Genomic DNA, 126,814 nt, shown 5'->3' with positions numbered 1-126,814 from the left:
ATCTGGTTGAAGATGTCCCTGTTTATGGTAGTGGGGTTGGACTAGATGACCTTTAAAGATCCCTTTCAACTCAAACCATTCTATGATTCTATGAAGCAGGGAGCTATTTCCACACTCGAGACATAGGAGAAACAGCCATGAAACATCCAAACTTCTCCAGCCAGCAGGTGAGAAGAGGGCAAAAGGACTGGGAGAAAGCCCCAGACATGGAGCACAGCTGTGATGGAGGCTGAGGAGGCATTTATAAACTCCACTTTGTATCCAAGGGTCCCTCTGAGTTTGCAGAAAAACACCACTAGGAAAGCTGATTTCCTCCTTCTTTTGGCAACAAGCACTTTGTTTCTGGTGCAGGACAAGACCTCAGATGAAGAGTGCTCAAGGAGACATTGAAGCCCAGCATATCCAAGGACTCCACATTAACGGTTATCCCTAGGAGCTTGTCTCCCAGTGTTTTCCAAAGACAGTGTCATAATCTTCCTTTTATTGAGGGGGAAACTGAGGCAGAAAGCACAGAACTAGAATCCTAATGTGCCCATAACACCTTCCACAACACAAGGCAGCAGCAGGAATAAGTTCCTTCCTGCTCATTCCCAATGGACACCCTGCAAGATCAGTCCTGTAATTATAAGGGTCAGTAATGGAAAAGATATTGGAGGTGAGTAAACTAAGGCAGGTTTAATTTACAAGTAGAAAAAAGACACTCGGAGCAAATGGAAGGTCTTGGGTTTCTAAGCCAGGCTGCCAAGACCAAGAGGAGAGACACAACTCTTTTAATTTTAATTAACTCTTTCAATTTTAAAATATTTCATGCTAATGGCTATACATACACCAAGAGTTTCTGCTCAGCCGCAGTCAGGGAGCTTTCAGAAATTGCTCCCTTCACACCCATGGAACAGGAGCTCAAAATCTATACAAGGCCAGAACCTGACCACTTCTATCCTGATTTCCTGTCCAGTCTCTTTATGCACCTTTTCTTGATCATAGTTATATTTATGTTGCATGTGTTCAACATTTATCCTGCATGTGTTTGCAGTGACCTGGGGGATGGCAGTGGTGTGCGGGCACCATCCCCTAAATTATGAAGCTCCCCTCTCATCCTTCCATCACCTGGACACATCTGTTAACAGCTTGGTAGGGAAATATCTGCACAAATTACGGTGCTTATCTGTGTGTGCAGCTCTTGAGATCCTCATACCATGATCACAACATCAGACAAAATCCATGGGACCCAGAAGCTGCTTTTTCATCCCTCTCCCTGCAAAGATTTTCCTGGAATTACCCCGAAAAGGAATGAGTTGGTTTCTACAGCTGGTTAACAGAGGGCTTGCAGTAAGAAGATGCACAATATATTAGGTTTAAATGAATAACATTGTTGACTACAGGGTCTGCTGAGCACTGGCAAATCTCAGATGCTGTGGAGCTGTGGTCTTAGGAAAAAGCATTAAAACTGGTTGAAAAAATTACAACTAATTGCATTGTCATGGCATTGGCACCACAGTTTCTAAACATTTGCAACAAAAGGTTATTGTCACTTCTGGCAGCTCCCGGCATCATCACACAGCGCTGAAATTTTCAAATTCTCCCATTTAATGGGGAGCTACGGAGTGTTTTTCTTAGCCTGGCCAAGCATGACTGTTCTGCTGGCTCGAAATAGCCAGTGTCCAAGTGTGATTCGTTGTTTTGTGTTGCTAGGAAGGCATGCAAGTGGGAAGTCAGCCACACAGCTCCAACCACCTTAAATGGGCCAAAGTTACTGCTTTTTTGGTGGTTGGGAAATTAGGAGATTAAGGAATTCACCCCACTGTCCTCCCATCCACATGGCCGAGAGTTGAACCAGTATCTATTAAATCCATCTCTATACAGCTGATTTTTGTTCTGTCCCACAGTCTATGAGCAGAGGACTTGAGGCTGGAACTGTTTCTCTAATATCAACCATGAGGTGGATTTTATTTCTTTGAAACAAATAAATGCTTCTTTATTTTCCAGCTTGCCATGCTGTCCACTTTGCAATAATAGGATTCCACCCCAGAGAATGGGGGATCTCAATGTGCCATTCCTAATTAGAAAGGTGTTCAGGAGAAAAGAGGAGGGAATAAATAACCTCCTCATAAATCATTTGCAATGAAAGGGGCAGGAGGGCTAATGATTTTAAATGGATACTTTGGCAATTCCTTTAATGAGAAGGAGCAGGTAATTACATTGACCTTGGAGCTCACATTATTCTCCTCGGGCCAGAGGAGAGAAATGATGAAGGATTGCCTTGTGGTAGTTAAGCAAGGGGTGATGTTACAGAAGACTGACACAATAGTTAACCAGGGAACAGGCATTTGGTATGCTGTCTCACTCCTTTCCTACCTCCTTCCTCTTGTGCCTGGTTTTCCTTGTCTTTTATTATTTGGATAGGTTAGGGCCCTTGGATTTGATTACTTGCTCCTTCTTATGGAGGCAAATCCAATGGAGTGGAGGTTCTGAGTTGTCTCTGCATTCAGAATTATAGTCAGAAGTCAATGGGCTTCATGGAGACCTGGACAAGCTAGAGCAACAGAAAATACGCCACCAAACCAAGCTGCTCCTAGAAAGCAGCCTTCCACCACCCCCCAAAAAAAGAGAGGAAAACTGCAGTTTCCCAATGGACCAGAGTAGAGAAGTCCTCAAGGTTCACCTCTGTTCAAATGCCATCATGTAATCCCAGAGCTGTGTAGAGCCACCAAAGGACTAGTCCTTTACTATGCAACTCTGATTTATTTGAGAAGACACAATGACTACTGAGGGTCTCTATACCATGAGAGAGCTGAGCGCATTGGGTCAAAATTAGAGACAGTCCAGGAGCCAGGACAAGATGCAGGGGCATGAGGTGTGGATTTGTTTTATCCCATGTAGACATCTCCATTCAAACCGGCAGCTCAGACTCAATGGAGGGGAGTGGGTACTGCTGTGTATTAATTAGCTTGTCCAGGGGTGAAGATCTGAAGCAGGCCAGACAAATCACACTATATAAGTGGCTGGAAAGCTGCTCGGCAGAAAGGTACCTGGGGGTGTTAGTGACAGCGGCTGAACATGAGCCAGCATGTGCTCAGGTGGCCAAGAGGCCACCAGCATCCTGGCTGGTACCAGCACTGGTGTGGCCAGCAGGCCCAGGGCAGTGACCGTCCCTGTGCTGGGCACTGGGGAGGCCAAACCTCGAATCCTGGGCGCAGTTTTGGGCTCCTCATGCCAAGAAAGGCCTTGAGGTGTTGGAGCGAGTTGAGAGAAGGGAACGGAGCTGGTGAGGGGCTGGAGCACAAGTGTGATGGAGCAGCTGAGGGATCTGGGGGGTTCAGCTGGAGAACAGGAGCTGAGGGGAGACCTTCTGATCCCTGAACTGCCTGAAAGGAGCTTGGAGCCAGGGGGGGTCGGGCTCTGCTCCCCAGGAACAAGCGCCAGGACCAGAGGGAACGGCCTCAAGTTGTGCCAGGGGAGGTTGAGGTTGGATCTGGGGAACAATTTCTTCCCCAAAGGGCTGTGGGGCATTGGAACAGGCTGCTCAGGGCAGTGCTGGAGTCACCATCCCTGGAGGGGTTCAACAGACATAGAGATGAGATCCTTAGGGACATGGGTTAGTGCCAGTGTTGAATTAATGGTTGGACTCAGTGATCTTGAGTGTATATTACAACCAAGAAGATTCTATGATAGAAGCACTTATGTCCCTCTGTTGACTATTAAGTAAGCACATGGCGATCAACTCCATGATGATCCACAGAAGTGAAACAAGTCCTGATGTGAGGTTGTTCAGAGAAACAATTTCTTCTGTCTCTGCCCACAGCACTCAAAATTTCGGAGCAAGCGCAAGAAGAAATTACTCTCATTTTCCCTTCTGATTCCACTTAATTTCTGGACCTTTCACAGTTGTACCTGGTTTTCCTCAGTGGAACAAAGGTGCAGACAAAGACAGGAATGGCAATAAAGCTATTGACCAAAAGCCACCAGAGGTGTGAGGCCAGAGAAAGAACAGTTTAGGAGCTGAAGTGAAGCTGTGCGGAGTCTCACCCTATGATTGCCTGTTCCAATGATTCTTTGGGCAGATGCCATCAGACATATGTTTTAATGGTTAGGATTGAAATTCTCCTCCAAAAGAGCCATTCGGCAGCTTGTCACACTGAAGTCGTGCTCTTTCACATATCACCTGGCAAAGCAGACAGACTTCAGCATCATCTGTCTCCCCTGTTCTTTTAAATATCATCAAGACAAACCAGTTTTAATAGTTGGGTAGCAGTAAGGTGTCACAGTAAAAGGCTTAGCCTCTGGTGGAAGCAATATCTGCTACAAGAAAATAGGGCAGGGTCATGATTGAATGCCAGATACACTTGAGATATAAGAAAGTCTGCTGTTAAATGTATGTGAGAACAGGTAGATCCTTGCGCTTCTGCCATTTGTTTTTCTCCAAGTTGCCCCGTTTGTGCCACAGAGACTTTCTAAGGAAAAATTCAGTCCAAGCCATCACAGTGAGATGCTATGACCATTCAGTCCAACATCTGAGCTTTGTCTAAATTTGCCACGCTGACCCCTCTTATCTCCTGCAAACAATGTAATTCCTTACCTGGCAAACATCCCAGTGGGAACTGCTGCTGGCTCTAAATAAAGCCCGAAGGAAATTTGTTAATAACTGGAAACAAAACTTAGGTTAAACAAAACTAAGCCATTGGAAGCTTGTGAAGGAGACGGGGGGTTTAATAGAATGAGGAGCTGCTGTTCTGCAGCATGAGTGGAGGAGAGGACTTGGCCTGGTGGGAACACAAGCATGCCAGCTTTGTCCTTCCATTCACACCATTTCTTTCATTCCCACCAACCAAAGCTCAGAGGTCTTGCTCAAAGACTCCTGCTGACAGATGCAAAAGTACTGAATTGATCAGTGAAGACCCAGGAAGACCATGCCTAAAGCTTCATTCAAAATATGATCTCTGCCAGGTTTGGGGAAGAAAGTGGGATCAGAAGCAATGTGATTAGCTGATTCTAGGAGCCTGGAGGGGAAAGAACCGTAAACCTACGACCAGTTCATTCATATTGTACGGTTTCCTTCCTGCTTTGGGTTGGACCTACTCTAAAGAATGGCTTTGCTGAACCTGGGCCACAGTCCAAAGTAACTTAATTCACTGTTAACACAATCACAACCGATAGCAGAATGTGTTTCTTGGTCTCCACTGAAGATCTCTGCATGCATCTTCTCCATCTACCTACTGCTGTACCAGGGCGGTCCCACCAACCTCCCTCCCCATCGGTTTCCCGCAGCAGTGTGTTGCATGAGGGGAATTTTTGCTATAAACCCACTCATCTGTGAGCATTTCTGTCACCAGGCTTCATCCTAAGAGAGACAAAGAGAGCTCAAATGTGATGGAGATGAAACTGGGGGGGGTGGGCTGTAAGCAAGAGAATGGAGAGAGACCAAAGAGAGAATATGGTGATGAGAGACCAGCAGAAACAGGGTGTGCAAAGTGCAATTGTACATCTGTGGGAGGAAAAAGTGAGAGCAAACACACAATTGTGGGATAAAACAGCACAAAAGCATGTGATTGAAGGAAATCAACCCCTAAATCCCATCCCAATTCAATTTACACAAATTTCTCCCCACTTCTGTGAGCAGAAAGCACTCAGGAGCTTCCCCCAGCACATGGTGACAACCAGCCACTTACACTGCTTGTGTTGAGCAAGTCACCAAACATCTCTCTCAGGGCAGGCAATCATTGCGGATCTAATTAAAGTTTGTCACGCAACTGTGCTCGGCTGACCAGCCTCCAAGTGCATGAGATGACCGCCGTTAATTTTATCTGACAACGATCGTTACATCAGGATCAAATCTCTACATGGGACATGACACCCACCAAGAGATGGACACAGCATCACGAGCTCTGAAGGTGCGGGAGACAAGGAGGACCTGGAAACTCTGTTTGTGCACATGGATGGTTCTGGTTGTCCTTGGTCCCAACAGGCTGAGGATGCCGCTCGCTGCCACATGTTTTGGTGATACCACTGGCTGGCATAGCAGAGCAGACAGAAATGGCCAGAAAACTGGGTCTCCTCTATGCAAAAGCATCATCAACCCTCTTCTACAAACATGGGACCATCTCCCACTGTCATTTGACTCCACCAGTGCAGCTTTTCAGAGAGGAGGTGGTTATTTTTAAATGATAAACCTACTTAGATGTGGAATAAAATATAAAGTTATGACCTACACTTTGCTAATCACTATGCAGACATCTCGGTCTCCCTACCAGCCTCTGGAAAGGATCATGAGGCAGATGTCTCCTCTCCACCCACGCTCCAGGGCTGTAAGCAGTGTGGCCATGTTCCTGTACCTGTCACTGCACAGAGCTGTGTCAGGGCTCAGCACTGTTCTAAACATGTCCTGGTGGCCCCAGACTTGGAGGACCAGGGGAAAGAGCAAAAGACTGGTCTAAGAGAAGCTGTCCAGCATGGTAGAGATACATAATAAATGTCTGTGATGCGGCGATTCATCCCCTGCATCTCTGCCTGTGGTCCCTGATGGTCAGCAGATGGGGGGATGAAGATTCGTGGACCTCAGCTGCCTGTTGGGAATGGCTCCTGCCCCACGTTATCCCTTGAAACCTGCTCAGAAATTCAGCAGAGGTGTGAGCCAAACCACAGACCAGTCTAACAACGTAGTAAGAGATAATTGAACAGGCGCTCCATGGCCCAGAGCATGCCCTGCCACTAATTAATTGATTAATCCTGAAAAACAGGAGCAGATTTTTGATCAAATTGTCCTTCACAAGATCCCTGAAGGAATAAGGCTTGCAGGAACGGCAGAGGAATCTCGTTAACTAATGTCGCTTATTAGTAGCATTTAAATAATCTCTTTGAAGGCATTTGTACCCCTTAGAAACAACAAAGGACTAGGAAATTGCTGTGCATCTGGTGGCAAACACAGGCCCAGGTGACCTCTGGGAATCTGACAGATCTAAGGTTGAATCAGTGTGATGGACTTAAAACCGCCATAAACTCCCAAGTAAATAACAGGGAACATAAAAAAGTATTACTCTATGTGGCAGCAAGACCAGAACTGAAAACCTCAGAGAGCAGCCTACAACACGGGGTCTCAGCTTGTTATTCTCTTGTTAGAGTGTAATTGCCTTTTTTAATATAAAAGCTTTTAAAATAATTTTCTTGGAGTCGCAACGCGGAGGCCCCGTAGATCTCTCAGGATTACATTGTCTCATCCTCCACACAAGCATCCACAATTCTCTCTGATCAAAAAAGTAAGTGCATTGCCAAAATCCAATGTTCTCATTAGAATGATCAATTAATTATTGCTCTTCTCCCTGTGATTAATTTAACAGGTGACTGTTGCATGGCAAATGCTTCACCTGCTCTATTTCCTCTCTGCTTATAACTGAAGGTCCCATTTGCAAAGGGGCTCAGCATCTGGACCATGAGCTGCTGTCCTGACTCATATGCTGTGTGCAAGGAGAAGTAGCTCCAAGTCGTCCTACCAGGTGGGCACTTGGATGGTTTGTGTGACACCCATGGTCTGGGTTTTTTATGGCGCAGCCTTGAGTATGAGAAACTGCAGCTGAAATTTGATTAAATCTGGTACTTTCCTGTGTCCATCTCTGTTCTCATTGATGTTGTTGCATAGGAGGTCATTACAGATGATCCAGTCTTGGAATCCAGAATCCATGGAGATCATTTTGGAGGCTTCTCCTTTTGTTTGGAGTAGACACTTAGAGCAATCTGGTCTTGGAATCCAGGTTGCATCTGGTGAGGAACAACTGATCTCATCAAGAAACAGCCATCAAACTGTGGGGTCTTCTCCATCTAGGTTGATTCCTTGAGCTTAGTAAAGCTGGTACAGGAAGATGAGAGCTTTGGGAATCTCTCAGAAATGACATGAAGACCAGAATTAGATGAATGACATGAAGACCTTGGAAAAACATTAAGACCATGAGGTGTGTACCAATGCTCAGTTGCTTAACTCAGTCAAAATCACTTGATTATAGCAACATTTTTCTGGCTCCCGATTTTCTACCTAAGTAAAATAATTAAATATTTAAAGTCAACCAGTTTGAGAGGATCCTATGCATCCACCCAGATCCAGGTATTTGCGAGGCAGATTACAGCAATTAGTGGGCACTTTGATGCTTCTGAAAGGGATTTTAAGAAGACATGTAAAACCTGTTACTGAAGAAGGTTTCCTGACAAGTCAGCTTCCAAGAAGGTTGATTTGAAGCTCATTCCTTAGTGATGACGGTAGCCAAGATGGAAGACACCCAAGCTGAGACTTTGATATGAAAATAGGTAAACAAACAATCAAAGGAAAGAATTTGGGAGGGAGACAGGGGGTGGCTTTGTCTCCTTCAGGCTGCTCACTAGGAACTGGTCTCAGCCACGGGGTTTGGGGTCTCTACATTTTCAGTGCAAAGACTCTCTCTGTTCAACACCACCTTTTCTAGTAAACACAATGACTTTCTGTTTGTCCCCTCCAACCTCTGCACCTGGGGGATCTGCTTCATTTTCCTTGGGTTGCTTTTTCTTTCCAGCACCTTTGAACTGTTTATTGCACTAATTGTCTCGCTGTGTCCTGTATCTCCAGTGCCGGGCAACTTGATCCTAACACTGATACTCTGCGGCATCACCTCAAGGTAACTTTACCTGAAACAAAACAATGGGCTAAATTCTTTGTTTAATCAGAGCAATAGACTTAAACCAATAGCTAAATCAATACCTTTAGCTTTTACCTTTACTGGCAAACCAACCAGGTTACCCCACCGGAAGATCCGGCCATATGATGCAACTCAGACACAATACTGCAATGGAAAATCAAGGCTACTTAATACTATTAGGTTTTATTACAGCAAAAATGTTTCTTTGCTTTGGAATTACAACAAAGACATTCATGTTCTGATTTGACTCCTTGAGCTCAGTGTATTATCTCTGGAAGATAAAATGATATTAATTCTATGTGTAAAGAATGTCTGGTAAACTGCCAGGTTTTTCTTTCTTTTAATTACTGAGAAGGAAGATGGGGAACTGGCTTCCTACCTAAGATCTGGAGCTAAAAGCATTTCACAATGAGAAATAACTTGAGCAAACATCTATCCTCTTATCTCTTACAGTTCCTCTAGGCTCATTTTGATTTATTTTTTCTTAGGAGCAAATCCTGTGTAGTTAATAAGCAGGGTGATAAAAGAAATCAATGCTCCATATCCAAACTGATGTACTGCTGCTCAAAGCACAATTTTGCCAGCGTGCTTCTTAATGTCTCGGTAGTCTTTCTCTCTGTTTTGTCTTTTCTTTGGTGGCTGCACATCAAATAAAAAGGGGAAAAAGAAAAATCAGGCTGGAAGGTGGCAGGTAAGATGTAGACAAGGAAAGGCACAGGGAATGGTCTCTACAGATGGGCTGAGGGAGAGGCAGTAATGTTCTCTAACAGGTATTGTTTTGCAAGTGTGAGAACTTCACAGTCGCTGTACTTACCATCTATCCCAGCCCTGTCCTGGTGTTGAATGTCTCAATCTGCCACAACGCTGCCCTTGGGGTGAACAGGTGTTTCATATCATGATTGACGCCATTGATTGAGCCCTGCACATTTCAGCTTTGAGCTCCTCTGTCTTTTCAGTGCTTGCATGAATTATATTTCCTCTAGGAGCAAAAGGAGATTCTGGGTCATACAGGGGTGAGTTCCTCTGTGGTGCGGAGGTCTCACCCCCAGTTTGCTGCTGGCTTTGGGCTTGCATCTGTCTCCCTTGAAGGCACCCCACAAAGTGGGTTTTGGTCTCAGAGCACATGGGCAAGGAGCCTCTACATGAGGCCTTAAACTTCTACTTTGCTTTTGTTTTCAACTCTCAAATAAACAAGTAGCCACTGATGTTGCGACAGGACAAGGGGCGATGGTTTTAAACTAAAGGAGAAGAGATTCAGGACAGACATGAGGAAGAAATTTTTTACAATTAGGATGGTAAAATACTGTCCCAGGTTGGCCAGAGAGGTGGTGGATGAACCATCCCTGGAGACATCCCAGGCCAGGCTGGACGGGGCTCTGAGCAACCTGAGCTGGTGAAGATGTCCCTGCTCATGGCAGGGGGGGCACTGGATGAGCTTTGAGGGTCCCTTCCAGCCCAAACCATTCTATGACTATGAGTCTGTGTCATGTTCCTACTGCCTGAAGACGTGAACACAAGGTCACATTTCTTTGTCTTGAGAAACTGCTCATCATCTGCGTGGTTGCACCTTTCAGCCCACAGATAATGAGAGGTAATCTAGTTTAGGCTGATCCTCTCCGCTCAGGAGCTAAGCTTAGACCAACAACAGTGCTTTTGCCCAGCGACGACTTCACACCCAAGAAATTGCTGCGGCTCAGCTCATTTGTTGTAATCTGCTCACGCAACAAGCACCAACCATTTCCAAAGCTGTTGTAACAGCTTGCTCCAAGGACAGCAGTTACAGTCTGACAGTGAGACCATTGAGCTTTAAGGCACAGGCTCCTCCAAGCTCCTTGAAGAGCTCGGCTTTCTTTAAGGCTGGTAGAAATAGGCTCTTGACCTCTATTTGGTTCAACAGCTATCACAGAGAAGAAGTAGGACTCCAGTGCAGCTCAACAGCTCGGAGATGCTGCATTCAGACGGTCCCTTTGCACCAGCGATGTTTACAAAGTAGAGGGCAATACATGGAAACTTCGCCCCTTGTTTTATTCAGACCGTAAAAAGAGAGCAGTTTCCTGCCTGCATTTTCATGAGCAGGCATTCTTGACTCGAGTGAATTAATGAGTTTCATCTTGTTCTCCTGCACATTCGATATCACGTTGTCCTAGGGCATTTAAAGGAATTAGGTTGGGTGGTTGTTTTCTTTTTCTCTGAGAGAAAGAGACGTGTCGCCTCTTTCTTTATCTTTGATTTCACCAAAGGTTTCCATTTGTTCAGCCTATTAAAATCCAGCAAAGGGAGGCATTTGAAAACCCTGTTGTGCCTTGCAGAGCTCGGCGCAATGGATTTCACAGGACTTGCTGTCCCTATAAAAGAGGAACAGGGTTTAGTCTCGCAAGACCTTGCTGAAATCCGTCAGTTTAATTAGAGACTATTTTGCAAGGGTAGAAAATAATTATTGTGCATACAGAGTGGAAATGACCAAAAATTGCCTCATTAACGTTGATTCATTGTAGCCGGCACATAATGAGTAGAGACCGGAGCCCCTTGATGAATGGTGCTCCCTCCACGACAACACGCTTCGCATCTGTAATGGCTGAATACGGCTCATTTTATGGGAGCAGCGGTGCAGAGAGGAGACAGGGCCATGGGCAGGCACCCTGCACATGGACCAACATGGTGGTACCACCTGGCTCCTATGTAGAAGCCCAGAGGTTGGGGCTTGGGGCATCTCTGAGGGGATGGTTCTTCCTGCTCACAGCCCCCTACCCCAGCCTGGGGTCTGAAGGGAAAAATTAGGGATTAAAATTGGGAATTGCCTCCAGTGAGGTCTTGGCTGCCCATTTATTATCACTGTTCTCAGACCTCTGGGCCAGGACTCACGCTATGAGTCTTGGCCTGTGGCTCAGGGCTGGTGCATAGTCCACAGTGCCTTTCAGCATCAGGCACAGGTCACACAGGGGAAGACACAACACAGAATCATAGACTCATAGTACCATAGAGCCATAGAATCATTTCAGTTGGAAGAGACCCTCGTGATCATCAAGTCCAACCATAACGTAACTCTAGCACCAAACCATGTCCCTAAGAACCTTGTCTATGTGCCTTTTAAACACCTCCAGGGATGGTGACTCCACCATTGCCCTGGGCAGCCTGTTTCAATGCCTGACAGCCCCTTCCAGGAACAATTTTTTCCAAATATCCAAGCTAAATCTTCCTTGGTGTAACTTGAGGCCATTTCCTCTTGTCCTAAATGTATTGTCCTAACACCACCCCATGCGTTCTCCTCCCAGATGGACAGATCAACATGCAGCTGCAATGACAGCAAGAATCGACACCCTGAGTCTGAGTCATGACGGAGGGCAGGGTTTGCCGTCACTAGCTGACTTTAACACAGATATCAGGATGACCAAGAAGAGGGCATGTCACCTGCCAGTGGCTTTCAAGCTGGGCTGCACGAATTGCCTCCTGGAGCTATAGGTTCCCATACAACACACGGCATGGCTAACCCTGTTGTTCCTTCTTTCTACTGGCCCTTTGTGGGGGGTCCCATGGACTCAGAAGCATCTGCAGAGCAGAAGATTAAACCACTCTGCTGGTACAGTGCATGGGAACATGACCTTCAGAGAAAACCAAAGCACTGCCCAGTGCATCTGGGGTTAATAGTTGTATTAAATTGATCCTTATCTACATGCTTAAATGCTTGAGGAAAAGTCCTTTTGCTGATTAGGCACACAAGACTCAATTAAGTTTTAGTGGGGCTGTATTTCAGTCCTTTAGAACTGACACAGGCAACACAAGCCAGTGAGGATTTGTCTCATTTTATTTTAGAGGTACGATACATCACCTAACTTATCCTAAGGCAGGTACCTAAAATGGGTCGGGCAATTGCTTTAGCAGTGGCTGTTTCTCTTCTGTGACTTAAAGAGGGAGCTGAGGGTGACTCAATCAACTTGAGATATTTATATTTAGATATGTGAATGAAAATTAGGTTAATCCCACCCTGAGGTTGACACGTCTTGCGTTTAGCAACACAAGGGTGCTGGCTAAGGTCAGGAAAAGACCAACTGCATGAAACACAGTGCACAAACCACAGAGCTGCTGGTCTGTCCAAAGGCTCAGAATCACTCCCCAAAAGAGTACAAAATCACACTCAGACCTCTCCTCCCTGCTTGCTAGACCACAGCTGGCTCCTAAGGCTGAGGCTTCAAAACCTGATCAGATATCTGTGCTTGGGTCTGCTGGCACCCGCTGGCTGGAATTTTCCCTGCTGATTAACCCCTGGTGTTTTAAGGACTCCTGCAAACAGGAATAATAACAAAGATCTTTGTATCACACGTGTGGATCACAAAAGAGGATGAATCAAGGAAGCGGAGTGCAAAGCAAGAGAAGCGATGGGAGCAAGGCAGCAATGAGCCAGCTGATTGCATTTGGAGCCCTTTGCCATTCAAATCACTGCAATTTGGTCTTAATAACAACCAGCACATCTTTATGGCCCTTAATAGGTGGTTGCCCATTTATTCTATGAAATAATGTCACATTCTGCTGCAGCAGAGCAAGGGAAATGTCTCTACTGCAAGGGGTTTGCTGGGTACCAGTCTTCCTCCCTCCTTTCTCCTGAAGTTAATTCAGCAAATGAGATATCCTGGATGAAGACCAGCACAAGCCTTAAGAATAGCTGAAATAAGCAGTGAGCCACACTCTCCTCTCAGGACACAAGTTCATCCATAAGCAGAAAAAGCAGAACGAGAGGGATGTTTTCCCCAGGCACTGAGTGTGATCTGAAGTCCCGGATCCCTCAAAATCACAAAAGTTGGCAACCACCTGATAAACCTGATAAACCACCTGATATCCAGCCTGATAAAAGATTAAACTTAGTGGAGAAAAAAATAAATCCTCCTGTCCTTCCCTGAGCAAAATGTTTCCTTACCCAAAGAGAAAATCACTGATTTTCAGGCTAGTGATACCTTTTTATTTTGGGTTGACTAAGGAACAATAAAAATAAGTAGCCTTCAGTTTCTGATCAGCATTCTGTCTGATGACCTCCTCAGATGGATGTGCCCCTTTTGAAAAAAGCTACACCTACTCTTATCCCAAGGAATGAACCAAAAAGAACAATTCTACATTGGAGTGCTTAGAAAAGAGATCTCCTTCTGCCCCGTTGGGAACCGGGTGGCGCTGCCAGGCCAGCAAGACCCCTTTCATCTCAAACATCTCCGTTTCCTTCTCTTTGCACATGTAATTTTGCACCTCATTGCCTCTAATTGAGTGCTTTTGAAAACCCATCCTGTAGAGCTATCCATTACTCTGGCACAGCCACAGTGTCAAAGAAAATAAGTTCTCAGACACTTCTGTCTATAAATAATTCTGCTGTCATGAGGTTATCCGCAGGGAGTGTTGACAGCTATCTTATTGTATTTCTCCATTTTCTACCAAATTCTTTGCTTCCTCCCCCAGCATTTCCCCAAAAGTAAAGGTGCAGGAGGATCACAGTGCTTCCTAAGCAGCATTTCCAGCATCCTCCTCCTCCCACGACAGATGCCACGGCCACCGCAGGACCTGCCATCTCCAGGATGGGATTCAGGAATAAGAGTTAGAATGCTTGTGTTCGCAGCAATTTTCTGGAGTGAAATGATGGTTGCTCTAGTCACACAGACCAACTCCAGCTCAGGTAATTATATCCTGCTATCCCAAATTCCCCCTTGTAGTTTCAGCAGGATGTATGAGTCTTCTTGCTAAGCGGTTGCACAGTATTAAACTCCTGCTGTGGCTTATCTCAGAGACAGCTGCATTTTGGTGGGGGAAAAATGATTTGTGTAGATTTGGCCATGAACCGTAGAATCACAGAATCATAGAAGAGTATGGGTGGGAAGGGACCTTCAAAGCTCACCCAGTGCCACCCCTGCCATGAGCAGGGACATCTTCACCAGCTCAGGTTGCTCAGAGCCCCGTCCAGCCTGGCCTAGGGTGTCTCCAGGGATGGGGCATCCACCACCTCTCTGGCCAACCTGGGATAGTATTTTACCATCCTAATTGTAAAAAATTTCTTCCTCGTATTGGGCATGAATCTATCTTCCTTCAGTTTAAAACCATCACCCCTTGTCCTATCATAACAGGCCCTGCTAAAAAGTCTGTCTCCGTCTTTCTTATCGGCCCCTTTTAAATACAGAAAGGCCACAATAAGGTCTCCCTGGAGCTTCTCTTCTCCAGCTGAAAATCTCAACTCTCTCAGCCTTAAAAGAAATGCAGTTATGAGTTTTGGAGATAATATTGTACCATTGGCTTTTCTCGGGTGAGCAACAGCAGTTTGGTTTCCAGCAAGGAAGACTTGTTACTGAAATGGGAGCGTGAAAGATCCCCCACAAAACAATACATTTATTCATAGCAGCAATTGAACAGAAAGATCCAGAAGCTGCAAGGGCACAAAAAGCACCGTCTGACCTCCCAGCCCAAATACACAAGCCAGCCTGCCCCAGGTGATGTAGGCAAACCTTCAACTCTTGCTGTCGCTTCCCCACAAATCACCACCTTAAAGCAAACAGTAATGCAGCACAAATTTAAAGTTTCTACACTGCTTTTGTGCCAAGGCATCAAGTACTTGCACCCTCTGGTCTCTACCACTGCTATATTCAGTCCACAATTAAACGAGCAAGGGATATAAATAGCTGACAGGTTAAAAGCACTTTCTTATACTGTTCTTCGTGCTTTGTAAACACAGACCTTACTTCTCATATAAACTACAGAGCATGGCTATAACTCACTCTCACCAGCACTGCCTGCCTTGGCCTTTTTTTGCTTGAGTCCAGGATATATTGTCATGAGCTGAACTTATTTTTTTGCCTTGAAATTTGTCATTTTATCAGAAATTGGCTTTGTCCATCCCCAAGCATTGCTGGGACTATCTCTGAGCTGGGCTGCCTCATCAAAGTGCTCTCCTCAAGTCTGTGCAGTATGAGGATATCCTGATAAGATGTGGGATGCAGTTCTTTTATGAGCAAATTAGAGGAAAGAATTAGTTGAGCTTCTCCAGCATAGATCAACTCTGACGGAAGAAGTTAATATTTTTGTCATAGCTCGGAAATCCCCTTCGCCAGAGAAAAATGCTACTAACACAAAAGGCCTTGGGAGATGGATGGAGCTGGAAGATGTTATAACATACGTAACTTTGACACATTGTCTTGAGCATTTGACCCTAGAGAAACTTCTAAGTGCAGTGCCCAGAGTGGGAAAGAACTGAGCAGAGAGGTTGCTGTGGGGTGCTTGTGACAAAGTGTCCTGGGATGTGGGGCAGAAGAGCTAAATTTGGGGTCTTAGAGCACCATCTGCTGGCACCTTCCCCCAGCAGGAGCCAGGGTGGGCTCAGACACAGCGTTCACTGCAGAATCACAGAATCGTTGTGGTTGGAAAAGACCTTTAAGATCATTGAGTCCAACTGTTAACCCAACACTGTCACTAAACCATGTCCCTAAGAACCTCATCTACGCATGGCCAGGACTGAAGAGGAGGCATAGCTGAAAGCCTCCATGGAGGAACAGAACAAAGGAAAACAGACAAAATGCACTCTGTTTAATACAATCGGAACAAGCACTGAGGTGGGGACAGTGTGAGCTATCTAGCAGTGAAGGTAAGGGCTGGAGACCCCACCTGGAGTATCGTGTCCAGCTCTGGAGCCTCAGCACAGGACACACATGGACCTGTTGGAGAGGGGCCAGAGGAGCCACAGGAATGATGTGAGGCTGGAGCAGCTCTGCTGGGAGGACAGGCTGAGAGAGCTGGGGTGTTCAGCTGGAGAAGAGAAGCTCCAGGGAGACCTTAGTGTGGCCTTTCCAAACTTAAAAGGGGCCAAGAAGGAAGATGGGGACAGACTTTTGAGCAGGGCCTGTTGAGATAGGACAAGGGGTGATGGTTTTAAATGAAAGAAGGGGAGATTCAGATGAGGAAGAGATTTTTTACATTGAGGGTGGTGAAACACTGTCCCAGGTTGGCCAGAGAGGTGGTGGATGAACCATCCCTGGAGACATCTCAGGCCAGGCTGGACGGGGCTCTGAGCAACCTGATCTGGTGATGTCCCTGCTCATGGCAGGGGTGGCACTGGATGAGCTTTGAAGGTCCCTTCCAACCCAAACTATTCTATGATTCTATGAGAAGGGGATGACAGATCCTGCCACATGGCAGGGGGGACCAGACCTGGCTTGTTTGGGTGAGCCCATCATTCCAGCAAGGATTTTGGATCACTTTAATACAGTGTCTTTGCTGTTGACTTGCCAGGCATCACTGGGAGGAGGGTAGACTGCTTCCACCCCATCCTGGGAACCAGCAGGCTGTTGGTAGGCAGATCTCCCATGTCTGGGTAGAAATCCTTGATGGAAGGAGAAGGAGTTGACCCTCTGGCTTTCCAAGGTGTTTCTAACTGATGGAGCAGGAGATAAAGGGTGGAAGAAAGCAACCACTTCCCTGCCTGCTCCACCTTGGGAGAGGACCCAGGCTCCATGTGCCATGTGAGGGAGACCTCAGTGTAGCACATCTATCCCAGAGATCAGAGGATTTTGCCCTGTGCAATGTGCTGCCTGGCCTGGTATTTCCCATTTTCTGCTGCCTGCCTGCCCTCCCACTGCATCAGGACTTGGGTTTTCCCACTCTGCCAAGGGAATCTAATTTTCAAGCCCTCTTATGTGTCCCTTAGTGTGTGTTGACTTTCCTCTTCCAAGATTTCCCTCTTCCAAGATGTAGATATATAAATTAGGTGTCTACAACTGCTGTTTTAGCCATAAGGTGCTTCAAAGCAGCTCACTCTCCGCAGGGCATTCTCAATCATTTCCTCAACCATCTTCACAGAATGACAGACTGGCTGGGGTTGGAAGGGACCTCTGGAGATCATCCAGTCCAACCCACCTGCTAACGCAGGGTCACCAGAGCAGATCACACAGGAATGTGTCCAGGCGGGTTTGAATGTCTGCAGAGAAGGAGACTCCACAGCCTCTCTGGGCAGCCTGGTCCAGGCTCTGCCACCTCAAAGTAAAGAAGTTTCTTCTCATATTCAGACAGAACCTCCCGTGTTTCAGTCTGTGCCCGTTGCCCCCATCCTGTCATTGGCCAACCTCTTTTCTCTCCTCTGCTCCCTTTCCATGCACCTCTACCCTCTATCCTAGTTTTAAGACCACAATCCCACAGGCCATAGTGGCTTTCAGCAACACCTTGCCTCTTCAGTCCAAAATAGTCTTCTGTGGGGCAGATCAGATAGGACAGGTCTATGTAAGGGTTTCTTGTCTGCTGGATCTCACCTGTTCCACCACACCTCCAAGACAAAGGTCTACAAACACCTTACATTTGAGGTGTACAGTCAAAATCTGGTTCTCAGTAAAAACTCAGGGCTGTGGAAATAGAAAGGATATCCTTGTTCATGGGGGACCAGTACTCTTTTTTTCAGAAGCCATCCATCCTGTAATATCTTTCATAAATCCTTTCCTTGCACCTATAATTTAGACAGGGCCATAATGCTGGCGCATTCTGCGCATTCATGCAGAAAATAGAGCGCGTTCTGCTTGAAGGAGGTAAACTTTCTGCATGTAATAGCAGAGCAGAAGTGTCTGGGATGACAGTCAAAAAGGATATGTAAGTGGCATATTGATTTTTTTACGTGCTGAAAATAGCAAAAGGCAGTTGTCTCTTGATACACTTGGATTAACAAAGCACAACAATTTGGCACTGGAAACGTTGCTGCCACAAAGCAGAAGAAGGGACCGTAGTCTCTCTGCCTTAGACACAAAGCAGGCTGGAGTAGTTAAACCACCATGCAAAGCTGGTTGTGAGGTATTCATCACATATGAGTCACCAAATCTTCATTTATTGAGCCTTTCACTGTTTTCATCTTTCTCTGTGCTACTGTGCATCCTACACTGTGGGAAGGCAGGGCTGGAAGGGGGCTGAGTCCCAGCTCTTGGGATTATGTGAATACAGGGGATTCTCAGTCTGATTTTTTAAGTACATTTTTCACTGTCTTGGCTGAAGAAAAAAAAAATGGAAAATGAGAACCTGCTGCACCTCTTATGGGGAAACAAAATAAAAGGAAGAAAAGTCCTACAGAACTTACTGGTGTTTTAATCTCATAACTGGTGAGGCAGAGCATGGTTTAGGTTGAGAACCACTGAGCTGCTTCAACCACCTCTGTTGAGCTGAGAGGTGGTAAGAAGCAAAACCCCAGTCCATCCAGCTCTTCTGCAATGTGGGACATTGGTGCCAAATCCTCTAATATTAAGGTGGCGAGTGAGAACTGTCCCAGGACACGGGGCCCATATGGTGGCCACCAACAGACCATCCTGAAAGTACATCTGAAGAAACAGAATGAGGAACGTGGAGAAAAACATATGCCATCGGTTGGATGAGACCGGCCATCAGAGACAAAAGCTCTGGTCTTTTGGTCACTTGACTTGCCATGTAGCGTAGGGGTGGATAACCCCATCTCCACGGTTGTCCTGTCCGCCTCACCTCTGTCTGTTCTGTGCAACCACACACTTTTGGCAGGAGTTACACTGACCAGCTCAGTGAGACTCTGAGCTCAGCTGCAAATGTTGGTCGCCAATGCAAACAAAAACTAGTTCTAAGAAATGTTTATGCAATTGTAGATGAATAAGTGTCTGTGCAGGAATCCTCGCCAGCCTTTAGAATTCACAGAGCGATGTCCAGTAGTCAGTAAACACTGCAGCAACATCATTAATGTGACCACCTTCACAAGGGGTCCTGTCCCAACACAAGGCATTCATTGCTGAAAAATTCTTGGTGGCAGCGCTTGTACTTGCTGCTAATTAATTTTAAACATGATGCAGGCAAAAATACATTCCCAGTTAGCACGAAGGAGCTTTTGTTTGAAGCCAATATGGACTAAATAAACATCCCTGAATCAGTAGGGTAGAGATAAATTAATCCTTAGTGGATCTAAACCACAAACCAACCTGATTCAGTGTGGTTTATCTTCACTATCCTATAGGAGAGCTTTTAGGTAACTATCTTCTATCTACCTGCACACGGAATATTTCAAACAGTTGCGGGGCTAAAGCATTTTCACAATATCTCTTTTTATCGGTGCAGCAACCACATTTCACAATTCAGTCCCCAAGGGAAGGTACTATGTAAAGTTACCATCTTGAAGACCTATATATTGCGTAGATGAGGGATATGTGCCCAAGGTCAAACAGAAGGTTTTGTGGCTGAATTGGCAACAAAATTGAGAGCTCCTGAATGCCAGTGTTTACTACAATCATGTGCAATCCAAATGTTCCTGTGCTTCTGTCTCTGCCCTAATTCACTCCAGTTGCCTGTTTAATTAAAAATGGTATGTGGGACAATTGATTAGCACAGGCTGCACTGTGAAACGGCTGCTCTTCTCTGCAGATTTCCATTTCAAATTAAAAAGCAAAGGAAAAGTTATAGGTTTTCCTGTTTCGGTGAACAGTTGCCTTCTCATGCAAACAAACTCTCCTGGCGGGGAGGCCTTTTGGTCCCCCCTGACCTGATTGCATTGCTAAAAGATGTTCAGCAGGGTCATTTTCAGTCGTTAGCCTTGCTATCAGCTGCCATGTGCTGGGACCCATTCTCCATCCATAGGATAATGCATATGGAAAATGTAAACCATCCTGAGAGCTCCTGCTTGATGCTAAACCAGGAGGGGATGATGAACGGCAGGAGGAATGCAGGATAGAAACTGCAACCTCCGGGAGCAATGAAGGCTCCAGGGACATGGAAGATGTCTTGGGATGTAGAACATGTCTTGGGATGTGAACATGCCCTGAGATGGACAGGACACCAGGATTCAAAGCCTGATCTCTGAGCTGAACTATCTCTACTCCATTCGCTGCAGGGGCCTCCTGCAAAACGGTGCTTTCTTCTGACAAGGCACTTCGAGTCCCAGAATGAAAGATAAGCCCTTGATAACAGGAACCCATTTGTCTAGGTAAAAAAAAATATAGAATGAGAGGAAATGGCCTCAAGTTGCACTAGGGAAGGTTTAGAATGGATATTAGGAAAAAGTCCTTCACCAAAAGGGTTATCAAGCATTGGAAGAGGCTGCCCAGGAAAGCAGTGGAATCACCATCCCTGAAGGTTTTTAAAAGACGTGTAGATGAAGTTCTTAGGGACATGGTTTAGTGGTGGATTCAGCAGTGTTGGGTTAACAGTTGGACTCAATGATCTTGAGGTCTTTCCCAACCTAAGTGATTTGATGGTTCTATGATGTATCAGGGTCCACTAGGGGCCCTGGAGAAGGTGCAAGGCAGGAGGCCTTACCAGCCTGGTAAAGTAAATACACTCGATAAATGAATAGTGAGTAACTGATCCATTCAGTGAGAGATGCTTCAGCCTGGTAGGAAATGATTTGCAAAGCCTGAGCTCCAGCCTAGACACACTCGTATGCATGTTCATCCCTGGAATTACTAATACAACCATTGGCACAGACAAGCTGGTTTGTTGACATGGCAGCGCTCTGTAATATCGGTGTCTCAACGGTCTTGAAAAGGAATAGTGTATTCTGAGCATCAGGTCTTTTTAGGTACCTCAGATAACTGTAATAACTGAAAAGTCATGCTAACAAATTCAGCCTGATATTAGGAAACAGAATGAAAGCGTAGTTGTCACTGTCGTTCACCAGCATAGCTATGCTGATGTTGCTCGGGGTGTCAGCTGCAGCCTGCATTCGCATCCGAATTCATTGATTTAAATACAAGACCATGCTCTGGTGTTGGCTTGAGGAAACCTTGAGGAAAGACTTGTTTCCCAAATGGGATCTGACCCCACTTGTCGGCTGCCTGGCTAGTTGCTTCTGTGCACCCCTTCTACCCTCGCAGCAACACTACATGACCAATGGATTCTTCTCAGGAGGGTTTCTAGGATCACCTGCCTCAGGGACATCTTGGGTCTGCAGACAAAATTGTGTGAAGTCAGAAGAATGTGCACATCTGGAGTGGTTTCACATCATTTCAAGACATCTGAAGTCAAACCATCTAAGCTGGTCAGCCTGGGTTCCGTGTATAATTAACAAAAAAAAAAGGAGATAGTCTTATGGCATGATTAATCTGACCCCTTTTTAGACTTCTACTTTAAGATTAAATTATAGCCTCCACTGACAACAATGGGCATCTGTGGTAACCCGTTTGGATGGAAACATCTACTCTGTAGATACTTGCCTTTCAATCTCTCAAGTGTTATAATCCACATGTTGTGCTGGGGCAAAGAGGAAGCACACCATATATGCACATAAAGCCAAGAAATTATTGTTAGTATAACAACTAACAACAACTGAATATAATAACAACTGAAAACTTAACTCCTTAATTCAAGAATGATTATCAGTCTCAGTCTAATTATTAGATAAGAAGAATAATTCCATATGCACTAATTCTATACATAAAAGGTTTCAACAACAGTAATAATACAATTCTAATCACATTAGTTTAGTTTCTCTCCCTTTTTCTGGTGTTATGCTCACTTTTCTGTTGCTCCTATGGGCCTTAAAATCAGTAACTTTGGACTGCTGGAGAGGGTAATACTGTAAGTCATCAGCCTCTGCGGTACTTCATTGGGAACAATTTGCTGTTTGTGTTACTGGTTTATCCTTCCTCACTCTAAAATCCACTTTGGGTCACTTTTACATTATTTTTAATATGCTTTTACACCTTTCTCCTTCTTCATGAGTCTATAGATTCAGGTTACATCAGAATTTACTATAGGTATCTTATGTATCTTAGATACTTTCTTTGTTTCCTTTCTTACCCCCAAAACTAGTCTTGTCCAGCTCCAGATTTGCATTTCTTTAACTACCCATGGGTCAGTTGTTTATAGACATGAGGTCTCCAGTGCCAGCCCATGCTCCATCTTCTCTCATACTGTGCCTGCACTCCTCAGTGTTTCTGCTTCTCAAGGTCTTTGCTCTCATACGAGCCCCGTATTTCATAGAATCATAGAATAGTTTGGGTTGGAAGAGAACTTCAAAGCTCACTCAGTGCCACCCCTGCCATAGCAGGGACATCTTCACCAGCTCAGGTTGCTCAGAGCCCCCTCCAGCCTGGCCTGGGATGTCTCCAGGGATGGTTCATCCACCACCTCTCTGGCCAACCTGGGACAGGCTCTCACCACCCTCACTGTAAAAAATTTCTTCCTCATGTCTGGCCCGAATCTCCCTCCTTTAGTTTAAAACCATCACCCCTTGTCCTATCACAACAGGCCCTGCTCAAAAGTCTGTCCCCCACCTTTCTTCTTGGCCCCTTTAAGTCCGGAAAGACCGCACTAAGGTCTCCCCAGAGCTTCTCTTCTCCAGCTGAACACCCCAACTCTCTCAGCCTGTCCCCCAGCAGAGCTGTTCCAGCCTCGCATCATTTCTGGGGCTCCTCTGGCCCCTCTCCAGCAGGTCCATGTGTGTCCTGTGCTGAGGACCCAGAGCTGGACCAGCACTGCAGGGGGGTCTCACCAGAGCGGAGCAGAGGGGCAGAATCCCCTCCCTGCACCTGCTGCTCACACTGCTGGGGATGCAGCCCAGGACACGAGTGGATTTCTGGGCTGCAAGCGCACATTGCCTTCTTTCTTACATTCCGCTTTTAAAAGCAGCATTTCTGCCCACTTCTTCCATTGCCTGAGACTCTGCACTGTTCACATGACCATCTCCATTTTTGAAGCCAACGCTCTCTGAAGGCTTTGGAGGCCAGACTGCTAATCTCTTGACAAGCAAGTGTATGTCTTGACAGGGTGATTGGTGTTGGCCCATCGCCCTTAATGGCTTGGCCCTCTGACAGCTGGCAGTGATTTTCTGACGGCTGGAGCCCCAGTCACATGCCCCCTGACAGCAGCAGAATAATATTCTCATGCCTGCGATAATGGCAAATGCATTTGGAAAGCTCATGAATAAGATTCCCTTCTCTGTCTCTTTTTATAACTCTGACATGCTTTTCTGTTGCCCAGTTTTTCCTCCTTTTTTTTTTTTATTACCCACCCTCCACAATTATTTCTCCCACTCTATTATTATTCCTCATGTTATCGGAGTGGCAGAGACAGACACTTCTAATTTCTTCCCTGCTCAAGGCTCAATGCTCTTTCTTTGAGTCTTTGAGCAATATTCTCTGGATATTGTCAGCAAGATGCTGCGTCCTGTGTGAAACTGCCATGCAGAGCCCCTCGTACTTTCCTCCTACCAGCTTCTAAAAATGCCGGATCCGTCTTCCATCGTCCTTGCTTGCCAACCTTGGTGTTTATTCTCAAAACGTGCCTTTGACTCCTGTGTATTCTCAGGAAAGTTTGGGCTTGGTTCCACAAGCCTGACATACCTCCTAATTCAAAGCACAGGGAGGAACGTTGGGTACAGGGAGGCAGGCGAAGGGAGCAGCTATGGTTTAAAAAGTGATTTGGGTTTTTTTTACCTTGTTTCATGGAAAGTATGGTTTGCTCTTTGTTGAGCAGAAGGTGGCTGGGGCTTATAGCTTAGCTATGTGTTGGAGCAGGAGTCAAGAAGGAGTGTCTGGGGATTTTCTCAATAGGACTTATTATTTCTCCCAGAGAAACTGATCGTAGGAGGGAGGAGATTGCTGCCAGCATGAGGGAAACCTCCTGTTTCAGCAATCTGGTCTGAAAGATTGATGTCTAATTGTCTAGGCGTTCCAGTAAGACAGGAAAATAGGTTATCTTGCTGTTTGCAATACCCCCCTCAAAATGAACATGCGTCATTAAAACAACCAGCCCTACTTATTTCTCAAAGGTTTGGCAGCGCCGTGCAAACCAAACAGGTACAATTACGTATGACAACGCTTCACCCCGTTCCATGATATGTGTTTTATGATGGCATTAATTTAACAGTGGTCAGTGATGCTCAATGGGTCGGGTTCCAAGGCTGGAGCAGTTCCTGAGCTGTGTTTGCTCCCTGAAAAGAGGACTCAAACTCCTCAGTCTTGCAGTGTGGGCACTTTGCTGGCTCTGAGCCTGCCTGCAGCAGAAGGTCAAAACCGCTCTGCTGTGTATAGGAACAGTTAAGCTGAGAAAACTGATCCCTTGCCAGTTCCAGTGTCCTCCTCTGGGAAATGGGAATAAGAATCATAGAATAATTTTGGTTGGAAGAGACCCTCAAGATCATTGAGTCCACCTGTTACCACAACACTGGCACTAACCCATGTCCCTGAGAACCTCATCTCCACGCCTGTCCAACCCCTCCAGGGATGGTGACTCCACCACTGCCCTGGGCAGCCTGTTCCAATGCCTGACAACCCTTTCTGTGCATAATTTTTTTCCAATATCCAACCTCAACCTCCCCTGGTGCAACTTGAGGTCGTTTCCTCTGCTCCTGGTGCTTGTTCCTGAGGAGCAGAGCCCGACCCCCCCTGGCTCCAAGCTCCTTTCAGGCAGTTCAGAGATCAGAAGGTCTCCCCTCAGCTCCTGTTCTCCAGCTGAACCCCCCAGGTCCCTCGGCCGCTCCCATCACACTTGTGCTCCAGCCCCTCACCAGCTCCGTTCCCTTCTCTCAACTTGCTCCAGCACCTCAAGGCCTTTCTTGTGGTGAGGGGCCCAAAACTGCCCCCAGGATTCGAGGTTTGGCCTCCTCAGGTCCCAGCACAGGGACGGTCACTGCCCTGGACCTGCTGGCCACACCAGTGCTGGTACCAGCCAGGATGCTGGTGGCCTCTTGGCCACCTGGGCACACGTGGCCCATGTTCAGCCTCTTATCACCAACACCCCCAGGTCCTTTTCCACACAACACTTTCCAGTCACTCTTCCTCCAGTCAGTTTCTTGTTTCTTTACAAAATTTTGCCTTCAAAATTTGCCTTCAGTCAACCTTACTCCATTGGGACTTCCATTCCTGGAGTGGGTGGTCACTGATCAGTCTTTGCTCAGTCTCCATCTGATGATACACCTAAAATACTGTGAGCGGGAAGGATGTACATGTACCAGGACTTGGCACTGGAAACCTGTGGTGCCAGAAACCTTAGCAGCATAAACATAGATAGGAGCAGGCCCCAGCTTGAGGAGCCTTAGCTGGACAGGTCAGAAAACTGGCACCCAAAACCTTTATAGCCACATGTAGCTGCTATAACCAGGAGAATCCTGCCTAATTCACCCTACGTCTTCAGATACTGTCAAGTCATGGAAAATGGAGACTTCAAAAAAATTCCTATAAGTTTGAAAGTATGAGTTTGTTGTACAACAACTGCTTTTCCTCTGTGCCACAGCATTATTGTGATACCACGTATAGATTCTTATTTTAACTGCAAGCACTCCCTCCTCTTCCCCAAAAGGAGGTGGTTGTAGAAGAGAACCAGTGATGCGTGGGATAGAGCTAGGATAGAAACAGAAAGAGAGGAGCACTGCTCCTGTTCTCACCATGTGAAACGGGCTACTGCCATTTTTTGAGTCCCAAATGGACTCAGTGCTGCCTGTTCAAGCACTGGAGATAATCAATATTTTGCGGTTCTCATCTTCCAGTATATCTCTCCTACCACATTTCATATAGGGAGCTTATAATTTGTCCTAAGGACAAGTAACTCCAGTGAGTGGTATAATATCCAGAAGGAAGGCTGCTTTCCACAAATGCCCCAATTCTAGTCAACTTAGATCATAGCAAGTCCAAAGGCTGATTAGGTACGTACTTTCCATGGACCCTGGGAGTACACAAAGAAGCTTCATTGACCTCAAACCAGAGTGGAGTGCGTTGCAGAATAAAGAGTTGGGATTCATGACCTCACCCAGCTTCATCCAGCCAAAAAGAACAAGACACCTAAGGTCAGTTCAGCTACCAAAATATACACATTTAGTGCTCTGGGACACAAAGCAGCTGAAAGCCACATGGAGTATGACACTGGATCTAGGGAAGACTCAGTGACCCCAGGGCATCCTGCCTGGCCTTCAGCTGATGCTCCAAAAGAACCTCAAATGACACAAGATGTCAACATTTAAGGATGTGAACGGAGCCTTTAAGGCAGGATCCAAGTCGAGATTAACACATTTGAATATTGTGACAAAGTGCATGCAAGTCTCTGCACATTGAGCTGTGTGTATGTAAATTAGCAGGCAGAAAAAGACAGCTTGCTACATTTTTCCCAAGGAGAAAGCTGTTTACAAGTGTAAACAATGAATCCTTGCAGCATTTGCTTCTGCTTTTTTAAAGCATGAGAAGGATTCCAAAGCACAAAGGCAGACCTATTCCCAGATTCCTTTGAAAGTCAAGGAGACTGAGGTAGACGCCGTTTGTGCTTTTGGAAAGCCTCCCTCTCTTGATAGAATTTCATTTGATATTCCAGCTTAAGCTGGTGTACATTTACTATAGACACTTGGCACCTAATAAGGGCTCTGATTCACATATAATCAAGCTCAGATGCCTGAAAAAGTTACTAAGATGAGCTTTACTTCCACACTTCTCTCAATGTCAACTGCTTCTCCCTCGGGAATGGCTGAACAGCAGGTTTATCTCCTCCCATACCAATTTCAGCCCTGCAAATTACTGCAAACTGACATCAATTTTATGTCATGTTAATGCAATGGGCTGGAAGCTGCAGGTGCTTGGAGACACCTCCACGTGCTGTCTGTTTTAGGGCAGTAATGATCGGGTGAAAATAAGCTTCAGCTAAACCCACTGCAACAAGAAAGCAAACATCCTGATTGTGGCTAAATGGGACCTGCTGTGCATGGTATAACCTGCCTCAACTTCTGATTTGAAAGGTTTTGGGAATACATCTGTGATAGACGCAATCAGATACGCTTGTGCTAGGAAAAGGATGGAGAAGAAAAATCATAGAATCCTAGAGTGGTGAGGGTTGGAAGGAACCTTAAATATCGTCTAGTTCCAACTCCTCTTCCACTAGACCAGGTTGCTCAGAGCCCCGTCCAGCCTGGCCTGGGATGTCTCCAGGGATGGTTCATCCACCACCTTTCTGGACAACCTGGGACAGGCTCTCACCACCCTCAGAGGCAAAAATTTCTTCCTCATGTCTGGTCTGAATCTCCCCTGCTTTAGCTTAAAACCATCACCCCTTGTCCTGTCACAACAGGCCCTGCTCAAAAGTCTGTCCCGATCTTTTTACAGGCCCCTTTTAAGCCCAGAAAGGCCACAATAAGGTCTCTGTGGAGCTTCTGTTCTCCAGCTGAACTCCCCAGCTCTCTCAGCCTGTCCTCCCAGCAGAGCTGTTCCAGCCTCGCATCATTTCTGGGGCTCCTCTGGCCCCTCTCCAGCAGGTCCATGTGTGTCCTGTGCTGAGGACCCCGAGCTGGACCAGCACTGCAGGGGGGTCTCACCAGAGCGGAGCAGAGGGGCAGAATCCCCTCCCTGCACCTGCTGCTCACGCTGCTGGGGATTCAGCCCAGGACACAGGTGGATTTCTGGGCTGCAAATGCATGTTGCGAACTCATCAACCAACACCCCCAAATCCTTCTCCTCAAGGCTGCTCTCAATCCATTCTCCACTCAGCCTGTATTTGTGCTTTGGGATTGCCCTGACCCATGTGCACGACCTTGCACTTGGTCTCATTGAACTTCATGAAGTTCATATGGGCCCACCTCTCCAGCCTGTCAAGGTTCCTCTGGATGGATCCTTTCCCTCCAGCGTGTCGACTGTACTACACAGCTTGGTGCCACCTGCAAACCTGCTGAGGGTGTACTCGATCCCACTGTCCATGTCTCCAACAAAGATGTTCAACAGCACCAGTCCCAATACTGAGCTCTAAAATCTGCTTTGAGGACTGGATACAGGACCGAACCATCCTCTGCATGAGGGAAAGTCCTCTCCTCGGCAGATGGCACCTCCTTCCTGAAATACCTGTGCTCGGTAGCCCCTGTTTTCACCAACCCTTTATAACACTGTTCAGGTTGTTGTGTTCCCATGTACGCTGGATGTTCACGGCATCCACAGAGCTGAAATCCTTCACTGACGCAGCCATTTGCCAAATTGCCTACAATAGCCTTGAAAATATGACTAAGAACAGTCATATTACACTGACAAGTTTATGAATATTTATATGGCTCTAGACCTTGAGTCCCCTTCATGATGCTTTACAATCGCATGACTCCACTTAACTTCAGCACGGACGTTTCTGCTTTACAGAGCTACGAACAGGGAATCAGTTCTGCTAAATTCTGCTGAAGTTTTTGGGTCAGATCCTTCTTCATGTTACAAAACAACTTATATTTTCACTTATTCAGGTGCCAATACATTTCTGTGATATTACTTCAGGCATAACTATCATCATCCCCACAACAGTGCTCACAAAGAGCTCTTAAGCCTCAAGGCACTTTACAAAGAGTCTGATTCAGCCTCTTAAAACGCTGCTTTTAGCATCTTACTCATGCTATCTGCATATAAATCAATGGGATAAATTACATGCTACACAGGATCAGGCTTGCAGGATCTAGAGGTGTTAATGAGCTTTTTCTGTAACTGGTATGGCCTAGACAATTCAGAAAGTTGCCAATAATGACATTTTAAGCCGCAGTATTTGGAATTCAACATTATCATGGGATGTGAGAGTTCAGAGCCAAGAGCCCTGACTCAGGATTCCACACCTAAGATATAAAGTAAGTTCCCAGAAGAAGGACGGGTTCATAATTAACATAAAATTTGAACAGGTAATTTGTAGAATAAAATTCAGCTTTAGGTGACTGATTTCTTTATTTTAACATTATTAGAAGCGAGCAGTGAAAACATCTTCAAGATTTTGTGTCAATTTTATCTTCCTTTATGCATGTATATACTGATGAGCAGGAATATGTACAATCTTCTCCAGCTTACATAGCCATAATGAGTTCTAATCAATCTGTTTGTTAGGCCTGATTTTATGCAGAAATTAAACAACCAGCAGCACAAGCCATAATAAAGTGTTTGCATAGAGCAGGGATAGAGAAAAATGCTCTTCTTCAGGTGTCGTTTTCCGAATTTCATAAAGAGAAACAGCTGAACATGTGCAATTTTTAAATAGTAGCCCTCTCCAATTCCCAAGTAAAAAACTACTGGATCCACAGACTAAATTTACAGGACTCTAGTGTGTAAACTGACACGATTCAATTAACATAGCTGACCAATTGAGCCCTGAGGTCTCAGGGCAAAATAACACTGTATGGAAAGAGGATCCTTTGCCACAGGCAACCAGAGGCCACAGGAAATTACTCATGTTGGCACGTCACGCACATTTTTAGTAGTACTGAAAATAAGCATTTCAGGAGCTGTATGTTTGTTTCTCTGCTTGTTATTTCAGAAACAAGACATTCCTTCCATAGGTCTGACAGGACAGACAAAGAAAATCCAACACCTGGACAACATCTTTGACCATCTAGTCAGACAGACCATGTTTAGATGCAAATAACTTCAGGATGTCACATTATATCCAGTGCAGTAAGGTCCACTACAAAGCGTAGCTCAAGGTTAGAGAGGAAGAGTATTGCTTTTAACATATATATTATTGTATTGAAATGGTCAAAGATGGTTTTATGGAAGATGAATTTACATTTACAAAACAGTTGTAGGAAAAAAACCCCTAAACCCATGTATTATAATGGTTTGTGGCTGCCTCTTCAATAGTGCAATGACTAAAAGATTTGCCAGAGTTCAAAAGCAGAGAACCAAACAACAGAGTAAGTCAGGAATAAAGGCATATTGTGATGGAACCTACTACAGAAACACATCAAATAAAAATTTCTCCATGATTCAAATTAAGGGCAAACAATACATTCTTGCTTGTCTTTCTATCTAGAAAAAACAGAATGGTTAACAACCCATATTGTTGTTATCTACCCCATACAATATTTCATTAATTTATCTTTCCCAGTTTTAAAGCCAATTTCATGTCTGACTTCTGTTTTGATTGTGGTTACAAATCTTTGCACGTCCAGCATGCATGTGATGAGAAAATAAACAAGCACCAATATTTAAAATTATTTATTTACAGCCAACTGTAATTCAATATTACACAAATCACTTGATTTTTTTTGTATTGTGCCCATTTTGTGCTCCTGGTGTGCAAATGGGATATTTAATAGTTTTTTCTTTAGTTTCTGAACTACTGCGATTTCAAACTTTGAATTATTTTTGTTAAGAACCTTTAATCTTACAACGGTTAACCATGATAACAAAAGATAGATCAGAGCCTTTACTATATAAACAGAACCTTCAGAAGTCCAATAAAAATCATAGTGCATCAAGTGGGCTAGAATTCTCTCCATTGTTTACAACCAGTTTTGTGCTTCTGAATCAGTTTGGTACTCTTCCAGACCTCTTATCTTGAAAGTCTAAATCTGGGGAGGATAATCTAGCTCTGAAAATAAAATAAAGACAGGCCTGCATAAAAAAATGCACAGTGATTTCGATGGTGTTTTGACAATCTAAGTATTTAATCTTTGCCATCACTAAAATCAATTTTGCTTTGAAGGCTTTATATCACTACGCAAAACATTAAATACATCTCTCTACCTGATGCTGAAAGCAATTATATATAACCTGAACTGCAGAAGACAGGTTATTCTTTGTGATAGATGTATACATTACAAAACATCAGCATTTACACCAGGAAAAGTCTGTGTTGTGATTGGTGTTTTTTAGCTTACAAGAGAGATGAGGAGAAATAAGTTTGTGTGTTTATATGGAGGTATAATAAATACTGCACTCCGTATAGTCTCTACGGTCTGTGCAAAGTTTCCCATCAAATCTTCGGACCTTATCCTGAAACATAAAACACAGATGATATTACTAGGCCTTTACTTGTGTGTTTTATTCTTTTTCCCTCTGTTTTGAGCCTTTCCCTTTTTCAACTCTACTTTGGATATGAACTCCTCTTGAAAACCACTTTGCATATTCTGGGTGTAAGTATAGTATGCGTAGTAAGCACTGAGGGAACTAAATAAGGCACCAGATGAGAGAAAACCCCCATGTAGTAGGCAGTGCTATAAAAAACCTCCTTCCTCCTCCCAGCCCACAAGTACGAGGAACATTTGCCTGTTCATTTAAAAACTTGAAGCCACCGCGCCGCCTCACTCGAGTTACAAACCTTCCCTGCAGCCTGTAAGTAAAATCATAGAATTATTTTGGTCGGAATACACCCTCAGGATCATCGAGTCCGACCATAACCTAACTCCAGGACTAAATCACGTCCCTAAGAACCTTGTCTAAACGCCTTTTAAACCCCTCCAGGGATGGTGATTCCACCACAGCCTTGGGCAGCCTGTTCCAATGCCCCACAACCCTTTCTATGAATAATTTTTCCCTAATATCCAATCTAAACCTCCCCTGGCACAACTCGAGGCCATTTCCTCTCATCCTATCACTTGCTGTTTGGGAGAAGAGACCAACACCCTCCATGCTCCAACCTCCTTTCATGGAGTCCTAGAGGGGAAACCACCTCAGTGCCACTAAAGCGACTTTGGGGAGTGTGTTTTTTGCCCAAAAAGGGCGCGATGTGAAGGCAGACGCAGGCACCCGTGGTCTCCACACGGGCACCAAACGTGCCGCCTTTCCCCCGCGGGGATTTATCTCTAAATCTGCCTTTTCCACCTCAACACTTCCCTCCCCTCCGGGCTTTTCCCCTCAGAGGGGCCGCGACACCGTCCGGCCCGGCCCGCGCAGGCCGCAGCCCGTCGCCATGGCAACGCGCGGGCCCCGCTCCCCGCGGCAGCGGCGGCGGCGGCTCCTCCCCCGGCCGGGCGGGCCCAGCGCTTGGCCCCCGCCCGCTGCGCTCCGGGCCCGGCGTCCTTCTCCCGCCTCCCCCCCACGACTCCTTCCCCTTCTGTCCGCTCTGGTCTGAAGCGGATGCCGCGATGGCTCCGGCCGCCGACCGGGAGGGTTACTGGGGCCCGCCGACCTCCACCTTGGAGTGGTGCGAGGAGAACTACGCCGTCTCCTACTACATCGCCGAGTTCTGTGAGTGGCCGCCCCGTCCCGGCTCAGTCACCCCCTCGCTCCCCCACCCCGCCGACCAGGCCCCGCGGCAGGGGGATCCCCCCTCCTCCATGGCCGCTCTTTGCTGAGGTGGGGGGGAAATGGCGGGTTAACGGGGCCGCTGCCCCTCAGCCACCCCCGGCGGGTGGAAATGGATGTTTTCCTGTCACCTTTCCCCTCAAATCCGTGTTTTGAGGAGGCGTTGGGACTGATTTCTCTCTTCCCGTGCCCCAGCATGTTGTTTGGGCCTCCCCCTTGTCCCAGGTCTGTCCCTCTGGCCTGTGTCCCAAGCCGTGGTGGGTCAGGGGGGTGTCTGGAGGCACCAAGGGGGTGGCTGAGGTGGGGGGGTCGGGTGAGGTGGGTCTCTGGAGTAGAAGGGGTTGTGTGGCACTATATGGATGGCCAAAAAGGGGAGTTTTTGCTGAAATCATGTTCAGAGTATCATGCTGTAAAGGTACACGGGTGTGCAGCTCAGCTCCCATTGAGATGAGAGCATCTACCCAGCCACGGCCAGTCAAACTGAGCAAAACAGTTCAGGGACAGAGAAGGGAGCTTTGTATGAAAGAGACATCTTCATCCAGGACAGACAGCTTCACCTGACTGGTCTTTAGTGATGATCTCCAGAGGTCCCTTCTAACCGTAATCATTATGTGGTGAGTCTTGACTATCATCAGGTTGATCTGTTGCAGGTGGTGGGAGCTGGAATATCTCAAAGAGTCGCCCTGTTGCAGGTGCTGGTCTTTTAGGGTAGCTTGGAGCAGTGGTAAGAAAGTACAGTTATTTACTTTACAACTCTGGTATTCAGAGGCAGTTAGGAATTTAGATATATTCAAGCACGTTTTAAGGAAATACGAAAGCGCTTTGACTAGATGGTCATCCAGGAGGTGCTTGAGAAGGGATAATGTTCATAGAATCATAGAATCCTTTCAGTTGGAAGAGACCCTCAAATCATTGAGTCCAACCATAACCTAACTCTAGCACTAAACCATGTTCCTAAGAGCCTTGTCTAAACACCTTTTAAACCCCTCCAGGGATGGTGACTCCAGCACTGCCCTGGGCAGCCTGTTCCAATGCCTGACAACCCTTTCATGAAGAATTTTTCCCAATATCCAATCTGAACCTTCCTGGCACAACCTGAGGCCATTTCCTCTTGTCCTATCACTTGCTGTTTGGGAGAAGAGACCAATACCCTCCATGCTACAACCTCCTTTCAGGTAGTTGTAGATAGCGAGAAGGTCTCTCCTCAGCCTGTTCTCCAGGCTGAACAGCCCCAGTTCCCTCAACCAGTCCTGTTGTGTTAGCAGGTAAAGGATCAAACCTTCTGTTACTGATGTTTTGCTTAAAAATTAAATATATTTGTGTCCTGGGCCGTGACTTTCAAGGGTATAATATAGTTACATGTTGTCACCTGACACATGCCCTGTCCTACAAAAAGCTTTCACACCTATGAGACAGGCGGTTGCTTTTGAAGTTTTAAGACTCTAGGAAAATAGCACTGAAGGCGACAGGCTCACCTTTCCTGGATTTCTTGGAGTGGGCAATCTGCTGAGGCCTTTCGCATTGCTGGGATGCTTCGGCAGCGCTTTGAAAGAGCTTGGCACGCAGAAGACGGAAGGTTCTGGGCGTCCACGCTGGGCTGTGACTCCTGGTTACAAACAGTGACATGGGCGAAGGACCAAAACGAATAGTTGTGAAAGAGGCTTCAGAGTGTGGGAATGGGAAGAGCTGCAGGATCCGGGTAACAGTAGCAGAGAAACTGAGGGAAAAAGGAAGTTGGTGTGTAGATTTATGGCTGAGAAGAGGCAGCCTGGGTGAAGAGGGAACAAAATTAAATACTCTTAAAGCTGGACAAACTTAGAAATTTTTAAATAGAATGAGACGTTTGCAGAGTATGTATTTTTGTGTCTTCCTCGTGTTAAGAAGTAATTTGAGAGAGAATCCTCACAGGGAAGAGGAAGCTCTGTTGCTTCACCCATGTGAAAATAAATTTGACTAGCATGTAAATTCTTGAAATAACCCCTGCATTGTTGGTTTGTGAACTGATACTTTTCATCTGCTTCTAGATTATGCAGGAGGAGGAAGATGCGTTTGAGATTAGAGGTGGGAAGTGGAAAGGTGTGTGTTCTGAAGAAAAAGGAGCTAAACATAGACAGTCTGGTCCCTCCTTACAGTTTTAGAGTTTGGGACCACAGTTTGTTGTTCTGTCAGTTGCGCTGAAAAAAAAACGTGTATAAGGACTTTGCTGTAAATTAGGGCATTTAAGTGGTCCCAGTTTAAAAAACAAAGCAGTAAATAAGCCCACTTTATCTTAGAGGTAGTTTAACAATAGGTAATTTCAGTAGAGATGTCAAGATTTCTTTAGCAATGATACTGTAACTGCACTTTCAGGGTAAGAGGATTTTTTTTTTTTTTCCATTTTTTGATATTATGAACCTACATTTAAAATTTAGCCAGCAAAACTTGGTTGACAACATATCATTCATAGAACAACTAAGGAGTCTTTCTCAGCTTTCTCTAAAATACTTAATGTGAAGCTAAATACCTTGGAAGATCAGGTGTTATGCTGAAATCTAGTTGGTGTAATGGAAGAGCTGGGAGTATATTCAGGGTCTGTGTGGCTCAGCAGTCAGTTGCTATGCCTGTATGGCCTTCTTAGTTGATCAAAAATTCAAATTCAGAGAGTGAACAAGCCAGAAAGTTTCTCATCTCTCTCTGAGTTCTCATTGTGATGTTGCTGATACTGTTTTTAAAACTCCCATACAGCCTGTAGTATTTTCAGTGTTACCGAAAATCGGTTTCTGACTTGTCCCTGAGTTGGTACCACTCAGTTCTGCTGATGGTATTTAAAAATTGTGCATTAAATGTTTGTTGTAAATAATTTATAAGAAACTATTGAAGGCCCAAAGCTTGAAGGATCCTGGCAGGTCCAAATCAAATATTATGTTTTCCTTAGGTTGCAGTCTGAAAAGCCAAATGGAAAGCTTGTTGTGCAAATTACATCTTTGTGCCACTTAGCAATTTGTTTTTAATATGCTAATTTTAGTACAAATTGCTACATTGTGTTCCAGAAGCCTACATGCAGTTCTTTGCCATTCACTCCTTAAAGAACCAGTGGAAATGATGACAGCTAATCAGTTGTAGGTATTCAGAGATGTGAAGGTGAGGTAAGGTGTTTTTGTAGCACTTTGTATTTCCATTCTCTTCATATACCCTGGACGCAATGACCTGTATTCAGAGATTTTTGTAATTTTTATTTTAAATAATGAAAAATGATTTCTCTTGCCGTTCTCTGTCTGCACCTAGCCAGTTTTCCTCCCTTGTGGAGGTGGATGACTAACTGCTCTGTGTCCTTTGTAGAATAATAAACCAACTGAAATGGAAAACCAGTTGCAAAGAATTATTTTGCAAGCTTAACTATGCTAAGCCTTCAGAGGACTCTTACATCCCTTGCTGATCAAATCTATTGTATGGTTTAGGAATTCCTTCTTCAGGGTTTCTCAGGAGCTTTGGATTGACTCCTGTGTGCTAGAGGGCGGGCAGTAGAGATGTTTTTGGTTTGTTTTGTTTTTTTTCTTTTAACTAATCTTTTCCAGCTCCCAGAGAGAGCTTGTATGCTGAATTACTCAAGCTGAATTACTCAAGCAAAATAGTAATAATAAAGGAAAAACCCAGTGTCCTCCCACCCAAGCAAAAAGAACAAGGTCATATGTAAGTGCTGTTGTTTAACACTAAGTGCTTAAATGTTACAGTTTACTCATTATTTTAGTAGGGTTGATGTTTCAGGCCAGTTCAGCCCACGTAGTGTTCAGTTTTGGGGGTCTGGTTTGATATGAATGTCTATATGATAAGTGCTTTACCCTTCTTACAAATACTTCAAATTCAAAGGAGCCCTTTGTGGTACCTGAGGGTTTATGTTAATACTTCTCGATCAGGAGAATCCTTGGGGTTAATTTGTTGTCGCTACCAAATCAGTGCTGTGTTTCAGTTTGGATCAAACTTGAGTGATGTTTCCAGGTATGTGAAATATTGCCTTGAGCTGTCATTGTCCATGAGTAATATGTATTATCTACCACATGACCGCTTTTGAGATAGTATATCCTTATGTTGGCATGTAGAGCAATAAGCATATGAAATATAGCTTCAGGCTTCTCAAGGAACTGGCGAAATAGTTTCTTTCTTGGCTTCTGGTCCTGTCTCACTACATTCTGCTACCTTCATATAAGAATTTTTTAATTATTGTTAACAGAATTAGGTCTATTGCTTTTTGTTTTCATTAGAGATCTGGTAAATAAATATTTGTAACTGTGCTTTCCTTATGGGACCCTTATTTAGAGATTAAAAAAATTTATATATATAATCCACCCATGTTTCTAGCCACTTTTGAGCCTTCCTATTTTTGCTTCAGACAAAAGATAAGAGATCGAGATGACTGTTATCTGTGTTGTTAGATGTCAGATATCTTATTTATGCATAGACTGCCTTCCAAGAATTCTCTACATTGTGAATAGTGACACGAAACTACTATTTGTTTGTGGCTTTTTTTTAACCTTTATACAAAAAAGACAACTGTCAAAGATGCACGGATTTGTTTTCCATGGGAATCATTACTCTGGAACTTAACTTGTAAAATTTACTTAAAGTTAGAATAGTGTTATTGAATTTTGACTGTCACATCTGTACTGTCACCTGTTCTCTTGGGTGTCCTGCTGGATTTTTGCCTCTTTTGCCAGAGGCTTTGGAAAGCAGCCAGAGACTGTTGAGCTTGGGACTCTCCATGTGAGTTAATAAAATAAAGCCAACTCCGTCTGGCTTCTAGAGTTCTGTACTTTCAGTAACCAAGTGGGATCACTTGGGTGTGATCACACCAACTGCCTGGCCATGGCTGAATTATTTGAAGACATCAGGACACAGATGAGTTGTAAAGTGCGATTTAAGAGAAGAGGATGTCACAGCCTCACGAACTTTAAGACTGAAAGGGATTTGAGTGTTTAGTGACCTAATCATAGGAAGCCACATCACAGATTTCCTTTTTAAATTTACTGGGATTCTTGAGGGAACAGTTGATGCTTTTTAAGATGAACACTTTTAGCTTGCTTTTTGTGCTGTGGACAAAAAGAAGTTGAAAGAGGGATTCTTTCCTTCAAAGAATAAATAGCAGAAGTTAACTCAGCCAGACAGATGTTCTATGCTGTCATGCTTTCTTATTTCTTTAGTAATTTTAAGTGATTTTGAGTCGGTGGCAAATACCATTGCATTAATTTATTTCCATTCCCAGATTGTAAATCTATATACTTGACTTAAGCCTGATGATAATCTTGTGGCACTACTTTGATTCATTTTGCCACAATTAATGATTTTTTTTTTCTTGCCTCTCTGCCGCTTTCTAATCCATGATGCAACTCTACCTTTCATCTTGTGACAACTTAATTTTCTGTTTTCCCAAGAGCTTTCATTGAAAGACGGGGTCAAAGGCTTTTGGAAAGTCTACCTGTGTCCAATCAACAGTTCTCATTTATCCATCACATTATGGATATGCTTAAAACTCGACAGAGGCCATGGTAATGGACCACATATGTGTTTATCTACTAATACTTGTGTAGCTAAGTGACAATAAAATTCTTAAATATGGTTTAACAAAGCGTTTGATTGCTGTATAATTAGTACTTCATATTCAGTACTTGTACAGCTGGCAATTGGACATCTGCTACTCCAAATGGTAACGGAGCAGTGACATTTGTACAATTTAATTTTGCTTATGTGCAAACTAAAGCAGAGAGGCTTATGAACTGCATGGTATGAATTTGCAGAATATATATTTGTAACTAGGAACAGGAAGATTAATGTGAAATAAATTATAGTAAAGGAACACTGCTGACTTTTAAATTCCCTTAAATGAGCCTTTCGTCACAGATAAAAACGACTGTTGTCATAATTGAAAGACAAAAATGTTTTTAGTCTGGGGATTGTTGTGTCTCTGTGTGTGTGAAACTGCTATTTAGGTGAAACTGCACTTTCCATATTTGCTGGAGCCTTTCACAGTGGGGAAGATGTTTTCTAAACAAAAGAAAGATTTAATAATCACTGAAAAAATGCTGAAAGGAACTCTGGAAATTGTCTCCAGTCCCAGCAGCTCAGTGGTGTATGGCCATTTCATCTTGCAGTGCATGCAAGTGCTGACACACTCAGCTGTTCTCTGACTTTCTCAAAAGAGGGTCACACAAAGGTTCATGGATCATGAAAGGCTAAGAAAATGGCGAAAGTTCTATTAATTCAAAATATGTATCAAAAATGAAATTTATAATTCTAGAAGGGAACTCAGAAGTGGTCATTAGGGAAAAGCTACCTACCTTTGATTGCTTTGAGTTTTCTAGGTGTGTGGCTCTTTACACCTGCCTCATTAATTACAGACATTTTTCAGTCCATCAGCAGGGAAGCTGAGCTGCTGTGTGAATTAAAGGTGCTTGGTTATTCTGTGGCTGTGCTACAAGGAAGGAAGGTGTCAGGAAGAGAGAAGATTCTAGAGAGTGTTACAACTCAAAAACCACAGAACAGCACTGCTTTAGTAAGTAATTAATCTCAATATCTCCATATAGGCAAGTTATGGGTAGAGTCCCAATGACTTTGATGGTCGCTTTTTGAATTTAAGATTTTGAGCACAGACTCTTGTGCAATTGAAAATGCAACTGTAAACTGCTTGAGGGTTTTGTGCTAGCTCAAAAACCAGGATATATTTTTTTTTCCTATCTGTTTTAAAAAATTAATTTTCTTGAAGAAATATGCTGCATACGCACAGTGATCAGTGACTGAAAAACTGAGATTTTCAAAGTGATCAGTGCAGTCAGCATCTACAGGATCATTACCTCCTCTACAGTAAGGTCCATCTGACAGAGTACGTACTCCAGTGTGTCTAGAGCTTGAGAGGCAGAAATGACTTTCTCTGTTAGTCCTGAGGGGGAGACGCATCCTTTGTGCTCCCCGCCTGCAGCCTTACAAGATTCCTTTCAAGTTCTTTGCCTTTCCAGCAGCTGGTGACTCAACGTGCCCTCCACGTTGCAGAGGTTTCCTGAGGGAAATTCCAAACTTTATTTCAAAAATTGAGATTAATGCCCAGCAGCGTATCTGTTTCCCAGCTGTTTCCTGAGGATTTATTTTATTTGATTTTGCTGAGGAGGCATTACTCCTTGGTTCCTTTGGACTTGTTTTCAGAATCCAGTGTCCTTGGAGTGACCTGGGAGTGATGTGTGCAGGCTGGTGTCTCTTAAAGGATCTCCAGATGGCTTTGCAAGCAAGAGGGTATTTTTCCTTGCAGCCTAGTCCATGTGACACTTCCCTTTCTCCTCCTTGACCAGAGGAACCGGAGAAGGGGACAAAAGTTCAGCTGGACAGGGTTCACAGTGGTATTTTGAGATCTGACTTTCAGGTTTGAGAAGGCAAGGCTCAGTCTTCTTTAGGCAGGAAAGCAGACAAGCAGAATGTCATGGTTTAACCTGAGCTAACAACACAACTACAGGAGCCACTCGCTTATCCCCCTTCTCACCCTCCCCCAAACAGGGGAGAGAGTCAAAAAGGAAGGGAGAAACTTGGATTGCGCTAAACACAGTTTAGTAAAATGACAAAATACTAATACGCTACTAGTAAATACCTATATAAAATAGAAATAAAAGATATTCAAGGCCATTCCTCATTAACTCTGTCCATACCGAGAAGCCAGTCCCAGGAAGCAGCACCTGGTCCCGAACAGCCAATCTCAAAGAGACAGAAGAGGAAAAAAGGCAGAAATGTGCAGAGGACACTACAAAATGGCAAAATATCAAACTAAATGTCCAGAACCGAACTCCCCCGTCTCCAACAAAAAGAGCGAAGAAGAACGTGCTCAAGAGAGAGCGAGTGTCCAAGAGCGAGAGCAAAAGAGACCTGAAGATCCCAACTTCCTTTAAATATGAAGCATGATGCTAATGGGATGGAATACTCTTATTGATCAGTGTGAATGTCAGTCAAGCTCTGCCCCATCACTGCCCCCCTTCCTCGCTGCCTCACACCTGTGGGCAGAGTGCTCAGAATGTCCTTGGCGCTCAGACCAGAGCAATTGAAAACATTAACTCTGTGCTGCGGTGTTACCTCTTGTTCTCAAACTAAGTCAAATAATGACCATGCTAGCCATGAAAAAGAAAGTTTTTTAACTGCATGGAGAAAATTAACTCATTTTCAGTCAAACCAGCACACAGAATTAGAAGATGTGGTGTTGTTGATGAGCTGAGCATCTGCCTCTATCTAACAGCACCGGGCAAGTAAAGCTGGGACAGTGAACATAACTCGTATCAGCTGTGCCTGTCCCTCTGTTTCTTCCTTCACATCTGCTTTTCTGTGAGTCTTGGAGGTACAGCACAGGACACTAAAATGGGTTTTTTATTAATTCCAACTAGTAAGATTTCAAGGTATCAACTTCGTGGTCATAAAACATGACCCTGGAAGCTTTCTGATTTATACAGTGCTTTAATGAGGTCATTATTAACAGCGGAAGCTCAAGATGCTACTACCTGTAGGCTGGATTTTCAGTAATTGCTAATTCCAGTTGGATAAGGATTTTCATTTGGACATGATCCAGCATCTAGGAATCTGATGCAGTATCAGATAAAAGAAGTTCTGTACAGCTGTGTAGCATAGTTGAGCATTGAAAGCAGTCTGCACACTGACAACCTTGGGACAGAGTATTTCTGTCTGCTGTATTAGATCTGCTATTTGTTTATCAGCGGACTTTTTTGGTTTTCCGGGTCATCACCCTTTGTTTTTGCAGACAGGGCACTGCTTCCCAACCGGAAAGCATGCTACTGTGGTCTCTTCTAATGAGTGTTTTGAGCACATAATGAGCACGCTCAGGGATACCTGAAAAATTATTTACGCGTCTTTCAGAAACAGGACCTCCAGATCTGGCTTTCTCTGAAATCAAATGCATCACCTACAGCAGGGAACTAAAATGACCCAAATAACTTATTTTTTTATTGTCACAGGTTGGAATTCTCATTTCTTCTAGGTAAAAAGGATGCATTTTTTTTCTTCTATAGGTACTTAACAAGGTTTGCTGTGTAAGAAAGGGGATGCTTGTGTGATTCCTATTACAGACTTGATTGCTTTTGGAAGGATATTCCATTTTCTCCTCCTGCTGGATGCTGCCAGGGCCCTATCAGACCCAGACTGTGCCAGAGAAGCTGCGGGGCTTGCTCAATGGGTTATTACACACGGGAGGAGAGCTGCAGGGTGGATTTCTACAGATATTACTTGCTTTCTTCCCACAGCATACAGATTTTTTTCAGATTTTAAATATTGTAGACCTAAGGAAAAAAAAAATATATATATATATATAAACTCAGAGTTGCTTCCAGTGATATTTTTGGATGAAGGAATAGAGTGCACTATCAACAAGTTTGCTGGTGACACAAAGCTGAGCGGAGTGGGTGACACACCAGAAGGCTGTGCTGCCATCCAGAGACCTGGACAGGCTGGAGAGTTGGGCAGGAAAAAATTTAATGAAATATAACAAGGGAAAGTGTAGAGTCTTGTATCTGGGCAGGAACAACCCCAGGTTCCAGTATAAGTTGGGGAATGACCTATTAGAGAGCAGTGTAGGGAAAAAGGACCTGGGGGTCCTGGGGGACGGCAGGATGACCATGAGCCAGCACGGGGCGCTTGTGGCCAGGAAGGCCAATGGTATCTGGGGTGGGTTAGAAGGGGGTGGTCAGTAGGTCAGAGAGGTTCTCTTGCCCCTCTGCTCTGCCCTGGGGAGACCACACCTGGAATATTGTGTCCAGTTGTGGCCCCTCAGTTCCAGCAGGACAGGGAACTGCTGGAGAGAGTCCAGCGCAGCCACCAAGATGCTGAAGGGAGTGGAGCATCTCCCGTGTGAGGAAAGGCTGAGGGTGCTGGGGCTCTGGAGCTTGGAGGAGACTGAGGGGTGACCTCATTAATGTTTACAGATATATAAAGGGTGAGTGTCAGGAGGATGGAGCCAGGCTCTTCTCGGTGACAGCCTATGATAGGACAAGGAGTAATGGGTTCAAACTGGAACACAAAGGGTTCCACTTAAATTTGAGAAGAAACTTCTTCTCAGTGAGGGTGGCAGAGCCTGGCCCAGGCTGCCCAGGGGGGTTGTGGAGTCTCCTTCTCTGCAGACATTCCAACCCGCCTGGACACCTTCCTGTGTAACCTCATCTGGGTGTTCCTACTCCATGGGGGGATTGCACTGGATGAGCTTTCGAGGTCCCTTCTAATCCCTGACATTCTTTGATTCTGTGATATTTTGCTCATGAGTGAAAACGGATGTGTTTTTTTTCTTTCCCCTGCTTTGGATTTATTTTGTGTTGTGTTTGGTTTTTGTTTGTTTGTTTTGTTGTTGCTTTTTTCCTCAAATCCTTTTCACAGTTTTGGAAATGACCCGTATAAGCAGAGAGAACCAACTGTATACAACACGCTGACCAGTGCGTGAGTAAACAGCCTAGAAAACTGGAGAGCAAAATGTTTTTATTTTTTCGATGTAGAGATAGATATTTAGAAAGAACGTTGGCAATGCAATTTTGTTGATAGCCCCCTGCACCCCCAGATCTGGATTCTGCAAATGGATAACAGTTTAATGCCATCTCCACATAATGGCAGTGTGGAATTTCATGGCTTTCTTTAGAAGTAGCAAAGTGAAACCCAGATGAGTGTTGGCCTGTTCATGTCGCGTGTCCCTCCTTTGAGCTGGTAAGTGAAGTTTCTAATGAGAATCAGCTCAATTGATTCGTGTAGATGCCTTGGAAAGCAGCAGAGAAATGCACTGTGGTAGTGAAATCATACAGAAGATGTTGTTTTTGTTTGCTTAAACAAACTGCTATGACTTTGTGATCTGCGATATCACAGTTGCTTTTCACTCAGATATTTGGGGTTTGGTGGCTGTTAAATCTTTCAGGGTCCAAGTTTTATCTTCCTGTGATGCCCCTCAGAATATGGTCTTCAGCACAATACTTAGAAATCTTGAGGCCATCCCAGTTTAACTTTTCTTGCCTTTTTCTTCTTTCTTTGTTCTGTAGGCTGCAGAGAAATATTGTAGAACTGTTTCCTTTTCTTAAAACTCTACTGTGTTGATTTCCACATGTTTTTGTATTAACCTCTTTTTTTTTTTTTTTTCTGCTTTATGCTATTTTTTCTGCATTTCTCTCAAATCTGTGCTGTGAAGGTTTCCTCTGTCAGTCTTTGAGCTACTATTTGTGCTCGGAACTTGTTTGATTTTGTGTTCAGTTTTTGAATGTTTCATACCATTATTCAGTAAAATTGACTTCTGCCCAAATGATTGACACCAACATTTTGAACTGTCATTGTGTAGGTACTGCAGTAAGTTACATTTAAAACAAAAAGCCAGTGTTTAAAGTTCAAACCTTCAATGTGTTGTATATCTCTTCCCGCATTTGGTTTAGATTGTGAGATACTTAAGATCTGGACTTTGATCTTACTGTCTTTGTGAAGAAGCAGCTTCATTTTCCCTCTAGATAAATAGCTTTGCCAAGGTTTTTGGGCTGATAGACAAAATCAATTTCTTTCTTTTCATTTTTCAAGCAAGATCAAGAAAGTGTCTTGAAATGACGATTGGATAGTAACTGAAGAATAGAGTTAGAGGTAGAAGCTGCAGACCAGGAGCAACAAGCTTTCGAGTCTTGGATTAGTCAGTTAATTGGTTACTGTTGAAAGTTCTTGCCGGAGGTTGTCATATTAACTGGAAAAGTTTATGAAGACTTCAGAGAAAAAGAGATAAAATTGAGTGTTTAGGAGTGAAGAAGAATCCAAATAATTTCAGAGATCAGCTGCCTTTCTTCTGTCATATTCCAGGTAGCCTTAGGATTTTTCATTTAATGCAGTCCTGCAGAAAAAGATAGTTATAGATGGGATTTTCTATTAGTACTACTGGTAAGAGAGGGACTGTCACCAATCAGCATTTGAGTGATTGCTGTATATCTCAATCAGGCTGTGTTTGCTCAATAGTTTCATTATCCCCACCTGCTCTGTTTTACATTTGTTGCACAGCATCTTACCTTTAATTTTCTGCCATCCAGTTAGGGCAAAATACAAAAGAATGGCACGAGTCATTAGTAGGAGAGACTTTAATCATTCTCGACACCCAGGAGAAATCCACACCGATAGCCAGAAAGGGAGGAAAAGACGGAGGATTTGGATTTTGAAGAAAGGCTACTCTAAAGCTACAAATACCTGGAAAAGAGGATTAACACATATTATTCTGTGCCACCCACCTTCCAGTGAGCAGATTGGGCTCCTTGAATGCTCAGGTCTCCTGTGGCACTGCACAGCGCCTGAAGAGTCATAAAATCATAGAATGTCCTGAGCTGGAAGGAACCCACAAGGGTCATCGCGTCCAACTCCTGTCCCTGCACAGGACAACCCCACAGTTCACACCGTGTGTCTGAGGACGTTGTCCAGTCTCTTCTTGAACACTGTTAGGCTTGGGGCCGTGACACCTCCCTGGGGAGCCTGTTCAGTGTCCAGCACCCTCTGGGTGAAGAACCTTTTCCTCATGACCAACCTGAACCTCCTCTGGCATGTCTTCCTGTCATTCCCTTGAGTCCTACCAGACAGAGCCTCTGAGATGATACTCACAGCTCACTGTGCCTCGAGTAGGTATCATCTCTGTTTGTGGTGAGGACTAACAAAAGCGATGCTTTCTGCTCCAGACTTGGAGTCGTTGGTGCAGACACTGGATGTGAAGCCAAGATGCTGACACTGGCACAGAAGAAGAAAGGTGAACTGGAAGGAGTTAATATGATGAAAATCAAATGGGTGATCACTGAACATCATATTGGTCACTGCTTAGTTTTAGCAGTGGCTGAAGAATTAAGCTTCCCCATCTTGGTTGTTTCCTTCCAATCTGATTACATTAACCTGTATTAAAATAACATTTAAAATATGTTTTACTTTGTTTTCCAGTAAAGGCTATAATAGCAGCAAATCTGCCCTTCACCAACAAGCTTGTTGCATGTAATATTTTAACTTTACATCATTTCAGCCTAATCTTTTTAGACTTTGATTGCATTTTCCAGCTGTAAGCACTTGCTTTCAGTGAGCTTTCTAGATTGATATTTCAAATGATCTGCCTATGTCAACTGTTTTTACTTTAAATTCGCTTGCAAAATCCTTCCAGTTGTACTCCAAAGTAATTCATCTGCTTGCTATCATCTTAGGTGCATGCATACCAGGAGAATTATGCTTTCTTTTCCATAAGGCTTCCCTTACTCCAGGAAAACAACACTAAAATGGCCTGGGAATAAACTGTCCTGTAAAAGAGCTGTGTGTGATTATATTTGTCTAGGCTTCAATCTCATAAAATGGCCAAGGATAGATTGTAGCACTTTTGTTACATCCTTAAATACTATTATTTTCAAAACCCCAAAACCCATTAATTACTGCTTCAGAGTGCCCTGCACTTGTGGCTGGGATAGGTGTGAAAGACATAATTAGAGCCACAGTAAGATAATTAGCAAAACTGGCTTCAAACATGAGGAGCGTGGCGCTTTGATTTAGCTGTTGCTGCTGTCTTTATTCTGGCCTGTCACCTCAGAATATTTTCATTGCAATTGATTTCATAATTATCTGTTAAACTTCACAGCTGGACTTCCCCCTTTTATAATCTGCCCTATTAACCCTCTTCTGAGGAACAGCATCTCTTGCAGATCTCGGACTTCACTCATGAAAGGCTTCAAGACATCCCTCTGAAAAATGATCAGTCATCTTTCCTCAAAGAAAACCCCCATAAATCCAAGTTCTGGGTCTTTAGATACTTTCTCTGTCATTGTGATAGCCTTTTAGAATTCCATTGGGAGGAAGAGGATTCCGTTATGCTAAACATAAGAACTGGCAGCAAAAATGTTGTTTCTTGGAGGTATCCTGTTCTTACTCTGAAGTACTTGCTGCTTCAAGGCTTTATTTATGAGAGCTGCTGTGGTGAATTAATTCATTTTAATTGTGGCAGGTAAGGATGGTCTAGTAGCTGGAGAAACACTTTGGTGTTTGGAGGTCTTCGCTTCAGTTTTATGCGAGTTTCTTTGTGACTCAGGTACCTTCTTCTAGTCTGTCCTCTTCTTGCAAGGATCCTGATAAGTACACAGAAGACTGGGGTTGCTCAGACACTGAAATAGCAAAAACTAAGTAGGTAACCAATATGTTTTAGATTTGAGGGGGAAAAGCAAAAACTTCTTAGCCCAGCAATGAATGTTTCACCATCCAAGATTAAATCTACATAATATTGTTTTTCTGAATTGCGAGGGTATCAGTTTCTTCAGAAGAAACGTGTGGAGCTTTAAAATTTGGATTTGTGTGGTATTAGCTTTCGCTCATTTATTTTTAGTATAATGTACGTAAGAAGCAAGGTCAGCATTAGTACCGTCTCCTGTTAGGTTCTAATTTTCTAGTGTCTTTACTACACAAAAAGCAAAAGCACCATGCAGAGAGGTGAAGAAAAGGAAAGCTTAATTGTAACCTAGGGCAATTCAGAAGCAGTTTAATAATCAGTGCTTTTGTAAGATGTGCATAGCAAAGAGAGGCTTGTGCATTAGAAAATACACCCACACTTTACTGGTTCGAACTGAGCTTTCTTGTGTGTGCTTTGTTGGGAGTGTCAAGAGCTTTTCCTTCTAATTACCTTTTGATTGTTTTGAAGAACACAAATGTAACAGGAGATACTGTAATCAGAGTAAAAAAAAAGTCTACAAAAATATTAACAGGACTAGTATGATGAATGCCAAGGGAAAGAATTCCACAGCTGGAATACAAAGTGTGCAAAGCCATAAATCAGAACATATCACTTGACACAGCATGTTGGAACCGCTCATAAATGAGCACTGGCTATAAAAATCAGTTGTATTGTTAATAATTAATCTTCTTTCTCCTCCTAAAATTACCTCATTACCCTTCCCCAACCCTGTAAATCACTGAAACGGTTTACCCGGGCAATTTTTGTTCAAAAGGATATCACTGTACATTTATATATCCCAGTAAAATGGAGGCCCAGGAAGGGACAGGCCCCCTAGAAGATCTAGAACCGCTGCCCTGCGCGTTGACTTTCGACACAAAAACCTCCCAGCTGGCCACCAGCTCCGCAGCAGCAATTCTGCCTTGAGTTTTTTTGGCTTTATCCCAGCTCTTGGACTTACTGGAAGCCGAGCTCCGTAGTGGCTGGAACGCCGTGTGCTCACACACCGGTATGTCTCTGTGTTGGTGCTGGCATCGAGGAGGAGGAGGCTGGTGGTCCTGCCTCCTGTTCTTCCTCGTTTTGCCCACAGTGGCTTATTTTCTTCACCTGTCTTGAACCATGTTGTCCAGTCGTGTTTGAAGCTGTTCCAGGATTTGTGGCTTCTTTTGGGACATGTTGCTGCTGCCAAATAAACTAAATTTCTAGATATTCTACCTAAACTTCCTGTTTCTTTGTTTCGGTCTGTTAGCACTGATCAGAATGATCATCTTTAGCAATACAAATAATTTTTGTCAATCCTTCCCCTGGCTATATCTGGCTTCCACGTGGTTTTCTTGTAGCTGCAAACTGGTTGATGTTTAGATAGCTTTTGCCTTTTTATTTTTTAAAGAGATTTCCTTTGTAGTGCTCCTGGTTGCTTCATCTGACCCCCCTATTTGTCCCTTAGAGTTTTGCTCATAATAGTATGCCAGCATCTATACAGAGCTAGATTAATTACACATTCCTTTATAATGTACTCACTTTATCATATTTTTCTACCTGCTCCTCCAGTTCAAATCTGATTTCCAAACACCTTTTTATCTTTCATGTTTTACCTTCTCTGGTGTTGCTGGGTCACAGGACGACCCTTTTAACGTTTCCTTTCATTGTTATTCTCTGTGTATCTTTGATTTCCTATCCCTAGAGAAACCCTCCAGATCCTTCCAAGAGAAACCCTCACTTTAAAAATGAGGATAAATCTTTCTTTAACTTTATATTTTATCATCCCTATGGTCTGTATTAACTTGCTCTTTAGTTTTCTGATTTTATTTTAAATACCTAGGGAGATCTAATAGTCTCTCTAGTAACCCATTAGCTTGAATGGTTATTTATTTGTGCCCGTTTTTATAGTTCTTCAGAAAGTTTTCGTATGTAGCTTATAGAGCTCAGTAATTGTTTCACTATTTGTTTCATTGAGTGTTTTCCCCGTTTTGTTATTAGAAACGTGGTGGCTAATCAGAGTCACAGCTGAACTGATGAAGTAGCAGCTTCAGTTAATGGCCGGGTAAACAAAATCAAGGCTTGCTTAGTATTTGGAAAGGAAAATTACAGGAGGTAAGAAAGGGATCTTCAAACGTAAAAATAAACACTCTAAACACCACCCACCCCCGTTTTTAATATTTTTTAATGGAAGTCATGGTTTGTCTTGTGCGCCAGCTTGGTCAGCTGTTGTGTTTCTCATACTAACAGGAAGTTTATATTGATCATTCGTGCACATTAGCAAGTAGGGAGTTTAGTAATTACATCTTGGCAAAATTCCCGTCGGGATGACTCAGTTTTCTCCCCTCGAGGTCCTTCTGAAATATCAAATGGAGGCAGGAGTTTTCATTTCCTGACGCTCTCAAGTGCAGTTCTTGTAGACTTTGAAGTGGAAGATATTAAAAATGGTTGTTGGAAGTGAAAATCTAATTGCTATACTGCCCTCCTGGTGATAAGCCGTAAGCGAAAACAGCTCAAGATTGAAGTTCATGGCCAAAACAGCTGATTCTGTGTAGTTGGATCTTCTGAGCAATTGTCAAATGTCTGTATTTTGAAAGGTCAGCGATACAAACCTCCTCTGGGCTCTGGTTTAGTTATTATCGACTGATAATACATAGCATATATGGTATGGAAACTTGTTGGATTTTATTGAGATTAACTCCTCTGTGGACACTTAAAATGCTGTCACAGGTGAGCTACAAGTTCCTTGTATCATAGCAAGAGCTCCCACGTTAGATTTGAATGAAATTCTTATAAGGGAATATTCTGTATTTCTCCTCACTCTTTAAGCTGTTGGCTACCTGCTCCTCCAGTTCAAATCTGATTTCGAAACACCTTTTTGTGTTTCATGTTTTACCTTTTTGTGTTTCATGTTTTACCTTCTCCGGTGTTGCTGGTCACAGGACAACCTTTTTTACGGCTTCTTTTCACTGTTATTCTCTGTGTATCTTCATCTTTGATTTCATATCTTGAGAGATTCTTCCAAAAGAAAGATTTATCCCCATGGTAGCGGGTTATGCTCTCAAACACACCTGAATCCATGTGTTGCTTGGATTGCTTTGTGTTTTCTTTAAATTTGGTAAACACTCTACTAATGAGCTGTATTTTGCACCACAGCTTCTTGAGATTATTCCAGAAACAAAAGCTGTTGAGATAGAATTCCTTGTATCTGAAAGCAGCTGAATGTTTTTACAGTATGCACAGTATTTCTTTATGACCGTGTTCCGTTACAACTTAAATATTTAAAGCTTTCTTTTATCCTTTTGACATCTCATCCAAATTTATTGCAGAAATGACTTTCTAATGTAGAATTACCTACATATTTGGGCAAATGGGAACTTTATGGAAGGCAGGATGCTTCGAATTTGTGTACTCTCTAACTGTACCACACTGTCTATAGAACAGTAAGCAGCTGTATTGTGCCCATGTTTGCCTGTAAATATTATTTCCTCTTTAAGTTTATATTTTTTGTCTTTGAGGTGGTTTTAGTCTTTGTACAGATATTTGTGCCTTTATGATAATATGCATTTTTTTGCCACCTGAGGCTCTGAATGTACCTGCATTGTAAAAAAGACTTGTCAGGTTTTGCTGTTGTGTTTGTAGAACAGGGCACAGATGTGGTTTAACACTCATCCAACTGTCCCTCCCATAGACAGAGGCCCATTGAAATGATGCTTTGCATAAATTTGATTTTCTTCTGCTACGGTGTGGCATTCCCACAAGGAATAAAACAGTAGTTTGAACCGGTTTGTGTTAAAACAGTCTTGAAAACTTCCTGTGATGTTTCTAAGGTGAGTCGCACAGTCTGCATTTGCCATACTTAGGCATTTAATAGGCGCTTTACCTAGTGGTGTGTTTAATCTTTGTGGATATAGTCTGATTTACTATTGCAGTAGGCCACCACATCATATAATCTGGCTTTTGAGTTTACTGATCTTCACCCTGAAAGCAAGTTGGGGCATCATGCTGCCCTTTTCTGTTGGGAAACACTTGTAAATGTCTCCTCATCGGTGGGAAACTTTTTTCTAACTCCTAGCCTGCATTTATTCAGAGTTAGTTTATACCTGTTTTTTCTTTCATCAGTATTATCCTTTAGTTCAAATAACTCCCTCTTGTCCTTGGACTTGACTCGTGCTGGATTTACAGAGCGTGGTTTTATTCCACCCAGCTGTTGTTTTGTTCGATTAGGTGAGCCAGGCAATTTTTGTCCCTTCTGATGTTGTGAGCTCCTATTCATCACTCCCATCTGAGTGATACTTCTCTGCACCTGATGTGCTTTCTTTTTTCTTTTATCGACAACTAGAGAACAGTGGATTTTCTTATATTATACCATGGGCTTGCATGAAGGTATTACTATTTCCCTGCCTCTACTGGAAATAAATTTGGGGGGTCTGGTCCCTGCCTTCCAGTGATGGCTTATGGTTAGTCACCGTGTGATCTTAATTCACTTTTCTGCCTCCTCAAATAGATTAATCCTACTTTTGGAATAAGGGTTCATATTCACATTGAACAGCATGTTCTTGACCATCCTATTTAATCCCGCTCCTGTCATTTCAGTCTGTGAATTCATTCATTTCTTCCTCTGATAATCTCGTCCTCCTTTCGGTTTGCAGACATGCTGAAGATATAATAAAATGTTTTTTGGTCACTAAAGAAGATTTAGGTCACCCCCTGGACCAGTATTCAAGGAGACCAGTACTGAAATACAGGAATGCTGTACAGGCTCAAGACCAGGTTCATCCACATGCATTCATCTCATTTCAGATAAATAACATTTCTTATAGGCATAACCAAAAATCTCTCCTTTAATTATTTCACATACCTTCTGCTGTGTTCCTCAGTTGCATATTCTCCAATCTCTGCTTTTCCCAAGGAGCTGCAATATTTTCTTATTTTATTTTTTTTTAAAGAAAATCAGATAAAAATTATTCAGTTTCTTGACAGTTAAACTCCTTTCTCATTTTCAGTGTCCATATCTATTTCCTTCAAAGCTTGTTTCACTTCCTTGTTTGTTAACTTATGTTAGAGGTATGGGTATGTAGCTGTGTCACCTTCTTTGTCTTTCTTGGTATTGTTTGCTAATCTACATCTATATCCCACTGCTTTCTTTTTATTTAAATGGAATTAGTAAAAATCCCTTTTAATGAATTTATAACCTATTCGATGTGAGGATAATCCTGTAAAAACTAGTTAGACTTTTATGAAATACGTACTCCGAGGGATCTTGGGTTTGGAAGAGGCCTTGTAGTTTTTATTGTTGAAATAAGGCATTTTGCTAGCAGGATGCCAAAGGACTTAATTGTTCCCCTGCCCCCGTTTCCTTGTTTTAAACAACACGCACCATTTTTAATAAGCATGTTTTGCAACCAGGCTTCCCTAATCGGTGCTATAAATGTTCCGAATAATATGGGCCAAAAAGTGCGGAGGAGTGGCAGGGATTTATGGCTAGATGAAGTCTGCGGTATTTCCTCTCTCCGCAAGCTGCTCCTAGATTAGACGTTCATAAATTTTCAGTAATTTCACATAATTATAGCTCTACAGGTAGTATTGAAACCTTCACTTTCCGGCATAAAATCCCTTCTTTGCATTGTTACATCCATCCGAAATGTGTTGTCCTACTGCACATCTCTCTTAAACTCACTTGCCTTCCCGGTTGCGGATAAACGTGGTATTTCCTTTGTTTGACGTTTTCATATTTGATTTTTTGCCGGGTTTTTGGCAGTTTGATAACCAAGTGACCTCAAACAGCTATATTTATGTAATATCTGATAACTTCTCTTGAAAATGGGCATAGTTGAAAATTCCTTTAGAGAGCAGAAGGTTGCGCCATCCAGCCTATTTAGCCTTTGCTCTGCTTTTGGAGGCTGGGTGATGTCTTTGCATGATTTGTGGGAGGTTCTGGTCTCCACTGGAAGTGAATCACTCTCCCTTGTAGCACTGTGGGAATGAGGTAAAAGGTTAATGATTCCCCAGAGAATTTAAGCATGAAAAAACCCCTCTTTTTATTGGTATAAATTTGTAGAGCTGTTTTGATTTCAGGGCTTATTTTACATAGAGGAACTTACTACAGAGCTGACTAGAAGGCTGAGATCTCTGGCACATCTTGACTTGGTGAAGTTCATGGTTGTCCAGGAGATTATGTTAAATCAATAGGAAGTGATTTAAAGAAGATCTGATAAAAATCCGATGTTATTTGAATGATCATAGTTTGGTTGTTTTTCCTTTTCTTGGGAATCTTGGGAAGGAGAGCTGAAAAATAGGTGCTTGAATGAGAACAGTGGTTCAGACGTGACCTGCTCATACTTGTTTTATTGTTTTAGAAAATGAGACTCTTCTGAGATATTTTGCTGAATAAAAAAGCTAGAAACGTGGGTTTGGTTGGTTTTTTTACCCTTTCCATAGCATCATGTATTGTACTTTTCATGGAGATATTTTGAAAATAGAGTTTCAATTTTATATATATTTAACTGATGGTGCATGAAAGTGTGCAGTTTAATTTTTATAAGCAATGTTCTGCCTTTTTAAACAGATTTGCACTTTCCCCCAATTTGCACGTTGTTTTATTCCCATTTCATAACCTTTATTTTCAAAATTCTGATTTGTGGTTAGGCTAAAAAGCTGAATCTGCATCCCTTCTGCTGAGAAATGTACCATTTCCTTATTCTTCACTTAAACTTCTCACTCTGTTGTTGTCCCTTTGCAAGGTTTGTTCTTCTTCTCTAGAGCTGGAAAAGTCATCTTGGTCTTGTCCCCTGGTATGAGAGCTGGGCGCTTGTCTTGTTCTTGTTTCCTCTGATCTCTACAACAAAATCCCAGACTAGTTTGGGTTGAAAGAGACCTCTGGAGATCATCCAGTCCAACCCACCTGCTAACGCAGGGTCATCAGAGCAGATCACACAGGAACATGTCCAGGTGGGTTTGAATGTCTCCAGAGAAGGAGACTCCACAGCCTCTCTGGACAGCCTGTTCCAGGCTCTGGCACCTCAAAGGAAAGAAGTTTCTCCTCATATTCAGACAGAACCTCCCGTGTTTCAGTCTGTGCCCGTTGCCCCCATCCTGTCATTGGCCAACCTCTTTTCTCTCCTCTGCTCCCTTTCCATGCACCTCTACCCTCTATCCTAGTTTTAAGACCACAGTCCCACAGGCCATAGTGGCTTTCAGCAACACCTTGCCTCTTCAGTCCAAAATAGTCTTCTGTGGGGCAGATCAGATAGGACAGGTCTATGTAAGGGTTTCTTGTCTGCTGGATCTCACCTGTTCCATCACACCTCTAAGACAAAGGTCTACAAACACCTTGCATTTGAGGTGTACAGTCAAAATCTGGTTCTCAGTAAAAACTCATCCTGTGCCCCTCATCCTGTCATTGGGCACCACTGAACTGAGTCTGGTACATCCTCTTGACACCCACCTTGGAGATATTGATCAGCATAAATAAGATCCCCTCTCAGCTTGTCTTCTCCAGGCTGAACAGCCCCACCTCTCTCAGTCTCTCCTCATCAGAAAGATGCTCCAGACCCCTCAACATCTTCATAGCCCTCTGCTGGAGTTTCTCCAGTAATTCCTTGTCCTTCTTAAACTGGGGAGCCCAGAACTGGACACAGGTACTCCAGATGCAGCCTCACCAGGGCAGAGCAGAGGGGCAGGACAACTTGAATTTTCCCTAACCTTCCTTTTCCTGCTGCCATACTTGAAGAAACCCTTCTTGTTGTCTTTGACAGCCCTGGATTTAATTCCAAGTAGAGCTTGACTTTCCTCACCACATCTCTTCACACTCTAAACAGCCACCTTATATTTCTCCCAGGTATTCTGTCCCTTTCTTCACGTTGCATCTCAGCTTCAGCAGGAGAGATGGAGAGCAGTGATGTCTTCCTGAAGTTCAGACTCTTGATAAGCTTTAACTGTTGCCATTCTTGCTGATCAGAGCAGCTTCTGACTTTTTTTGCTATTCCTTATTTTACCATCTTACAGTCATTGTGAGCTGCAACATCATATCTGACTTGTTCTGTGTAAGCGCAGTGACCAACACACTAATAGTAAAGATTGAACTGGATTGATGTGGAAATGAGTCATTCGGTGACCTTAAAGTATCTGAAGGGAGTGTGGAGGAGAGAGTTCCAAGAATAGCTTTAAGAAAAGGAAAAAACAAACAGTTCTTTTAAAATACTGGGCTTGAACTCTTTGGGTCTTCTGTCTCCTTAAGGAATTGGGTTTTAATTCATGAGCTGTGCAATCAGGGTAACCCTGTTTTTCTACCTCCTGCCAAGAAAGTAAGCAAAGTCTAAGCCAATCTTTTCCATTAAATTAGTATTTTATTACTATCCATATATGTGAAAAAAAATGTTAAAATATTATTAGCCTTTAAGTAGTTAACTGTGTTGTACCAAAATTTAACTTTGTATGATGTGTGAAAAGAGAAGACAGCTTCCAATAAGGTGTAGCTTTCTGGATGAAAACTATTGAAACTGTCATTAATGCATGAATGCCACTTTATTTATTTGAAGTGCATAGTACCCAATTCTAAATCTCTGCTTTTGGTTTCTGTCCTACAGGGAACACAGTGAGTAACCTGATTTTCATTCTACCTCCAATCTATGGTGCGATTCAGACCTATAAAGATGGCCTTGAAAAACGGTATTTAGCTGCATATTTGTGTCTTACAGGTATGTGGAAAACTTAATTTGCTCTTTCATTATAAAGGGAGCTCAGATGTGCAATGAACAATATCCGAATATTAATAATCTAAGTAGTAAAATGAAAATACTATGCGTGTGAAACATAAACCTCAGTTTGTTGTACTTGTTAATGTTTACAGCTGTTTGTTGGAAGGGCATGAAATTAGAATTTGGTAAATAACTTTATGAGGTTTTGAAGTGATCCTTCTCTGGCTCTAAGTCCTTCTTAGTGCATCTTAGCTCACTGTGTCCTTTTATGATGATTTACAGAAGATTTCTTGTGTGTGCTACTTCCAAAGAGCTTCACGCTGTATTAATATTTTTGTGACATTGGTATGGAACAGAAATACAAGAAAGGGCCAAGATCCTGAAGGAACTGGAAAAGCATTCTTTCATGAGTTTGAATTTGGTTTATATTGCCCAGCACCCTAATTGCCGTTGTATTTGGGAAGTTTTGCAGGGATGGAGGAGCAATGTGACATGAACGCATCAGTGAATTTAAGGGCAGTCTATCTTTCTTAAAATAGCAAAATCCAGAAATGAACCAGCTTCCTTTAAAACTTCAGTTATGCGACTAGAAGTCGTGTTCATTATGAGAAAAAACGGTGTTTGAAGATGACTCAGATTTGGCAGTCGGATCTCTAGGAGTAGATTTCACAGAATATTTATGTTTCACAGGATCTCTGTGTTTGCTGTAGCTCCTGTCTCTGGGGCTGTTTTCCCCAGTCTTCTCGGTGGTAAGAGGCTGGTTTATTGTAAATGTTACGTTTAAGATTGGTATACTTAAGTATTTAGACAAACATTGCTAAAAAACACATATCCATATACTAAATATATTCTTGGTGCCAATTAAACTCTAACATGTACTAGATACAGCTTCATGGGTTTTCAGTTACTTCAGCTTTGCTGATACGAGTGAAAGATAACCAGCAATGTACAGCTTTAGATGTTGCCTGAACACGGTCCACATAGCCATTTATAGGCCTTTTATGGGCTTGGATAATTACTCATGTATGTCTCAGTAGAAAACAGTTTCATAGGTATTGTGTTCAGTTCTGGGCCCCTCAGCTCAGGAAAGAAATTGAAGTGCTGGAGCGGGTCCAGAGAAGAGCAACAAGACTGGGAAAGGGACTTGAACACAAGCCCTATGGGGAGAGGCTGAGGGAGCTGGGCTTGTTTAGTCTGGAGAAGAGGAGGCTCAGAGCTGAGCTCAGCACTCTCTACAACTACCTGAAGGGCAGTTCTAGCCAGGTGGGGATTGGTCTCTTCTCCCAGGCATCAGCAATAGGACAAGGGGACATGGGCTTAAACTCTGCCAGGGAAAATTGAGGCTGGAGATTAGAAAGCAATTCCTTGCAGAGAGAGTGGTCAGGCATTGGAATGGCTGCCCAGGGAGGTGCTGGACTCACCGGTCCTGGAGGTTTTTAAGCTGAGATTGGACATGGCACTTAGTGCCATGATCTAGTCAATGGGCTGGAGTTGGACCAAGGGTTGGACTGGATGATCTCTGAGGTCTTTTCCAACCCAGTCGATTCAGTGATTACTCAAGTTCAGGGTTTCCTTTTAAAATGATGGGGAAAGAGACTGTGTGTGTTTGCTGAAGTTGACTCTTTGCATGCTCTTGAATCAAAGCATCACATACTGCCATTCTTTCTAAACTAAATTAAAAAAGAAGAAGGTAAAACTGTTTGAGACTGTCTTGACTGTAAGTTGTGGCTACCCCTGTTACACTTCATGATGGACAAAATGTGCCACTATCTGACCAGAATGTCCCGCTGTCACACCAAGACTGCTCTGAGTAGGTATTTTTCATATGCTGTTTAATGTGAATATTAAAAAAAAATAAATCTAACTTTGATCACGATAAATACCATGGACATCAGTTTTATCCTGTTCTTGGTGTTGATGGAGGGGAGCTCAGGCTGCGGATTTGCCAGCAGTGCCGGAGGGCAGCCCCGAGTTCCAGCTGGGCTCTGCTCGATGCCTTTGACTCCTGTCTGAAGTTATAAACGCTTGCATGGCTTGATTTTCATCTCGTCTGTTGGAACCTAACATTAAAGGTCACTCCCCAAAACATTTCTCTTCTGCTGTGTCTCTGTTTCAGTATTTGTAACGCTGCGCTGTTTTACAGCAGTTGAGAAATGTGGAGGAAAATAAAAGGCTTTATAGTTTCACAGTGCAATCGGGAACAGAATGGTTTGGAAGCACAAACCTCTTAAGGCTTTTTCTACTGCGGAATAAAAGCAGCGAATGAGAAGATAAACAGAATTTTAAATATGGTTGAAATGTGCCAGGAATGTTGGCATTCTTTCTGTGCGTGTGGCTGAATAAGAAGCATGCTGAAGTGGAGGCAGAACAAGTGTACAGAATTTCTTCTTGTAAGAAAGCACCAGAGAGAATTCTTTCCCTTACAGTAATTTTATTTATTAGCAGAATTCACTCTACTTATTTAATTTGTAACAAACAAGTATAGACTTAATCTCTAAAGAGATAGTGAATTGAACACAAACTGCTGGTTTCACTTCAGGCACCCTGCTTCATTACATACAGACCATATAGCAGAGCTTCTAACAAGCCAACAGTGTCTAAGGGTTGTTTTGTTGAAGTAGAAATTCTTTAACAATTCAGCTGTGAAGGTGGGAGTGGAAGGGAGGTCACTTTACTTAGGTTGTAACAACTTTAAATCATTACTGCGATTTCAGAAGATGCTAAAAACCAGCTGTCAAGGTGGGCATTAAAATCTGTTAGCATTTAAGAACATAAGATATGTTGTTTCTAGATGTTGTTTTGATCCAAATCAGCTATTTCTTTTGGTCGCTTCCAGACGTTTAGCTGATTGTCAGTTCTTTTGTGTTTTACCACTCCGTGTTCAGTGCTTCGCTTTACACCCCACAATTTCTGTTGTTGACATTGATTTCCTCTGTGAACAAAATGGATTTTGAATTGGGTAAGCACTGTTCATTTCATGTATGTGCTAAGATCTGAACTTGGCAGGACAAGAAGGGGGATTTCTAAATAACTCTTTAAATAAGTTCCTTGTTCATACTGGAGCCAAGACTGAGTTGCACTTTTCCTCAAGTTCTTTGAGGTGCAGCACACGGTTCTCAGCCCTTATATCTGCTCCTTTTCAGCTCAAAGAGCGTGTTGTCAATGAACTCAATAGGAAATGGATACAATTATTAAGCTTAAGAGAACTATTGAATCAACTTGAAAATTATCAAGAATCATCTTAAGCAATTACTTTAGCACGTTGCATCTCACCAAGTAGGTGGAACAAATCATCAGGCCGCTATTACCTCAAAGAATAAGCAGTTGGATGGTTCCTTTTGATGTTGTGGTGTTGTGTAAGGTTCTACCGTATGTCATTTCCTCGTGATTCCTGGGAACTGAGATTCCCAAATCGTTTATATTCTAGAATTAAGAAGTATATATTTATATATATATATTAAAATAAAAGAGAGTGTAACTGTTTTGGACCTAAGAATATAAGAAAAAGCAGAGTCAATAGAGTTATGTACTTGATTAGATGCTTTAAATTTGGAAGGATTGTTCTGTTTTGTATTTCTTCATCCTGTTTAATAGGGCTCAATCATTCAAGCTGTGCCAAAGTGGAGGAAAAAAGGATGGAAAAAGTTTTCTATGTTAGACATAGCTGTAGGAGCTCATAAACAACTTACTAAACTTCATTTCCAGTGAAACACTATCTGTAAAAATAGTTTTTGGAAGCCCTTCAGCCCAAGTTAATTCCCTTATTCTTACCTAACAGCCGTAGAGAAGGTACTTAGACCATGTCGATGTGTGTAAATCAAATGTGCTCAGGAACATTCCTGAGTGCTGAAGCCAAGTACGTTGAGCAGCCTGTGTCTGTTCGTCTTATCCTCCAAAATGAGGTGAGGACACACAAATTCCCTTCTGGGTACGGGTGCTAGGCTGTGCCTGGGAGATGCTTGGGGAAAGTGCTGGTTGGAACAAGCCAGACTCACACACAGACTGTTCTAACAGTCGCACAGACGGTTTCATTATAGCGTCTGGGAACAGTCCCAGCAATGCTGGAGTTCATTTGTAGAGACCTTGTGGTAAGCAAGGTCTCTCCTGTCTCGCTGTGGAGGGGAAACCATTAGAAAACAAAATAATTCGATTAAAAATGTTCATTTAATTTTGCTCTTTCATCTTGTTTTGTTCTTTGACTGGTTATGATTGTTTGCTGGAGTGAGTTGAGAGAAAGGAACGGAGCTGGGGAAGGGGCTGGAGCACAAGTGTGATGGGAGCGGCTGAGGGACCTGGGGGGTTCAGCTGGAGAACAGGAGCTGAGGGGAGACCTTCTGATCCCTGAACTGCCTGAAAGGAGCTTGGAGCCAGGGGGGGTCGGGCTCTGCTCCCCAGGAACAAGCGCCAGGAGCAGAGGAAACGGCCTCAAGTTGCGCCAGGGGAGGTTGAGGTTGGATCTGGGCAACAATCTATTCTCAGAAAGGTCTGTGGGGCATTGGAACAGGCTGCCCAGGGCAGTGCTGGAGTCACCATCCCTGGAGGAGTTGAACAGATGCGGAGATGAGATTCTCAGGGACATGGGGTAGTCCCAGGGTTGGCTTAATGGTTGGACTTAATGGTCTTGAGTGTCTTTTCCAACCAAAATGATTCTATGATGCAGTATGTTATCTTTTAGTTCTGTTCTATGATTGTAAGAAACTGCAGGTGGAATTCCACTCCACATTCAAACACCTAAACAGAGGAGTCTGTTTTCCATTGCAGTCAGTAAAGCCTGGAGGATCATTTGGCTTATCCTAAAATATCCCTGAATTTCTCCCTATAATGCCAGTCTCTTTAATGGAAACTTCGACATCTAGTTCATGTGCACATATCTCAATAAAGGTTTGAGCATCCTTCCTTCAGAATGTTTTCAGGAGTGGCTACAGAGTTTAAATTCAAACCACATCTATGAAATCCTAATAAACTGTTTTTCTATAAAAGCTTTAGGTTTATGATAAGAATTTTGAATGCTGATGGATAATCTTATATCAAAATGACTTATCACTGATTATGTGATACTTCTCATTATTCCTAAACTATTCAAAAATTCGTAGGGAATATTTGTGTTCCCCTGAGTTCAAAACCTGAAAGTTTATATGGTTCCTATATGGAGCTGGATCTCGTGTATAATGCCAGGTTATTTCTAGCGTGGATATTACCCTGGAGTCTTTGATGGTGTTGAAGGACAGTGCATGAAGTAGAGTTTGCAGATATGTTGCTTTTACATCACTAACACAACTATTGGATCAGCTGGCAGGAACCACACATTAGGTTCACTGCAGGACAAAAAAGACCATGTTAGTCTACATTTAGCAGCTAACTTGACTTTACATTTAGTGTTTTTAAGTGCTGTTCTGATCTCATAATATTGTGACTTAACGTGTATTCATTACTTATGTATATCCCCTGTAACAAGAAAGGTCCATTGATGTAAAAATGCTGACTGACTGGTAGTAGCTCTGAAAAGCGAGTGATGTAGTTAGAGAGCAAATGGTATCGCTTCTGATGATGTTAAAATGTCACAACCGATCTGCAGCTTTTAGCGAGTGAAGCTTCTTTGCAAAGGAAACACCGAAAATGAAAACCGTAACCCCTGCTTACAAGATAAGGAGCAAATCTATTGCTTGGTTTGTGAATTGCTGTATGGGAGTGTTGCTTTCAATGTAATTGCAGTGGTTTTGTTCACTCATATTTTGAAAAGTACAGAGCTGGTAGGATGTCTCATTGCAGTGATAGTTTTCGTGAAGTAAATCATTCTCTAGAAATGTCTTGATTCTGAAGTTACGTGATGAGAAGTATATCTAAAGATAGCCGCCTTCCAGTAGATCTGCAGGTGGAGCCTACATATGAAAACATTTGAGCTTAAGTATTAAACTGCTATTTATTGGGGACAAATACATGTCAAGCCCCATGTAAATTTACGTGTTATGCATTAACATGACTGGAAGGTGGCAAGCTATCAGCCTAGCAGAGGAAATAAAGATTTCCTTGCTATTCTTGACATGTAATGTGTGTTTTCTCCTTACTTTGCAGTGTTTTCAGCACCAAACACTAACACTAACCCCCCACATAAGCCACAAAACAACAACTCTGACTTGCACAGCTCTTGGCTCAGTGAGTGTAGTGTTAGATATTAGTTCCCTGCTGAAGTTTACCAGTTATATAGTGATTTTAGCGGAGCAGAGTATGACTGTGCTTCAGTTCGGTCTGACATCTCTTCATGCATTTCCCCTCTTCTTCCCTTTTGAACAGATCCATGAAGCTTTTTGCACAGATCTGTGTTAAGCCAAAGATGGCAAATCAGAAACTTAATTCTTAACTCCTTCAGTGTCCAGATGTAAAACATTTTTGTTACCACCCTGCAATGTAAAACATACCTTTTTAAGTTATGCCTCTGCAATAAGTAGGTATAAATGGGATACGTGAAGAATCATAGTTTGATTCTTTAGTCTGCATTTAAACTATCTCTTTAAAAAGATGCTGTTGTGCACAGTTACCACAGGAGTGTTTGAGGACGTGTTGCCTGTGCAGTCTTGATAGGGACAGTGTCATCTGCTGATTAATCTAGTTGTATAATTTCTATAGTCTTATAATATCCTGGGTTTTCTGTTGAATGCTCTTGGAACACTGAACAAACTCAAAAGAAGATGGAAAATCCATTGATACATGGAGTCACGTGGAAAAAATGAGGGGTAATGGGTGCAAATTACTCCTGGGAAGAGGGAAATTTTTAATGATGAGAACAATCAGCCTTTGGAATAATCTCCCCAGGGAAGTGGTGCATTCCCCAACATTGGACACTTTGAAGGTTCAGCTGGACATGGTGCTGGGTCATCTTGTCTAGATGGTGTCTTTGCTGAGAAAGGTTGGACCAGATGATACTTGAGGTCCCTTCCAACCTGGGATTTGATGATTCTATGTTGATGAGCTCCATCAAGGTTACAGCAAGCTGTGTTGCAGCCATTTCCAGTAGAAGGTTTTATTTTAAGAAGGACCATATGGTGATTCCCTGTAAATTCTCCTTGTTTCCGATAACCGTTTTATTGCTCCACCATATAGCTACAGCATTGTTCTCCAAAGCATACTAAACTTCATAATCAAAGCAACTCCAAGTATGATCATTACATGATCTGTAGTCATGGGATTAATGGCCTGAAACACTAATATCTGCAGCGCTCTCCATTTTTTGCAAAGACAGAAAAGAAAAATAATATAGAAATAACTGCTTCTGATCTGAAGGGGAGGAGTTCAGTAGCTGTTTGGTGAGATTTATAAACCAAATAACATCAGAAAAACCCAACCAACAAAACCCCAAAACAAGCACACCCAAAAACCACATAACAACCAAAAAAACCCACAAAAAATCCCTGACAACATATTTTGTTAATTTTAAAACAGTCTAAATGTCTTATGCAATGATTTTACCCATATTTGAAAATTATGCTTGTTATAAACTGTCAGGGATTGTATCATGAAGATAACTGAAATGGCAATGACAGCCAAGATAATGGATGGTACTGTTTTAATGATGAGCTCAATGTTGTTGGGTTTTTTGTGGTTGGTTTGTTTTGTTTTGGTTGTGTGTTTGTTTTTTTTCCTTCAGAATGAACAGTAGTTGTAATATATTCTGTATATATAGAAAAATGACTGAGAATTTCTCATCAAAATCCCAATGAAGATGAAAAACAGTTGTTGCTTATTGTTTGGAAAAAAATTCAGGAGCAAACCAATCTAATAAGAATTTACAGAAGTGCATATGGTGGTTTATATTCTGGTAGAGCCATGCTTCGTTTTCCCAGAGAATTAATGACATTAAAGTATTTGGCAATACGTTTTTAATTGTCAGTTTATTATAGCTCTATGTTGCAGTAAAGTTACATATGAAGGTATTTGAGTTTGTGTAATAATCACTGTTGTAGTCTAATAGCATCTGAAGAAACATCTCCAGACATGTCTATCGACTGGGAATCCTTTACAAAACGCAGAATTAGTTGGGTCGAGGTCTGTTGGTGCATCAGTGAAATCTGCTCTTGTGTGTAGAAAAGGTTTATGCTCTTGCAGCAAAACATGGCAGCACTACCCAGTGATCAGGGCTGAAGTGCAGATTACTTGGCTTTCTCTGAAACTGGAGGTAAAACAGAATTTATTGAAGGGAAACAAGACGTCTCATTGATGTTCTTGCAAAATAAAAACGAGCTAGTGCTTAATGCAAGTGTTTAACTGGTAACGTTTCAGAGTTGTGAATGATACGTTGAATACTCTACCAGCTTTGCTCTGAGAGGTGAAATTGAACTTCAGCATTGTCCTTGTCTAACTGAAAAAGCTGTGTATGGGCAAAATGTGGATCTCCTAAATTAATTTCAGAAGTAAATTCAGTTTAAAGATAAAATATTTCAAATAAAAATCATTAAATAGAAGGATGAGCTTCCAAGGGTGAAGGCTTAGAAATGGTGATCTCATTTCACAAAATGAATCCATAATGCATGGGGTTTGTTTGTTTACCCTGACTTTTTAGTTCTGAGTTCTAGTAGCAATTAGTTTCTACTTCTAGAGCTGACAAAAAGCTCCTTGTAAAATTTACCTTTTGAAACTGGACAATAAGCAGAAATATCTCAGGCTTTCAGGAGTACTAGCAGCTCAGTGATGCTTTGTGTTATAGAAGGATTGAGACAGATAAGTCTTAATGTACTTCAAATTAAAAACGCAGAAGAGAAGAGAAATAGAATGATAATGTTCTATTCATTCTGTGTTCCCTCTGCTCCTGTCCCCATGGAGATTACACCAATTCATAAGAGACAGTATCGAGAGGAGGGAAAGAGGACACCTACTCCTCCGTAAGAACCAAATTCAAGGACATCACCAGTGACTGAAGTGTAAAGCAGGAGGCTGTGGAAAATTGATGTTTTGTTCCTGGAATGTGATGCTGATGTTCTAATTTTTTTTTTCCCAGTAAAGTTAATGCATTTAAGTTATTACACCTGAAGGCTTTACATGTGGACTACTGTGCTAACCATAGATTTGATTTGTTTGCAGCTGTGGGATTGGGATCGTGGTGCTTCCACATGACCCTGAAGTATGAAATGCAGGTGAGACCTGATAAGTAGCTGTGATTCTTTTTATAGGCATATATCACTATATATTCATGTTTCTGTTTCTTGATTAAATTAAATATATAACATACGTTGTATAACGTATAACATAACTTTGTCTACCTTAAGTAACATCGTACATGACTCCTGCTCTCAACAAAAGAGTAACACAGGTCTAGTTTCATTCGGTGTTTTCCACCAATAGATATACAGGAATATATAGTTGCACCTAAAATAAGAGCTATAATCAATTGCTTATGTTGGTAGAAGATACTTTATCCTTTGGGAAATCATACTGTCTCTTTATGTGAGGTGTTATTTTAAAATTCCTACAGCTTTGGCTTAATAGAAAGCAGTATAGACTAGAGTTATTGTTACTTATTTTATCCTTTTTTCATCTTAAAGTTTTCTATTATGTTTTCTATTTATCTAGATGTACCTGTAGCATTAATACTGATTGCAGTATCTTCTGAGTAGCAATAGCTGAGTCTTTCTTTCTCTCTTATTCTCAAATAGAAGGTATTCAGTAATAAGTTCAAGTCTTAACTTGGATAATACTCATTTGTATGAGTATAGGTGTTTAGTGTCATTTTAGACCCTGTGAGTGTTCTCTCCGGCCTCCAGCTGTTGTCTCACAAAGGTGACCCCTGTCACATCTGCAAGTCTTGAGTTGGGTGTATTGGAGATGACAGAGCATCTCAGGTGGCTTTAGGCACCTAACCCTTGGCAACTGAATTGAGTCCTGGCTTTCTACTGATTGTAATGGGACCCGAGACACTAAGTATGTGGACACCAGAAGTTAGATAGATGTCTTAAACTTGAACTGAATCACAAACTGTACAGATGTTTGCCTCCGTAATTCTCTGGTTTCTGTCTCTTGCATGTGCTGGAGACCATCAGCCTCTGTGGAGAATTCTCTTGCCACCATGTAAGACTATTTGGTGCTTTTCCTGGCATGAAAAAGATGTTTTCTAGATCCATCTCACCATTCCTTCCTAAACTGAGGTGTCATTTACCTACCATCTCTTGAAACTGCCTTAAATTTCCACCTTTTCATCTCTCTTCCCTCAGCAGCTTGTTCCTAACTCTGCCAGAGTTTCAAATCCTCTTTCTTAACACAGATACAGAGGTGAGCAAGGCCACCCTGAAACCCAGATCATTAAAATGATCCAGGCTCAAAACAGTCATATGTGGGTGGTGGTTTTGTGTGTGTGTGTGTGTGTGTGTACATAGAGGTTATTTTAATCCAAGTCACTTTGATGCTACTTACCATGTAGTTCTGGTGTCACATCAGAATAAGGGGCCTACAAATGGTGGGAAGTAAAGGTTGGGTAGAAGCAGAGGAGAGTGAAATGAAGAAATAAACTTAACAGCAGAGTCAACGATACTGTTAAGCAGACATTCTTTATTTTATCAGCATTGAGGAACACTGGGGATCATCCTCCATAAGTGCTACGATGACTGGATGCTCTTGTGTTGCTTATATTCACACAATTATCACATATCCATGACAATTTGGGGAAATTTTTAACATACAATATATCTATACTAAGAAATAATGGATGAAGTTAGTTATAATTGATTAGTTTCTTACATCTATTAATTATTAGTCAAATATAAGCTAAGCACTGTGCTTCTAAACCATGTATCACTCAGTCTTCTGTCTCCCTCTTGTCATGAAGAAAGATCTAAAACTTGAAAAATATCCCCTCATTTTGCAGGTGGTTACAAAGCATTTATCATGTCAATTGGTTAATGAAGGGTACGTCTTAATCATAGTAACTTAATCATAGTGTACATTAATTTAGCAGCTTCTCTTCAAGAGGGGAGCAGGAATGTCTTGCATCATCTTTCCCATGAGAGTTAAAAGACTTTGTGTGAGGCCAAGAACGCACTTACTAATCCGCGAGCAGCTCATAATTACTCCGATAGCAAGTTCACGTATCACCGGAGAGGAAACATTTCAACCAGTAAATAACCTTTTCTCATTCCCTTTATCTTGTGTTAAGATTAAAAGTCAACGTTGACAGCTGTTTGAAGAGATTTATTTTTTTACTTTTGCTGGTCAGTTCAGATTGCTTAATTAGGAGAAATGTGAAAGATTCTGTTATTGAAAGCAGTATTTTTAGAATACCTCTCTTTTTCTCTTATTTTCATGAGAATCTGCTTTATTGTGCGTTTCTCAAGAATACAAAATGCTTATTTAACCAGTGAAATCAGCTCACCGAGTTTCCATCTCTCCGCGTTTCTTCATCATTCAGACATGTCCAGACGTGCTGTTGACAGGATTTCTGGAAGCATTAACTCCTTTTGTTACAGAAGCCATTGTCTTCTGCAAGCAAATTCCAACTAGGGTCTTTTGGGAGGCTCTTTGAGGTTATAGTTACATCCCTGAGAAGCTGCCAGCAAATGAACTTGAGTGTAATCAGCTGTCCAACTTTGAAAAAAAATCCTGTATTGTATTTCTTAGCTCTTTTTTTCCTCCCTTGTTCTTTTATGAGGCCTTAAGTGACTCATGCTCTTAAAGAGCTGTGTGAATGAATCCTGTAGCTAATTCCTATCAAACTTGGTAAGGAATATCACTGAACTTAGAAATAATAACTATTAGTATGTGTCCCGTTCTAACAGATGGGATGAGGGATGAGTTAACTCTGAACATGACACATGCCCTCACTCAACAGATGGGATGAGGTGTGAGTTAACTCTGGGTATTTCTGCACGGTTATGCAAAGTGAATGACAGAAAATCACTCCAGGGGTCCAATTCAATTATGAATTTACCAAAAGCACGTGGTGGAAGACAAATTACACCGATCGGTGACTTGGCAAAAGTATGTTATAATATCACAAAGCTTATCAATATGTTGACAGCAAAAGTCCTTCTAAAAATGGTGGATTGGCAACTATTAGTAATGATAACGCAAAACTTAACAAGATTTTAGTAGCAGAACTTAAAATTATATTACTTCTATATGTTCAAGTAAAAGGCAAAAAAAAAAAAAAGAGGGAGAAGGAAAACTAAGATATAAGAGAGAGAGAAAGAGTAAGATATCACCACTTCACAGGTTATCAATCAGTATCACAGATTGTCAGGGACTGGAAGGGGCCTGGAAAGCTCATCCAGTGCAATCCCCCCATGGAGCAGGAACACACAGATGAGGTTACACAGGAAGGTGTCCAGGCGGGTTGGAATGTCTGCAGAGAAGGAGACTCCACAACCTCCCTGGGCAGCCTGGGCCAGGCTCTGCCACCCTCACTGAGAAGTTTCTTCTCATATTTAAATGGAACCTCCTGTGTTCTGGTTTGTACCTATTGCCCCATGTCCTATCATCGGTTTTCACCGAGAAGAGCCTGGCTCCATCCTCCTGACACTCACCCTTTATATATTGATAACCATTAATGAGGTCAACCCTTGGTCTCCTCCAAGCTCCAGAGCCCCAGCTCCCTCAGCCTTTCCTCACACGGGAGATGCTCCACTCCATCATCTTTGTTGCTCTGCGCTGGACTCTTTCCAGCAGTTCCCTGTCCTGCTGGAACTGAGGGGCCACAACTGGACACAAGATTCCAGGTGTGATCCTGTGATGTCCGATGGAGAGAGGGTGGTTGCGTTGAAGACTTCCGTCACACTGCGTGACCTGCGTGGGGTTATTTTATACCCCAGTTCATTTACATGTTGGCAGTTCATCACCTCTCTCTGTTCGCTCTTCATGCTAATTAGGAAGACTTCTGGAAGTGGGTCTGGGGTCTTCAAACTACAGGAAAGTTCACAGTACTGACCAGAAGTGAGTTGTTTTGCCCATCAGGGATAGCTGTTGGTTCATGGTTTCTCCTGATAATTGGTTGTCTGACAGATGCTTCATCTCATTCCAATTAGTCCATGAGGCCTTCACAGTGATTGACAAGGTGTCTGATACCGTAACCATCTATCTCTTCCGCCAAACACAACACCTTGGGAAAGATAAGGAAGATGCCTTCCTACACAGCCATCCATCTTATCCTCCCAAAGTAACAAAAAACAGATGCTTAAGGCATAACGTGGCCCTTTGTTCTGCTAAGGATGGGGGGAGCACTTCAAGGTTGTCCCAGTATGAAGCTGAATTCAGCTGTTGCTTCTGTTTTGTCCTCTCCAAGGCATCATGGCAAAAGTAAACTAACGTGATGGCAAAGTGCTACCTAATAACTTCAGCTGCCATCTCTGTTCCTGATACTTACTTTGTGCTACCCGTTATGGTCGCCAACCCTATAATTCATGGATTCGGGGGTTTTAAACCTTTTTCTGCAAAGTTACTTGTGTACTGGATCAGCTGGTGGACCTGGCTCACCATGGTGGTGTGGGTGAAGAAGCAAGAGATGCGTTTAGCAATATCGTGAAACATACCTGAAGTTTCTATGGCCAAAACCATATATAAAAGAGTTTGTGTAAGCTGGTGTTGCTCTTAATGAGTCTCATTATTCAGAAAGACATAATTGTGAATTTGTTGAATATCCTGTACCAGTTGTAGGAAGGTAATTAGTGCACAGGCACGGCCATCAACAACTTTCAGTGTGGTGAGTGGAAAAGGTCAAAAGGCCAATGGTGTCCTGTTCTGTATCCAAACTAGCGTGGTCAGCAGGACAAGGGCAGTGATCCTTCCCCTGTGCTCTGCATTGGGGAGGCCACACCTGGAGTATTGTGTTCAGTTCTGGGCCCCTCAGTTCAGGAAAGAGATTGAAGTGCTGGAGCGGGTCCAGAGAAGAGCACCAAGACTGGGGAAGGGACTTGAGCACAAGCCCTATGGGGAGAGGCTGAGGGAGCTGGGCTTGTTTAGTCTGGAGAAGAGGAGGCTTAGAGGTGAGCTCAGCACTCTCTAGAACTACCTGAAGGGCAGTTCTAGCCAGGTGGGGATTGGGCTCTTCTCCCAGGCAGTCAGCAATAGGACAAGGGGCCATGGGCTTCAACTCTGCCAGGGGAAATTGAGGCTGGATATTAGAAAGCAATTCTGTGCAGAGAGAGTGGTCAGGCATTGGAATGGCTGCCCAGGGAGGTGCTGGACTCACCGGCCCTGGAGGTTTGTAAACTGAGATTGGACATGGCACTTAGTGCTATGATCTAGTCAATTGACTGGAGTTGGACCAAAGGTTGGACTTGATGTTCTCTGAGGTCTTTTCCAACCCAGTCGATTCTGTGATTCGGTGAAATCTTGTTTGCATCCAGTTCTTATTTTTCTTAGAAAAGAGTCAGACCTGGTGTTACAACTCTAAGTTGCCTCACTAATAAGGTTTGCTTAATGTACTGGAAATCAAGAGGCTGTGGGTCTTCACTGATCCACTTGTGTGCTTTTGCATTTTCATAATTTTCAGTCCTTCAGAAGGAGGTAAGATTAACTATATATTCTGTGATATATTTATGAGCAGAATTTTTTTAATGTTCTTTTAGAAAAATTTAGAAGAAAATGATGCTATGATTTTTTTTTCCTTTGTAATGATAAATAAATGGCAATTTTGAGCATACCGGTTGTTGAGAAATCACTTCTCTTATCATCACTATTTTAATTCTGTCTCCATTTAGCTGACGAGTTCCTGGAGAAGTAACTGAGCTGTAACCCACTGATCTTCTCCCAAAGTATAAAAATTATATAAGACAAGAGAACATTAAATGCCAGGAAAAAAAGAAAAAAAAAAAAGAACCTCACAACAAACAAACCAAAAACACCATTAAAACAATGTAAGAAATTTCCAAAATTAGGAAGTAACCATGCAAGCCCATCACAAGGTACTTCCTAATGGGCTAAAGTTCTGTTTTGTGAGCCAGCTCTAAATGGTGTGGTCTTATTCAGTCAGACTTTACAAAACTAATCCATATAAATGTTTCAAGAAGCATAAACAGCAAGAAAGGCACGATCCTTTGAAGGTGTTGGCTTTTTATGAAACATTATATTCAAGATACTCAGAATATTAATGCGGCGAACTTTCAGTAGTTGAATAACATTTGACACTGCTAAATACTGAAGTACAGTCAAGAAGTTGAGTATCCAAACGACTTAAAAACTCAAGTTTTCTTAAGACTTGCTTCTCCTTAATTAACTTAGACAAGCATGTGAGATAAAAGCAGTTTTCATGTTTTGATGTCTCTGCTTTTTGTAGCTGTTGGATGAGCTGCCAATGATATACAGTTGTTGTGTGTTTGTCTACTGCCTGTAAGTATTTGTTAAATGGTTTATTTTTTCTGAATATTTATGAAATGTTGACTTTTGAAATGGAGAATCTGTGAAGCCAAATCCAGCGTTTAATGAGGCTGACACTGAAACTTCCACTAATTTCAGTGAGATCTCAATTTTGGTAGCACTGCAGCATTATAACTTGGCCATTAGACTTGGCTTTAGTCCTAATTTTTGCTAATTTAGAAATATTTTACCAGTGTTTGTTTAGGAGGAAAAGAAAACAACTCCTGTTGAAGACCATTGTATAAAACCAGAGCTCAGTGTTGCTTGGTATGTAAACAGCAGACATAATAAAATCAACTTCAGCAACGCCTACAAAATTAACAACATCGTCATTTATTTGAGCTGTATTTCTCTGATATAGTCTGACTCCGAATGCAAATTTCTGATTTCTAATTAAACCCGCTTTCCACTCATTTGGAAAATTAAAGCAAAAAGATTCTATGAAGGGTTAAGTGCCTATTTTGTGGACTGTTTTGGAACACGCATGACAGCTTAATGCCGTGCCAGGATGTTTTCTCCCATTTAATGTTGGGAGGAATGTAGCATTTGATGACTGTAAAGATACTATAAGGTGGATTTTTCTTGCCGGTTGCTGCAAGGTCTGGATTTAGCATGACTTGTTCAATCACTTGGAAAATCCAAATTATAAATCAATTCATTGCAGGCAAAATTTAAAAAATCATCTTTTTGCTTTCAAATGTATCAAATATTCAGCTCTTGAAAACTGGGATATCTTTGGTGAAGATTATGGGTAGCTTGCAATGGAGCTGGGATGCTGCAGGAATAAACCCACATTTGTGGAAATTACCATCAAATTGTGATTCATACATTAGTATGATTTGTGCGAACTCAGGACCAGAATCATAATGCCCCTGTTAGTGGAAATATTTCAATTGTAGCTCCCCATCTCCTAGAAATTGCCTTTGCATTTATTTTATCTGATTTCAGCGTAATTGAGGAAAAGGATGAGAAATGGCTATAAAAACCTGCTCGAAAAAATAATCACGCTTATTTTGTGCAACGGTTACTCGGTTATTTTTCAAAACGTCTCTTGCTGCATTTATAGCTCTAATAAAACTCTCTGTATATACGTTTGGTAGTAATTAAAATATTCTGAAGAACAAACTAATGTTTCGTTTAGGAGGCCTTTAATAATAATTTGTTGTATTTGAAGGTAGATGATGTGGTAGTTCTACACAGGACATTCCTTTGTACATCATTTAGTCCTCCTGAATCTCAAGCCGTATCATTCCTTTTCCTATTTTGCAATGTAGCACATTGTGCTTTCTTGTAGATTTTTTTCCCATATATTCCTACGTGGTTTTATACTTTGTTCCCTTTTATTCATCCATGGTGGCGCCTATTTCCACAAGTTAATAAACACATAAACAAGGCAGCTGTAAATTTGGGTTATATGGACAACTTTCTCCAGGCCTCATGATTTTTTCTTTCTCCAAGTTCATTTTTTGTCGGGTTTTTTGGACCTTTTTTGTGGCATGATCTGGGCTGTGGGTCTATAATTCTGTCACAACTGTGACTGCAGGGTAGCGTAGAGATTATGAAGCTCATTTTAATTAGTTATTTTGCATACTGGGAGCAATTAGCTGGTTTTTTACCTACCCAATCTAGCAAATTTACTGCACTGTGACTGTAGTAAAGTCATAAACAACCTGCATTTTAGCAAATCTCTGGAGTTCACTGTTTGGTTAGTCCCTTTCCCATGCTGCCCTTAACTCACAGATATAATGTTTTTTGGCAGCTGTATTGCATTTTAAACTCATTTCTAATTTACCATCCATTATCACCCCTTAAGCACCTTCTGAAAATGCTGCTGCTTCCCAAACTCGTCCCACTGACTGGGTTATTTTTTGTATATGTGTCACCTGATTATGGGGTTTATTACACTATACATATATATATATATATTTTACTTATTACTAAAATTGTAAATTTTTATATTAACCCGACACATTTTTATTGGAGGAGCAACAATTTCTTTAAAGGCCTAAGACTCTTTTGGATCAATTTTCTCCCATGTTTTGTGATAATATACCTTGAAAAATGCTTCCTGTACATGGTAAGTGTTGGATTTTACCTCTCTCCTTTATTTTCTTTTCCAGGTATGAATGTTTCAAGTACAAGAACACAGTCAATTATCCGCTGCTTTTCTTGTTAATAACATACAGCTTCATAGTCAGCATTGTAAGTAACTTTTTCTAATAACATTTTCACCTTTAGATTGAGTTTTCCTGCAGTAAAGGAACTTACACAGGCACTAGCAGATCTTGCTTCTAGTCAAGAAGGCAAAATTACTCTTTTGTTGGGAAAATTATGTGCTGGCCAGAGAAACCTGAAATCTTTCTATCTGAATCATGGTGTGGAATAAATGGAAAAGAAAGCAGTCATCCAGTTGTTAGAATGGGAGCGTGAGGAAAACGGTCACCATTGACTTGTTTTGAGAGCCTGGACAAGCTCATTCCCCATCTTCTCTCACTTTAATTCAACTTCAGAAATGAGAAGAATCCTCTTCAACAAACTGCAAGAAGCGAACCGTGCTGTGCAGTCCATTGTATTAACTGGTGTTTTAAAACAAAAGGTAGAATAAGAAAGGAACTTAGCTGTTAAATTAGAATTTTAGCTGTGTCGTGGTTCCATTTCTCAGTGCAGTTTGCTCCCTTTATGAATAAAATAGATTTTAAGCTGGCTGTCAACCATAGATGGAATCTTCTTCATTATTTTTATTGATAACCATTTCTTAAAAGAAAACCAAGTGTTATAAATCACTTTCTGCCTTCAAAGTACTTGCCTATTCTCTTCTATGCCTCCTAAAATTTTTACACTTGTGCCCTTCTCTCTTCAAAAGCCGAAATTAAATGAACTGAATTAACAATAGGAAGAACTCCTAGATGTTTTGTGAAATGAATTGAAATGTTAAAGCGTTGTCAAAAGCATTAATAATAGCAAATCAAAATAGAGCGCGTTTTCTTGTTATACATGTCAATGAAGTGCCTGATAATTTCTGCGTCATAGCTGGTTTTGCATGTGTTGCAACTCTGTTAAATGAGGAGGTTTTAGATGTTAATGTCTCTAGTTGTGCTTCTTAATTTGAAATAACTCCACAGTTAAAACCTCAGGTTTTACCAGGAGAAATTCAAATGTTAAATCAACTTTAATAATGCATGGATAGGCTCTTGTGTCTTGATTCTAACAGAACAAGTCTTGCCAATATTTACATGAATAACATTACGATTGTTCTCTGTTGCAAATTATTTCTCTTTCTTTAATCTTTCCAGGTTTACTTAAATTTGAAAGAGCCTGTATTCCATCAGGTAAATCTTGCTCTGTTGGAGAAGCTACTCTTGTTTTAAATTATGCTATATTATTGGGATGTTTTACAGGATTTTATAGCTGAAAGGAAGACAGAAGGCAAGTGCGATTTGCCTCTTGCTGCTTCTTTCAGTATCACTGCCCATCATGTTGCTATCCTCTTGGTTTAATGTGTGTTGTGCATTAGCATTTGTTCCTAATATTTCAGGTGGTTTTCATCAGTAACAGGTGTAAGGAGGTGACCCCACTAAGGGCTCAGCTGTGTGTGAGAAGAGGGGTCATGAGTCTTTGCCCCCTTCTTGCCATTGGCAGCTGCTATGAAACGGTGACCTGACAATGGAACCTGGCTGGGGTGGCTTAGCACCGTGGTTTGCTCTCCATTTTAACTTACTAGTTTGATTTTCTGGTTTTCTGGGTTTAGTTTAATAGTATTTTTTTCCTCTCTTTTTTCTTCTTTTACTCCTTTTTTTCCTCCTTTTATTTCTTTTTTTTCCTCCCTTTTCCCCCCTTTTTTCTCCTGTCTCCTTCCTCCTTTCTTTCCTTTTCCCTTTCCTTTTCCCTTTCCTTTTCCCTTTCCTTTTCCCTTTCCTTTTCCCTTTCCTTTTCCCTTTCCTTTTCCCTTTCCTTTTCCCTTTCCTTTTCCCTTTCCTTTTCCCTTTCCTTCTCCCTTTCCTTCTCCCTTTCCTTCTCCCTTTCCTTCTCCCTTTCCTTCTCCCTTTCCTTCTCCCTTTCCTTCTCCCTTTCCTTCTCCCTTTCCTTCTCCCTTTCCTTCTCCCTTTCCTTCTCCCTTTCCTTCTCCCTTTCCTTCTCCCTTTCCTTCTCCCTTTCCTTCTCCCTTTCCTTCTCCCTTTCCTTCTCCCTTTCCTTCTCCCTTTCCTTCTCCCTTTCCTTCTCCCTTTCCTTCTCCCTTTCCTTCTCCCTTTCCTTCTCCCTTTCCTTCTCCCTTTCCTTCTCCCTTTCCTTCTCCCTTTCCTTCTCCCTTTCCTTCTCCCTTTCCTTCTCCCTTTCCTTCTCCCTTTCCTTCTCCCTTTCCTTCTCCCTTTCCTTCTCCCTTTCCTTCTCCCTTTCCTTCTCCCTTTCCTTCTCCCTTTCCTTCTCCCTTTCCTTCTCCCTTTCCTTCTCCCTTTCCTTCTCCCTTTCCTTCTCCCTTTCCTTCTCCCTTTCCTTCTCCCTTTCCTTCTCCCTTTCCTTCTCCCTTTCCTTCTCCCTTTCCTTCTCCCTTTCCTTCCTTGCTCTTTCCATTTTACTTTGCACAAATTCAAGCTGACTTTAAACACAGAATTTCTGTGGTTATGTCACAGACGAGCTGTTTTGGTCTCAGCCATTTAAGGCACATTGGGTGCAGGTTCCTTGTGTAGCAGCCCAAGACTATTAATGAGCATCCACTGCCCGCAGGGACGAGACTTGTATCACTTGCTTCTTCACAGGAGCTCAGAAATCACACTCATCTCTATGTGCCGTGAGCAGTTTTCCCTCATTTATGATTTTTTGATTAGGAATAACAGCTGAAAAATTGCCAAGCGAGAGCAGAGAGCTCTTTGCAGGCCAGAGCTGTAAAGCCTTAATTTCTGAAATCGGCTGTGCCATCACTGGTCCACATGTACCTGCTGCATCAGCAGCTGTAAAAATGATGTGTGATTCCGGTCGGTGGATTAGTGAAGCACTGATGAATAAAATAAATTCCCAGCTGCTCCAAATAATCTCTCCTAGAAACATGAATTGCTACTCTACTTATAGATAAAAAGAGAAACTTGCAGGGGTTTTTGATAATGTTAATAAAAACCTTTCTGGTCTTTATTCTCCCTAGTTATATTTCTAGCAGGAAGATGCCAGCTGGGCTGAAAGTGGCGATTTCTGATGCTTTTACTAAGCTGTGTATAACTAGTTTTGAATGAAAATAACTTTGTTAACAGTGGCAGAATTTACTACTGATAGTGGACTTTTATTTCTTTAATCCATTATCTATTCAACCTACATTTATGGCAATAAATATATCACAGCTTCATAATATTTCACTTTGATGCATTGGCACAGGTGTTGTCCCATGTCACAATTATTAAGGTGATAAATATTATGACTTCAAACTGATATCCCAGACCGTTAATTTTTTGCATCTGGTTTCCCATAGCTTCAGAATACAAATAATATGTTAAAATGTATACATGAGGAATCAATGTAGAAAATATTTAGGCCCATAAAAGTGCTGGACTTTACACAACTCTTTTCCAAACATTGATTTTTATGGAGAACATACAGTTACGGCCAAATTCCAGATGTTCAAGTACTGAACTCATTTTTTTTCACAATCTTTGCCGAATATATTGTAAATCCAGAGGAAAGATTTCTCTGACTGCCCAGCTAAGCAAGGTTATTTATTTGTCCTTTATTTGTCCTTTATTTGTCCTTTATTTGTCCTTTATTTGTCCTTTATTAATATATATATATATATATAATTTCAGTAAGTATTTTGCAACTGAGTGGGTCACATAGACTCAAAGTAAAGTTAAATATGCTCATGTAATTGTAGTTGAAGTCTCAGTGGCTGGCTCTATTGGAAAGCAGCGGCAGGACATAAAGCAGCATTTGATTCCCATTTGTGATCATCATCATTTGTCAGCTTTGCAAAAGGGGGAATAAGTACACGGACAACTTTATATTGTTCATTGTTTCAGCGTGGGTTTTTTTTTCCCTGAAAGGAGAGCAATAAGAATGGAAAGGTTTCCCGTTATATTCAGTAGCCACGGTACAAGCTTCATTTTTCAGTGAATTACTTTCTACTTTCTCAGCTTAGGTTCATAAATTGCTTGCTGCCAGCAGGGCATGAAGGGGATTTCAGTTTATTATTCATGGAACAATGGCAACAGAGACCAGCTTCTTTTTCTCCATCCAGATCTTTAAGGGTCTCAGTGCTTTAACCATAGGGAAGGATGAGGTGCAGGGTTTGGTCAGCTGGAAGCTGCACATCATTAGGAAAAATAACACTTCCCTACCTGACAAGTGATCTGGTATTTTTTATAGCCTTATCAATTAAATGAAAGATAGCAGTGGCTTTTATAAGCATGTGTTATCTTGTTGTTGTCAAAAATCTCTCCAGTTAGAGCGCTATTATTACCTAATTTCCATGGTGCTCAACATTCCTGCATCCCAGTTCCCTGGTTGTTGTCAAAGAAAACAGCTTTACCTCTTCCCCATCCAGCACACAAATCTCTAATGGGAATTTGATTGGGGACCTCGACAGGTTAAAACTCTCCTCAGAATTAGTTTTAAATCAGATTAGTTGCTTATCCCTGTTTACCACATGTATATTTGAGCTTATACAAGGAAAGGGGTGGCGGGAGACTGGCTGCTGGTATGGAGCAGTACATAGATGCACAAATATAAGGCAGAATTAGAAGAAATGACCCTGGCAGTTAAATTTTTAGACTCAAGTCTTACAAGTGGCCTTCAATCTAATATGAGATGGCCTAGAAAGCTGTCACCTACCACGCATATTGTATTCCAGCCTGATTTATTTACTTGTAATCTACCATATGCTCCCTATAGACACGTAGTGATGAAAAACCTCATTCAGCTAGTGGGCCAAGTTATGTGAATAACGAACAAGATCTAAAAACCCGTTTTAGCTGCATAGCCATCCCCTGCAAGAGTTCGAAGCAAATTTGGGGCAAACATAATTATTAATAAAAGGTAAATAGGAAATTAGATTAAACGTTCAGGCTGAGCTGATAGCTTTTTTTGTTTCTTCGACGTTAGGAGATGTGCTGATGGGCTGATACCAATGGGATGAAGTTCAACAAGGCCAAGTGCGGGGTCCTGCACTTTGGCCACAACAACCCCCTGCAGCGCTCCAGGCTGGGCACAGAGTGGCTGGAGAGCAGCCAGGCAGAAAGGGACCTGGGGGACTAATGGACAGGAAGCTCAACATGAGCCAACAGTGTGCCCAGGTGGCCAAGAAACCCAGTGGTATCCTGTCCTGTATCCAAACTAGCGTGGTCAGCAGGACAAGGGAACTGATCCTTCCCCTGTGCTCTGCATTGGGGAGGCCACACCTGGAGTATTGTGTTCAGTTCTGGGCCCCTCAGCTCAGGAAGGAGATTGAAGTGCTGGAGCGGGTCCAGAGAAGAGCAACAAGACTGGGGAAGGGACTTGAACACAAGCCCTATGGGGAGAGGCTGAGGGAGCTGGGCTTGTTTAGTCTGGAGAAGAGGAGGCTTAGAGGTGAGCTCAGCACTCTCTAGAACTACCTGAAGGGCAGTTCTAGCCAGGTGGGGATTGGTCTCTTCTCCCAGGCAGTCAGCAATAGGACAAGGGGCATGGGCTTAAACTCTGCCAGGGGAAATTGAGGCTGGAGATTAGAAAGCAATTCTGTGCAGAGAGAGTGGTCAGGCATTGGAATGGCTGCCCAGGGAGGTGCTGGACTCACTGGCCCTGGAGGTTTGTAAACTGAGATTGGACATGGCACTTAGTGCCATGATCTAGTCAATGGACTGGAGTTGGACCAAGGGTTGGACTGGATGATCTCTGAGGTCTTTTCCAACCCAGTCGATTCTGTGATTCTGTGATTACAAAAATGTTTTTTGTGTCGACATTCCAGAAGTGATGTTGTGGTGTCTCGTAAGAAACTCCAGGAGCTGGAGAAGTAGATCAGCGTGAGAATTGCAAATAAGGGAAGGGAGTGACTAGTGGAAAATGACTAAAGGAGATAATGAAAGGCAGGATCAGTCTGGGCTTTCTTCAGATCAGTAGTGGAACTGTTTAATGACCTATAGCAGGAAAAACAGAATCATGTACTGATGAATTTTGTGATGATACAAAGTTCTGAGGCATCGCTGAATACAGAGGAGGAGATGAGGAGATAACCTTGAGGACTAGGATGGCAAATGATTCAGAATGGAAGAGCATGCACTGGTGGGCAAATACCAGCCATTCCTTTTCTAAACTGAACACCATTAACAATATGACTGGTGAATTTTCTGCCATAGTAAAGTACAAGTATTAGGTTTATGAATTAAGGTGACTGTGGGTAAGAGAGAGAGAATAAGCGTGGGGGAAAAAAAAAAAGGTAATTTCATTTGCCAAAATGAAAAACTTAATAAAATTGTTCTCCAGAGGTGTTCTAAATACACAAATGAAAGTGAAATCACTATGAAATACTTATGTAGAAATACATATGGGAGCCTGAAACTGCATGAGGAATATGTTACATCAGGGCACAACCTGTTTAAAACTTACAGGACCCCTCATTTTGGTGAATCTCTGTGGACCCACTCAATGTTCTACAGCTCTTCACAGTCTCTCCCACTGCTCAGGCAACACTTAGTTGTAGATTTGTGGAACATGTTGTTTTACATTCTACATGGTCCAATTTCCAAGCAGTCCGTTAAAAATGAACCTTTTCAGGGCATGTCTTCGCCAGAGAGTTTTTTCTGCTTGGACACTACGCTGCTGAAAACCACGTATAAAACTAATTCGAGTGACGTTTCACTCTGTCACACAGCTTGTATGTGGATATCTTCCAGAAGGCGAGTATGGTTTTCATTCTAGTACCTCCACCTGCACAATATCATAAGGAATGTGGAAGGATGTTCAGACTCTCCAAAGGATCAGCTCTACAAAGCGTTGAAAGGCATCCAAGACAAACTCAGTTTGCTACAGTGTCCCCAAAGCTCAGGAGATCCACTCGGTGCCACGCAGAAACAGTGACCTGTATGTCACTTTGCCATCATATATGGACACCTAAACAAGACCAAACCAAGTGAATCAGAATTAATTCATTTAGGAGCTGTCAGGACAGTACATGGTACTAAACAGCCGTAACTACACCGAATTACTCGGTGTTTCATTGTCATTATGGGAATTGTCCTTCCTTTTTCCCTCTGCTCAGATTTCATTTCCAGAAATCCAGGAACGTGTAGAAGCCTGTTTTCCTCGTTACAATTTGCAAACACAGTTTCCAACTTTAAGTACTTAGGCTATTTTTTTAGGGAGCTGGTTGGTGTATTAATAGATAAGCAGTGGTTGCCAAGAACCCAAAATCTCTCCGTGCAGTTCCCAATGCGTACGCTAATATTTGAGGCTGATAAATTGACTTGATTAACGAAGGATGGGCAGACGGCCAGGAACAGGGGAAACAAAGTAGAAAGAACAGGCTCTTTCTGTACTAAAAGGGTAGATGAAGAACCAGTTTTGTATGTTCCCCCCAGTGTGGAGTACCAAACCACATCCATAAAAAATGAATCTGTATGATTTGCTTAACTGCCTGTACACCGAAAATTCTGCCAAACACCAAGCCCTGAAACACTTAGTTCCCATTTGGGAATTAGAAAGATGTTCTTCATATTTGGCCTCCTTATCGGCTAATCCACTGTGTATTAATAAAGACGTTGAGTGTTTCCCCATTGCAAAGCTGAGATACATGCAGCTTTATTCGTATCTTAAGAAGTAAAGAGGGAACTGTCTAATGATAACAAAAAATGATGGGATTCTGCCGTTGCCTTTTGTTTCATTTGTAGCACGAGGGTGTTTTGCTTACAATTTAAGGGCACTATGAGACAAAAATAGCACAAAACTTGCTTGGGTTTTATCTCTCACTTATGTGATGTGTTACTTAAAAAAAAAAGGAGCTAAAGGATTTGAGAAATTTGAGTCAACTTGAATAAAGTAGGTTTTTTTATGTTGTATTTTATCCTTTGCGTGGAAGCATAATACCTAACAATTCTTTGCCATGATGAAAACAGTAGATCCATGGGTGGTAAAGGACTAAGAGTATAAACTAAGTGTAAAGTATAAACTAAAGTATATACTAAAGTATAAACTATATAAGTATAAACTAAGTTGTGTACCTCGGTTTGTCAATGCGGCTCCGCTCTCCTCATGTCACGGCAACATCTCGACGTTGCCTTAGCGTGAAGGGGAGGGCTGGAGCGTGCAGAGCACAACGCTTTGTTGTCCTCGTCTTTCACAGGCTTTTAAACACAAATGTGTTTTACTGCTAACAACCCGTTTGTGTGGGGGAGCGGAAAAAGCAAGAAATTGAAGTGTCAACTGTGGGCATGTTTTTCTTCAATCGCTGCAAGGTTCTTTTTATTATGATTTTCTTTCTCCTTCCTCCCTCCATTTAAGACTGTCCTCTTCTGCAAGCCATTAAGCAACTCGCTAGGACATACCAGAGGCACTACAAAGAAAGCTTTTCTCTCAGTGTTTGCTCTTTCCTGCTTTTAGCAGCTGCTGCTGCAAAGAAAAATAGCACTTTTAGCCTTTTAGCAGGACTTTGGGCCGCCTATAAGCTGTGTTTCTGTAGGCAGAGCCTGATGCTGTCTAACTTATTGTACAACGAACCTCAGAGCAAATTGGGTAAAAGCAGGAAGGTGGTCACACACTGTGATATAAATTTCTTTTCATGGGTAGGTTTTTTTCATCTCTTGTGCTGCAGAAGAGCATTTTATCAATGGAAATTGTGGGAAGGTCAGCAAGGAAAAGGCATCAAACTGTGATTTGGGTTCTAGGGGAGCTTTTCTATGAGTACTATTCCTTTCTGTGCTATCCCTCTTGGAAAAAATTACTGGGTTTGATCAGGAAAATGAAACAGGCTGTTTTAAATGACACTGATGAAGTAAAATGTTGTCTAACTTTAAAATTCAGTCGGTATTTGTTATATGGTGAGGTCTTTATAGGCAAAATGTTAGTGATGAATTGTACCAACATACAGCACCGTACATACCTGAGCAGTCTCCTTTCTACCTTTTGCTTGAGACTGATAAGCACTTGATATTCATCACTATGTTGCAGGTTTGGGGTGTTTTCTCCTGATTTATGTGCTGTATGCCAGCAAGGGAACTGGAATTAGCCAGCAGTTTTGTGTAAAGTACAAGCCAGAACCAATTAGCCTTTCAAATAATTTGGCTCCACAGAGCAGAACACCCAATAGTAGTAGCTGAGTTACTGAAGTTATTTGATCTTGCTCTGAATGCAAATAAAGAGCTGCTGTGCTGAATGACTTTACATAGTCAATATTGGAGCTTATTTCTATCTGTTGTCAAACATAAGGGCTCTGTTGTCTGCCTTGTTCCTTATATATGCACCACTAATATGGTTTGTGCCACTAACCTCATCTTGAAAGCTAAAAGGAGTTTGAAAATTTGCTCTTATGGACTTTTGAAAGGTTGGTTTCACTTGGCATTACCACAGCAATCTATTTTGGCAGGTGACTAGACACGTGTATTTTTGCAGGATGGTCATAGCTGAATTCCCTGGTTAGAGCAGAGTGAACGTTAGTCCTTGTCTTGAAGGAAATATAATCTAAAAGAAGGGCTGAGGAGGTCAATAAAACATGGTAAGGATGCTGGTTTGTAAATACACCTATGCGAGGTTTAGCGACTTCTAGAAACAGAAAAAGAGAGGAACCTTTGCTACCTGTTTCACATAAAAGAAAGCAGCGTTAAATAGGAGTTAACTAAAAGCAAAAATGATGAGGGAAAATCAATGAACAAGTGAAAAATAGCAAGGGGTTTGCGGCCCACTGGAGAAAGGCAAAGACCAAGGGTTGGCTGCTTGGAACCAACTCCTTTTTGGCAGGAGAAGAGAGTTCTGAATAAAAAGCATTGGAGAGTAATCTGCTGTCACCAGTGTCTGAAAATCCTCCCTGCCGCAGTGGCTTCTGCATCGTTTTTCAGGCTCCACTGACCACGTTTCTTCTCTTCTTTAGTCCATACGTCTTGGAGATGGTTTTATGTGCATCCTAAGTTTGTGAATAAAAAAACAGGAGAACGATTTAAAGATCATGAGGCAGAAAAAATAACTTATTCTTTCGACTTCTTATAGAAGTCAGGTGATTACATACAAATTCATCAAGCCTACAGTGAGCCAGATTTTGCTCGTGGATTCTTTTCAGAGCACACAGCCTTCCCGCTGTGTAATTAGACTGAATCCCAACCATCTCTAATAGTTGGGTTTAAAAGCTTCCTGGAAACTTTCTTCCATACCGGTGCTCAGTGCATAGTCTATTCAGGTGTTTGCTTTCAGGAAAACGTATTAATCAAATATCAGTGAGGGAAGTACGGCTTTCAAACACGGGTTTTAGCTGAAGCTTACGCAATCCTGGGCTAAAATGCACAGATACAGAAGAGATAGAATTTCTCTACCGTTTTTATTTCAGCATGCTTGCTGAGTGCCATCTAGTGTTTGCTTTCTAATTCAAAACAGCGAAATAGTGCGTTTACACCACTGATTTTTCCTGTAATTGCACAAAAAGCATGGTTTATAGTCATATTTTTATTTGAAACTTGTGGAAGGTAGAGGGGATGCTGTTTTCCTGGGACTCAGAAACAAAAATCAACAGAGGTTTCAAAAATGTTTTACTCCTGTAGTGTTTCATAAAGTCTCTTGAATCCAACTGCTGAATTTTATCTCTGTTTTCATTTCCAGATCATGTATGGAACGCTAGTTTCCATTATAGTGCTACGATCTGTTTATATAGTATTATGGTAAGTAACCACTTACTTCAGCATCGTAAGATTTATATTTCACATTTGCATCTTTTTTTGGTGGGCTTAACATGAAAAATTGGCAATGGCAAAATGTCTTTTATTAGGTACATAATACCAACTCATGTGCTCTGCTTGGTTGGAAGGGAACAGCTTGTCTTCTTGTGTCTTTTTAAGTCACTGGGATAACTGGAAACTGGAAAAATGGGCTGATTCCAGTGGGATGAAGTTCAACAAGGCCAAGTGCCGGGTGCTGCACTTTGGCCACAACAACCCCCTGCAGCTCCAGGCTGAGCACAGAGTGGCTGGAGAGCAGCCAGGCAGAAAGGGACCTGGGGGGACTAATGGACAGGAAGCTCAACATGAGCCAACAGTGTGCCCAGGTGGCCAAGAAACCCAGTGGTATCCTGTCCTATATCCAAACTAGCGTGGTCAGCAGGACATGGGAACTGATCCTTCCCCTGTGCTCTGCATTGGGGAGGCCACACCTGGAGTATTGTGTTCAGTTCTGGGCCCCTCAGCTCAGGAAAGAGATTGAAGTGCTGGAGCGGGTCCAGAGAAGAGCAACAAGACTGGGGAAGGGACTTGAACACAAGCCCTATGGGGAGAGGCTGAGGGAGCTGGGCTTGTTTAGTCTGGAGAAGAGGAGGCTTAGAGCTGAGCTCAGCACTCTCTAGAACTACCTGAAGGGCAGTTCTAGCCAGGTGGGGATTGGTCTCTTCTCCAGGCAGTCAGCAATAGGACAAGGGGCCATGGGCTTCAACTCTGCCAGGGGAAATTGAGGCTGGAGATTAGAAAGCAATTCTGTGCAGAGAGAGTGGTCAGGCATTGGAATGGCTGCCCAGGGAGGTGCTGGACTCACCGGCCCTGGAGGTTTTTAAGCTGAGATTGGACATGGCACTTAGTGCCATGATCTAGTCAATGGGCTGGAGTTGGACCAAGGGTTGGACTTGATGATCTCTGAAGTCTTTTCCAACCCAGTCGATTCTGTGATTCTGTGATTCTATAACATTAAACAAAAGTGGGATCTTTCTGCTTATGATCAGTGTTCACTGCAGATAACTTCAGCTTTTAGCCTGGAATTTCAAGTGGAATAGAGTTTCTGTCTTCATATTGCTGGGTAACATGGGAAATTTATTACCAGTGTAAAAAAAATCTAGTGATGAAACTTGGAGAAAGGTGAGACTGCAGAGTTGAACCATCAGTTAATATTTTCCTTTTCCCTACTTAAGTATCTAAAAATCAAATGTAAAAGATAACACAGAAGGTTAAATGATAGTTTTCATTGCAGTTTTGACTGGGTAAAGTTAGGTATATGTTATGGAAATTTGAACTGTTTGTGACAAACAAAAGGGTATTTTAAATGTTAGGAAACATTGGGACACATGAGAATAACCAGAGCACAGAGTTTGTGGGTCAAAGTGAAGAAAGATTGAGTCAGCATTGTAATAAACAGATACCTTTAGCTCTCCTTTAGTTGCCCTCTCCCATCTCTGCTCTGTGAATAGATGGTGTTCTCAGGTATTTGAGGATTGACCCTGAAAATTTCTGATTTTTCTCTACTGTCTTCTTTGTAAATGCTCTTTTTGCTAAACTTTGTTTCGAGTTACAAGGAAGAATTTAACGAAAGGTGTGAATTTAAAGTAGATTCACGGAATCACCTTCTAATTACAATTTGAGTTAATTTGGATTGATTTTTCCCAAGAAATCCCCACAGACCAAGTGTAAATGTTGACAGACTTTTTTTTAAGCAAGAAGAATCACAGAATCACAGACTGTCAGGGATTGGAAGGGACCTGAAAAGCTCATCCAGTGCAATCCCCCCATGGAGCAGGAACACCCAGATGAGGTTACACAGGAAGGTGTCCAGGCGAGTTGGAATGTCTGCAGAGAAGGAGACTCCACAACCCCCCTGGGCAGCCTGGGCCAGGCTCTGCCACCCTCACTGAGAAGAAGTTTCTTCTCAAATTTAAGTGGAACCTCTTGTGTTCCAGTTTGAACCCATTATCCCTTGTCCTATCATTGGTTGTCACCGAGAAGAGCCTGGCTCCATCCTCCTGACACTCACCCCTTTATATATCTGTAAACATTAATGAGGTCACCCCTCAGTCTCCTCTTGTCCAGCTCCCTCAGCCTGTCCTCACACAGGAGATGCTCCACTCCCTTCAGCATCTTTGTTGCCCTGCGCTGGACTCTCTCCAGCAGTTCCCTGTCCTGCTGGAACTGAGGGGCCACAACTGGACACAAGATTCCAGGTGTGGTCTCCCCAGGGCAGAGTAGAGGGGCAGGAGAACCTCTCTGACCTACTGACCACCCCCTTCTAACCCACCCCAGGTACCATTGGCCTTCCTGGCCACAAGGGCCCAGTGCTGGCTCATGGTCATCCTGCTGTCCCCAGGACCCCCAGGTCCATTTCCCCTACACTGCTCTCCAACAGGTCGTTCCCCAACTTACACTGGAACCTGGGGTCGTTCCTGCCCAGATTCAAGACTCTACACTTGCCCTTGTTCTATTTCATTAAATTTCTCCCCACCCAACTTTCCAGCCTGTCCAGGTCTCTGATGGCAGCACAGCCTCTGGCGTGTCAGCCACTCCTCCCAGCTTGGTGTCACCAGCAAACTTGCTGATAGTGCACTCTCAGCACTTAAAACTAATAGCATGTTGCTTGCTGCTTTAGAAACAATCATCAGTTTAAAGGTATTTTTCAAACCCATGAAGATGGAAATTTTAATCTTAACCTAGAGATCTTAAGTGATACTCCGTTAATTTACTTCCGAGGGAAATTACATTGAATCAAGTTCGGGTCATTTTAATTTTGTTCTTATGCAAGGATTTAGCACAGATCTAGTCACTTAGATTAAATTTCTTTCTGTGTGGACAAACCCGTGGTCCTACAGTCATTCCAGTTGTGCACATTGAACACATTTGTGCATTCTTATTATTTCTGAAACATTTTATTGTCTTCTGACAACAACTATTGATAACACCACCATCCTCCCTCCCAGGGTATCATTCATTACTTTCTTAGAGCAAAGCTTCTGAAGTTTCACCTACACTTTGTTTTTAAGGGTTTGGAGTGTGTTTTCTTATTTAGCTGGATCACTTCATTGCAACAAGACTTGCTTCCCCCTTTGATCGTGCTATGCAAACTGGTTAGGAAGTTGGGATGGGGAGAGAACTACGTTTAAACTACTTCTAAATTTTAACTAAACTACTACTAATTTTAAATGAGTTCTGCTAGAGAAGCTGTGCCAGCCAGAAGATACCCTTTCTTTTCTTTGATTTATTTCTTTTGTGTCACTAAAACATATTCCTGTCTTTCCATTGGTAGTATTAGCACTTGTCCAAGCCTTTTCCAACTTATATATAGACATTGATTTCTGCTTAATTTGTTTCTTCTTTAATCATAGAATCATAGTATCATTTTGGTTGGAAGAGACCTTTAAGGTTATTGAGTCCAACCATTAAACCAACCTCTCATGTTCCTGAGAACCTCATCTCCACATCTGTCCAACCCCTCCAGGGACGGTGACTCCACCACTGCCCTGGGCAGCCTGTTCCAATGCCCCACAGCCCATTGGGGAAGAAATTGTTCCCCAGATCCAACCTCAACCTCCCCTGGTGCCACTTGAGGCCATTTCCTCTGCTCCTGGCGCTTGTTCCTGGGGAGCAGAGCCCGACCCCCCCTGGCTCCAAGCTCCTTTCAGGCAGTTCAGAGATCAGAAGGTCTCCCCTCAGCTCCTGTTCTCCAGCTGAACCCCCCAGGTCCCTCAGCCGCTCCCATCACACTTGTGCTCCAGCCCCTTCCCCAGCTCCGTTCCCTTCTCTCAACTCACTCCAGCACCTCAAGGCCTTTCTTGTTGTGAGGGGCCCAAAACTGCCCCCAGGATTCGAGGTTTGGCCTCCCCAGTGCCCAGCACAGGGACGGTCACTGCCCTGGGCCTGCTGGCCACACTTCCTATCACTCATATATCTTAGTGTGGGCTTGAAGTTGCTCTGAGCTTGGAGTAAAAATCTCAAAGAACAGCATGTTATTCTTTCCAGGCTGCTCCCTCCTCCTGTCCTCATCATTTATTGTTGTTGCCGTCTGTTTCCCCCCACACTTTTCATCTATTTCTTGGGTCTGCTTCCTCCCCGACATTACAACTTGGCAAACGTTGTTTTCTGTTCACAAAGCACGTTCACAGTTCAGAAGAGATGCCAACCTCTCTCTCATTCCTTCACAAAACAACACTATTTATTCCCCGAACAATTCTGGTTATAATTACCTAATTACCAGCATGTATAACATACCATTTAGTGCTCTTTCATGTCCTGGGCTTGCTTATATCTCTAGAGCACTGAGTTGGGAATATTACAGTGTAGCCTCTGCCATGTACTGCATGATGCTCCATGCATTTATTAGACTAAGCAAATAACAATTCTGCTAGTTTATGTTGGCAGTACATATTGTGGACATGTGCAGCTTGTATCTTATTAGTTTACCCTGTGGAATAAGCTCTACCTGTTGTGTTTTGCACATTTTGGTTGCCAATGCTCACAGCTCTGAAACACGCACCGTGTGTATAACCTAATGGAGAAAAAGCAGCTCAGGAATGTGTTTTAACCCAGAATCTAAACCGCGCATTCATAATGCTTAAAAATAACTTGAAATATTTCATGGAGGATTTTTAGGGTTGGAATTGGGTTTGCTTTTGGATTTGTCTTATTAGTGGGAAAGGAACAGATGTTACCAACTTCCACGTAGGTAGTTTACAATGCTCCCACCTGATTGCAGATATTAAGGGTAAATTTATTAACGATGCCTTTTATTGCATCTCATTTCTTCAATGTGTTGCCCATATTCTAAAGAGGAAAATTAAAGTGCCATTTTTCCATCCCGCTCAACGATATAACACAACAAGAAATGATTGTTTCCTAAAACCATTCATTTGGTTAGTTGTTCGTCACGGCGGTCTGCGTTCACAAAACACTACGAGTCATTTTGAAAGACCTTATTTAAACAATTCCCCTAGTATGGGGTTATCGTGTGTAATATTGGAAGAGAGCTGCCTATTTTGGCAGAATCCTAATTTGTAATGTGAATGTTTTTTAACTGAAAAATTATACATGGGACAGAACTTCAGTTTTCCCACTTTTTGCATTAGGAGAGAGCAGTATTTAGGGGAACAATTAGAAATATAGGGTGAAACATTAACAAGACCAGTCTCGGTGTGAATTCAGGAGAGAGGAAAGGAGGTAAAATACAATACTTAAATAGATGAGATTTGAAGTCGATGTTTTTCTTTTTGGGAACAAAATAATAAAGCAGTCTATTTGTATGTAATAGTAATTATGTATGATACAGAAAAGCTGCCTTTGAAGAATCTTGGACTAAACTTTGCATTGTTTCTCCCCCTGTCTTTCTAGGGTATACCCATGGCTTAGAGGTCTAGGCTATACATCTTTAACTGTATTTTTAATGGGATTTTTTCTCTGGAATGTGGACAACATTTTCTGTGATAAATTAAGGTGAGTTATTTCACTTAGTCCGAGTAGCTCTTTAATAGCTTTTTGGCATAAAGCTTTGTTTTTTCTGTGGTGTATATTCAAGCCTATCTCATGGTATGTGTGGCACGCTGCCTACAAAACATTCACAAGTGTTTTATCTCGTTTGCTCATTACTAAGTTCAGCACTCAGCAGCCTTTTAATTTTTTTTTTAATCCATGAATAGTTTTATTTTTTAAAATAATTGATATTTCTCTTTATCTTCCATTTAAATTGAGAGAAAGTAATGTCACTGAAGTAATTTTGAACATCCGTGGCTTAGCAAAGCATACTATTCACAGTTGACTTCATCTGAATGAGTTTTTGTCCTGCTTTTTTCATTTCTGCTCTTACCATTTCCCAGGAAAATATCAAAAATATCAAAAGCAGTAGCTCTGCAGGTTAAAGAAATATCTCTTGCAATATATCTGTGCCCAGTAAAAACCAGCTGTTTGAGTGTCTCAGGAAGAACAGTAACCCTGTGAGCCAATACACCGTGGTGGTTGTTGTTATTAACCTGGAGTCTTCGGGTTTAGCACTTGTAGGGGAGGCCAGAAGAGACTTCATCTCTGTTAGTGTCAAATGGGGTAAAAAAAAAGGCCTCCAGATGAAGCTTGTAGGAACCCATCATCTCACTGTATGGGTAGATATCCTGTCCATGCAAGAAAGAACAGCAATCTGAGAGGTTGTTGTCATAGAATCATAGAATAGTTTGGATTGGAAGGGACCTTCAAAGCTCATCCAATGCCACCCCTGCCATGAGCAGGGACATCTTTACCAGCTCAGGTTGCTCAGAGCCCTGTCCAGCCTGGCCTGGGATGTCTCCAGGGATAGTTCATCCACCACCTCTCTCGCCAACCTGGGACAGTGTTTCACCACCATAATTATAAAAAAATTATTATTCGTGTCTGACCTGAATCTCCTCTCCTTTAGTTTAAAACCATCACCCCTTTCCCTGCTCAAAAGTCTGTCCCCATCTTTCTCCTCAGCCTCTTTCAAGCACTGAAAGGCCACGCTAAGTTCTCTGTGGAGCTTCTGTTCTCCAGCTGAACACCCCAACTGTCTCAGCCTGTCCTCCCAGCAGAGCTGTTCCAGCCTCGCATCATTTCTGTAGCTCCTCTGGCCCCTCTGCAGCAGGTCCACGTTCTCTTAATGCGTGTTCCTCTGGAACTGGACAGCTGCACCTTTCTTTCACTTAATTGTGCTACTTGTGTTCCACCACAAGCTGGAGGAGATGGAAGAGTTGATGCCAGCGTCCATAAAATCTGTTCTTGACTATCTAATACACTGTTAGGCTGCTGTGGTGCACAGAATTGTCCTAGCAGGCTGCTTTGTGAGGGCCAGATCATAGCGTGCTGTCACAAATCCAGTGTTTTCCATCTCTCCCTTTTGGCTCTGTCATCCCTGCACTAGGTTAGGCCAATTAAAACTTAACTCAGAGTTTTCTTGAAGCTTTTTTAAAAGTACAGGTGAAATCAATACAATACCTAGTGCCATGGAAACAGATGGCATAGCAAAGTTATTTGCCAACACGAGTGGGTGGGTGTACTGTGACTTTGCAAATATTGGCACCAGGATTGATTTTGCAGCTGCATCACATCACTGGTGAGATCATAACCCCCAACTCACTGAGCCTGCGGGTCCGTGGGGCTTTTGAACTTGTTCCTGAGCTCAAAAATTACACCAGCTGCTGAAGTACTTTTTTTCCATCTTCATTTTGCAGAGGGAAAAATAAGTTAACGTATTTCCTGTAATATTTGTTTGGTTATGGCGCTGGAAGAAAATAAATACACTTGTTTACTAGCTTCAATCAGATGTCTGCAGAGACTTGAATTTTTCCAGGCAGTATTGTAAATCGAATGTTTGGAGAAAATACATTCCAGTTCCTTATAATTGTTTATTCTCTAAAGATGAAACTTGTGAATCATCCAGTTACCTGCTTTTTTGGCATTACTGTTCAAAACTGTGTTTTGGCACTTTGGAACTGTATTCCATGGAACTGTGTTCCATGCACTTTGGAATTTGAGCTTTAAGATTTCCTGTCATCCAAAATCTCAGGGGCTATGCCGGGGTGACAGTCTGTGTGTTCCAACCTGTCACTCCTGGGCTGACTGAATTGAAGCTCTTTGTTCGTGTTGGTGACTGAGCAGCTCTGGAAACAAAGCGGTAGCTCAGGGATTAGCGTTTAGTTTGGGACACTGAACGCTACAACATCAAGCAGTAAATAAGTATTACAGAAGCTGAAGCTTTTTCTTCCTTAACACCTGCGATCGTTTTTCCCTATTTTGTTTTGACTGAATGTCAAATGAAAGTCGAAAGAGAAGACGGGCAGATGCAAGTATTTGTTCTGCCATCAACTGCAGTAGGTGTTACCTGCAGAAGCCCATTGAGCAGGAGAAATTGGGGAAATGTAGTTCCTTCCATTTAAGTCCCTATCTCCAGCCCTTACCCTCACACCCCATAACTGTGTGAAATACAAAGCACGTTGGTGGAGTATTTCAGACCCTCCACTTTCATCAGTTACTCACTAAACACACATTTTGTCCCTGCTTTAGAGTACAACAGTGAAAGGCAAGCTAAGCTTCTATGGAGCGGGAGAATATGTTGTGCGATTGCCAAATACGAAGTGGATGGATCCCATTTCCTCTTGTAGACCTTAAACTCAGCATTTCATCCTATGTACAGTAGTTCAGAGCTTTGGGGAGCAGAATAGAATGATAGAATTGTTTTGATTGGAAAAGACCCTTAAGATCATCAAGTCCAACCGTTAACCCAACACTGCCACCAGGTCCACCTCTAAACCATGTCCTTAAGAACCTCATCTACACATCTTTTAAACCCCTCCAGGGATGGTGACTCCAGCACTGCCCTGGGCAGCCTGTTCCAATGCCCCACAGCCCTTTGGGGAAGAAATTATTCCCCAGATCCAACCTCAACCTCCCCTGGTGCAACTTGAGGCCATTTCCTCTGGTCCTGGCGCTTGTTCCTGGGGAGCAGAGCCCGACTCCCCCTGGCTCCAAGCTCCTTTCAGGCAGTTCAGAGATCAGAAGGTCTCCCCTCAGCTCCTGTTCTGCAGCTGAACCCCCCAGGTCCCTCAGCCGCTCCCATCACACTTGTGCTCCACCCCCTTCCCCAGCTCTGTTGCCGTTCTTTGGACTGTGGGATGCCATAAATATATTTCCTGAACTTTGAGTCCAGAAGTAACTGATCATTCATTGTATGAAGAAGTGTGCACTTGCTTTACATATATATATAAGAAAGCCAGTTTGCTATTATAATAACTTTCTGTAGTGTGTAAGGTCTAAGTGCTGTTCCCTGCTGAAGGCTTGACAACGTGCAGTCCCACTCGTGAAGCACATCCCTGAGATACGGAAACAATAACGCGTGATCTGACAATCAAGCAATGGGATTTGAGATTGCTTAGCTTGAAAAAAAACCCCAAAATTACATGAAATCTCTTTCTTGCAGAGCACTACGAGAGAAGATGCCTCCAGTTGTGGGAGCTGTTACACAATTTCATGCCTGGTGGCATATTCTCACAGGCCTGGGCTCTTACCTTCACATCCTGCTAAGGTAGGAAATGTTTTATAAACTGAATGTTCAGTCCTAAGAGTTTTCCAGGTTCATTCACATTTACTTCAAAATGTTGTATTGGCCAAAAGAGTAGGAAAATGACTTCTTAATAAACTGGTGAGAGTTTTTCCTTCCTCTTCGCAACTGGTCTAAAAACTCTTTAAACGTAATTTATATTCTTCAAAATGTAATAATTAATCTTTAAATAGTCTTGTCTTTTCAGGAAAATATTTATTTGTTTCAAAATATAAGCTATTGCTTATAATATAAGCTACCTTTCTGTTCTTGAGCAGCAATCTTGAAGTACTTAAAGATGTTTAAGTTTAGAAGCGTAACTAACCTTTTTTTGCAGGGCATTAGTTTTAGGAGGAGACTTAAACCAGAGCCTAAATTAGAAAGTGGATTTGGTTTTGCTCTATACCACCATCTAGTGGAACCAGGAACAAAAACAGAATTTACGCTGGAATCTGAAGAATTTCTGTAGATTTGTTCATTCTATAATGAAATAATATTTTACCGCTTAACCGTAACTAAGTAAATGTCTGTTTAACAGATACATTCTGTGCAGTTGAGGAAATTTGATTACTTATGTTTTTCTATGTCTAATGTAGTGTTCTCCTTTTTTCTTTTTATCAGATGTTAAACTAGCTAGATGCAAGGAAAATATGTGTATTTCCAGTAGCTGATCTGATAGCTTTTTTACATGTATATATCACAGAATCCCAGAATGTCAGGGATTGGAAGGGACCTGGAAAGCTCATCCAGTGCAATCCCCCCATGGAGCAGGAACACCCAGATGAGGTTACACAGGAAGGTGTCCAGGCGGGTTGGAATGTCTGCAGAGAAGGAGACTCCACAACCTCCCTGGGCAGCCTGGGCCAGGCTCTGCCACCCTCACCAGGAAGAAGTTTCTTCTCAAGTTTAAGTGGAACCTCCTGTGTTCCAGTTTGTACCCATTACCCCTTGTCCTACCATTGGTTGTCACCGAGAAGAGCCTGGCTCCATCCTCGTGACACTCACCCTTTATATATTTGTAACCATTAATGAGGTCACCCCTCAGTCCAGAGCCCAGAGTCTAGCTCCAGAGCCCCAGCTCCCTCAGCCTTTCCTCACACGGGAGATGCTCCACTCCCTTCAGCATCTTTGTTGCCCTGCGCTGGACTCTTTCCAGCAGTTCCCTGTCCTTCTTGAACTAATCTATATCTATATGTACCTGTGTATATATAAAACATGTCACAGTATGTGCAAAACAGCTGCTCCGTTTTGGCTGGCAGGTTGTCTGTGGCCCTAAAACAGTTTGAGATAATATTTTAAAGCAAATTCCTTACAGAAAGCAAGCAGTTTGAACAGCATAGGCGAGGCTTTTCCAGCGTGCTGCACAGAGGAAATAATTGGAATTTGCATCCTCTAGCCCTTAGGGAATGTGCAGATGCCTGATCTGTTTGTCTGACCCCCGTGAGCTACGTACTTTCCTTGGCATTTTCTCAGCCACACAAGAGGCATCACCTATGACACCTTGGGCAGATACCTGCTTAAAACAGCGAGGTCATGCACAGGAAAAGATCTACTGAGAGGAAAGGGTGTATAAGGCCAAAAATGAGATATAGGATCAAGCTACACTGTTCCACCCCACCCCCTTCCTTAACATCTGTTATATTTTGTGGTACACTGATTTAATTTCATCCTTCCAAAATGTCAAGCTCTAGTCTCCATTTAGTCTTTTCCATACTGGAGAGAAAATGTACTTCTCTGAGTTTCTCTCTTTCACCCCACATAGGTGATAGGGTAGATGAGTTGCTAATCGTAGTCTAGCACAGAAGGATTTACTGTAGTCGCCTATTTTGTGTAAATATAGGCAGAATTGGTAGCTCTGCAATTATTTCTGGGTTAGAAAATAAAACCAGGGTTAGTAAAACATTATTATTTTATATGTTGTCTTACACATGAAATTTTAAGCACTCTTTTCTCTTTTTCTTCAGTTTATACACAAGGACACTTTTCCTGAAACACAGGCCAAAGGTGAAGGTAAGCAAGCAATATTTTATGTCCTTTAATGCATTGCAGCATTCTGATACCTTGATCATTGAACTTGGCGTCGGGGCTCACTGATTACACCCAATATCTATTAATATCCCAAGAAATGCAGTTGCAATTACTGTTAGCAGCGTTTGGTTTCTATTCCAAGAGACACGATATTCCAAGAAATCTTTCCCCTCTTGCCATTTTTCTCTTCAACAGTTTGTTTTTGGAATATGGCCCGTTCTCATTGTGGAGCCGCCCAAGAAGCTTTGACCAAGACCTGGGCACTCACATGCGATCACCCAGCCCGGCTGTATAAAGCGATTCAACAACTTATTATGGCTGAAGTGTCAAAATTATGGATCAATTCAAGTACCGTTGCTATCAAAGGACTTCTCTGTCTTCCTGGGCCATCTGGCCAGAACAGAGCGAAGAGTTGGCACACTAGGGAAATAATGTTTAGTACAGCTTTATTCTAAGTTGTTAAAAGATTTAAGACACAATATTTTTATGTATATATTGTATAGCTGACGATACTGAGCTAATATTTCGTGCTGGTCACAGAAAACTAACCATTTTTGAAGTGGATTGCATCCGTTTTTCATTCGGTTGTTGTTCTCTCTGTGGTTTAAACTAATATTAGTAACTGAATGACAAAAACAGGCCATTGACGGCCAAGCTAAGCATTTGTGTGGCCTATAGTGAACTGAATGCTTAACCTGAACTACTTTAATCTTGCACTTTTATACAATTAATGAAGTATGTAACGATTGATTTGGGGCTTTATTCTATCTTGCTTTTCCACAGCCTCCTTTGCAATTTATATTTTAAGCAAAACGGTTGGGATCCCTGTGCCATTTAGTTCATTTTGTATCGACCTTCCATTTCCTCTGTAGTCCAGAAGACACTTAAGGTGGTGAAGCATTATAGGGATTCTAGTTCGTTTGTGGAAACCGAATTCCTAATTTGACCATCGAGAGACTTCAGAGTGACTGTATAAAAACACGAAACACAGGTTTTTATTTTTATAATTATTATTTACATACCTCCCTACTTTCTGCTCCCCATGTCCCATTCATGCTACAGATTGACAAACACCTTAGATGTGTGCTAGTTCAGCTTTGAGTTCATCTCTTTCCCTTATTTTACAAGTCTTAAATATTGGTCTGACTTTCAGAAGCCTCTTCTTGTTCAGAAATATTGAAGAAAGAGTGAGGAACAAGATTGATGTTGAGGATACCCCAAAATATAATTGGCAGCACTTCGCTTGCTCTTAATCTACCATGTGGTTACTATGGAAAGTTGACCACCTGTTTAAAATCACATTTTGGGGAATAATGGGGTGCACAAACCCTCTGGTTTCTGCAATTTTTATTGACCCAGCTGCTGGAAGTTAATAGGTAAGAATAAAGAAAACATTGAATTAAGACAGTTTTTCAAAATATACCTCATATTGGAGGCTGCGGTTTTGACCCTTCAGATGTTGGGGCAGCTGATGGAGTCTGTCTTGGACTTCCCAGCTGCCATGCTATGCAATTTTTATCTGCTTCTGATGCTCTAAGAGATTTATCCTTCTTGCCATGAAGGAAAAGGGGAAATAAACACTCAGACTGATTAGAAATCCCATTCTGTATTGATTTAAAACGTGCCCACGGCACCAAGGCACAGGAGCGTGGCCGTAAAGCTGCCTCGCAGATCACAAAATCCTGACTTAGTGTTAAGTTTCCTTGCTCCAGCTGTTGGACTGAAATCAACACTGAACTAAAATGGTCTCCTCTTTTTAATGTCTTCCTTTTCCCGTTTCTGCACCTTCCGTATCCATCAGTAGCGCTCCTGCTGATGTCAATCTCCAAATAAAATTGTGGCTTTTGTTACGTGGCTGATCCCGGGCTCTTGGGATCAAATAGACCCAAACTCAGAGCTAGAAAAAGATGCTTAACTTTGGGTGAATTCAGTGAGATTTAAGCACGTTCCAATAGCGGCGCATTTCAATCTGTCATCAGCCACTATAAAGATTCTCGAATGAAAATTTAAACGAGATTTATTGTCAGTCAGCTCCAGTTCCATAGACAAGGTCAGCGCATCTGTGTTGGGAAATCTGAGTGATCTTCAGACTGAAAGACATCAGAATAACAAGCATAGATGTAGGAAAATGCTGTCTTGGATTGAGTATCTTTAATTTTTCCAGAAGGTATATTTTTTTCTGTAAAGAGATTTGAGAACCGTTTTAAAAATGTATCTTAAAAAGAAGTGCCTGCCTATTCACCTCCAGACTCTCCCAAGCGCTCTGTATCTGATTTTCTTATTAGTAGCATGTTCACATGTATTTTTTAAGTTAGGGCAGGGATCCCACAATAGGAGCAGTGCAGCAACAAGACCTGTCAACAGTCATTTCTGACATCTGCTAGGTATGGTGTTATTTTTAAGAAAATAAACCTTTATTTTAGTGGCCTTAGTTTTGTTACTGGAGGATCTGGGGGCTCTGTTTGGTTTGTCTGTAATTGCAGGAACCAGAGTGTGCTGCAAACCCACTTTCTCATCAATAAGGCATCTCTACAGTGGTAAATTTTAAAGAAATGTGTTGATTCTCCTACACATTTGCGAGTGGGAAGTGTATGTTTATTTTCAGATCTTGCTGAATTAAATTATTAGCATTAAAAAAAAAAAAATTGGAAAAGCTCATTTTTATGCTACTGTAGCTTTTCATTCACATATCATATGTGACTGATGTTTTTATCTTTAAAATTAGACAAATTGGCTTCTTCCTTCATTTCAAATCACCAAGAACACGCACACTTGTAGCACCCTTCCAGGTCACGTTAGACCCTGAAGAATGTCATTTAGAAACGTAATTTCTAAGCGTAAATAGTCTAAAATGATGGGTGCTTTGTTTCCACTGCCTTACCGATCTTGTGAGTGATACTGAAAACAGCAAGCCAGGTTTAACTGCACGGCACTGAAATTCAGACTGCCTTTTCTAGTGCCTGGAAAGACATACGTCCTTACTCCTGTAACGTGTTAAATGTATGTTAAAGTGCTTTTCATTTAGATCACTTGTATTTTTTTTTTCTACAAACCTTAGAGCAGTATATCCTGAACTTTTCTTGCACTACATCTTGTAAGGTGGGTCGTTTTGATCCTGTTTTTTGAGTAGGATTCAGACAGCAGCTACTTTAAAGGGAACTGTGGAAATGGTGGATGTCTTTTAATGACTCCTATAGGATGCATCGGACAGATTTAACAGCAGTGAACTCGCTTTTTCTTTAACATCTATGAAGAACCAGAAAATCTACCACCTTATAACCACCAGCTTGGCACAGATCAGCAGCAAGTAGTTCTGCAGACCGTGAGCTGAAATTGGAAATAAGAGGAAAAACATTCCAAGTTATTCCCCCAGTACAGATCAACCTTATGCTGGGAATCGAGATTTTCTGGATACAGCTCAAGATGTGCATCATCCACAACTGAAGATAAGACGTGATAAACAGAATTCTGCCATCAAAGAGGAATCTCGTCCGTGTTCTGAAGGCAGTGTTGTTGGTTAACAGTATTACTGATCTCTGGACTTCATTTTAATGCTTTTCCTTCTTTCAGCACAGGGAAGAACGTGCTCCCCACCAGTATTTAGACTATCCCATAGTCAGAAATGGAATATGCAGTTTATCGCTTGCCGATCTACCTCTGTCACATATCGTACAAAACCTTTGTCCTTAATTAACGTTTGCCTGAAGGTGCAGACGTTAGAGCAGCCTGGCATGTGATGTCCAGCCCCTGAGGTTGGCACCAGTATTGTATCGATCCCTGGATGACCATTCGCTCTCCATTACCATCCCAGTTTGTTCAGCGTCACTTCCAGTTTGTGCCCAATCTGCTGTTCACCTGCGTGCAGAGGTCTGGCTGCTTTAGAAGGAGATACAAGTAGGACTTTAATTCAGACAGGTCAAGTGCAACCTTTTTGGCAGTTCCATTTGAAGCTAAGATGCAAACAGTACAATTTGTTTTACATGTTTTTGCGAGAGATGTGGCGGAAAACGCTGCTTTGTAGTTAGTTTTACTTCTCTTTAATGTTACGCTGTGTTCATCCCCAGGCCTGTCTTTTTTTGCTGAAGGGAAATTGTATTCTTTGAAATGCAGTTGATTCTTTTGGCCGTAGCGCATTTGCTTCTAAAACCTGGTTTCGAACAGCTGAATTAGTTTTTCAGCCAACTCTTCCATGTGAAACTCTTAGCAACAGCAAATCCTCCCCGTATCACAAGCGTTTCTCACAGTTGCTACAACCTTGTTTAGTCTGCAGTCAAGAATTTTGGTAATACTGGTTTTTCTAAAGCTATTTCCCTCTGTGGATATATTTTTGGCATTTGAGAGCAGGCGGTGAAACAGTTCGATATAACGCTTCTCAGTTGAAGATGAGTCGTAATGAAGCAGCGCTGCTGTTTTCTTCATTAGACCTCAAAACCCAGGAACACACCTTCGTTTGGGTGGAATGTGTGCTCCATAATTTTAATCAATGTATTCAGGTAAAACATTTGGTTTAAAGAAAGCGCCATCTGCACTTTATAAGCAGATAGTGGAAGGCTTTAACTGCAATATACTGTTTAACTGTGAGACTTCAATATGAAGAGGGATAAATGACAGAGTCTTAAAAACCCAGGGGAAGCAAGAAGCCAGAAAGAGATTTAGAAATCTTACATGGAAAGATAATAACAAAAGATTAAGCACAGAATCCCATAATACTACGTCAACCACTCTCCTGATAACTGCACTTTAGATACTTACGTTACAGGCGTGAACGTTTTGCTGTTTATACATTTAACTTTCCGTGCTGACTCCGCGCTCTTCGCCATAGAAGCGATGTCGACTCTGCCACATTTGCTTCATTGTGGATGATTCAGCTGTTGCTTTATGAGGATGGAACATGACACGGATTGTTTCGTACATGAATGAATTCTTTCCTTATCCATCTGGAACGTCCAGCTGTGTTGAGAGTCCATCATGTAACCGCAGCGAATATACTGTATAACTATTGAGACTGGGTTTGTGTTTCTCTATTCAGTTTCTCACTCACAACTGCCTACACCTGCCAAGTGCCTGATCTCTCTGTCACGAGTCTTTTCTCACAGCTGAGGCCGTGTTTTCTCCTGGGGTCCATACGGTTCTTGGTAGGTAGAGGATTAGTTTGTGGGTTTTTTTGTTCAAAATGCTACTGCAGGACTCGTGGAACTCATTTCAGTCATTCTCCAGAAACATCCAGTAATGCGTCTGCCTCTGCTTGGCTCAGATTTGTGCCTGCAAATCCCACACCCCTGATGCTATCGCATCTTTTCAGATGGTTAAAGCTGGTTGAGGGATGTTTATTTTGGGGTGTGTAGTTCGAGGACAGGCAGTGTGAGGGCGCAATGGTCAAGCCAGCACTTTATGCAGAGCCCGGTTACTGGAGCTCCCAGCCTGATGCTCCAAACAGGACTGGGGATATTTGGATCCATACGTACAATTTTGGGGGCAGGGCTGATACCTGAACTTCTTTCTTTACTTCAGAACTCTCCTTTTTTACTTATTGAAAGTCCATAGATTTGAGTAAGCACATAATAGCATATTTAAGAAGAACCAAGTTCAGAATCCAGTTAATGCAAGACCCTAAAAAAGTGCCTGCCAAATTTTTTTTGCACATATTCCACACAAGTTGAATCTTCCTGATGTTTAGAGCAGATTGTTGAGCTCTTAAAAATGCGGTGGGTTTTGATATTTTGATCTTTCGATTATTTGTCCTTCATCACCAAAACACAAAAATAGCTGTAAGCACAATCTCAGATTCTTCTTTTCCCCAAAACCATGGGACAGATATATGTTCCTCCAAAAGCAGTGTTGAATAAACATGGGTTTTCATACATTCTCAAATGAAATAATACACTAAAGTGTTTTCTAAATTAAAGCCTTAGTCAGTCGCTGCAGAAGAATTTTGATTGTGTATACTATTGCTCCCTGGATTTTGGAAGAGAGGGTTTCAAGCAGCATGAAAAGAAGTTATTCCTTAGACTGAACAGGAACTGATTTTTGTCTTGATCTTCCAAACTGATGTTGACTATTTGATGTTGACTATTTGATGTTGACTATTGAATGCAGCTTAACACACTGGTGATGTTTACTGTCTTACCAAATAACATTTGTCCAACTGTAACGGACACGAAATACCCTGTGTGTTACGTGACCAAACCTTCTAATGTTGACACTGTTAGTTCTAACGTGTGGGTTTTTTTCTGAAATTCAGTCTATTGTTGCAGATTGATAATGACACTGTGACAGATGAATAGCAGTTGACTTGTAAAACACAGCTGCATTGAGCGATGTTTATTGACAATTTTGATACAGTGAATTGATTCTTCATACCGAACCAGCTGGTAACTAACATTAGGCCTATATGTATCAGCATATCTTGTTTTGCAAACCACCGTAGCTTTGAAATATTTAATGTATTTCATTTGTTATTCATGCCGCAGTCAAGCACTAATTTGTGTCTTTATAGTTCAAATTATTAAAGAATTTTGTTTTAAATACAACTTTTTCCAGGTGTTTCATGGCTTTGGGGCTGGCTGGTTTGTCTTGATGCTCTTCAGTAGCTGTGTGATGGTTTGTGTTGGCTGGTGGGTGCACAAGCAGGACAGGATTTGTGTCCTCTTGGCTTTTGTGTCATCTTGGCTTCTTGCCTGCAGCCATCCACCAAACACAGAAACATTTTAAAATGAAGTGATTAAAAGTTCTGTAATGAAGTAACTTAAGTTATTTAAAATGCAGTTCTTAGGGACATAGTTTGGCAGGGTTAGCAGTTGGACTTGATGAACTTAAAGGTCTTTTCCAACCAAAACGATTCTACGATTCTGTGATGCTGAGGTTCTATGAGATAAGTGGAGGAGTAGCACTGGCTGCGAATAGCACAGCATCTTCTCACCTTCAAAGGCCTTCGCCAGTGCAGGTTTTTTCCCCATTTAAAAGGGAATTCAAGTGCCTGACATGGATGGGAGAGGAAAAGGCAAGAGCTGGGTGAATGTTCTGTCTGCTTGGAGTGTGTGGTTTGCACATCCTTTGCCTTATCCTTCTCCTATTTATTTCAGTGAGAGAGGAGCATCGTCTCTGAAGGGCAGAACCTCCGCAGGCAGAAATCACGGACTGGTAGGCACTTACCCAGCAAGTCTCATCACATCCCATCAGCCAGGGTCAGGTAGTGACTAGCGGGAACTTCCCCTGCTTCTGCCACCTCTCCCAGGTCCTACTCAGAGACCCCTTTACCATAGAATAGTTTGGGTTGAAGGGACCTTCAAAGCTCATCCAGTGCCACCCCTGCCATGAGCAGGGACATCTTCACCAGCTCAGGTTGCTCAGAGCCCTGTCCAGCCTGGCCTGGGATGTCTCCAGGGATGGTTCATCCACCACCTCTCTGGACAACGTGGGCCAATGCTTCGTTGTAAAACATGTCTGCTGCAGGTGTGTCTTTGCAGTGACAACCTTGGTCTATGTATTTGGGGGCCAAAACACAGAGCAGGAAACCCCACAGCCAGTGGTGTAAATCTCTGGGGGAATCGGTGTTGCTTCCACTTGGTGCTTGCTCGGTGATGCTGCACACAGATGTACATCCAGACTCCACAGAAGAACATTGCCTGAACGCTGGGCTGGGTGAAATCCAGCTTTGCGTTTTGAGCTTGCGGCTACCCTAGAACTGAGTAATACTTTAAAATTTCCCTGGGGATAAAAACATTGTGGTTCTATCAAAGGTCTCCTCCCAACCAGAAAATTCAATTTTGAGCTTGACAATTGCCTTTCAAGACTGCAAATTTACTTGCAGCTTTATTACTTTCCCATTCCCTCTCCCACACTGCGCTCACCTCTTGTTTTTTTCTTTATTGAGCCTGTTCAAAGGCTGAAACTGGTGCTATGTATTTGCAACACTTTAATCCCAGTGGCTCCAACCAGAGACCTCTCTGTGCTTGGTGCTGTACCCACCATGGAGACAGTTGCTGCCAGTTTGGCAGTGGAGATGGCAATCCAGCCTGGACCTTTGTTGATCTTGGTTTGGCTCTTCCCAGAGGGACCAAGCATTGACCAACTCACAGTATAAAAAAGACAGCCACAGTATGAGAAAGATATTAAGCTACTGGAGAGTGTCCAGAAGAAGTTATGAAGTTGATGAGGGGTTTGGAGGGGAAGCCGTATGAGGAACAGCTGAAGTCACTGGGTTTGTTCAGCCTGAAGGAGACTGAGGGGAGACCTCATGGTGGCTACAGCTTCATCACAAGGGGAGGAGGAGGGACAGGCACCGGACTCTTCTCTTTAGTGACCAAAGCCAGAACCTGAGGGAATGGCAGGAAGATATGCCAGGGGAGGTTTAGGTTGGACATTAGGAAAAGGTTCTTCACCCAGAGGGTGCTGGACGCTGAACAGGCTCCCCAGGGAGGTGTCACGGCCCCAAGCCTGACAGTGTTCAAGAAGAGACTGGACAACGTCCTCAGACACACGGTGTGAACTGTGGGGTTGTCCTGTGCAGGGACAGGAGTTGGACTCAACGATCCTTGTGGGTCCCTTCCAACTCAGGACATTCTATGGTTCTCCAACAGCTAAGACAGGGATAAGCTGGGTTGCCTGAAGCGGGTAGGTCTAATACCAGACGGGGGGGCAGCAGAGCTCCTTGGATGGCTCCCCATGGGGACAGGGCAGATAGCAGGTGGAGGGAGGGGATTGTGCCCCTCTGCTCCGCTCTGGTGAGAGCCCCCTGCAGTGCTGGTCCAGCTCTGGGTCCTCAGCACAGGACACACATGGACCTGCTGGAGAGGGGCCAGAGGAGCCACAGAAATGATGCGAGGCCGGAACAGCTCTGCTGGGGGACAGGCTGAGAGAGCTGGGGTGTTCAGCTGGAGAAGAGAAGCTCCACAGAGACCTTACTGTGGCCTTTCTGGACTTAAAAGGGGCCTATAAGAAACATGGGGACAGACTTTTGGGCAGGGCCTGCTGTGATAGAACAAGGGGTGATGGTTTTAAACTAAAGGAGGGAGATTCAGGCCAGACATGAGGAAGAAATTGTTGACCTTGAGGGTGGTGAGAATCTGTCCCAGGTTTGCCAGAGGTGGTAGATGAACCACCCCTGGAGACATCCCAGGTCAGGCTGGACGGGGCTCTGAGCAACCTGAGCTGGTGAAGATGTCCCTGCTCATGGCAGGGGTGGCACTGGATGAGCTTGGGAGGTCCCTTCCAACCCGAACTATTCTATGATTCTAGGACAACTGCACCATGGTTGTGCTGGCATGGGAGTGGGATCAACAGAGGCAAGACAAGGACAAATGTCTGAATTCAGCTTCAGTTGCCTGAGTGATAACGTCGTGAGACCTGAAGGTCAAGATGGTGTCCCCAACGCTGCACCCTGAGCAAGGACAGAGCTGGGATGTCCTCGTTCACCTTGTGCATGTGAAGGACCTTGTGTTTGCCAACATGGAACTAATGTTGTGTGGAGCACCTCGTGTGGTGGATAAAACATCCCAACCTGCAAGCAGGAACTGCACAGACCTATTTTAGACCTATTTTATAATCAATATCACAGAAATGTGGAATGGTTGGGGTTGGAAGGGACCTCTGGAGATCATCCAGTCCAACCCACCTGCTAATGCAGGGTCCCCAGAGCAGATCTCACAGGAATGTGTCCAGGTGGGTTTGAATGTCTCCAGAGAAGGAGACTCCACAACCTCTCTGGGCAGCCTGGGCCAGGCTCTGGCACCTCACAGTAAAGAAGTTTCTCCTCATATTCAGGCTCTGGCACCTCACAGTAAAGAAGTTTCTCCTCATATTCAGATGGAACCTCCTGTGCTTCAGTTCTGTGCCTGTTGCCCCTCATCCTGTCATTGGGCACCACTGAAGAGAGTCTGGTCCATCCTCTTGACACCCACCCTGGAGATATTTGTAAGCATTGATAAGATCCCTTTCAGCTTCTCTTCTCCAGGCTGAACAGCCCCAGCTCTCTCAGTCTTTCCTCATAAGATGCTCCAGACCCCTCAGCATCTCTGTAGCTGCTGGACTCCATCCAGTAATTCCTTGTCCTAAAACAAAAACTAAATATAGTTAATAATTAAATATAGTTAATAACTGAATATAGTTAATTCAGCATCCTGGCTGCTAAATTCCTTACCAAGCTGAGATACCCCCAAGCTGGGAACCTCACCTTGCTCCCATACAACACCCAAGGACCTTGGTGCACGACACTTTCCAGCTGCTACATCAATCCAAATCGCCACTGAAAAATATCCATCCTCCTTAATCTCCTTCACTGAGACTGACTTTGAAATTTGCATGCAAGAGGCACACACCGACTTAATGAAATTAGCAGTAATTAATGGCACTGACATGCACATGGAGCCAGCACGGGGATGAGCCCCTGTGGACTGTGCACCTACAGCACAGCACCCAGCGACACCTTGAGACATCAAGGGCTCTGACTCAGTGGTTTCTCATCGCTGGGATCAGGTAGGTGAATGCTAATGAATAACAGCTCGCATAATCCTACAGAAATTGAATTAATTGAGTTACTCTGCTGATGTAAACTGATGTCAAACCCTTAATATTTATAGGCTGGCCCAGCACCAGCGCCGCAGTGATTTATGTGGATGCCGAACCCTGGCGATGCTTCTTCCTCCTAGCTGGCGTGTTGACTCATTGCTGAACAGCGGAACAGAGTAAATTTGTTAAAATATTGCAGTGTTGCACAAGCCTGGGGACAAGTCCAACTCCTCAGGTAAGAGAAGTGATAAACAGGGCACCCAAATCCACTCTGCACCCTGGCAAACCTGTCCAGGCACTTGTGAGTTAGTGATTAACAGGATTTTGTTCTGTTTGGAGTCCTTCAATGTATTTTTTTTTTTCCTTTATTTGTTTGGGCTTCTCTTTAATCTTCTCATTTTTAACATCCCACTTTGGCTGGAATGAAAACAAGATTAAGCGCTAGTTACAAGATAAAACCCAGCAACAAACCTGCGAGCGACGGCGTCCAAGCGGAGCTGTTACAGAAGGGATATTTTTGCACAGGTAATCTGAAACGCAAACAAACTTCAGCTGTGTTTTCTTGCTGCTGGAATTAATTGAAGCAGGAGGGCCGATGAATATCGCAGATTTGTTTTTGCTGAAGACCTCTGGGCCACGTCCACCTGAATTTGATAGTTTTCTGTCAATTTGGTTTGCAACGATGCGCTCACGGACGCACCTCCGGAGCAGCTGCGGCTCTTCAGTAACACCCAGAACATCTGATACTCGGTGAGTTTCTCCACACGCTCCCATCTTGTGGTGGTCATGTTCAGGATGGAGTAAAAGCCCTTTTTCCTGTGTCTGTGTAACATCCCAGCAAACTCTTTCCTCTCCAATCAGCATCATGGGGCGCATCAGCAACCCCATGTCTGGTTTGTACAACCATCACAGCAACAACCCCAGCCCAAACCCACCATGAAATCTTGGCATGGATCAGGCTTTAGGGGAAATCAGCGTTTAAACTCATCTCTTGTTTTTTAGACAGAACCCCAAATCAACATTAAAAAAAATGACCATTCATGCCTTAAGCAGATTTAACAGATTTCTCCAGCAAGGGTGAAGATGAATATCTGGAGCAGAAACATCATCAGATGGGAAGGCTGGAGAAGGGGAGAAGAGCATCGCGTTACAGCCTCTGATTCCAAATGGAACCCTGGTGTTTTCTTGCCTGAATCCATGCCCAGCTTGGCTAACTCTGCTTTAAAATTTTGGATCAGGGAGAAAGAGCAAAATGAGAGAAACACTGACAACTAAGCTATATTTTAACACACAGTCTGATAATATCAGAGATGCTTCCTGCAGCTTGAATTCAGGAGTCAGCAAATCAGAGAGAGCAGGAGGAGTCTCCACTGTTCTTCATTAAGGTGTGACAGTGGTTGTAAGTCTCATACGTTGATCCCAGAAAGAAACATATATCTATATAAGCTGTGAAAGCATGGTCCATGTCAATGCGAAGCGTAAAATCCTACTGCACTTGCGTTAAAGGCCTCATTTGTTTTCTGTTTCTTGGCTTGCTTGATGAGAAGTAGCCCGCGTGGTTCTGCACAAGTTGCCAATGTGATTTCTGCAATCACCTGCGCTGACCCAGCTATCAGGCTGTGGGATTTCCCCCGGCAGAGCCCAGTTTGACAACACTAGAGCAACACGTCATCGGTTCAGGTGCCTGGAGGGAGGGACAATGCCCAGTGTCCCTGGCTGAGCTGTTTCACCGATTAACTCACTCCCGAGATAAAAACTGGTATGTAGTGATGCTGTACCCAAAAACATAGGGCTGCATATGTCACCCTGTGTCCCTCTGCTAAGGGGGGGGACAGGGTGAGCCTGTTAGGGCCAGGACGGTGCTCCATCCCGCTCCCGCACCCCCCAATGCAGCTTTTCCAAGGTGATGTTTGGAGCCTCCAGGGACAGGGATGCTACAGCCTCCAAACCTAGACTTGGAAAGTTTTCCCTAATGTCTAAATCAGATACAAGCCTTGTACCTCCTTTGGGCTTTTCTTGCTGTAAGAAGCTGAATGTGAAGGGAATTTCCATCCTTTTTTTTTTTTCTCTCTCTAAACTACTATTGCCACCGAACTGGATTTTTTAATATCACCGAACTGGATTATACTTCTTTTTTCCCATCTAAATCTAAACTTTTCAATTCTGAAACCCTTTTTTTCCTCTATCTCTTTTTTGGCATCGACGGCCTGTTTTTGGCAAAGAGATATAGCAATGAAAAGTCATTTTGTTGGCTATGTATATCATTAGAGTTATTAAAATACCATGTACAAAGGGGAAACAATCTGGATGCTTTGGGATGGATTTATATCCTTGACCATATGATTTCCCAGCCTTTTACATGGCGATGGGTCTTTCTGTGCTATATGACCGCTGCTGCGTCTATTTTTTCTCTCTTTTTCCCCTTTAAAACACAGGCACAGGAATCAAAGAACAGTTTGGGTTGGAAGGGACCTTCAAAGCTCATCCAGTCCAACCCCTGCCATGAGCAGGGACATCTTCACCCATATCAAGTTGCTCAGAGCCCCATCCAGCCTGGTCTTGAATACTTCCAGGATGGAGCATCCACCACCTCTCTGGTCATCATGTGAGATGGTGCCATCCCACTGGGAACCCTTCAAGCACAACCAAAGCCTGTCTCCTTCCACAGCCCAGACCAGCTGAGCTCCACTTAAGTCACCACAGCAAGTCCAGGGGCTGGGTTTAGGCTACAAACACCCGCCCAGATGAAACAGGAGGCTGCACTGAGAATTTAAGGCAAAGCTAATCATTTTGTCTTTGTTTTCTCTTCACCAAACACTTCACACAATGCACTTGTTTCCTAATTAATACAGCCCTTTCCTCACAAGTGTCAGCTAAGTGAGATTACTTGGGTTATTAAAAAATAACGAGGACCTAAGGTTGTAAGGAGGGCTGTATAATTATCTAGCTGGCTGCGTCCCCTACTGCTAGCCTGGGATATTAATTATTTTCCTGCTGATTCAGAGGGAAGTCAGCCAAGATGTGAATCAGTCCTGCCACTTCTTCCAACACCTGTCTTTTCCCTAGATCGCCTCTCCAAATCCCAGCCAGGTCTGGCAGCGCTTTGTTAATGACATCAGTCATTATTACAGCACAAGCCAGTGGGGCTGCAGAGTCAGGAGAGAATTGGAACGACTGCTCTTCCTTCCCCAGTGTGAAACAGAAAATGCTAACTGTGAGCTGGATGTATTTTTCTGTGAAAGACGGATTAACATTTGTTTTTTCGCAGGATAAGAGGATTCCTGGTTCCTTCTCCGTTGTTCTGCCCATGGACTGCGCAATGCCGTCTCCTTTGAAAAATAAACCACCAAGAATCTGAAACACAAAAAAAGCCCAAATTCTCGACGCCTGTACAATGCCCAGCAGCCAAGACATGCATCTTTGTGTGAGCGAAAGTAGATATGACACAGATTTAATGAAGCGACAGCTTCCTGGCAGCACCACAGGTCTGCTCAGAAACTGTATCGTTATTCATTTACTTGACTAATGCAGTTGTGTTGTGCAAAAGATGGGGGGAGCTGTCTGGATGGCCAAGTAAATGTGATTTAAAAAAAAAACCCAAAACATAGCTAACTCAGCAGGGTTTGCTGCAGCTTAGGTGGGCCTTGGGCATGTCATAGTTTTGGGGTTGGTGGAGAAGCCTTCCCGGGAACCCTCTGAAGATTTAGGGTTCCACATCGCCATGAGTGCAATGCCTGAGCCTGCACTGGCTACATAGAGCATTTCAAATTAGTGTTGCGTTCTCCTCAAGATTTCTGATTGAGACATCTCTAAAACTTGGGGAAAAAAAGGGGAATCAAGGCATCGGCATCATCATCATCTGTATCACTGCTGTGTGAGGGGAGTATCTGCCCAACGCAGGTGGTAACCAGCAGCCTCATCAACAGTGCTGGATAATTGCTGCTTTTCCCAGTGTATGATAAAAAGCTGCATCCAGAGCTCTTGAAAGGATGGTTGAGTCCATTTCACAAACGAGCAGCAATGAGAAACTACTGCGTCAGAGATTTCTTTGGAAAAAGTACATTTGGGAACATCTAGATGCACACTCTGGCTATAGTACAGGATTTTCCCCTGAAATATAAAACTTGCAGAGGACGAAGAGGCCAATCGCTAGACACTGCAAGAAGAAGAGGATGATTTCTGAGGGGCTGTACCCAAGTCAAGGCTCTTGTGGACTCCCAAACGCAGCTGCTGAATTATGGTTTGGGGCTTAGACGAGGATGCTGAGCCGTGCCTTGCTGCTGGGGTTTACACCAAGAATTACATCGCTGTTGTTTTTTCCCTGCTGCCCTCAGCTCCGCCTTTCCAGCCAGTCTGTACCGCAGCAAATAAATCTAATGGTTTTATGCTTGCCTAGTGTTGGAAGCTAAGCCCGGATGAAGCTGAGAAGTGGAGGTGACCTCTCTAATTAATGCTTAAGCAACTTCCCCCAGCTCTGTAATCAGAGACGGTCCCAGAGCAGAGGCTGGAGTTGGCTTCCTCACCAAGTGCAGGTGTCAGCGTAAGGGCTGGAGTTGCTACAGGCTGACGTTGGGGTCAAGGTGAGGCTGATAAGTAAAACATAGAAGGAAATACCTGAGGAGCCTCCAGGACATGTCCTAGAGATGACAGAGTCATAGAATTGTTTTGGTTGAAAGAGACAAGATCATCGAGTCCAACCATTAACCCAACACTGTCACTAACTCATGTCCCTAAGAACCTCATCTACACATCTTTTAGACACCTCCAGGGATAGTGACTCCACCACTGCCCTGGGCAGCCTGTTCCAATGCCCGACAGCCCTTTCTGGGAAGAAATTTTTCCTCATATCCAATCTAAACCTCCCCTGGTGGAACTTGAGGCTGTTCCCTCTCATCCTGTCACTTGTTACTTGGAAAAAGAGACCATCACCCACCTGGCTCCAACCTCCTTCCAGGTAGTTGTAGAGAGCGAGAAGGTCTCCCCTCAGTTCCTTGCTGAAGAAGAGTAGATCATAGAAAATATCTGCCTTGGAAACAGTGGGGAAATTCCCTGATGACAAGTTCTCATGGGGTGAGAGTAATGGAAATGTGGGTGCATGATTCCTGGTGCAGGGGTGTGAAGGGACTTTTAGGCCACATGGCCATCCCAGCAAATTATCCTAAGCCCCTCTAATACCTCAGTTTTTTTGAAATGCAAGAGTGGTGAGTGGCCAAGCCGCAGGTCCTGGTGGGTGTTTGAGGTAGCTCAGTCAGAAATGTTTTGCACTAAATGAGTAGATCCCTGGGGAAATGTGTCCTTTCACTGGCTTACTCATTCTGCTTTCTTGTCTTGTAGGGAATCATCTGAGTCAACTTTGTTTTCTTCTTCTGGGAGCTCTTCTCTACATGTGTGGTAGCAAGGACTTGGTCAAGGGTGTTTCATGAGATCCAATGTTTGCCTGCTCCTCCTCCCCAGAGGTGGCCACTCCAAAAGCCAAGGAGGGCAGTCCCAAAGTGACATCTGAGGATCACTGCTAGGAAGGACAAAGTCTCTTCTGAGACAGGAAACAGGCAACGCTCTGATGTATCTACACATTACAAATGGGCAGTATTGTTAGGCAACTGGGAAACGAGGAGAAACGCACCACACAGCAAAATATTCCAAGATTTGCTTAGGAAGAGCAAGTCCTGCCTTTCTGTGAGTCCTTCAGAAACAAGCCACTAGTTTGCACAGCGAGTGTGACCAGAAGGAGAGGAAAGCTTTTATAATGCAAAACTCAGTCTCAGTTACACCAGTGTAAATCCAAAGCCATTCCACCGACCCCAGGGTTGATTTAGGCTTGGGAAGCCAAGGTTAGAACTGGTCATTATTTTTATTTATTTTTCATCTTTATTTTGTGATTTTTGACATTTGACATTTTATTATGTGATTTATTATATCACAACAAGCCACTTATCTGCAAAAAGAGTTGTGTGGAAGAGCCCTGATGTGCATCTCTGCCTTGCCCAACTCTTTGTGTGCTCTTGGGAGCTTCAGATGTCTGTCTGCAGGGAGCCGAAGGCAGAGACAGTGACAGAAGGGAAAAAAAATAGCAGTATTTTTTTATTTCTTCTGGAGTGAAGAGGAGAATCAGCAGGAAAATTGCCTAAAAAGCTCTTGGCAGGACAGTTTGGAGTCAGCATTTATTAGGGTGGCTTCTGACCCATCATAAATGAAGAGCAGCTGAGAGAACAGCAGTGCCAGTTGCTCCTTTTCCTCCTCTCTGCTCCAGGGAATGTGGGATTGCTGGCAACAGGCTTGTTTTCCAAACCATCTTTGCTTCTCGCTTTGGGAAACCCCATGGGAAAATCAAGGTCATCGACTGAACTCGTGTAACGCTGTCTGCTCCCAAGCAGAGGTGCATCCCTGCCAAAGCAGCTGAGCCCTGGTCCCCTCCAGCTGGGTGGTCATGGCTGAATGATGCCCAAAGTCCTGAAGGGTTTGTGGTCTGTTGACTTCCAAGCTCACCAGTGCTGCTTGTGCCATGAGAAACCCTGGCAAGGTGGGAGCTCTTGGCCAGCAGCTTAATCTACTGATGTCTCAGGGTTTTGGCGAGAGAACAACAACCATAGGTCATTACTGACTGACCCCGACCTGGTCCTGGCATCCCGCTGGGGTTTCAGGAAAGATTTTGTTCTTTTCAGTTGAGGAGGAACACAAGGAACATGGTGCTGGGTGTTGTCATCTCCTTGTTTTCTATATTAGTCCGGGAAAAGGATGGATCCCAGGTAAGATTTGGGTGTACTAATGGTTGTTAATCAGCTCTCTGCTATTCCTAGGTCTATCAGCTTATGTCTGGAAGCCTTGAAAATTAGACTTTTTCTCTGTTCTATTGGGAAGATGGGTTATTTGAAAGCCCAGGAATAGAGGAGTCATGGGAAGCTGTATGAGGAGCAGTTAAAGTCAATTGGTTTGTTCAGCCTGGAGGAGACGAGACTAAGAGGAGACCTCATTGTGGTCTACAGCTTCCTCACAAGGGGAGAAGGAGGGGCAGGCGCTGATCTCTCCTCTCTGATTACCAACAACAGAACCCGAGGGAATGGCAGGAGGATGTGCCAGGGGAGGGTCAGTGGGACATGAGGAAAAGGTTCTTCACCCAGGGGATCCTGGACACTGAACAGGCTCCCCAGGGAGGTGTCACAGCCCCAACCTGACAGTGTTCAAGAAGAGACTGGACATCGTCCTCAGATACATGGTGTGAACTGTGGGGTTGTCCTGTGCAGGGACAGGAGTTGGACTCAGTGTCACCCCCAAGGAGCAGGATTCAAGGACAATTCAGGATAGAGGAGAATAGTAAATGCTCAAGCAACCCCATGCTGGCAGAGCTTGATTTGCGATACCTGAGTTACCTTCTGTAGATAAAATCATAGATAAGCTTTGCTGATTTACCTGCTGGCTTTTCAGGGGAAGGCAAATCTCTCAGGATGTCTCTGGGCCACAGCTCCCACTCTGATCTCACCTGCAAGATCAACTCTCTCTTCCAGTATCGTAGAATGGCAGAATAGTTTGGGTTGGAAGGGACCTTAAAGCGCCCCCAGTGCCCCCCCTGCCATGAGCAGGGACATCTTCACCAGCTCAGGTTGCTCAGAGCCCCGTCCAGCCTGGCCTGGGATGTCTCCAGGGATGGTTCATCCACCACCTCTCTGGCCAACCAGTATAAAAAATTTCTTCCTCATGTCTGCCCTGAATCTCCCTCCTTTAGTTTAAAACCATCACCCCTTGTCCTATCACAACAGGCCCTGCTCAAATGTCTGTCCCCATCTTTATTATGGCCTCTTTTCAGTCCGGAAAGGCCACACTAAGGTCTCCCCGTAGCTTCTCTTTTCCAGCTGAACACCCCAACTCTCTCAGCCTGTTCTCCCAGCAGAGCTGTTCCAGCCTCGCATCATTTCTGGGGCACCTCTGGACCCTCTTGGGTACCCTCATCAGGGTATAAATCCAATATCATGTTTTCATTCCTCATCAAGCTTCTTGATGTTTGTACTTTTGTCTTGCTTAATAGCGGCCAGCCTGTTAAAAAGCTGCCTGATTTGTGACTGTGCAGAAATTAAGCGCTGATACAGACAATTAAGTGGAGAATTTAATGGTATGGATTTCCCAGCAGAGTTATTAATTTGCACGAGCTGTTTGCCAGCCGGCTGCTGTGCGGGTCACGGCGCGGGCACATCCCAAAGCACGGCTGATGCCTTCACCAGGACAGGCAGGCAGAGGGTGGGTTTCAGCAGGGTTTATTGTTTCCACCTTGCATTTTATGCAGAAATAGGAAAAAAAATGGGCCTTCTCATGATGAAAGGTTATGATACGGCTCTTTGGATGGAAATGTCTCTTCTGGCCAGGCATTGCTATAATGTAAGTCGTTGAGTCATCATCCCTGGGGATGTTTATGAGGTTCTTAGGGACATGGTTTAGAGGTGGACTTGGCAGTGTGAGGTTAACTGTTGGATTTGGTGATCTTAAAGGCCTTTCCCAACCAAAATGACTCTATGATTCTAAAGACCTGGCTGCCACGATCGTGCTTATGGACCTGTTGTGACAGGACAAGGGGTGGTGGTTTTAAATTAAAAGAGGGGAGATTCAGGCCAAACATGAGGAAGAAATGTTCTACAATGAAGGTGGTGAGAGCCTGTCCCAGGTTGCCCAGAGAGGTGGTGGATGAACCATCCCTGGAGACATCCCAGGCCAGGCTGGACGGGGCTCTGAGCAACCTGAGCTGGTGAAGATGTCCCTGCTCATGGCAGGGGTGGCATTGGATGAGCTTTGAAGGTTCCTTTCAACGCAAACTATTCAGTGATTTTGTGCTATTTTTCTGTGGAAGGTCAGGCAATAAGCCCCAAGGTGTGGACTGGTTGCCTCCCAGTGACTCCAGGTTATCCGTGCCCAGTTTACTGATTTTCCTACCTGATCTGGTCCATGGTAGTGGAGAATGGAAAGGGAGGAGATGCCTGATCTTAGGGAACTTTTAAATTAGGAGGAAAAGGCTATTACACAGTCCAATAGCTGCAAGAAGATGCTGGTGAAGTTCAGATTGGAAGAGAAATACAAGTATGAACAGAAGGGATATGCAGCTACTGGACTGCCTGCCAAGAGAGGTGGCAAAATCTGAGGCCATGACCTGTCCGTATGAGTGACCAAAGTATCTCAGATGCCCTCTGAGACCTCCACCCCTGTGAAGAACCTCTCCAGCCACTGCCCGAGCATTTTGTGGAAGGACCATGGCCAAGTTCAGCCCTGGGCTGGACTTTGCAAGGCGCAGCTCCCTGGCTCATGCCTGGTGGGGCTCCACAGGGTCTCCATGAGCATCATGACGCTGCCTTTCAATAGCCTCAAGTTCTCCGTTGTGGTCAAGGACAGCAATTTTGCTTCTCATCCAAGAGCTGCTTCTGCCAAAAAACAAGAGTAGTTGATATAGTTTCCCATTTTCTTACCAACTGCTGGTCCTTTGGTCATGATGACCCCCATAAATAAAACAGCTAATTAATGCCCTTCTCCTCCCACCAGTGATTGACTATGACCTTTAACGACCTTGCTTAATCTAACTTTTCTCAACCAGCTATTTTTGACAGCGAATAATTTAACATCCTTGTGACCCCAGCCTTGTCTCTCTCCTGCCAACTGGCGCTGCAGTTTAAATGAACAGCAATAAATAAATACATATCTGCAGAGGGACCTAAATGACTCCCATTACTGGAGCATCTGAAGGCCTGCTTAAATAAATCAAGTGAGGAGGAGATTATGCTGCAATCATGTGGAGAGGGAAAGGAGAGAATACATTACTGGTATTCCAGAGGCTGCGACCGGAGCAAACAACTTGGCAGAATTCAGAAAAAATAGGTTTAATTCAAGTGCGGAAGGACCAATGGAGGAATCGTTGTAGGCTCGTTTCTTGGTGTCTTCAAAGAGGAGCAGAAGGCGGCAGTGTGGTGGGGTTGAGAGAGCTCATCTTGGGGCCATCAGAGGTTGCTCCCCACATCTCTGCAACATAAAAAATGAGGATCTGGCCACCAGCCACCCACCTGCAGTCATTTTGTCACTTTTCTCCCCCAGAATGTGCCCTCGGAGGGGGAGAACTGGCCTCGCAGGAGCGGGGGCGGCAGGACTGGGCAGTTCTTCACCTCCCACCACCCTGGGCAGGCAGATGCTCATCTTGAACCACCCCTGGGACCAAACCTCACCTTGGGGGTCCCCTGCGTGACAGTTAATCCCGGGAGGGAGGAAATCCTCACTAAGTCATCTGCTTTGAAATCCCAGAAGGAACAAGCAAATCCCATTTTTTGGAGGCCTCACCAGCTTCAATTTCCCTCCTGCACTTTGCCTTTTACCTTATTCCTACTTATTTTTGGGGTCCGGTTTTAAAGCATTGCTATTTCTTCCTTCCCTCCTGTGCACCCCTCGTGTCACCCCCATCACCACAGCCTCATTCGCATCACACTGAGGAGCAACGAAGCTTCGTTATAAACCATATTTATGTAATTTTCCTTCCCCCGCCGAGGCTGAAAGCAAAAACGCAACTAAGACAAGAGCAAGCTGGAGCTCCACATCCCTGCGGGGACATGGGGGCGGCTGGGGACCCCCTCGCTGCCTTAATTTGGCGGAGGAGCTTTTCCCTAAAGCTTTGCAGCCCGTTAGCAAAATAAAAGCTGAGCTCCTGCTGCTGATGCGTCTCGAGGGTGAGCCCGTTTTCTCTTGTTTTTCATTGTTTTCTCCCAGTTTTTCATTTTGCCTTCCTCCTCTTTTTCATTCCTTTGTCCTGCACTGCACAGCATCACTCAGCACCCCCTGGATGACAAATTCCCCCACATCCCCAGTAGCGAGACGATCCCCCTTAGCAGCTTTGAGGTCAAATAAGTGAAACGGTGCAATAGGAATTTATCTATTTACCTCCATCGCTGTTAAATCAAGCCCACGGCAGCTAACCGGGCAGAAGGTGTCTGTACCGGTGGGAGTAATGATGGATGATAATATTAATTAATTAACGCTGATGGAGCATCTCCCTGTTGAAGCGCATCACAAATCAAAGCAGGCGCTACACTCCCCCTGTCCTCGCAGCATCCATCCCTGCCCGAGTCTGCCTGGCAGCTGCTTTTAGGGCTATTACTGATGATTTTGGGGTTGGAGACCTGTTTAGGGTCCACTCTTCCCCCTTATAAACCTTCAGAGATTGAAGGTTTGTCTTTCTTTATTTTAAACTTTTGCTGCTGGAGTTTCCCACCATGGTGGGGGTGATGGTTCCATGCTATGTACAGCCAGGCTCCAAACCTAATTTAGGGTCCTAAATATGGGATCCTAAAACCCACAGTGATTTAGGTTGTTTTTCCTAGGTGATTTTTGATAAGGGGAGAGAAAAGGGGTGTGTGAATTGGGATCCTGGTTTTGAGCACAAGCAGGTCACGTCAGCCCTGAGATGTGTGGGGTGGAGGGGAAAAGAAGCAAAGAGGAGGAAAATATTAGAAAATGGCTTTTGCTGCCAAAGAAAGCATTCATGGAACTACAGATTTTTGGCTTCCCTACTCCTCTAACTAATCAAGGAATTAAAATCATTGTAACACAAATATTGCGTGAATCGAATAAGTAATGAAATTATTGTATAATTTTAACAGGAAAATACCAAGAACCCTAATATGAGAAGTCCAGAAGGGTTTCGGATAATAAGAAACCTGGTGAAGTGGACGACCCCAGAGGAGGTGAATTACCCACAGGATTCGTGGTGACTGTGGGTGGCTGCAGGTGACACCTCGGTGGGACCAGGAGCTCATGCCAGGCCAACACTACTCCAGGTATGTCCCTCTTTCTAATTTTATCACCCAAATTTCACCGCATCACCGCAAATGTGGCAAGATGTCCATAGGCTTTCACTCCATGGCTGGCAGGCGGCAGCCAACTCTTAGCTTCTTGTTGTTTAGAAGAGTCTGATCGCCTGTAATTTTGGATATGAAAAGTTTATTCCCATCATTTACAAACATTTCCTTTAATTGTTCTTCCCTCGCCATCTCTTTTTGGCCTCATTTATGATAAACCTTGAATAGAGCCAATAAAGCTCGTGTGTCAAGTCAGAGCATCAGATCGGAGCTGCCTGTGACACGGGGTCTGTAAAAGCCCCCTGGCCCCTTCCCACTGTAGCGGGTATATTTTTGGGTGGGTCATGTTTGTTTTTCCCCTCTTGGATGTATATTTGTGGGCTGGGAATGTACATTTTCCACCATGGAGGCACAGCCGGTCCAGCCTCTGTATCCCCATCACCAGCCCATTGCATGTCCACCTCCATGGATGTGCAGGGGGGCCAAGCACCCACCCAGCCTTTGAACACCCTCCCCAGTGCCTCAGTTTCCCTCTTGCAAAACAAAAAAGGGGAATAATTTTGATCTTGGCTTGGAAAACGTGTCTCCAACCCCAGTGATCATGACTGGGGGATGTCCCCTTTGCACCCAAATCCTGATGACTCTCCCTTGCACCCTCCCATGGGTGATGTCCTAATGCTGCCTGATGCCTCGGTGGCCCTGGTGTGCAGGGCTGGTGCTCCAGTTTGCGCACTTCCCAGTCCTGGTGCTGGGTTCCATTGGACCTCTGTCCCAGTATCCAGTGCTGGTCCAATGCTGGTCCAAGTGCCAGTGCCTGGGAGGTCCCAGTTGCTGCTGCCAGTGCCCAGGTGATGCAGGCACTGGTCCCAGTTCCCCAGACCCAGCTGGTGGTGCTGGTGCCTGGGCAGCCCCAGTTCCCCGTTCCAGTTCCCCAGCTCCCTAAAGGGCCCGTTTCCCAAGAAGATCCCAAGCCCTGGTGCCTGAGCAATGCCAGTCCCAAATCCCGCTTCCCAGTGGGGTTCCCAGTTTACCACACTGGTCCCCAGTCACGGGTGAAGGTCCTGGCCCAGCGCCAGCTGCTGCCGCTCCCGCTTCCCAGTGCCGGGCAGTGCCAGTCCCAGTTCCCAGTGACAATCCCAGTACCCAATGGTGGGAAGCGCCATTTCCCAGTGCCAGTTATCAGCCCTGGTGCTGGTTCCCATTCCCGATTCTGGGTCCCAGGTCCCGGTGCCTGTTCTTGGTCCTGGTGCCGGTTCCTGTTCCCAAGTCCCAGTACCAGTTCTCGGTCCTTATGCCGGCTCCAATTCTGATTCCCGGTTCCGATTCCGATTCCTGGCTCCAGGTCCTGGTTCCCGGTGCCAGCTCTGATTCCCAGTGCTGGTTACCGAGTCCGGGTCCCAGAATGGTGGCAGTTCCCATTCCCAGTGCTGGTTCCCATCCCCGGTTTAAGTCCCTGTTCCCGGGTCCCAGTTCCTATTCCCAGTGCAGGATCTCGGTCCCAGTTCCCGTTCCTGGGTTCTGGTGCTGGTTCCCGTTCCCTGACCCCAGTTCCTAATCCCAGTGCTAGTTCCTGTCCCCGGTTCCAGGTCCCAGTCGCCGTTCCCATTCCTGGTGCCGGTTCCTGTCTCTGGTTTGGGTCTCTGTTGCCAGGTCCCGGTTCCTATTCACGGTTCGTGTTCCCGTCCCCAGTTCGGGTCCCTGTTCCCGGGTGACAATTCCTATTCCCAGTGCCGGCTCCTGCCCCGGGTCCCTGTTACCAAGTCTCAGTTCCTATTCCCGGTGTCCGTTCCCGGGTCCCGTCCCCGGTTCGGGTCCCTATTCCCGGTTCCTATTCCCGGTGCCCATTCCCGTTCCCGGGTCCTATTCCCGGTGCCCATTCACGTTCCCGGGTCCCGGTTCCTATCCCTGCTGCCGGTTCCCGTTCCTGGGTCCCGGTTCCTAGTCCCGGTTCCCGTTCCTGGGTGCCGGTCCCCGTCCCCATCTCCTGGCGCCAGTTCCCGTCCCCAGTTCCGGGTCCCGGTCCCGGTGCGGTCCCCGGCGCGGTCCCAGCGCAGGCGCGGCCGCTGCCCGCCCCGTCGGGGCGGTGCTTGCGGGGAGGCGAAGCGCTGCGGGCAGCGGCCACCGGCATCGGGCAGCAGCACCGGCAGCGGGGCAGGTAAGGCGAACCCTGGCCCCCGGGGAACGGGAGGGCGGCTTGTCCCTGCACCCCCCACCCGCTCCTGCTCCCTCCGTGGGGCGGCAGCTCCGCGCCCTGCCCCGGGGTCCAGCCCCCCGCTCGGGGGATGCTCAGGGCACCTGTGGCTTTGGGGACCGGGGGGAGCCGCGTTGTGGTGGGGGGTGCGTGCGTGCAAGATTATTTTGGGGCAAAAAAAAGCCAAAAGCGGGCACCCCCCCTCCTCCCCTGCGCTGCCTTGCGTGGGGCACGTTGCTGGCTTTGCCTTTAGCGAGCGCTGGTCTAGTTTTTGGGGATGCTGGAAGTTGGGGCTGGTGCATCTGAAAGTTGCACCCCGGATGGTTAAAACCCTGCAGCCGCTCCCAGACTGGGCTTGTTCTGCTGGCAGAGCCAAGCTGGACAGAAACTTTGAGCAACGAGGCCTCGCAGAGAGCAGCGCTGGCTGGAGAGCAGGATTTCAACGCTGGGAAAATATCCTGAGGTTTCACTACAGTTCTTTGTTCCATGTTTTTGGGATAAATGCTTTGCTTTTAATAAATTGCATGGAAAGTTAAGGCGAGATGGAGCTCCTGCCCCCAGGGCAGGCCAGGCTGCTGCTGGAGCACAGGGAACTGAGGTCTCTTCAGGTTTCCAGGCAGGGATATGAACCTGGATTTCCCATATCCCCGGGGTGGGAAGCATCATCCCTTTCTCTCTTTCTTCCTGCCCTAAAAATGTTATTTTAAACCCGAGAAACCAGCCCTAGTGGAGTGTGTCCCATCACGAGTGGCTCTGGTCCTCCAGCCCTCAACTCCCACTCCAGCAGCTGCGTGGCCCTGCAGATCCACCTGTGTGTGATGCTTGGCTTAGTTAGCAATTATTTATTACTGATTACCATTACGCTTCTGCTGGGATGCTGCGTTAGCTCTGAGCTTGGTGGGGAATGCGGGCAGACGTGGCGAATGGAGATGAAAGCGGGGCAGCGAGGGATGATGTTAAATCCTCAGCTGCTTTTCTCGCCGCATCCAGCAAGGACCACACTGCAGACTTTCCCCGGGGCGCCTCTTATCTCCATCCACTCTCACATCTTGGGATGCTCGAGTCTGTTAGGGCAGGGTGCCAGCTTCCCATCCCAGTCTCACACTGGTGTGCTGAACTGGTGTTATACTGGGGCAAAGGCAACGCAGGGTCCCTGCAGCTGCGTCTCCCACCCCACACTCTGCACGTGGGTGGTCGGTCACCCAAGGCAGGTGCAGTGAAGTGAGGAGGGACAAGCTCAGGGATGCAGGCGAGAGCATGTATCACCTGTTGGGAGCATCCTTGGGGCCACAAGAGATGGGAAGGGGCAAAAGCAGCAGAGCCAGGCGCGGATGGTGGAGCTGGGGCCTGATCCAGGTGTTCACCACATAGCTCCTTCTTGGTGCAACATCTTGCTACAAGCACATCTGTTATGACCCCTTCTCAAGAACATAGGCTGCCTCCTACTTATTTAAGCAATTATTTAAGGTGAATCACCTGGGGCTCAGCCAGGCAGCAGGGTCTTAAAACCCAGGAGGGACTGATGAATGTTCTTTGAGAGACCTTCCATACTTGGGAGCTGGATGGGAGGTCTAAATCCCCCCCCGCAAGAGGTGCGTGCGTACAAATGCTGCTGCGTGCGTGGGGTCTGGCTTGTTCAGTGTCTGGCGCTTGCCAGGAGCCATGTGCCAGAATTGGTTGGGGAAAAACTTTCTCGTTGGCAGCAGAGTTGAAGATCAAGGCATTAGCGAAAGGCAAAGCAGGTTTTGAGGAAGGCAGCGGGGTTTGCTGTAGCAGAAATCGAGCCCCTTTGTCGTGTCCCAGTGACACGCAGAAGCAATAATCCTGTCTGCGAAGTGGTGACACAGAAGAAGGGAGGCAAAGTGACATGACCAAGGCACTTGAGGGGTTTGTGACAGAGTCAAGTCCGACCCTCTCTGCCAGCAGCCCTGCATCTTTGCCCATTCTGGTAATAGATGACTTAGGCGGGGCTTTGGCATGGCCTTGAGCCCAGCAAAATCCCTCCTCAGCTGCTGTTTTCCCCTCTGTGTTGTCTGTTCAAGGGAGCTCTTTTAGCCGGAGATGGATGGGCACCATCAAGCCCCTGGGGTGGAGAGAGGTGGAAATCCAGGGCTGTGACCACAAGGGGCTGTGCTGGACCGACCTGTAGCTTTGATCTCATTTTTATGCAAAGGAAGATGCTACAGATCTCCGTTATCTGGACTTGACGGGGCTTTACACACTTAGTGCATGTGTCAGTGGAGAAGATTTCTGCTGGGGACTAGAGGAGGTGGCAAAGTGCACCGCCGACCAGATTAACCCCACATGGGAGAGCTTAAATCTGCTGAAAGCCTTTAAGGAAAGATCTGAGCTCATTCTCATTTTTCATGCCAAGATTTGCTTGCAAAACCAAGCTGAGGCATCATCCGTATGGAGCGGATGAAATGCTCGGCTGGAGGGAACCGTCTGACCTCAAGGATGTTGCAGGGTGTGGGGATGTCCCCTAGGACAGGTATCAGGCCATACAGTGGGGCTTTGTGCTATGTTTGGGGGTTGAATCACGTTGGGACAACCGAGACTTGGGGCTGTTTTGGTCTGGGGTGCCTCTGGGAACGTTGCAAACAAAGGCAAGGGGAACCAGGCAAAGCATGTTGGTGAGACAAGGGTTTGGAAGGGTTAATGTGGAAGGACCAAGCTCTGAGATCTGGTGCTTGAGAAGGGATTAACTCAGCGGGAGCAGGTGCAGGGAAACAGGCTGTGAGGCTGATCAGAGGGATGGAGAGCTGTTACGCGAGGCTATAAAAGCCCAGCGAAACAAAGGCGGAGAGGGGATGATGTGCTTGCTGCCTATAAATACATCCAAGGAGTGAACACCAGAAGAGCTGTTTAAACTGGAGGACAAATGGCTGTGAATTCATTCAGTTCAACTTGTGAGGTTTATCTAGAGGCTCTGCAGCCGCGCTCCATCAGACGAGGGTAGCAGAGTGTGAATTAGGGCACATCACCTCTTTTCTAAGGTGCTTGACTGTGATACAAAGAGAATTTGGGGCTTGTCGATGCAGGAGGTCAGGGCTCTCTGGTCCAGACACCCTGTCCTGGTATCTCCTTTGGGAAGGGCTATGTCAGCCGATGCAGGACCAGACCAGGCGCGAAGCAGATGAAGCCCAGACATGTGACTGAGATAATTTTTTGTCTTTGATTATGCCTCAAAAGAAAAAGAAAGAAAAAAATCCAGCTCTCCCTTCCCTGCTTGCTGCACAGATTAATAACAAAGCTTTGATGCTTTAAGAAGGCTTTGGATCTGATCCCAAGAGGAGATTTAGACAGCGTTTGTGCTGGGATATGATGATGCTAAGAATGGGTGCATCCTTTAAATCTGCTCACGCTTGTGCATTCATTACCGGATGGTTTTGACTGCTCCAGAGGTGCCAAGACCCCTTTCCTAACGCTGGCTCCAAGCAGGGGCAGCAGCAAGTTAATATGTGGCAAATGAGAAGGACGCAGCTGTGCCTTGAAGGCTGGGATCAGGCACTCTCCCTTCTCCTTCTCACTTGTCTCTAGAGGTGACAACTCCTTTCTCTGCAGATATCCAAAGCTGAGGCCTCTTCCATACCCTCAGGAGGCTTTCAGCCCATAAAGAGGCATCCATTGTCCTTTGCTCGTGCCGTCATGTTGTGGGTCACACTCGGGTATGGTTTATTTGCTGATATCTTCATGCCTGAGCCTTCACCTGCTCTTCTGAGCTGCTCGTGGAGCACAGAGGCTCAACGATGGGCTTGTGTTGAACTGCTTTGGGCCAGGAGGTGCTCCTCCATCTCTCTGGACCCACAGGCAGCACTGTGGATGGGGAATGACAGAGTTATAGAACAGTTTGGGTTGGAAGGGACCTTCCAAGCTCATCCAGTGGGCTCAGGCCACCCCTGCCATGAGCAGGGACATCTTCACCAGCTCAGGTTGCTCAGAGCCCCGTCCAGCCTGGCCTGGGATGTCTCCAGGGATGGTTCATCCACCACCTCTCTGGCCAACCTGGGACAGGTTCTCACCACCCTCAGGGGCAACGATTTCTTCCTCATGTCTGACCTGAATCTTCTCTCCTTTAATTTAAAACCATCACCTCTTGTTTTATTGTAACAGGCCCTGCACAAAAGTCTGTCCATCAATGAATGGGAGGTGGTGATTACTCCGGCTCTGCTCACTTCCATTTGATTACCCAGGGAGAAAGGGTCAGGCTATGGGTGCTGGAGAAAATGGACACGGACCCACTGGCTTCACGGGGGACGTTTATTCACCAGTCGAGCATCTGTCTGGCTGCAACATTAACCCTTCCCCTGCTCTTCACTCTCCCCTTTGTGCCGCGAAGCCTTTTCATCCATGGGTTACTCCTGCTAAATTGACTCATGTTGTAGGAGGGACCCCATTCTGGTGCCACCATATGGGGGTGACTTTTTGAGGTCATGGTGGAAATATGATGGGTCGCCACTGAGTTTTTCATTCCCTCTGGGAAAAATAATCCTTTCTCCTCTGCCGCCTGGGTCAGGGGAGCTTCAACAGCTTTCGCCTTTCTGCATGATGTGTTCGTTTTCAGCCAATATTGCAGTTCTTTATATTTAGGGATCCTCCCGCGCCGGGGATGTGATAGATGATACCCCTGCAAAGCCGTGCTGGGAGCCCGCGGGGTTTTGCAGCATGTAGGTCAGAGAATCATCTCCTTTGGGCCTGATCCAGCCCTTCCGAGGGGGCTGGACTGAGCTCCACATCCCTCCTGCATCCCGCAGGCAGCCTTCATCTGCTCTAGGGAGTTATGGCCCAATTCAATAACGCTTGGATGCGTTTTACCTTAAAACACTCTTCCAGCACAGAAAACAATGTCCCTTGGTTTGCCCTTGTGCAAAAAATGACCAGTTTTAGTCCTCCCACTGTCCATCGGAGCATCATCTCTGCTCTCTTGTGTTCTGTGATTTCAGTCGGTCGCGAATGTATGTTAAGGGGAGAGGGGATTGTGAAGCATCCCGACCACCTTAATGCTGGGAGACTGGAAGATGTTAATGGGGAGCTCTGAAGTGATACATAGGAGAGAGTTTCTTCTCCCTACCATGCAGGGACCTCCTCAACTTATCGGGCAAATTGTCCCCCTGGCTGCCTGGAGCTCGTCATCAGATGGGGGAAGCAGCAGCCCTGGTTTATTCCTTTGAAGTTTATCCTGCAATCTGGCCATAACTAATCAAACAGGACTGCAGCAGCCCAGGGCAGGGCTCTGCTTTTGTCACCAGGGAAAGGGACACGTAATATTGCTGTCTCCAGAGTCACAGCATGACAGGCAGCAGGTCTCTGATCACCGGGTGAAAAGGGCAAAGCTCCAGCTCTGCTCCTGCCGGCCCATCCCTTAAACTAAGATGCTTTTCCCCCGCTGTGATTTTTGTTGTTGATGCTGGTTTTGTGTATTATTATATCACCAGGTAATTCATACAGTGAATTCCCTGGGCGAGAAAACACATCGTTACTTTGTGATGAGCACAGTCCATCCCAGTTTACATTGCATTTCTGCTTTTTTGAGGTTTTGCAGCTCACTGGTGCAGGATGCAGGTGTCTCGGGTTGACTCCATCCCTTCCCACCCCATCCTGATTTGTTCAACCATTGCCCCCAGCCCCTGTATAGTGAAGCAAGATTCATACCTGTTTGTTGCTCAGAGTTTGGGGTTGGTTTGTTTTATTTTTTGCAAGCCACACCCTGGTAAGCAAGAGCTTCCGACAGAGTATTTGCACGCTTGCTGCTCCCAAAGCCTTGCAGAGCTGGTCCTGTGAGTTGTCTGAGCGTGTGTAAATACTGTAAGGATTGCTCCAGGGCAATTAAGGGAGGTGATTTCTCTGCTGAGCAAAGGGAAATCTTGCATTGGTAAAAGCTGCAGCTGCAAACTCTGCTTTTACAAGGAGCCGGGAGCGTGGGCGTTGGATGGGGATGGTGTCTATCAGCTGCTTGCCTGGCAAGTCTCGCCCTTGGCAGCCTGGCAGGTCCTTCATGCTGGAGCAGAGTGGTGATTTATTTTGTCTAATGTGAGGCTGTCACTGGAGATACATCAGAGTTTTGCCCCATGTGGGGAAGTGAAACTCTTCCCCATGTCGCAGGGGACATTTCGTGCATACCCTGGGACTTGCTGCTCCAGCTCAGGGCTGCTGCAGCATGAGGGTATCTGAAGAGATCATAGAATCACCGACAGTTTGGGTTGGAAGGGACCTTCCAAGCTCATCCAGTGCCACCCCTGCCATGAGCAGGGACATCTTCACCAGCTCAGGTTGCTCAGAGCCCCGTCCAGCCTGGCCTGGGATGTCTCCAGGGATGGTTCATCCACCACCTCTCTGGACAACCTGGGACAGTGTTTCACCACCTTCAGAGATAAGGAGCAAGGACTTCCAGCAGGATTCATGCTGGGAGAGGAGGCAGGGGCTTAATCCCCACCCTGGAGCTGCTGCCCTCCAGCCCTGCCCATGTTCTTCTACTCCACCTTAACCGTGCAGTAGTAACATGTCCTGAGCCACCTCCTGCAGACACACTGGTGCCCACTCTGGCTTTGGAAAGCGTTTCCACAGATGGGAGCAGTGACAGATATTGTGGGCAGACTTTTGAGCAGGGCCTGTTGTGACATGTCAAGGGGTGATGGTTTTAAACTGAAAGGGAGGAGATTTAGGTTAGATATAAGGAAGAAATGTTTTACACTGAGGGTGATGAGAGCCTGTCCCAAGTTGGCCAGAGAGATGGTGGATGAACCATCCCTGGAGACAACCACGCCAGGCTGGAGGGGGCTCTGAGCAACCTGAGCTGGTGAAGATGTCCCTGCTCATGGCAGGGGTGGCACTGGATGAGCTTTGAAGGTCCCTTCCAACCCAAACTATTCTATGAATCTATTGTATGATGTTTCTGCTGGAGTGAGAGCCGGGCTGATGGATCCTGCCTCCCGGTATGGTGACAGGAGCAAGCACCGCCTGGGCTGGGCTGTAGCAGAGCAAGAGGTCTTCAAAAGAGGAGAAACCCTCCTCTGGAAGAAGTCTCGTGGCCTGGGTGGTCAGATGCTTTTTATCCTGTGTAGGGTCTCTCCTGATGACAATGTCTGTAATTCCAGGCATGTCCTTGACGGGCAGCCCCAGGCGGGTGAGTGCCACAGGACACTGGATGCTCTCAGAGGAACAAGGATTTTGGAGTTTACCCCCAAACATGTGTTGGAATTGCAGCACGAGGAGCAGGGTTTTGGTCTCACTGTTGATGTCTGTGGCTTGGTGATGCGTTAGTTTTACCTGGGGAGTCTGTCCAAGGACACAGCTCGGAATGCTAAGGAAGGGCTAGAAAAGAGCAGGTTCTTCTGGGTTAGCACAAGAAGGGCTCCAGAGGACATGATCTGGGCTGAAGCTGCAGGAGGGACGATTGGGATGAGCCAGAGGGACAAACAGCACAGCTAGTCTGGAAGGGACGATGACAGAGTAACTGCAGCCCCATTATCTCTTCTACTCCTCAGGCACAGCATCTCTGCATCTTTTGAAGCTCAATTGCTTTAATTATCCCAGAGGCTGCAGAAGCTGATGGGTTTTCTGAATGAATTTTCCAGTCACCCGAAACTCTTAACGAAGCATCCCTGT

General features: G+C 43.9%; 1 protein-coding gene across 1 annotated transcript; it reads left to right on the top strand.

Moving 5' to 3' along the window:
• Nucleotides 1–32,391: 32,391 nt before the first annotated feature.
• ACER3 (alkaline ceramidase 3) lies at nt 32,392–94,948 on the top strand (the record flags this gene model as incomplete). Its single annotated transcript, XM_080363683.1, has 11 exons — nt 32,392–32,494; nt 55,307–55,417; nt 64,490–64,542; nt 70,668–70,720; nt 72,868–72,949; nt 74,041–74,076; nt 83,498–83,556; nt 88,966–89,067; nt 92,552–92,656; nt 94,636–94,681; nt 94,895–94,948. The coding sequence occupies 11 exons, from the start codon at nt 32,392–32,394 to the stop codon at nt 94,946–94,948; spliced, it is 804 nt and encodes a 267-aa protein (XP_080219809.1).
• Between the last annotated feature and the right edge of the window lie 31,866 nt (nt 94,949–126,814).

The sequence above is a fragment of the Nesoenas mayeri genome (genome assembly GCF_963082525.1).
Source record: "Nesoenas mayeri genome assembly, chromosome: 1".
NCBI classification, from domain to species: domain Eukaryota; kingdom Metazoa; phylum Chordata; class Aves; order Columbiformes; family Columbidae; genus Nesoenas; species Nesoenas mayeri.
Note: the sequence above shows the minus strand (reverse complement) of the source record. Positions and strands in the feature narration are given on the sequence as shown.